The sequence below is a fragment of the Trichomycterus rosablanca genome, chromosome 2 (assembly GCF_030014385.1).
Source record: "Trichomycterus rosablanca isolate fTriRos1 chromosome 2, fTriRos1.hap1, whole genome shotgun sequence".
NCBI lineage: Eukaryota > Metazoa > Chordata > Actinopteri > Siluriformes > Trichomycteridae > Trichomycterus > Trichomycterus rosablanca.
Window position 1 is genome coordinate 46,338,654 of NC_085989.1, and position 128,012 is coordinate 46,466,665.

At 41.1% G+C, this 128,012-nt stretch overlaps 3 protein-coding genes and 1 long non-coding RNA gene across 7 annotated transcripts in view; all 4 read left to right on the top strand.

The window, feature by feature from the left end:
- LOC134301813 (zinc finger protein 883-like) overlaps positions 1–21,431 on the top strand; it is a 24,159-nt gene extending 2,728 nt beyond the window's left edge. The window contains exons 5-13 of the mRNA XM_062986709.1: positions 1,610–1,642; positions 1,781–1,838; positions 6,302–6,409; positions 8,089–8,199; positions 8,371–8,373; positions 12,504–12,567; positions 14,439–14,571; positions 15,486–15,590; positions 20,037–21,431. Of these exons, the coding sequence (XP_062842779.1) occupies positions 1,610–1,642; positions 1,781–1,838; positions 6,302–6,409; positions 8,089–8,199; positions 8,371–8,373; positions 12,504–12,567; positions 14,439–14,571; positions 15,486–15,590; positions 20,037–21,157 (1,736 nt within the window). The 3' untranslated portion in view covers positions 21,158–21,431. The remainder of the gene's footprint in view (positions 1–1,609; positions 1,643–1,780; positions 1,839–6,301; positions 6,410–8,088; positions 8,200–8,370; positions 8,374–12,503; positions 12,568–14,438; positions 14,572–15,485; positions 15,591–20,036) is intronic.
- Positions 21,432–27,591: 6,160 nt separating this feature from the next.
- map2k4a (mitogen-activated protein kinase kinase 4a) lies at positions 27,592–62,522 on the top strand. Of its 2 annotated transcripts, none has more exons than XM_063016505.1 (11): positions 27,592–27,699; positions 44,195–44,297; positions 46,349–46,523; positions 47,629–47,748; positions 52,246–52,365; positions 52,469–52,520; positions 54,041–54,168; positions 56,087–56,164; positions 58,298–58,446; positions 59,454–59,499; positions 61,950–62,522. In XM_063016505.1, the coding sequence occupies exons 1-11, from the start codon at positions 27,597–27,599 to the stop codon at positions 62,061–62,063; spliced, it is 1,188 nt and encodes a 395-aa protein (XP_062872575.1). In that variant the 5' UTR covers positions 27,592–27,596; the 3' UTR covers positions 62,064–62,522. The 2 variants fall into 2 exon arrangements, with proteins under 2 accessions (XP_062872575.1, XP_062872582.1); XM_063016512.1 differs by having other exon boundaries at positions 44,207–44,297.
- Positions 62,523–69,310: 6,788 nt separating this feature from the next.
- elac2 (elaC ribonuclease Z 2) lies at positions 69,311–98,075 on the top strand. The gene is made up of 24 exons (XM_063016420.1): positions 69,311–69,706; positions 70,874–70,924; positions 71,010–71,080; positions 72,413–72,477; positions 72,552–72,609; positions 74,256–74,324; positions 75,581–75,706; positions 77,479–77,534; positions 79,645–79,703; positions 79,801–79,873; positions 80,863–80,975; positions 81,077–81,175; positions 81,291–81,429; positions 90,667–90,752; positions 91,125–91,246; positions 92,224–92,320; positions 92,414–92,552; positions 93,399–93,437; positions 93,579–93,688; positions 93,826–93,925; positions 94,671–94,791; positions 95,117–95,195; positions 96,783–96,927; positions 97,508–98,075. The coding sequence occupies exons 1-24, from the start codon at positions 69,402–69,404 to the stop codon at positions 97,724–97,726; spliced, it is 2,541 nt and encodes an 846-aa protein (XP_062872490.1). The 5' UTR covers positions 69,311–69,401; the 3' UTR covers positions 97,727–98,075.
- A 3,191-nt stretch (positions 98,076–101,266) lies between these two features.
- On the top strand, positions 101,267–109,635 carry LOC134334369 (uncharacterized). Of its 3 annotated transcripts, none has more exons than XR_010015477.1 (6): positions 101,267–101,284; positions 102,600–102,637; positions 102,764–102,866; positions 102,972–103,088; positions 103,578–103,685; positions 109,378–109,635. It is a non-coding gene; the product is annotated as an uncharacterized LOC134334369 (long non-coding RNA). The 3 variants fall into 3 exon arrangements; XR_010015475.1 differs by lacking the exon at positions 101,267–101,284 and adding an exon at positions 101,854–101,923; XR_010015476.1 differs by lacking the exon at positions 101,267–101,284 and adding an exon at positions 101,992–102,094.
- Positions 109,636–128,012: the final 18,377 nt, after the last annotated feature.

Below are 128,012 nucleotides of genomic sequence, written 5' to 3' on the forward strand. Positions count from 1 at the left end.
GTATGTGTCATATTTTGTCTATTAGGCAGTTTCTGCTCTGAACTTAAAATCGTTGATTTTATTTCATTTCATTCACATTTATTTCATTTATTAGCATTATGTGTTGTAATGTGCTGTTTTGGCTTAGCGAATTTTACAAAATTTCTGTTGTACAGTCAAGCCGGAAAGTCTGCACACCCCTTTCACCTTCTCTACGTTTTATTACATTACAGAGTCATTCTATAATAGACTTCAAGCCATGGGGTCAAAGGAATTACCGGCAGCTTTACAGGTCTTAAAGAGCACAGTGGCCACCATCATTGGTAAATGGAAGAAGGTTGAAACCACCAAAAATCTTCCTAGAGCTGGTTGCCTGGCCAAATTGAGCATCGGGGAAGATAGGCCTTGGCCAGGGAGGTGAACAGGAGCTCCAGCGTATCCTTGTGGAGATGGGTAAACCTATCAGAAGATCAACCATCCAGGCAGCACACCACAAATCACCCTATTATGGTAGTGGCCAGACGGAAGACACTCCATAGTAAACGGCACATGACAGCCTGCTTGGAGTTCGCCAAAAGGCACCTAGAGGACTCTTAAGCTCTCATGGGGGTGACAGCACCATGATGTGGGGATGTTTTTCAGCAGCGTGATCAGGGTGACTAGTGCTGATAGAGGGAAAGATTAATACAGCCAAGTACACTGAGATTCTTGAAGAAACCTGCTCCAGAGCGCTCTGGACCTCAGACTGGGGTGAAGGTTTACCTTCAAACATGACAACGACTCGAAGCACACAGTTAAGAGAGAGTGGCTTCTGAGAAAGTCTGTGAATGTCCTTGAGTGGCCAAGCCAGAGCCCAGACCTGAATCCAATCAAACATCTATGGAAGGAGCTGAAAATGGTTGTGTACCGACACTCCCCATCTAACCTGATGGAGCTTGCAAGGATATGGCAAAAGGAATGGGCAAAAATCTCCAGAAACAAGTGTGTCAAACCCGTAGCTTCTTTTCCTAGATGTCTTGAAGCTGTAAATGCTGCCAAAGGTGCACTAACCAAGTATTAAGCAATAGGTGTGTACAGATATGTAACCCCTAAATAAAGGATGTTTGTCAGTAAAATAAAATTGCATATTTTCTAAACCCTGTTTTCACTTCGTAATTATTGCCAATTGAGGCAATAAAAGAACTCGGTCTGTTATAGAATGAAAAAGAAGGTGAAACTTTCTGGCTTGACTGTATGTTTAGATTTGCACACCCCTAACCAAATTGATCTCTGAAAGAGAAAGAAAGTCACAACATTTGCAGCTTTTTTAGAAAAATAATTAAAAGTTTTCACTGATCAACTACATTGCAGTTTGTAAATATAAACACATGTAGAAACTGACGGCTTCAACACACTCTTTGCATTAACATGCATAATTCTTAATAGTTTAATGCAAAGATTGTTTACTTTTCTTACTTATTAACTTATGTTTTAAAAAGATGTACTTTTCCCAAAGGTGCACAAACTTTTGCATCTAGCTGTGAGAGAAAGAAAGTTGGATTCCCAACTGAGAATTATTAAGAAAAAAACTGTATATAATAAATGTTGGGTGCTTGCAAGTGTTGTAATAATTTGTTTGTTTTTATTTTAGTTACCAATCGTACAAGAAGCCCCGGATCTGGATGTGAGTATTTAATATGGATTTATTTGAGAGAAGTGTATGTTTGTATGTATGATTTTTGTATGTGATTATTGTCTCTTGACAGATGTAGGGTATTCTCATTTGTTTATTGATTTATTTGTTTCTTTGTTTTTATTTTAGCTATTAATCCTACAACAGGTCCAGGGGATACTCGTAACACATCTGAACGTGAGTACTTGTTAGTATTAATCTGAGATGAAACATGCTGAATTATACTTATTTGTTTGTATTTCATTTCATTTTCATCACCACTTTATCCTAGTCTGGGTCTCAGACACGCCAAGTGCAATGCAGGAATACCCATTACATTGTATGACTGTGGCCACCCCTTCCCCTGAGACGTAGCCAAGCTGGCTGATGGCACTGCTGAGATTTGAACCCCAATCTCAGTATTGGTGGGTTAGCTTACTGCTGCACCACCCAAGGGTCTTTGTTTACATCCAGACCATGATCAGAAGCTGGCTGGTTCTTAAGGATTTAAGTACTAATTGTGCATGGTCTTGTAAAGATTTCACCGCACTTCTGTGCTTAAATAAAATCAAAATAGAGCTTTTCACAGCGAACCTCACAGGTGGGTTTAGTGCAAACACAATAATAATGCAGAAAAGCACCCAATACCCACTGTGAAGCATGGTGGTGGATCTCTGATCTTGTGGGGCTGTTTTTCTTCCCTGGACAACTCTAGATACATGGTATCCTGACTACCTCAGCATGGTTGGATCTTCCAGCAGGAGAATGAGCCAATGCATTTACATTTTCAGCATTTAGCAGACGCTTTTATCCAAAGCGACTTACAGTATACTGTCTAAGCTATTGAGGGTTAAGGGCCTTGCTCAAGGGCCCAACAGTGGCAACCTGGTGGGGTTTGAACCAGCAATCTTTTGCTTACTAGTCCAGTACCTTAACCGCTAGGCTACAACTGTCCCAATGCATACCTCACAATCAACACAAAATGCTTCGCTGACCACATAATCAAGTTTTTCCAATGGACGTCCTAGTTCCCTGACCCAAAGCTTATAGAAAACCTGTGTGAAAATGAGAGTCCACAAGCATGGACCTCAGAATCTAGAGGCTCTAGACAGATTCTGTATTGAAGAATGATCTTAGATTCAGGTCATGTGCTTCCAGTGTCATTACGCATTAAAGGAGGCCGCACAAAGTCCTATTCAAATTGTACTGTATATTATATCTATTATATATTATATATAAATGTGCTTGTAGAGCCAGTGAGAACGCAGATACAGAGTGAGGGTAAGAATGTCTGCTAAATCCCGAAGATGTAAATGTGTGAATCATTGCGAGCCAGATTTGTGGTTTTAAGGTTATGTTGTACATAACATGTTATGTTGTGGGTATGATACATTTTATAAGGTGAACTGGGGCTGCTGCATTTTGGCTTGTGGTGGGTGCAGTTTCTTTTAGACACACTAAGCACAAGGCAGAAATAACCACTGGAAAAGACACCAATCCATATTGTGGCTTTGGCCACCCCCCGAGACACAGTTAATCAAGTCTGTGTAGACGCTCAACTGGCCGATAGCACTGCTAAAATCCAAACTACTTTTACGATATATTTAATAAAAAATGTGATCTAAACATGTAGTATGAAGAGTGTGCCCAATCTTGGCATACAACTGTAAGAAAGAAAATTTGTAACTGAATATTGTTATTGTCTCTTGATCATTGTAGAGTACTCATATGTGTTTTATTCATTTGGTTATTTGTTTGTTTTTAGCTATAAATCCTACAACAGGCCCTGGAGATACTAGTACCCCATTTGAACGTGAATACTTATTGAGATTAATCTGAGCTTGAACATGCTGAATTATTTTACATTACTTTAGTGTATCAAGACCACAATTTATCCTTGGTTTGATTTTTATAATGCCTGGTGTTATGATCACTAAAGTGTAGGTTTAATGTAGGCAGTAACAAAATAAACTGTAATTAATTATTAAACTGTAATTATTTATATCTTCCTTTATGTCTGCAATGGTTATGGGCCTGGTCTGTATAATTTCTTATGTATTTTGAATTAGATATAAAAGATAACATTAATGAAACCTATTTTTTCAGCTGCGTTTTACTCATTGTGGCTGACAGTACTAAAATAATTCAACTTTTTTACCTTTTAAAACTTACAATAATGTAGTTGCATAAGTATGGATACCCTTAAACTAATACTTTATTGAAGTCTTTTTTGATTTTATGACATCATTTGATTTTTTTTGAGTAGGACACAATTAGCATGTTACACCTTTTACCTGACAATCTTTGCCCACTCTTTCTCTTCCCTCATCAGGTCATCTTACAGATTAAAAATTTTTGGATTGGGAGTAAAATAGAGAAAAAAATAAACATGTAATTTGGCCAGGGGTGCTCAAACTTTTGCATACAAATGTGTGTGGGAATGGGCGAGTTATATTTGAAACTCAGTTTTATTTTATGTCTCTTAATAGATGAAAGGTATTTATATGCATTTTAAGCATGTATTTGTTCTACTACAGGCTCTGGAGGACCTAGATAGATAGATAGATAGATAGATAGATAGATAGATAGATAGATAGATAGATAGATAGATAGATAGATAGATAGATAGATAGATAGATAGATAGATAGATAGATAGATAGATAGATAGATAGATAGATAGATAGATAGATAGATAGATAGATAGACAGACAGACAGACAGACAGACAGACAGACAGACAGACAGACAGACAGACAGACAGACAGACAGACAGACAGATAGATAGATCCCGAAGGAAAGTAGAGTGTAATGTAGAGTGTAAGACCTACCCCATCTGAAGGTTTGTAATTATTTGGATTTATAATGTAATTTTTGGATCGTTATATTATCAATAACTTTAAGGAGGTATGATGAATAAATATAGCATATATAGAGTTTCAGTAAGATTATGTATAGTTTTGCAAATTCTGATTAGCTGGTTGCTTATGTGGTGCAGCAGTCTAATGGGCTAGCCATCCAAGTTTGAATCTCAGCTGTGCTGTCGACTGGTCGGACACCAACACAGACACTATTGGCTATTGCAATATCTGTCTGGTGAAATGGACAAATTGATTCTTTATTACTGCTGCAATTGTGGCCACTGCTGGCTTGGTTGTAGGTGCCTATACAGAGATGGAGAATGATCAGTGCAACTTATTTTACATGATTCTGATCCCTGCGTGAACCACCTCATACAGGTGAAAAAATAGATCAATGGAATAAGCCATCAAGAAGTACATTTTTACAGCCATTTTGTCCATTCTTTCAGGTGTGCCAGTATTTGTAAAGGGCACGGTATATTTATATTTATATTACATTTTTGGCCATTTTTGACACTTTTATCCAAAGCAATTTACATTACAGTTTACAGTCAGATTAATTGAGGGTTAGGGGCCTTGTTCAAGGGCCCAACAGCAGCAACTTAGCAGTCGTGAGGCTTAAACCAGCGACCTTCTGATTACTAGTCCAGTATCTTAACCACTAGGTTACAGCTTGCCCCTATACACTGTACACACTGCATGTTAATAAACTGTGTATTTATAAATTAGAATTTTAAAGTACTTCATTTTGTTTAAAGACAAACTAATATGGCTGTGGATCGTCCTTGGTGTACTCGGTGTACTTGGTGTACTTGGTGGTGTACTTGGTGTTATATTCAGGCGCTTCTTCTGGAGAAAACAAATCTGTCGGTAAGTGTAAATGGCCCACAAATAAAAGTAACCAATGAAGAAAAAAACAAGACAACATCTTCCTTTTATTTTTGTGTTTATAATAATCACATGGTTTATTTTTAATGAGCTACTTTAAAATACACTGAAAATGTATGGAATTAATGCACTTGTAAAATAATTGCTCTACAATAGTAGAAGTAAAAAGCAACATTCATCCCTCTCAGTATCACTTAAATTATTATTATGTAATTGGCAGTGAAGTATGGCAGGGCTGCACTAAGAGCATAAGCATGTTTATTCAGTATAAGTGGCCTCATCATTATTTTTATTATTATTATTGTCACTGCTGTGTCAACTCTGTTATTAGGACTTGTTAAGCAGGGGAAGAGCTGTCATTACAAATGGATAGCTGATGACTATTTCAGAGCAAAATAAATACAGACCATCTAATTAAACTGTGATTAATTAGAGATTTGACTCACCTGTCCCCATCTTTGTTTAGCTGGTAAGTTCTGTAAAGTTTAAAGAGTACACAATTCTCCCCAAAGACCTCAAATTCTTACTTCAACAGTTCCAAATATTATCAAGATGTTTGTTATTATGGAACATGCAAGGACCTTCCAGGATCTGGTGGAAAGACAGACACTGATGAGAGAACCCTATAAATGGTGGTTCAGAATGTGGCAAAGGAACCAAATACTGAGCTTGAGACACCTGGAGTGATGGTTTTAATGTATACCATATGCTGCATGTTGATGAAAACAGAGCTCTATGAGCAAAGGCCACTTATTAAAGAAAGGCATAAAAAAGAGCATTTTGTTGATAGAACACTTAACACTTTCTAAAAAAGATTTGAATCGCCTGAACTTTTATTTAACTTAATAAATTTTTTACAATTTTCCACAGATTGATTAATTTTCTGAATAATATGAGTGAGTGGTGTTGTTTATTTCTTTGTTAGTCGAGATCCTGAAGATGTGGAAATGAATGGAAACGTTAACAGGGAGATCAACCCGTCAGACCAGTACAAAGAAGAAACCCGAGCGCTGAACAACCATACAGCTGCAGGGTAAGAGCTACATCTACAGTGGGGCCAAAAAGTATTTAGTCAGCCACTGATTGTGCAGGTTCTCCTACTTAGAAAGATGAGAGAGGTCTGTAATTTTCATCATAGGTACACTTCAACTATGAGAGACAAAATGAGAAAAAAAAAATCCAGGAAATCACATTGTAGGATTTTTAAAGAATTTATTCGTAAATTATGGTGCAAAATAAGTATTTGGTCAATAACAAACAAGCAAGATTTCTGGCTCTCACAGACCTGTAACTTCTTCTTTAAGAAGCTCTTCTGTCCTCCACTCGTTACCTGTATTAATGGCACCTGTTTGACCTCATTATCTGTATAAAAGACACCTGTCCACAGCCTCAAACAGTCAGACTCCAAACTCAACCATGGCCAAGACCAAAGAGCTGTCGAAGGACCCCAGGAAGAAAATTGTAGACCTGCACCAGGCTGGGAAGAGTGAATCTACAATAGGCAAGCAGGTTGGTGTGAATAAATCAACTGTGGGAGCAATTGTAAGAAAATGGAAGACATACAAGACCATTGATAATCTCCCTTGGGGTCAAGATCTCATCCCGTGGGGTCAAAATGATCATGAGAACGGTGAGCAAAAATCCCAGAACTACACGGAGGGACCTGATGAATGACCTGCAGAGAGCTGGGACCAAAGTAACAAAGGCTACCATCAGTAACACACTACGCCGAGAGGGACTCAAATCCTGCAGTGCCAGGCGTGTCCCCCTGCTTAAGCCAGTACATGTCCAGGCCCGTCTGAAGTTTGCCAGAGAGCATATGGATGATCCAGAAGAGGATTGGGAGAATATCATGTGGTCAGATGAAACCAAAATGGAACTTTTTGGTAAAAACTCAACTCGTCGTGTTTGGAGGAAGAAGAATGCTGAGTTACATCCCAAGAACACCATACCTACTGTGAAGCATGGGGGTGGAAACATCATGCTTTGGGGCTGTTTTTCTGCAAAGGGGACAGGACGACTGATCCGTGATGAGGGAAGAATGAACGGGGCCATGTATCATGAGATTTTAAGCCAAAACCTCCTTCCATCAGTGAGAGCATTGAAGATGGAACGAGGCTGGGTCTTCCAGCATGACAATGATCCCAAACACACCGCTCGGGCAACGAAGGAGTGGCTCCGTAAAAAGCATTTCAAGGTCCTGGAGTGGCCTAGCCAGTCTCCAGACCTCAACCCCATAGAAAATTTGTGGAGTCCGTGTTGCCCAGCGACAGCCCCAAAACATCACTGCTCTAGAGGAGATCTGCATGGAGGAATGGGCCAAAATACCAGCTACAGTGTGTGCAAACCTGGTGAAGACTTACAGGAAACGTTTCACCTCTGTCATTGCCAACAAAGGTTATGTTACAAAGTATTGAGTTGAACTTTTGTTATTGACCAAATACTTATTTTCCACCATAATTTACAAATAAATTCTTTAAAAATCCTACAAAATGCCTGTAGCCCAGATCTGTCTTCTATTAAACATGTATAGCGCATCATAAGGAGGAGAATCAGACAACATCGACTACAGACTTTAGTCGTTTAGCAGCTGAAGTCTCATATCAAACAAGAATGAAGAGTAATTGTTGCAGTTTAGCAAGTAGAATTATTGTCCTCAGATTGATAAATTTTCTGAATAATATGAGTGAGTGTTGTTTATTTCTTTGTTAGTCGGGATCCTGAAGAAGTGGAAATGAATGGAAACGTTAACGGGAAGATCAGACCATCGGACAACCAGCACAAAGAAGAAACTCGAGAGCTGACCAACCATACAGCTGCAGGGTAAGAGCTACACCTATATACTTTCTGCACGTGTACATGTGTATAGATTTAGAATAGATTAAGATAATATAATTGATAGATGGAAGAACAGAATAATAACTCTATAATCAGTATGTAAAGTCATGACTTGATTTGCTTTGCTTATGTTTGTTGATTTTTTTTTTTTTTTAGCTGGTAAGTTCTATAAAGTTTAAAGGGTACAAAATTCTCATAAAAAAATCCCAAAAATTCAAAATATTATCAAAAAGTTCTCGTGGAACATTCAAGGACCTTCCGGGATCTGGTGGAAAGACAGATACTGATGAGAGAACCTTGCAAATGGTGGTTCAGAAAGGAACCAAATACTTGATAGTGTTTGGACACTTTGGGGGGGGGGGGGGGGGGGGCGTGGGTGGTAATGCCTGTAGCCCAGATCTGTCTTCTATTAAACATGTATAGCACATCATAAACAGGAGAATCAGACAACATCGACTGTTTAGCAGCTGAAGTCTCATATCAAACAAGAATTAAGAGTAATTGTTGCAGTTTTGCAAGTAGAATTATTGTCCTCAGATTTATTAATTTTCTGAATAATGTGAGTGTGTGTTGTTTATTTCTTTGTTAGTCGAGATCCTGATGATGTGGAAATGAATGGAAACGTTAACGGGGAGATTAGACCATCGGATAAATAGCACAAAGAAGAAACTCGAGCACTGAACAACCAAACAGCTGCAGGGTAAGAGCTACACCTTACACACAGTGTGCAGAAGTATGGGCACCCATGATCAAAATGTACATTTTTGTTTTAAATTGCTGTAAATTATTTGTATACTTTCTGTACATGTACACGTGTATAGATTTAGAATAGATTGAGATAATAGAATTGATAGAGGGAAGAACAGAATAATTCTGTAATCATTATGTAAAGTCATGACTCGATTTGTTTTGCTTATGTTTGTTGCTTTTTTGTTTTTTTGTTCTGCTTATGTCTTCTTTGTTTTCTCCATCAGTGAGGAGTGAGTGTGATCTCCATCAGCCAATAAGGAACACCGGTTCACCCCGGAACACCAGATTATTAAGGAACACCGGATTATTTTATTTGATAGTATTTGTAAAATCTTACTAACTGGCCAAGTTTCAAAGATGGAAATGTTTTGCATATTCCACAATTTAACCAGGTCACGTTTCACATCGCCAGTATGAAGCAGGTTAAGAACCTTAATGTTCACAAAGTTGTTTTATATTTGTGTGAAACACCCTAATGACCCCTTGATGAGATTTTTTGGATGTTCTGTGGACTGATAAATCAGAAGTGAAAGTTTGTGGAAGCCATGAATACTGTTACATCTGCTGTTAAAACTCAGGAATGAACCATTTTCCATTATATTTTTAGAATCTGCTGTGGGTCAATAAACATGGACCATGGGCCACAGTTTGGACACCACTGGTCTAGTCTCTCTGGGCCTTGTGGTAATCCATCAGTATCAATATTTGTAATTGTATTTTGCACTATGTACAACAACATAAACAGTAATGTAAATATTGTATATATCTGCTATACTTATATACTCTATTTTTTCTCATTCATTACCCATTCTTTTAGGCACTTTTAGTCACCTTTCATCACTCTGTAAATGTATACTAGTCTATACACTGTACAGTCAGCATTACCTGTTTAATTTTCTTTAACTTATGTCTTATCATTTCACTTATCTGGTCTCTTTTGCACTTTAACTGCAATATATGTAAATAATCTCTATTTTGCACTTCTGGTTAGATGCTGCTGCATTTCATTGGCTCTGTACTTGTACTCTGAACAATGACAATAAAGTTGAATCTAATCAGCCATGTCCTCAGAGCCATTAGGCTCTACAACTCCAGCATTCAGGGACAGCGGGTGATAGCGAAGGACTGATGGCCCAACATGTAGCCATGCATGTACAGTATGCGTATATACAAATGTGTACTTAAGTATATACGTACACCTACCTGCTCTTTTACTTTCATTCATTATTTTTCACTGAAATCCTTACTAATCATTAATAACCGCACTGTAGTTATGTAATATATGTAAAACTCAGGTTACTTTTAATCTTGGTTGTTATGTTTGTGCTGTTTTTTTCTCTCGAATTTATATTGTTAAACTTTTATAGTGTGTCTTTGATGTACAGTATAATACTACTGGGACTTTAATTTCCTTCGGAATCAATAAACAGGGCAAGCAGTAGCCTAGTGGTTAAGGTACTGGACTAGTAACCAGAAGGTCGCTGGTTCAAGCCCCACCACTACCAGGTTGCTGCTGTTGGGCCCTTGAGCAAGGCCCTTAATCCTCAATTGCAAAGACTGTATACTGTAAATTGGTTTGGATAATAAAAGCGGCTGCTAAATGCCAAAAATGTAAACGTGAGAATCACTTCAGAATGAACCCGAATCAGTCTGTCGGTCACGTGTGCGCGCTCATTGAAATCTCCAGGCGTCGATGATCACGTGACTCTGTGCGTGTGCTCGTGTGCGTGTGCGCGCTCATTGAGAAAGCCTGGCGTCGTTGTTCACGTGTCTTGGCTAAAAAAAAATCAATACAAGAATCAATGGAGTGCTTTAGCAAGGCGCTGCTGCAGCCTTCCAACACAAGATGTAAACATTCAGAATCACAGTTATTATCAGTAATATTCTGATTTATACAAAACATCTAATCTACTTTATTACTGTGTAGTTCTAAATGAACTCAGAGCTCAGATCTCAACACACAGCAGGTAAGATCCACTCACAATGCTATCGTTAGCTTCAGCACCACAGCTACATCACACAACAACAAAACAACAACAAGCGCTTTTATTGTTATTATTATTAATATTATTAATTAATAATTGTTTATGATTAATGTTGCTGTTGTAGACAGATTTGTCTTTTTCAAATCGTAATCAATAAATCTCACATTGTACACTATAAGTCCGAAAGTATTTGGACACGTGACCATGAGCTCGTTAAACGTCACATTTCAAAAACCAATGTTATTTAACCAAAACAACAACCACCCCTCTCCTCATGAAGCTTCTTACTAGACTTTTTGTCTTAATTATGTCTGTGGGAGTTTGTACTCATTCAATCAAAAGAGCATTTGTATGGCTGGGCACTGATGTTGGTCAAGAAAGCCCCAGCTGATGTTCCAGTTCATTCCAGGGCTGTTTATTAGGGCTGAGGTCAGGACTTTGTGCAGGACACTGAAGTTTCTTGCTTTGTGCACAGGGGTACAGTCATGCTAGAACAGGAAGGTGCCTTCCCTAAACTATTGCTGCAAAGTTGGAAGCGCATAGTTTCCCTGTTGGTGATTGTTGTGGATGAAACGCATGAATTCAGTAATTAAAAGGGGTGTCCAAATACTTTTGTCCATATAATGTATATGAGCTTGACAGCATGCAGCCAGTATCATGAGCTACGCCTTAATATTATTATTATTATTATTATTAATAATAATAATAAATTCAACGTATATCGAACTTTTCATAGTACCCAATGACGCTGTACATAGGAATCAAAATCACAAACAAGACCAAACAGAAGACGAGTGAAAGTGCTGAGTAAACAAGAATGTGTATAGAAGAGATTTAAACTCAGCGAGAGATGGTGGTCAACCTAAACCTAGGAGCAACCAGGAGACCAGCATCAGATGACCTTAACCTACGAGAAGGGACATAGTGGTGGAAAAGATTAGCCAGATACAAGGGGGCCAGACCATGAAGTGCCTTAAAAGTGAGCACTAAAATTTTATATTGAATACGCTTATTGACTGGAAGCCAATTGAGTCATTTTAATACTCCTAATATTCCATTAAAACATTATTCCCTCTGGATAAAATAAAATTATTCAAAATGACATTACTGAGACACCCATGTGGCGCAGGGGGATATTCCACTAGCACACCAGTGCAGAGATTCTGAACTCCTCTGTTCGAAGCTCGGCGTTGCCACCAGTCGGCTGGGCGTCATTTAGTTGGCATAATTGGCAGTGCCTGCAGGAAGAAATGACCGAAATATGTGTGGGCGTGGTCTTCAAGCGCTGTGTAAGGACCCTGATTGGGGGAAAGAGGCGCCTGTGCAGAGAGCATGAGTGAAAAATTGTTGCGCGTGGGTCGGAACAGGCGTGAGCAGCAGTTTACCCACCTTGACTGCAAGAAATCGGGAATCCCTCAGCAGCGGAGGACAAATTGACTACACTAAAATTGGGAGAAAATGGGAGAAAAACATAAAATATATAATAAAAACTATTACATTACTGAATAAAATTATACATTTCTACTTAATGCCAAATGTGTTGCTTTTTTGTAGCTCTTTGATAATGGAATCAGCAGAAGTGAGACCATGGTCATTCAGAAGACCTGATCACGCTCAGGTAAAAATCACTTGAACCTTTTTTTTATTCTTTTAATTTGATTTAATATTTAAATTCATACAAGTACATTAAATGTTTTAAAGTGAAGACTTGGCTCAGATCAGAAGCTTCAGTTCACAATTTGATTTATATAAAGAACGCTGAGTTGTCTTGCTAAATTGGTTTCTGATATACAGTGTATCACAAAAGTGAGTACACCCCTCACATTTCTGCAGATATTTAAGTATATCTTTTCATGGAACAACACTGACAAAATGACACTTTGACACAATGAAAAGTAGTCTGTGTGCAGCTTATATAACAGTGTAAATTTATTCTTCCCTCAAAATAACTCAATATACAGCCATTAATGTCTGAACCACCGGCAACAAAAGTGAGTACACCCCTAAGAGACTACACCCCTAAATGTCCAAATTGAGCACTTCTTGTCTTTTTCCCTCCAAAATGTCATGTGATTTGTTAGTGTTACTAGGTCTCAGGTGTGCATAGGGAGCAGGTGTGTTCAATTTAGTAGTACAGCTCTCACACTCTCTCATACTGGTCACTAAAAGTTCCAACATGGCACCTCATGGCAAAGAACTCCCTGAGGATCTTAAAAGACGAATTGTTGCGCTACATGAAGATGGCCAAGGCTACAAGAAGATTGCCAACATCCTGAAACTGAGCTGCAGCACAGTGGCCAAGATCATCCAGCGTTTTAAAAGAGCAGGGTCCACTCAGAACAGACCTCGCGTTGGTCGTCCAAAGAAGCTGAGTGCACGTGCTCAGCGTCACATCCAACTGCTGTCTTTGAAAGATAGGCGCAGGAGTGCTGTCAGCATTGCTGCAGAGATTGAAAAGGTGGGGGGTCAGCCTGTCAGTGCTGAGACGATACGCCGCACACTACATCAAATTGGTCTGCATGGCTGTCACCCCAGAAGGAAGCCTCTTCTGAAGTCTCTACACAAGAAAGCCCGCAAACAGTTTGCTGAAGACATGTCAACAAAGGACATGGATTACTGGAACCATGTCCTATGGTCTGATGAGACCAAGATTAATTTGTTTGGTTCAGATGGTCTCAAGCATGTGTGGCGGCAATCAGGTGAGGAGTACAAAGATAAGTGTGTCATGCTTACAGTCAAGCATGGTGGTGGGAATGCCATGGTCTGGGGCTGCATGAGTGCAGCAGGTGTTGAGGAGTTACATTTCATTGAGGGACACATGAACTCCAATATGTACTGTGAAATACTGAAGCAGAGCATGATCCCCTCCCTCCGGAAACTGGGTCGCAGGGCAGTGTTCCAGCATGATAATGACCCCAAACACACCTCTAAGACGACCACTGCTTTATTGAAGAGGCTGAGGGTAAAGGTGATGGACTGGCCAAGCATGTCTCCAGACCTAAACCCAATAGAACATCTTTGGGGCATCCTCAAGCGGAAGGTGGAGGAGCGCAAAGTCTCGAATATCCGCCAGCTCCGTGATGTCGTCATGGAGGAGTGGAAAAGCATTCCAGTGGCAACCTGTGAAGCTCTGGTAAACTCCATGCCCAGGAAAGTTAAGGCAGTTCTGGGAAATAATGGTGGCCACACAAAATATTGACACTTCAGGAACTTTCACTAAGGGGTGTACTCACTTTTGTTGCCGGTGGTTTAGACATTAATGGCTGTATATTGAGTTATTTTGAGGGAAGAATAAATTTACACTGTTATATAAGCTGCACACAGACTACTTTTCATTGTGTCAAAGTGTCATTTTGTCAGTGTTGTCCCATGAAAAGATATACTTAAATATCTGCAGAAATGTGAGGGGTGTACAAAATTATAAATTTTTTTTATAATATAATTTTTTTTTTTTTTTTTTTTTTTCCCCCCTGCTTGTTTCCTTATTAGCTTTGTAAGGTGCAGACAGAGATGTGTCCCACTACAGGTGGAGTGATGTTTACTCCTGCAGGAAACGTTGTTCCTGAGGATCTACAGGACAGAGGATTCCAGAAGAAGCCTATAAAAGAGGAAGATGATCTCTGTAAGAAAACATTCTGCTTAAGGCTGCATTTACATGATAAGCGTTTTACACTTTACTTCGACATATATAGTCTGGGCACATATTACTGCTTACTGTAGTGTTTAAGCCTTTCACATGATGTTTTTCTGGCTGTACCTCTAAGTAATGAAAGCTTGAAATAATAAACACTAGGGATGTAAAGATGCACCACAAGACAGTTAATAACCGATTCAAAAATTCCACGATTCAAATCGATTTAACATGTAAAATGAATCGATATTCACTTTAAACAGCAGAGGGCGCTGGTGCTATACATCTTGCCTGGTTGCCAAATTCAGGTTTTTTCAGCCAAATTGGGTTTAATTAAAAATTATTTTGCGAAGTTTCTACCTAAACGAAATAAAAGGGCATTAATTATTTAGATCAATAAAAGATAATCACAAATACAGTGTTTTATTTTCTTTTTTTAAGAGAAAAATAATTTGTCATAATTTGTCTTCAATTCAGTTAAAAAAATCAGGAAAAATCGTGAACCCAGTATCGTGGATCACATCGCATTGTGGGTAGAGTGTATTGTTACATCCCTAATAAACACTACTGACAATATTAACAGACAGTACTAATGGTTTATTCACTTGTAGTTTATATGAAATGTATTTTAGTTTATAAAAGAACTCTCTGCAGTGCCAGTATTTGGAGAATAAAATGGCTTCATGAAACTTTATTGTTTTGTTAATTTAATAGTGAATCAAATCATATTTTCACAGACACATAAACAGTTAGATAATGTGGATGCTGTTACAGTCTAGTATGGATTAAATACTATAAAATTTAGATTTGATTTGATAAATTAAACTGCTGCTTCACATTTCCCACAGTTATTATGTTTTATACTTTTTCTTAAGTCATTAAACATGTTTATAATGAATTTTCAGGTGGAAGAACATCAGCTTCTGGGGATCCCAGCACCCCCGTGGGACAAAAGAAAATAGAATTCCAGAAAATAACAGAAACAGGAGAAGAACCTGAAGATTGTCTCAGTAAGACAGGAGTTTCTTTGATCCCATTTTAACATCACATTTATACGGTGGCCGAGAAGTGCAAAACAAATTTACATTTCAGAAAACAAAATTACAAAAAAACAAAAACAACATTTACAATGAAAGCAAAAACAAATTTACAAGTGCTCGGGTACCCAGTGTTTGTAAATTTGTTTTGGCATATGTAAAAGTGTTTCAGCACTTGTAAATTTGTTTTCAGCACTTGTAAATTTGTTTTCAGCACTTGTAAATTTGTTTTCAGCACTTGTAAATTTGTTTTCGGCATATGTAATTTTGTTTTCTAAAATGTAAATTTGTTTTGCACTTCTCGGCCGCACATTTCTGACGGAAAGGGTAGGGACAATAAACCGGAAGTGCGTGTTGCTTACCAGCTGTCAATCAAACTGTTTCTCAGCGGTAAAGTGAACGGAGTTTGTGATGGTGACGATAAACAAGGTTTTGTCTAGTTTGTGGAAATCATTTTATCCAGTTGACCCGCTATTGTTTTTCTTGTGGAAAGTTATTAGATTGTTTGTGCAGACGTTTAGACGTGGCGTGTGCATCTCTATTTACCGTCCGCTCTTCTAAACATCTAAGGAATTCCCACAAGAACAACAAAAGCGAAATAATGAAAATAACTAACACAAAATGGACAAAACATTGTTTATTAGGGACGGAACATCTGATACCGAGGCTTTGAAGCTTGTTTCACTTTTGTAACACTGGACTCCGTGTATCGGAGCTTATATTAAAGCAGCATGTGCAGGACTGATGAAGCTTTGTGCTGAGTTTTATCTCACTCACTATATAAGAGACAATCAAACCAGGGTTACCCACCGTCCTGTAACATACACAATCCTTCTTTATCTGGAGACTAAACGCCACGTTCAGTACTGAACTGATACAGGACGCTTTGTTCCGTATTTTTATCAGTGGGAGACTGAGGGAATTATATTAAGTAGTGTTCACTTTTATTCTTAGTAACGGTGTGTGTGCGCTGGTTATAGCAGCATAACCTGTGTAATACACCGCTGTATGAGTAGCGCAGTGGGCGGAGTGCAGATGAAGCCTCATTTAAGCTTTTGAAGCTTTTTTCCTGATTGTGCTGAAAATACATGCCCCCCCCTTACACACCTCACGCACGCACCTTACACAGTCATGAGAACAAAGGTTTTATTTATGGTGTTTAACATTTATTATTTTTATTCTTTATAATAATAAGTCAGAACCATATTTTAGGCAAAACAACGCACTCCGCCCACTGTGCTGCTCATACAGAAGTGTATTAAACAGGTTATATTGCGCACACACCGCGTTACTAAGAATAAAAGTGAACACTACTTAATATAATTCCCTCAGTCTCCCACTGATAAAAATACGGAACAAAGCGTCCTGTATCAGTTCAGTACTGAACGTGGCGTTTAGTCTCCAGATAAAGAAGGATTCTGTATTTTACGGGATGGTTGGTAACCCTGGTTTGATTGTCTCTTATATAGTGAGTGAGATAAAACACAGCACCAAAGCTTCATCAGTCCTGCACATGCTGCTTTAATATAAGCTCCGATACACGGAGTCCAGTGTTACAAAAGTGAAACAAGCTTCAAAGCCTCGGTATCAGATGTTCCGTCCCTAATAAACAATGTTTTGTCCATTTTGTGTTAATTATTTTCATTATTTCGCTTTTGTTGTTCTTGTGGGAATTCCTTAGATGTTTAGAAGAGCGGACGGTAGATAGAGATGCACACGCCACGTCTAAACATCTGCACAAAACTTTCCACAAGAAAAACAATAGCGGGTCAACTGGATAAAATGATTTCCACAAACTAGACAAAACCTTGTTTATCGTCACCATCACAAACTCCGTTCACTTTACCGCTGAGAAACAGTTTGATTGACAGCTGGTAAGCAACACGCACTTCCGGTGTTATTGTACCTACCTTTTCCATCAGAAATGTGCAAAACAAATTTACATTTTAGAAAACAAAATTACATATGTCGAAAACAAATTTACAAGTGCTGAAAACAAATTTACAAGTGCTGAAAACAAATTTACAAGTGCTGAAACACTTTTACATATGCCAAAACAAATTTACAAACACTGGGTACCCGAGCACTTGTAAATTAGTTTTTGCTTTCGTTGTAAATGTTGTTTTTGTTTTTTTGTAATTTTGTTTTCTGAAATGTAAATTTGTTTTGCACTTCTCGGCCACCGTACATTTATTTACAGAGCAAATAAAAAAAAAAAACAGCTACTGTCAAATCAGCAAAGCAAAACCCATAAACCAGGTATTAAAACACAGAAACCGCACATCTCTCATACTGAATCAAAAGCTGAATAATGTGTTTTAAGATGGCATTTAAAAATAGCCAGGGAAAGAGGGATATACAGTGGGGCCAAAAAGTATTTAGTCAGCCACTGATTGTGCAGGTTTCTCCTACTTAGAAAGATGAGAGAGGTCTGTAATTTTCATCATAGCTACACTTCAACTATGAGAGACAAAATGAGAAAAAAAAATCCAGGAAATCACATTGTAGGATTTTTAAAGAATTTATTTGTAAATTATGGTGGAAAATAAGTATTTGGTCAATAACAAAAGTTCAACTCAATACTTTGTAACATAACCTTTGTTGGCAATGACCGAGGTGAAACGTTTCCTGTAAGTCTTCACCAGGTTTGCACACACTGTAGCTGGTATTTTGGCCCATTCCTCCATGCAGATCTCCTCTAGAGCAGTGATGTTTTGGGGCTGTCGCTGGGCAACACGGACTCCACAAATTTTCTATGGGGTTGAGGTCTGGAGACTGGCTAGGCCACTCCAGGACCTTGAAATGCTTTTTACGGAGTCACTCCTTCGTTGCCCGAGCGTTGTGTTTGGGATCATTGTCATGCTGGAAGACCCAGCCACGTTCCATCTTCAATGCTCTCTTTTGGCTTAAAATCTCACGATACATGGCCCCGTTCATTCTTCCCTTAACACGGATCAGTCGTCCTGTCCCCTTTGCAGAAAAGCAGCCCCAAAGCATGATGTTTCCACCCCCATGCTTCACAGTAGGCATGGTGTTCTTGGGTTCTTCTTCTTCCTCCAAACACGACGAGTTGAGTTTTTACCAAAAAGTTCCATTTTGGTTTCATCTGACCACATGATATTCTCCCAATCCTCTTCTGGATCATCCATATGCTCTCTGGCAAACTTCAGACGGGCCTGGACATGTACTGGCTTAAGCAGGGGGACATGCCTGGCACTGCAGGATTTGAGTCCCTCTCGGCGTAGTGTGTTACTGATGGTAGCCTTTGTTACTTTGGTCCCAGCTCTCTGCAGGTCATTCATCAGGTCCCTCCGTGTAGTTCTGGGATTTTTGCTCACCGTTCTCATGATTATTTTGACCCCACGGGATCGAGGGAGATTATCAATGGTCTTGTATGTCTTCCATTTTTTTTACAATTGCTCCCACAGTTGATTTATTCACACCAACCTGCTTGCCTATTGTAGATTCACTCTTCCAAGCCTGGTGCAGGTCTACAGTTTTCTTCCTGGTGTCCTTCGACAGCTCTTTGGTCTTGGCCATGGTTGAGTTTGGAGTCTGACTGTTTGAGGCTGTGGACAGGTGTCTTTTATACAGATAACGATGTCAAACACATGCCATTAATACAGGTAACGAGTGGAGGACAGAAGAGCTTCTTAAAGAAGAAGTTACAGGTCTGTGAGAGCCAGAAATCTTGCTTATTTGTTATTGACCAAATACTTATTTTCCACCATAATTTACAAATAAATTCTTTAAAAATCCTACAATGTGATTTCCTGTTTTTTCTTTTCTCATTTTGTCTCTCATAGTTGAAGTGTACCTATGAGGAAAATTACAGACCTCTCTCATCTTTCTAAGTAGGAGAACTTGCACAATCAGTGGCTGACTAAATACTTTTTGGCCCCACTGTAGGAACGGAGGGGTGTAGTGACAAAAGGGTGTGGGGACAGAGATGGGTATAGGGACAGAGAGGAGTGTAGGGACAGAGGCATGTGGGGACAGAGGGGTGTATGGACAGAAAGGTGTAGGAAAAGAGGTGCAGGGACGGAGGGGTGTAGGGACAGAGGCATGTAGGGACAGAAAGGTGTAGGAAAAGGGGTGTAGGGACAGAGGTGTAGTGACAGAAGGGTGTAGGGACAGAGGCGTGTGGGGACGGAGGGGTGTATGGACAGAAAGGTGTGGGGATGGAGGGGTGTAGGGACAACGCTGTAGGGACAGAGGGTTGTAGGGATGGCGGTTGTAGGTATGGGGGGGTGTAAGGAAATAGGTGTTGGGACAGAGAGGTGGAGTGACAGAGGGGTGAAGGGACAGTGGGGTGTAGAAATAGGGGTGTAGGGACAGAGGCATTCCAGAATTTGGAAGGGCGCATAACTCATCATTTATAATGTCGGTTCATCATTGCAGTTTTTTTTTCATCTGCAGAAATGAACGACGTGTTCTCCTGCCCCTTGTGTCCGCTTCCCTATACATCCCAAATCCACCTCCTGCAGCACATTAAGAGATGCCATTATAACAAGTACGTGACACTGGCCAAACTGGGAGAGATCAAATATGAAAACCTGACATCCCCCCTAAGCTCCTTCAGCCTACAAACCTCTCGCAAGCAGGAAGAAACTCACCAGTGTTCAGACTGTGGGAAGAGCTTTACGTACCCGAGTGCTCTCCTGATACACCAGCGCGTTCACACCGGCGAGAAGCCCTATCAGTGCTCGCTGTGTGAGAAGAGCTTTATTAACCGGAGCAATCTGAAAATACACCAGCGTGTTCACACCGGAGAGAAACCGTATCGTTGCTCAGAGTGCGGGAAGACTTTTAGTCACGTCGGTACCCTCCAACAGCACCAGCGCATTCACACGGGAGAGAAACCGCATCGGTGCTCGCTGTGTCCGAAGAGCTTTACGGACAGTCGCGACCTCCAGAAGCACGAGCGCATTCACACCGGGGAGAAACCCTACTCCTGTACGCACTGTGCGAAGTGTTTCGCCGACAGCAGCAATCTCCAAAATCACCAGCGCGTTCACACCGGAGAAAAGCCATATCGGTGCTCGGAGTGTGGCAAGAGCTTTACCGAAAGGAGTAACCTCAACAAGCACCAGCGCACTCACACCGGAGAGAAACCGCACCAGTGCTCAGAGTGCGGGAAGAGCTTTGCCCAGCTGAGTCACCTCCAGCAACACCAGCGCGTTCACACCGGCGAGAAACCGCATCGCTGTCCCGAGTGCGGTAAGAGCTTCAGTCAGCTGATTCACCTCCAGCACCACCGGCGTGTTCACACGGGAGAGAAACCCTATCAGTGCTCGCAGTGCGGGAAGAGTTTCAGTCACCAAAGTACGCTCCAGCAGCACCAGCGCGTTCACACCGGAGAGAAACCGTACCAGTGCTCGTACTGTGAGAAGCGCTTCAGTCACCAGGGTAATCTCCAGCAGCACCAGCGCATTCACACAGGAGAACGGCTGCACCAGTGCTCACAGTGCCGGAAGAGTTTTACTCACCAGAGTCGTCTTCATGCGCACCAGTGCGGCCGTACGGTAGAGAAACTGTAGCAAATATTAAAACCACCGGTCTAATATGCTATCAGCACAGCCCAGACCCACCAACATCTGAAGGTGTCCTGTCGTATTTGGTACCAGGATGTTTCCAGCAGGTACTTGGATGGATCGTCCTTGAGTAAACGTCCACATGGATCTTAAAGAAAAGAGGACTTGTCAGACCAGTTGACCATCCATTAAACAGATGTCCAGTTTAGATATTTGTAGGTGCTTTTGACAGTGGACAGGAGTTTGACTGGCCACTTTGACTGGCCTGTGACGACGTATGATTGATGATCTGTGTGTTGTGACATGTTCTCATCATCACCAGGATTAAAACACTCTACAATTTAAGCCACTGTAGATCTTCTGTTGGTCAGTACCAGACACCTTGACCTTCATCTCCTCTGACATCAATGAGTCTTGGTTGTCCAACAACCTGTCAGGTGTTTGTTGCTTATCGTTCCTCTGACCACTGTCTCTGTTCTGCCTGAGTTTCTTTTACCAACTGTTAAAAGAGGCTCCGGTTATGACTGAATATGGCTGGTGACTTCTCTGTGCCTTTACAAGAGGAGCTAATTTTGATCTCCTACTGATGACATAAAAGGTACATGGAACAGTGGTCTTTATTTTACATTTACATTTACATTTTCAGCATTTAGCAGATGCCTTTATCCAAAGCGGCTTACATTACAGTTACAGTATACAATCTGAGCATCTGAGGGTTAAGGGCCTTGCTCAAGGGCCCAACAGCAGCAATCTGGCAGTGGTGGGGCTTGAACCAGTGAACCAGTGACCTTTTGATTTCTAGTCCAGTACCCTAACCACTAGGCTACGGCTTGGCCATTTTATGCTAAAAGGATGATTGGAAAGGTCAAATGTAATCCAAGAACCTCCAAAACCTGGTCTACCATGAATTAGGCAGACACTTCACACAGTCAAGCGAGCATTAAAAAGGGACACTAAGGTTGCCATCTAAAGCCCTAAGGTGTTGATTATGGAACAAAGGCTTCTTTAAGCGTCTAATGATGTGAAGATTGCTTAACTGTGGACGCCCACATTCCAGGAGCTTCTAATTCATAGGTGCAGTCAAACTAGCCCTTTGTCTATGGGTGCAGGTGCGGCACAGTGGGTAGCACTGTCGCCTCATAGCAAGAAGGTCCTGGGTTCGATCCCAAGGTGGGGTTTACTCCGGGTGCTCCGGTTTCCTCCCATAGTCCAAAGACATGCAAGTGAGGTAAATTGGAGACACTAAATTGTCCATGACAGTGTTTGATATAACCTTGTGAACTGACCTTGTGAACCTTGTGTAATGAGTAACTACCGTTTCTGTCATGAATGCAACCAAAGTGCAAAACATGACGTTAAAATCCTAATAAATAAACAAACAAACAAATCTATGGGTGCAGAGAAATCACCAGCTGTAATCAAATAATAAAAACAAGGAGTTAAGAGGCCATTCCAGAAGTGTAGCTGCTGTATGTATATTTTGACCCAGTGGCTCTTCAGAAAACCCACAATGGACACTGGACAACTGCACCATCACCATAGTGAGTTTTTGCAAGGCCACCGATGGACCAAAGTTTGGTGAAGAAAAACATGGAGCAGTTTCTTAGGTCCATAGTACTGTCTGACCATTACAGACCTTCACAAGCTGTGAAATCAACTCCTGCACCTTCATTTATATACCTAACCGTACAGTTTGGGTCTTTTCATACTCAACCACAATTCTACACAATTCACAGAGATCCATGACAAAACCAGAGGCTGAAATAAAGCTGGTGATGGGTCAGTGGGTAGCACTGTCGCCTCACAGCAAGAAGGTCCTGGGTTTGATCCCCAGGTGGGGCGGTCTTTTCTGTATGGAGTTTGCATGTCCTCCCTGTGCCTGCATGGGTTTCCTCCGGGTCCTCCGGTTTCCTCCCACAGTCCAAAGACATGCAAGTGAGGTGAATTGGAGATACAAAATTGTGCAAGGATGTGTTCGATAAAACCCTGTGAACTGATGAACCTTGTTAAAATCCTAATAAACAAACAAACAAACAAACAAACAAACAAACAAAAAAACTAAAAATCCACCATCAGGGCTGACATCACTATTCCAGACAATCTGGATTTTTTTTATCCATGCTTTGCTGCATAAATAATGAGATCCCACCAAACGTCTTGGTAAGCCAGAAATCCACAGAGCTTTACATCAAGGTCTACCACACGTTTTACCAATGGTACTGAAAATGCACAGATGGTATGAATCTACACAAACATTTTCAACACCTCGCTTCCTTCAGAGACCATTCCACACTGTTTCTAATACTTCATGATGACTATCCTCCTGAAAAAAGCCATGAAGATCTGCCTCAATGAGTACCAACCATTGGCACTACCAGCAGTCGTCATGGAATACCTAGAGGATCGACTGCTTGGACGCATAGTCCATCCAAAGTCTATAGACCTTCAGAGGTTTGTTTATTCCCAAACAGAGAACAAAGCTCTTCATTCAGGACCTAAGAGTCTGGACAAAAGGACCAAGATGTTCCAATGCTCCTCCTGAACCATGTAAGACCTAACTGGATTGAAGGCTGTGCTGAAATCATCAGGAAGCTAAAGGACATCAAAAGTGGAACATGTCTATGTAGTTTTTCTTCAGTCTTAACATTTTAACCCGCCTTTACTGTTACGCAATCTAAAGCCATTATAAAATGGGTGCAACAGTGCCCCATTTTTTATTTTACCTCAGAAAAGTTAGGAATGAACGAATCTGTGAACTAATTGAGAGTTCTTGATCAGAGGCACGTTGCAGAAAATATGCTGACATATGCCACTTATCGTCTGGAAACTTAAGACTGGAACACTTGGACAGCAACGATCACCCAGTGTTGAACACAGACTGACCTAATTCTTTTCTCCTCACATGACTGTGGACATGTCATGTCTGTGAAATATGATTAACTGCACTTTCTTCCTCATACTACCTCATTATTAATATTTATATAAAACAAAAATACACTTGTTTTGCACATGAATATTGTTTTTACATTTTCAGCATTTAGCAGACGCTTTTATCCAAAGCGACTTACACAATGAGCAATTGAGGGTTAAGGGCTTTGCTCAGGGACCCAACAGTGGCAACTTGGTGGTGGCGAGGCTTGAACCGGCAACCTTCTGTTTACTAGTCCAGTACCTTAACCACTGAGCTATCACTGGCCCTGGTTTTTCTCTATGAATAGTGCAACCCTGCCATGTAGTATAAGTTGTGTTCATGTGATCATGTAGTACAGTCATATTTTCAAAATTAACCTCAATGTCCAGGCAGCACATTCACATGGTTTCCAACACTATATTATTTGTGCCGAAAAATCCAGAGTTGCCTGTTTCAAATGACCAGTTGCACCCCTGCTTGGGTGAATCATCATTCCTGAGCCTATATACCCCAGGTCGTTACTTTATTTCGACCCTGAGAATCTGGATGGAAAGGAATACATATGCAGCAATGATCCTCATGAACTACCTAGGGCTTAACTGTCTCGAAACTATAAGTTATCTACTTCCGGGCGGCACTGAGGCTCGGTGGGTAGCACTGTCGCCTCAAAGCCCAAAGAGGAGCAAGTGAGGTGAATTGGAGATACAAAATTGTCTGTGACACTTTGACATTAAACTTAAACTGATGAATCTTGTGTAACCAGTAACTACCTGTCCTGTCATGATTGTAACCAAAGTGTGTTGAGGGCTTCATAGTAATGTCCAAGGTTTTGGAATTAAATATCCAACAAGCTCATGAACGGGTGTCCACATACTTTTGGCCATATATTGAATATTAAGTTCTGGCATCGATCCTTCTCATCTTTCTGTGTTGAGGTGTAAGCAGTGTTTCTGTGACATCGCTGTGAATGTTGTAATAAAACATAATGTTCATCTGGTAATGTCTTACTTCTCTTGTCTTACTTCTCTGGAGTCTTACTTCTCCAGTACTTGTTATGATTTACCACGTACTTTGGTCCTGTAGTGTATGATGCATTAATGTGTTAATGTTGTAATTGTTAATTTCACATTTCTCTTTAGGTCCTGCCTTCTCACACTTCTCTTAAAAATGTCCAAGCGCAAATGAAAATTCACAGACAAATTACAGATAAATTCTTGTGTTATAGTGTTCAATAAAGGTGCCAATTCAGCAAAACACAAAACTGCAGCTAAAGGAAAGAGAGTGTGTCAGGTAAAGACCGGGTAACACAGAAGAGGGAGTTTTTGCATTTCACACCACGAAGCATCACAGCTACAGCTACAGATCGATGGACTGCACGCCTGCCATGTTAAAAAGTATTTCTATGATTCTGAAACAAATGCGCGTTATTGTCAGCGCTGTGATAGAGCCACAGTCTTTCGAAATAGCTCTACTGATGAACTATTTTGTTTGTTATTATTGTTTAGGGCTGAACACAGTTTATTTTAGCTTCATTATTTCTATGAATGGATTTGTGTTTTCTACCGTACTGTTCCTGCACCAGTGAAATTCAAACATGGGTCACAGTGGTGCTGGGCTAGCGTAAAAAAAAATCCCTCCACCACCCCAGTGCCAGGAAGAGTCATATTTAACTATTTTAACTACAGAAAATACTGTGTAATTAACATATAATTTTTTAAGACCGATTTCTTTGGAGCCAAATTGGTAGCGCATTTTAGAACTTTGTATTACCTACAACTAGGGATGCATCAATACCATTTTTTCCCAACCGAGTACAAGTACATGTATTTTTGTACTTGCCGATACCGATACCAATACCTATTGGATCAGATATCTGACATGCTAGAAAACTCGATCCGGTCGCCGAGCGCTCGGCGAGCCGGTCGGATCGAGTTGTTGGATAGTTCACACTTAGCGATCGAGAGCTGAGTTTTGATCGCCGAGCGAACCCCGAGTTGCTCCCGAGGCGGCAAATCTAGCGCCGACCAGTCGCCGAGCGAAAATCAGGGCAAAAATCGTGTAGTGTGAACTAGGCATAACGCAGCAACGTGCAATGGCACACGGTATCGGATGTTTAGTATCGGAGCCTCGTTTGCGAGTACGAGTACAAGTTAATGAGCGCGGTATCGGGCAAATACCCGATACCAGTATCGGTACTCATGCATCTCTACCTACAACATAAGATTTGTTATTTAACAAGCTGAACAAAATATAAATCGCTTGGTTAAAAAAAGACATAAAACCAAGTAGAATGTATCCACAAAGTTGAATCACTTCACCTGGACAAATTTTCCAAGTTACTTCTTCAGTCTGAGCTGGTGGAGAATACCCCAACCTTATATGCAGCCAATTTGCATAACGACCAGAACCGGCCTAACAATGCAATGGAACTGGTGATCAGGTCCATATGCAAATGACAATGACCGTTAATTACAATGACCATGTGTGCCTTTCACATATGATTGGAAGATGGTGAGAGAGATACCCCCCCCCCCCCCCCCCATTGATGGCTGTTTTGACTCCCAGTTTAAACCAGCATTCTTTTTTGTCAAGGATCTGCACATCAACATCATTAAATGCTGAAGTTCCATGAAGTATAAACCAGCGTTTCTCCTTGTCAGGTATCTGCACATCATCATAACTAGATATATAGGCAGGCCAGTGAGACAGATTTGAGAATGTATTTATCCCAGCTGTCAGTAGCGTTTTAAATAACTGATCTTATGCTGTTGTTGTTGTTCTCTGTTTTTCATTCTAACGCAGTTGTATTGTTATATTAGATTTACTGTTCAATAATTATTGTTTCTCTGAAGTTTTGTGAGCAACTGTGGGTTAAGGGTCTTGCTCAGGGGTCCAACAGTGGCAACTCGGCAGTGGAAGGGCTTGAATTGGCAATCTTCTTTGACCACTACCACTGCTCCAATAGTACATTTTACTTCAATAATCAAACAAATAGCTTTTTAATTTTTCAGAAAACATACAATAAACTGTTCCAGATAAAAATATAATTAAAATATAATTCAGTCACAGAAAAAAAAAACGTTTGCAGTCCATTCCAAGTGTATTTAATGATGGCTCCTGAGTGATTGTAGTGTAAGATGGTGTACAGTAGATGTCCCTCCCTGCATATGTCTATTTGCCTTGGAACGCTTATAACATCGATGTAATCGCATATTTATTAAAATAGACGTTAATAACACAATTTTAAAAACGTCAAATAAGAGCCGAATTGAAATCACGACTCGCTTCTTCTCAGAAATCACATCATATCTCACTGACAGATTTGCTAGGTTGGCTCTGTTATGAAAACGAAAGGTGAAACGATCACCTCTGGGCGTGTTCCGAACGCACCCATGAGTCCTACATAGGGCACTAAGTAAAGTGTAAATAAATGCCACATGAATCGCACTATGTAGTGTTATATGTAGTAAGCGTGGAGGAATTTGGGACGCGGCCCGTGAGTTTCTGCATTGCAGCCCGGTTGTATCCAGAGCCATGGCGACTCCCAGTTCAAACAGCAGCTCTTCCTCCTCCTCCAGCTTCAACAGCAGCAGCATTGCTCAGAGCCAACACACCGCGACCATGAGCAGCATGCAGGGTAAGGAAGACATTCATAAATAAATAAATATAATATTGTTAACCTCGTATGTATGTATATGTGTGTAGGATATGGATTGTTTTAGCTTGTTGCTATGCTAACAGCAGTCAGCTGGATGACAGCAACGGTTATTGTTATATTTTCATAAGAATGTCAACAATAATTGTTATAATGTGTAATGTTTGAACATCACTGTCAGCAATAATATGAGTAATTGAATTTAAATGTTTTATTATTTCTTTGGTTGCACCTGTTAAAACGGTGAACGCTGATTTATGAGTCAACGGTTAGCTGAGGATGCTAGCTAGTCTGTAAGGGTTTTATATAGGGCACGTATTTTATAACACTCTTGGGATTTCAGTGATTTCTGCATTTTTTTGTTCTTTGACTGAATGATTGTAGTACATAAACATAAATCTGTTAATTTTTTAATTGTGGGTTGTCTGCAAAAAATGGTGCATTGCTTTTAAATCCTTGTTAGTGATTGATATTGACTTCAATTGACTACTCTGTGCCTATTTAAATAGGGCTAGTTTGACTGCAGCCTTAACCGCTCTGCACACACCTCAGAAAGCAGGTCCTAGATAATTACAATTCAGAAATGGAGGCATTTCCAAGCAGCTTGGAAGTCTCAAGATCCCCTGTGTGAATAATCATTTGTAAAAACACAGTACATGGAACAGTGGTCTCTTGGCCAAGGTCAAAAAATAGATAAATAGATAGATACTTTATTTATCCCGAGGGAAATTATTGGCCTCCAGTAGTTTAACAAGCAAAAGAAGAGAAACTAATACAAATAAAGTAACTAATGGGTGTAGCGAATGTACAACGTGCATATATACAATGTACAGTATATAAAAAAAAAAAAAAAAAGAAAGATATGTTCAAATTGTGCATCTGGCCTAATAATAATAATAATACAAATAATCGTTTAAATATAGAAATAAAGATATAATTGTAGTTATAAATATATACAATATATTAATATATTGGTTATGGGTATATTTATAGACAATATGACCAATAATATACATTGTCTATTATAAACTGCTTAAAATATAATAAATATAACATTAGATATAGATATGAATCAGTATAATTGTGGTAATATACAGATAATGACAATAATAATAATATATGTAGATAATAATAATATAGGTCATAACAGATATATACAGTGTATCACAAAAGTGAGTACACCCCTCACATTTCTGCAGATATTTAAGTATATCTTTTCATGGGACAACACTGACAAAATGACACTTTGACACAATGAAAAGTAGTTTGTGTGCAGCTTATATAACAGTGTAAATTTATTCTTCCCTCAAAATAACTCAATATACAGCCATTAATGTCTAAACCACCGGCAACAAAAGTGAGTACACCCCTAAGAGACTACACCCCTAAATGTCCAAATTGAGCACTGCTTGTCATTTTCCCTCCAAAATGTCATGTGATTTGTTAGTGTTACTAGGTCTCAGGTTTGCATAGGGAGCAGGTGTGTTCAATTTAGTAGTACAGCTCTCACACTCTCTCATATTGGTCACTGAAAGTTCCAACATGGCACCTCATGGCAAAGAACTCTCTGAGGATCATAAAAGACGAATTGTTGCGCTACATGAAGATGGCCAAGGCTACAAGAAGATTGCCAACACCCTGAAACTGAGCTGCAGCACAGTGGCCAAGATCATCCAGCTTTTTAAAAGAGCAGGGTCCACTCAGAACAGACCTCGCGTTGGTCGTCCAAAGAAGCTGAGTGCACGTGCTCAGCGTCACATCCAACTGCTGTCTTTGAAAGATAGGCGCAGGAGTGCTGTCAGCATTGCTGCAGAGATTGAAAAGGTGGGGGGTCAGCCTGTCAGTGCTCAGACCATACGCCGCACACTACATCAAATTGGTCTGCATGGCTGTCACCCCAGAAGGAAGCCTCTTCTGAAGTCTCTACACAAGAAAGCCCGCAAACAGTTTGCTGAAGACATGTCAACAAAGGACATGGATTACTGGAACCATGTCCTATGGTCTGATGAGACCAAGATTAATTTGTTTGGTTCAGATGGTCTCAAGCATGTGTGGCGGCAATCAGGTGAGAAGTACAAAGATAAGTGTGTCATGCCTACAGTCAAGCATGGTGGTGGGAATGCCATGGTCTGGGGCTGCATGAGTGCAGCAGGTGTTGGGGAGTTACATTTCATTGAGGGACACATGAACTCCAATATGTACTGTGAAATACTGAAGCAGAGCATGATCCCCTCCCTCCGGAAACTGGGTCGCAGGGCAGTGTTCCAGCATGATAATGACCCCAAACACACCTCTAAGACGACCACTGCTTTATTGAAGAGGCTGAGGGTAAAGGTGATGGACTGGCCAAGCATGTCTCCAGACCTAAACCTAATAGAACATCTTTGGGGCATCCTCAAGCGGAAGGTGGAGGAGCGCAAAGTCTCGAATATCCGCCAGCTCCGTGATGTCGTCATGGAGGAGTGGAAAAGCATTCCAGTGGCAACCTGTGAAGCTCTGGTAAACTCCATGCCCAGGAGAGTTAAGGCAGTTCTGGGAAATAATGGTGGCCACACAAAATATTGACACTTCAGGAACTTTCACTAAGGGGTGTACTCACTTTTGTTGCCGGTGGTTTAGACATTAATGGCTGTATATTGAGTTATTTTGAGGGAAGAATAAATTTACACCGTTATATAAGCTGCACACAGACTACTTTTCATTGTGTCAAAGTGTCATTTTGTCAGTGTTGTCCCATGAAAAGATATACTTAAATATCTGCAGAAATGTGAGGGGTGTACTCACTTTTGTGATACACTGTACATATAGGTATGAATACAAGAATTAAAACCCATGCTTTCACTATACACCATAGTAAAGGGTAAAAGGGTAAAGTTAAAGGGTCAAGCAGGTGTACTTCAAGAACCTCACACACACACACACATACCCAAACAAATCTAGATCTGCACAGAATTCAAATATGCTGGAACACAATTATTAGTTAGTCCTTAGATAGTTAAGCAAGCCTGATAAGACCCTGAGGTGTCGTACCAGAAAGAAGGCCCTGCTTCAATATGAGATGCAACTGGGTGGGGTGTTTCAGCAGCTCAGTGACCCAAAACACACCTGACCTGAACCCTGTTGAGAATTTTTGGACTGTCCTGATAGTCCAAGTCAAGTCCAGTCCTGACCAAGAAAGTTGGATTGAATTCAGTCAATTTTGCCAAAGAGTGGTCAAAGATCCAACCAGAATTGTGCCAGAAGCTTCTTGATGGCTATTAAAAGCAGGTAATTTAGTGTCGGCAGAGCAAAAAGACAAACAATCAAATATGAAGCTGCTGTATGTATATTTCTGAGCCTTTAGATTCAGCACAAAATCCACAATACATTTATGAAAGAAAGTATGTCTTTAATAACTTAACAACAGTAAAGGAACAGCGGCAGGAATCATGAAATCCCAAGATTTCTTAACTCCCAGACCAAATGATCTATTTTAGTATTAAACTGTTTTACTATAATACAACCCTCACAACAAACTACATGTATTATAAATTCTGGAAATGTTAATGCACAAATGCTTAAGCTTTTTAACTCCTTTACTTTTCCTTGATTCCTTTGGGCTTTTTAAGAAAGCATTAACTTCAGGCAGAATTTCCAGTTGTCTTCAACCTTATTATAGGTAGGTGGTATCTTAGTGGTTAAGGTACTGGATTAGTGATCAGCAGGTTAAAATCTGGATAAAATCTGCTAATGTTATCAAGAAAATTGAAATTTTGCTAAGCAAGAAGCATTTTGGAAACAATTGGTGGCTGCGATTGCCAACAGTATGTCTGAAGAACAAAATCAGAATCAGATTTATTGGCCAAGTATGTGGATACACACAAGGAATTTGGTTCCGGCTGATGGTATCTGTCTAGTATAATACAGTATACAAGCAATGTACAAGTTGCAGACGATACACAAGAAAAATTACATTAAACACAAAATATGCAAACTATAAGACTATATACAGACAATTAGCAGCTTGTGGAATATTTAATTTGAAAATAAAAGTAACAGCATGTAGGGTGAGTACTACAATATTTAGTCAATTGCAGCAGGTGAATATTGTCACGCTCAAGTCTGTGTTGTCAGTCATTTATTTATTTAGGGGCAACATCTACCAAAAGCAACACCTTTACCATAATTACTGTTAAGATTTTTTGTCACTTTTAAGTGCATCAGTTATGGTCAGTAAAGTCAAATTTATTTGTTTAGCTTTTTTTTTTTACAATATACATTGTCTCCAAGCAGCTTTACAGCTTTTCAAAACCCCCTGATGATCAAGCAGCAGTGGCAGGAAAAACTCCCCAAATATTACAAGGAAGAAATCTTAAGAGGAACCAGATAATATAATATAATATTGTTTTGTATAATATTGTTTTCTTTACTTTTCACTTTTAAAACAACCTTGCTGTATGTATTGGCCACAGCAAAGAAGCAGATCACAGCGATCAGCATTCTGCGTATTTATTTTTGCTTTTTTTCCCCTTTATCTCTCAATCGAGTCATTTCCAATTTAGATTAGATTAGATAAAACTTTGTCATTACACGTGTACAAGTACAAGGCAACAAAATGCAGTTTAGTATCTAACCAGAAGTGCAATAAGTAGCAAGTGCAGGATGTACAATATCTACAATATACATTATTTACAGGATATGGGCAGTGGTATAAACAAGATATACAGGTGAATATATTATTGAATGTACTATAAACATGATGTATAGATGGGAGTGCTATAGACAAAATATACAGATTAAGTTTAAGGTGCTATGCAGATTAAGGTGATTCAGATTAAGGTGCTATAAACATAATAGACAGATGTATACGGTATATGTGGAAATTATGAACAAATGGGATATGTACAAATGATATATTATATTAAGCAGAAAAAGGTTTGTAGTGCAGCCTTTACCAAGAGGAGAAATGTGGGGGGTTAACGGGGGACAGAGTTCAGTAAGGAGATAGCTCTGGGGAAAAAGCTGTTCCTCAGTTCCTGATAGTGAACCCGCTGCTGCTTGCACAGTCTCTGATCCTTATTGCACTACCAACTGTTTGTGAGGTTCTTGCACAAAATGTCTGGTTTTCTCAGGCTTACCACGGCCGACCTAGCTCAGTCAGCCACTGTCTGTCTTGTGCAACGACTATCTGGTTATGTCAGTAGAAAGGGGAAATGGATTTTGTAATTGGGAATTTGGAAAACGCAAGTACGTTTAACAGACGTTGTTTTTAATTTGCTTGCAAAACATTTTTTCCTTTGCTGCACTTTTAACCCAAGAGAGTTTTGAGAAGTAATTACTGTTCTGTCTGGGTTTACTTTCCCAGCTGTCAGTGTTACATTTTTAAACAAGCAAGTGGTTGCTATCTTTCAGATATAAGGGTTTTGATGATATGCATAGGGTAGAAATCATCGGATGCTCTGTGGTGCAGCTATAAATCACTCTAGCCCATTAATGCAAAGATCTAGGGTTCAGGTCTCAGTGGTGCCATCAACCGACCGGGTGTCTACACAAACATGTTTGACTGTGTCTGGGGTGGGGGGTAGCCGAACAGCCACACACACAGTTACCCCAGTTACCCAAATAATGCATTTCTTAATCTGCACCGTCATTCATTAACCGCATTTATGAGCGCTCGGGTGGCACAGCGGTAAAGTACGCTAACCCACTACAGCTGAGATCTGGGATCCGGGATTCGAATCACGGCTGTGTTTGATCAGGCGTCTATGCGGACACGATTGGCTATGTCTGGGGTGCAGGATGACCAAACAGCCTGGTCATAGGAAGGTTCACTTGTCAGTGCACTCTCAGTTTGTGTCAGGAAGGGTAAACGCCAAGTCAGGTTTGAAGAACCCGAATGATCCAAAGTGGCCAGTCATGTCCGTGTAGGCTCCCGGTATGTCGATAGCAGAGCTGATATTACATTGTTACATAAAAGTTACTGTGTTATTTTTGTTTTCTTTTGAATATTTGTTCTCACCGCTTCTGTGTTTCTTTTCTTTTTATACAAAATAAATCCACTGACCTTTTTCTTACATCGACCAGTGCCCCGTTTCTACAGGGAGGCGTAAACCAGAAGCTCAGTAGAGACGATTATTAGTATAAAATAAAGCGTTTTTAATAAAATAATTTTCCATAGCGCTTGATTGCACAATGTCCCAGCTTTTCTGGAAATAGGGTTTGTAGCTGTAAAATACCTGAAGGTAACGTCAGTGTTTATTAAATTTTTTTGGACAATCCCAAATCAGAAAAAGTTGGGACAGTATGGACAAAGCAAATAATAAAAAAACCACAGTTTTTCTAACATTTACTTTGACCTTTATTTGATTGCAGACAGGATGAACCTGAGATATTTCATGTTTTATCTGCTCAACTTCATTTCATTTATTAGAAACATCAACACATGCAACACATTCCAAAAAAGTTGGGACAGTAAAGCATTTGCCACTTTGTAATGTTGCCGTTCCTTTTCACCACACTTAAAAGACGTTTTGGCACCGAGGAGACCAAGGGATTTAGTGTTTCAGCTTTTATTTTGTCTCGTTTTTCCTGCAAACACGTCTTAAGATGTGCAACAGTTTGGGGTCGTTGTTGTTGCATTTTTCCTTTCAGAATACTCCACACATTCTGTATTGGGGACAGATCAGGACTGCAGGCAGACCAGTCCAGTACCCGTACCCTCTTCTTCTGCAGCCATGCCTTTGTAATGTGTGCAGCGTGTGGTTTTGCATCGTCTTGTTGAAAAATGCTGGACGTCCCTGGAAAAGACGACGTCTTGAAGGCAGCACATGTTGCTCTAAGATCTCAATGTACTTTTCTCCATTAATGCTGCATCACAAAAGTGTTAATGACCTTTGCCAAGGGCATGACAGACCCTGGCTTTTGGACTTGTTACTGATAACAGTCTGGATGGTCCTTTTCATCTTTGGTCCGGAGCACACGGCGTCCATTTTTTCCAAAAAAGACCTGGAATGCTGATTCATCTGACCACAATACACGTTTCCACTGTGTGATGGTCCATCCTAGATGCCTCAGAGTCCAGAGAAGTCGACGCTGCTTCTGGACATGGTTAACATAAGGCTTCTTTTTTGCACAGTAAAGTTTTAAGTGGTATTTGTGCATGTAACTCTGTATTGTAGTGCCTGACAAAGGTTTGATAAAGTAATCCCTCACCCATGTGGTTATATCAGCTATTGTTGAGTGGCGTTCAGTTTAAGCTTGCGCCCTTGGCCTTTACGCACTGAAATTCCTCCCGATTCCTTGAATGGTTTAATGATATTATGCACTGTAGAGGAGAAATATGCAAATCCCTTCCATTCTTACTTTGAGCTTCATTGTTTTTAAACATTTCAATAATTTTCTCACACATTTGTAAACTGGAGATTCTCTGATCATCTTTGCTCATCAATGACTTTTTTGGAATCGCATCATTATTTAGTTTTTTCACCTCATTACTAGCCCTAAATTGCCCATGTCCCAACTTTTTTGGAATGTGTTGCAGACCTGAAATGCAGGAATGGATGTTTATTAATAAATGAAATGAAGTTGAGCAGATAAAACATGAAATATCTCAGGTTCATGCTGTTCAAATAAAAGTTAAAGTAAATGTAAGGAACACTGCATTTTTATTTTATTTGCATTTTCCATACTGTCCCAACTTTTTCTGATTTGGGGTTGTAAGTAATTTGCATGTAATATGTTTTTATTTATCCCTGATAGTGAATGCCACTTAATGGCACTTCGGGGTCATGACACCCTAGTTATGTGAGCAGTACAGTGATTTTTAAAGCTGTGTAGTGTGATGAACTTTTATAATCATTATAATTATAATAACGAGGCACTCATTTATTTTCTATCACATGTAGTTTGCACTTGATCATTTGTTAAGTCTGATGTTTCTGTATAAATGTGGTTTAATGTTTGGATGTGTAACCTTTTCACCCAGTGATAAAATTTCTCTCCCATAACGTCTTTTTTCTTCTCACTTTTGATCCTTAATGCTTCCCTGATCCATTTGACTTCAAACCATGGTGAGACCCTGCACACTGCCCTCAACACACACACACACACACACACACTGCAGGATTGTAATTGCATTGTTGACTACTTGTACAATTGTGTATTCAGGTTTAATTTCTAATCCTACGTTCAGACCGGCAGTGATTTTTCGCCTCTTGTCGCCCAGTGTTTACATCAGAAGCATCATCATCACCTGTCAGCATTTGGTTGCCATGATTTAACTGACGCCAAGCAAAAAAAAAAGCAAATGGCATGACCGCACAGCGTACTTTACTGACTGGTATCTACAGAGCATATAGGAAAAACAATTAATCACAAATTAGATTCCTTTACATGAAAAAATGAAAATCCTGGAGGGAAAACGTCGTCATTGTTTGCCCCCCGTCCTGTTGCTGGAAATCGCAGCTCTGATTGAAAATGTTTGACAGCTGGTCTTTTTGTCGTGTCACATCTCTGCTGGTCTGAACATAGGGTAAAGCTGGGTAATTATAAAGAGATCTCCACTAGACAGCAGAAACGCTGCTATAATCTTATTACAGTCAAGAAAGGGGTCAGGTGGCATCCCAAAAGCATAATTAGCAGGGTAGGTTAAGTGCATTTGACATGAACCTGTTAAGGTGAGTATTATGTGGTTTGGGATGTAGCATTACCAAATTAAGGTACATATCATATACAGTAGACCCTTGAGTTACGAACGGTTTACCATACGAATATTTCGGGTTACGAACGATCTTTTTCAACTTAACGTACGAACAAATTTCGGATTACAAACAGAAATTCGCAAAACACAACAAGTTGACTCCAACTGTCTCTCTCTCTATATACAGTGAGCGAACTTTTGGACAGCGGATGGTGTTTTTCCGGTGTTTTCTTTATATTTTGTAAAATTAAATATTAAAATGTCCCCAAAGAAGGTGCAGAGAGTAGTGTAGTGGTGAGAAAAGTAAAAAATTGTTTGTTGTGTCGTATAATTACTCCTGCCAGTAGCTGTCACTGTGTATCAGACAGAGGGGACAGTGAGTGAGAGAGAAGAAGGAAATCGGCTCAGTAAAGTATTCTTTCTTTCATGCAATTACACCTACAAAATAAACACTATTGAAATAAAGAAAGAAATAATAGAGAAATATGAGAGTTATTGTTGTTTCTGGTAGATACATTTTATAAAAAAAGAAGGAAATGTATTATGGTGTATAGTACAGCACACGTACTGTACTGAAATGTGATGTGTGTTTTATGTACAGTACTACTGTGTATTGTTGTTTATTATTGTTTATTGCAGTAATGTCTTTTATAATTTAAGATTTAAGGGAAAATTACATTATTGTATTTATAGCAAAAAAGAGCATTTAAGACATTAGAAAGGTTAGGTAAGGGGGGGTTTGGGAGGTCTGGCACGGATTAATTCTATTTACTTTATTTCTTATGAGAAAAATAGGTTTAACTAACAAACATTTTGACTTATGAAGAGCCCTTTGGAACCAATTAAATTCGTAAGTCAAGGGTCCACTGTATAATTGTGTATATATACAAATTGCTCAGACTGTATACTGTCACAGTGCTGTAAGTCGCTGTGGATAAAAGCGTCTGCTAAATACCGAAAATGTAAATGTATATATTCTAACATATATATTAGGGTAGATATTCTAACATTTCATATATAAGGATATATATTCTAACATGAAATATAGTATAGCTGATTTGAGAACTAAGCGTTTTGTTTGGGAAACACATTGCATTGTGGGATTTACACAATATTAAGATCAACAACAATCATTTATAAGAATCAGCAATCTGTGAACAGCAAGTATAATCTCTGCCTTACTGTCTAGTTTCTTTGTGTCTTCCTCTTTTTTGCCTCTAAGATTGTCTCCCTGCATGCAAGTGAATAGTACTGATTGTGTGTGTGTGTGTGAGAGAGAGAGAGTGTGTAGCATAATTTTATTTCTGTATTAGAAATGTATTGCACATGTAGATCAGATACAGACGTACATATGGAACTGTAATATTTTTGCATCATGACAGCACGACTGTAGACACAGATTCAGTGTTATTGGTTGTATAACCGGTGTAAAGAAGCTATATGTGTTTAAACTGCAGGATTTAAGTGGCACTACTAAGTGAAACGTCCTCCAGGATCCAACCAATCTTTCCGAAATTGCCAGGATGTGCAGTTTTCTCCACAGCGCTGTTTTCTTTATCTTAAAAATACTTCTATGAACACACTCGATTTACAAGAGCGGCAAAGACTTGCTTTTCCCCAAACAGGTTTTGTTAAAGTTTAGTTAATGTTTTTAATTGTTAATGTTTAGATTGAACAGGTCTGAGAGTGATCATACCTGGGTGTCAGTTGCCAATAGGGGCAATTAATTTTTCCCCTTTCACACATCGTTGGTATTTCCTTTAATTTTTTTCTGATAATAAAAGTAGTAGCATCAGTTCTTGCTGAGTAAATAATACAATTAAAAGTATTAAGCAGTGGACGCTCAGGTGGTGCAGTGGGAAAAACGCACGCTGGAACCAGAGCTGGGATCTCAAATACATCGTATCGAATCTCAGCTCTGCCTGCCGGCTTAGGCTGAGCGGCCACATGATCAACGATTGGCCTGTTGTTCAGATGTGCGGGACTAAGATGGATGGGGTCTCTCTCTCATGACTGGTGCAATTACGACCTCTGCTGGCTGATTGGTGGCGCCTGCACAGAGATGAGAAAAGAGTGCTCTCAGGGTGTGTCCCTCCGTACACAATGCTGAGCTGCACTGCACTCGTCAAAGTGTAGGTGATTAGATGCATAAGGCATGCTGCCCACGTGTCGGAGGGGGCGTGGGTTAGCTTCGTTCTCCTCAATCAGAGCAGGGATCGGCAGTGGTGGAGAGGAAGCATGATGCAATCGGGCAATTGGATGTGCTGAAAAAGGGGAGAAAATTCATAAAGAAAATATAAAAAAAAGAAAGAAAAAGTATTAAGCAGTGATGCTGACCAATCAGATCACAGACTGAATCATGTGCAGCTGGATCATCAGCAAAGTCTGTTTTTTTAAATAAACTGATTACACTGTGCATGTAAACACAGTCAGTGTTTGACAGACCTGTCGTCCCATAAACCTGTGTGTGCTGTTTTTCTCATCAGCAGGATTTCACATTAATCTTTCTGGAGCAGCCAAAAGTAAGAGACCCCACCTCGTTACTATTCAATCACGCCTGGTGTTTGAGCTGAGCTGCACTGGGCCCTTGTGCTGGTCTCGGGTGTGTTCTGTCACTGGTGCATTTGTGGCTGCTGGTGGTGGTGGTGGTTTTAATATGAGGGTGTCTGAAGGCCTTTCCGACCGCATGCTAGCCCAGCTTGGGCCGAATTACTGAAATATCTATTCAGTCGTTTCCGTTCTGGTCTAATGCATCAACTGTTTTAATGAAGCTTTGCAATATGTGTTTTAATTCCCAATTTGCTTTATAAGGATAAGATGTTTGTTTATTTATTAGGATTTTAACGTCATGTTCTACACTTGGTTACATTCATGACAGGAACGGTAGTTACTCATTACTCATCACTTGGACATCACACGGACAATTTAGTGTCTCCAGTTAACCTCACTTGCATGTCTTTGGACTGTGGGAGGAAACCGGAGCACGCGGAGGAAACCCACTCAGACACTGGGAGAACATGCAAACTCCACACAGAAAAATTCGATTGATCAGGTCGCTCAGGTGGCGCAGCGGTAAAAAGACGCGCTGCAACCAGGGCTGGATTCTGAGTACGTGGAATCGAATCCAGCTTTGCTTCACCGGTTCGAAGCTGAGTGGCTATATGAGCAACGATTGGCTCATATGGGGGGTGGGACAAAGAACCGGATGTGGGTCTCTCTCTGTCAGAATGCGATTACGTTTTCTGCCGGCTGATTAGAGGCACTTGAACAAGAGATGAGGGAGGGTGCCTTTAGGGCGTGTCTCTCCGCATGCAACGCTAGGTGGCGCCAAACTCATCGATGTGTGGGTGGCAAAGATGCATCTGGCTGCTGCTCGTGTTTCGGAGGGGATATGGGTTAGTTTCGATCTCCTCTGTCAGGGCGGGGTTCGGCATGGACAGAGAGGAAGCACGATGCAAATTGAATAACTGGATGCGCTAAAAAGGGGGAGAAAAAGGAAAAAAAAAAATTAGATTGATCAACACAGGAGCGTGGCATTTCCCTCTTTGCTTCCAGTCTAGTCATTTTCAACTTCCAAATACAGTTCCTCTGCCGTTTGCACCACTCCCACGATGGCCGTGGTGAACCACAGACTAGCACTCGTCCCTTCAACATGTGTCCAATCGGCGTCTGCTTCTTTACACCAGCCAGCAGTGGATTCTCACAGAGTGGAATCATGTAAGGAAGGTCGTCCAGCACTGTGGCTCGGTGGGTAGCACTGTCACCTCACAGCAAGAAGGTCCTGGGTTTGATTCCCAGGTGGAGCGGTCTGGGTCCTTTCTGTGTAAAGTTTGCATGTTCTCTGTGGGTTTCCTGCGGGAGCTCCGGTGAGGTGAACTGGAGATACAAAATTGTCCATGACATTAAACTTTAACTGATGTACCTTGTATCACCAGTAACTCTGTCATGTCATGAATGTAAAAGTGTGTAAAACATGACGTTAAAATCCTAATAAAATAATATAAATAAATAAATAAATAAATAAAAAAGGAGAGGCACACTATGCCTTATATGTTCCTCCACTATTTTGTGTCGGCACCTTGACCCGACAACCGAGGTTGCAGTTGCAGTGACAATGAGGAAAAATGGATCTGACAATTTCCTCCTCAGACCTCATCTATTTCCACCTTTACCTCATCAAACTCTGCTTACCCTTGTGCAAATGGAAATGGACAATAGCACATTTGTTCTGGATTTGGATGCGCTCCATACTGTACTGTACGGAACCGTGCAATGGAAAAGCCACCTGTACAGGCCTACAGCTTAGAGCTTCTGTTGGCCTCATGCTCAAACGAAACCCATTCCTTCCTTCTGTTGGTGCTAAAATCGATCATAACTTCAACAACACTGTTTATGATCAGAATAAGACAGTGGTAGCCTAGTGGGTAGAGCTTTGTGCTATCAATTGAAAGGTTGAGAGTTCAAATCCCAGCTCTGCTATGCAGCCACTGTTGGGCCCTTGAGCAAGGTCCTTAATCCTCTCGGCTCTAGGGGCACTGTACAATGGCTGACCCTGTGCCCTGACCCCAGCTTCCAAACAAGCTGGGATATGCGAAAAAAAAAAAAGATTTTGATGGTACTGTCGACCTGCATTTGTATACACTGATCAGCCATACCATTAAAACCACCTCCTTGTTTCTACACTCACCGTCTATTTTATCAGCTCCACTTACCATATAGAAGCACTTTGTAGTTCTACATTTACTGACTGTAGTCCATCTGTTTCCCTACATACTTTTTAACCTGCTTTCACCCTGTTCTTCAATGGTCAGGACCACCACAGAGCAGGTATTATTTAGGTGGTGGATGATTCTCAGCACTGCAGTGACACTGACATGGTGGTGGTGTGTTAGTGTGTGTTGTGCTGGTATGAGTGGATCAGACACAGCAGCACTGGTGGAGTTTTTAAATACCGTGTCCACTCACTGTCCACTTTATTAGACACTCCTAACTAGTTAGTCCACCTTGTAGATGTAAAGTCAAAGACGATCGTCAGACGATCGCTCATCTATTGCTGCTGTTTGAGTCGGTCATCTTCTAGACCTTCATCAGTCATCACAGAATGCTGCTTACAGGTTGCTGTTGGCAGCATTATTTTGGTTGGTGGATTATTCTCAGTCCAGCAGTGACAGTGAGGTGTTTAAAAACTCCAGCAGCGCTGCTGTGTCTTATCCACTCATACCAGCACAACACACACTAACACACCACCACCATGTCAGTGTCATTGCAGTGCTGAGAATGATCCACCACCTAAATAATACCTGCTCTGTGGTGGTCCTGTGGGGGTCCTGACCATTGAAGAACAGCATGAAAGGAGGCTAACAAAGCATGCAGGGAAACACATGAACTACAGTTAGTAATTGTAGAACTGCAAAGTGCTCCTATATGGTAAGCGGAGCTGATAAAGTGGACAGTGAGTATAGAAACAAGGAGGTGGTTTTAATGTTATGGCTGATTGGTGTATATAACAAATAAAGGCATTTTATTTTCTTCTCTTCTAAAACACGGGAACGTTAGTTCAGTTTATTAGCACCGCGGATGAAAGTCCTGCACCGGTTCTGTTGGGTGTTTCCTCACACACGGCTTGTTACTAACCACCAGGCTTTGCAGCACCTTGGGGTTCTCTCTACCTTCTTTAACCTTTGGGACTTGTCGTGTCTTGTCTTGGAGCAGAGCATGCAGAAGCAGAAAACCTTTTGGCATGAGCAACATCAGAACTTGTCAGGACAGGGAGGTTTTGCATGAGGGCTGGAAGGCCAGGCTCATTTCCACCGAAATCGCATTCTTGTGGCGTCTCAGCCGGGAAAGAGCAAACAAAACCACATTCTTCTGCTCATAGATGGGATCTTTCAGCTGTTCTTGAACTATGTTGGCTGGTCTGTCGTAGTTCTTGGATTCCCTCGGTCCCATCCAAGCAATACACATTGCGACCTGTGAATTTCAGGGACGGGTTTGAGACTTTTTGTATTTGTTTAGCATGTTTGAAATGACTGAGCAATATTTTGTGCACTGTACAATGATTGGGTGGAAAAACCAGGCTGTCATCTTCATTTCTTCTGAATATAATCGAAACCAAAGCCTGAAGTTCGGATTTGTTGGATTTTTTTATAATAATAATAATAATGGGTTACTTTTGCCTTAATCATAGATTTCCAAGCAATTGAGGTTTCAGAACCGCCACATCTCTAATGAAGATTTAATTGGACTTGCAGAGCTACAGCTATGGATTTGTTATGTCTATACATGTAGTATGAATGCCAAATTTGGCAGTTCGTATATTAAAACTCTTGCTGATGTTAGTGTGATTATTACTGGGACATGATGCAAAATATCCACGTCATTCCACACAGATCCAAGCTTCACAGGGTCTGAAAACCTAGTGAGCTGCCTACTGCCTACCTGATCAGCTGCCTCAGTAGAGATAATTCTAATACGACATCAAACTCATAAGGCAGATTATTTAGACGCACTACTTAGACATAGATTACGGTGATTACGTCATCACAGTTTTAGCATATTAAGCTAACACAGTTATTGTTCAGGCTCATCAATGACAGGTTAATCGTTTTGGTTGCTCTGCATTGGTCCGCCATATTTAAAAATTTTTGTGAGTAAATTTGTGCCGCACGGAATTCTGGGATTGCCTTCACGACTAAGGAATCGTCGGACACTCCCTCATTATTCAGTCAGATTATCACTTAGAATCAAATCGCCTCAGGAGGAGCATTTTAAGGTATCTGAGGAATTTAGACATGCCCTCTTCTCAGGAGTGTAAGATGTGAGATACATCCATATAGAGAGATCACTAGGTTCTCAGACAGACCCTTTGTTTGTGACTAATATGTCATAGTTCCATCATACATAAATAAAAGTTCTCCTGTTCGGATAAGAACTGCAGCACTAACTCTAAATGAGTTTGTAAACAGAACTGGTGCATCAGCACTGAGGGTGAGTCTCAAATCAGCAGTCTGAACTCTCACTCTGTAGCACTCAGACAAATCAAATGTCAGCTGCTGGAAATACGTGGAAATGAGTTAATGTACTGGACTAGTAATCAGAAGGTTGCCGGTTCAAGCCCCACCACAGCCAAGTTGCTGCCGTTGGGCCCCTCAGCGAAAATGACACAAATGTAAATGTCATCTTATTTAATACAGTATATGAGCAGAACCCACGTTCAGAAAGAAATTGGTAGTTAACGTAAAGTACTTCGGCAGCTGTCAACTCATGAGCACAAAATTCTTTGCATTTTCCCCAGTTTTTTCCCCAATCTATTCATATCCAATTACCCAGTTGCATTTTGCTTCCTCTACTGCTGCAGACCGCCATTCCTGACGTGTCTATCACATGCCCCCTCCCACACGTGTGCAGTGGCCAACCGCTTCTTTTCACCTGCACGAAACAAATTCGTATGGATATCTGTCACGCAGTGATTTCCGTTATCCCCCGTTTTCCGTTTTTGTGCAGGCGCCCTCGATCAGCCAGCGGCAGCAGTTATTAAGATCAAAAAATGTGTTATTTTGGTGACTAAGTTAAGTGTGTGTGTGTGTGTGTGTGTGTGTGTGTGTGTGTGTTTGTAAAAGCATTGTGTTTTTCTCTTCTGGTTGGGTGTGCATGGCTTTCCTGAGCATCTCCAGATCCAGAATCCAGAATATTCCTCATAGAAAAAAAACATTTCTGATCTTTCTCTCTCTCTCTCTATGTGTGACATTTATGTGGTGTATGTGTGTGTAATCTGATGTCCATGTGCTTCCTCTTCTTCAGGTAAACGTAAAGCACTGAAGTTAAATTTTGCCAACCCTTCGATCAAACCCACCACAAGAATCGGCTTCAATACCGCAGGGCCGCCCTTCCAAAACCCCCACATGTGAGTACACCTTCCTAACCTTGATCTAGATCTGTTCACTATGTGAATACAGCCAGTTTAGAACCTGCTTATATCATGTGAAGATGGTTATTACACATCCCAGCTATGTGATTAAAATCAGACTGTTCTAGACTGTTGATTGTGTGATGTGAGGGTCATTACTGAGTTATGGGATTTTAATAACTGTTCTAAAGCTTGTGAAATAAATATGGTATTTATGCTATATGAAATACAGCTTTCCAAAATACCAGGTGTGTGTTCTAATACAGCCCTTTTAGGCCCCACTTATGTTCTGTGACAAACAGCTTTTCTAGGTCTCAGTAGTGTCATATGAGTATTAATTAATAAGAATAAAAGTGTTCTAGAATTTGTGTATGCAGTATGCAGTGTGAATATGGCCTTTCTAGAATGCCGGGATGCCAATTTCAACTCTTCTGGGAAGGCTTTCCACAAGGTTTAGGAGTGTGTTTATGGAAATCTTTGACCGTTCTTCCAGAAGCGCATTTGTGAGGTCAGACACTAATGTTGGACGAGAAGGCCTGGCTCACAGTCTCCGCTCTAATTCATCCCAAAGATGTTCTATCGGGTTGAGGTCAGGACTCTGTGCAGGCCAGTCAAGTTCTTCCACACCAAACTCGCTCATCCGTGTCTTTATGGACCTTGCTTTGTGCACTGGTGCGCAGTCATGTTGGAACAGGAAGGGGCCATCCCCAAACTATTCCCACAAAGTTGGGAGCATGAAATTGTCCAAAATCTCTTGGTATGCTGAAGCATTAAGAGTTCCTTTCACTGGAACTAAGGGGCAGAGCCCAACTCCTGAAAAACAACCCCACACCATAATCCCCCTCCACCAAACTTTACACTCGGCACAATGCAGTCAGACGAGTACCGTTCTCCTGGCAACCGCCAAACCCAGACTCGTCCATCAGATTGCCAGATGGAGAAGCGTGATTCGTCACTCCAGAGAACACGTCTCCACTGCTCTAGAGCCCAGTGGCGGTGTGCTTTACACCACTGCATCCGACGCTTTGCATTGCGCTTGGTGATGTAAGGTTTGGATGCAGCTGCTCGGCCATGGAAACCCATTCCATGAAGCTCTCTACACACTGTTCTTGAGCTAATCTGAAGGCCACATGAAGTTTGGAGGTCTGTAGCGATTGACTCTAGGGAAAGTTGGCAACCTCTGCGCACTATGTGCCTCAGCATCCCCTGACCCCACTCTGTCATTTTACGTGGGCACAGTTTGTGTTTGTAGAAGCAGTCTGCATGCCTAGGTGCTTGGTTTTATACACCTGTGGCCATGGAAGTGATTGGAACACCAGAATTCAATGATTTGGATGGCTGAGTGAATACTTTTGGCAATGTAGTGTATGTGATGTGAATAATGCGTGGTCTAGAACCCAGATAAGGGATGGGAATACAATTTGTAAATGCAGTCGTTATAAAAACACTTAATTCATGTGAATCTAGAACCAGCCACGCACTGCTCTCCATTATTCACCACCTAGCTCGTGCAAGCTCCTCGACCAGCCAGCAGAGGCCGCAGTTGCAGCAGCAATGAGAAACTCCATTTAACTTTTTCCTGCCCAATTGTGTCTGTATGGGCGCCTGGCTGGCTGATTGCAGACTTGAGATCTCGTATCTCAGCAATTTTGAGCTGTTGTGACTGTTTTGCCACATGCGTGCCCTAGTACACTTGTTGTACTTGTACAGAATAGAGCTATTTGTATTATTAATAGGGCAGTTGTAGCCTAGCGGTTAGGGTACTTGACTAGTAATCGAAAGGTCACTGGTTCAAGCCCCACCACTGCCAGGTTGCCACTGTTGGACCCTTGAACAAGGTCCTTAACCCTCAATTGCTCAGACTGTATACTGTCACAGTACTGTAAGTCGCTTTGTATAAAAGCGTCGGCTAAATGCAGAAAATGTAAAATGTGAATTTCAGTATTTGTTTCTTTGAGGTAAACATGTGATATAATAATGCTATAGTACTTCCAGAACTTATTTTCGTGAGTACAGTTATTTTACAACTGGTGTGTGTGTGCTTTCAGAGAGCGGTTACGCACACACAGCATCGAGTCCTCTGGAAAGCTGAAGATTTCTCCAGAGCAGCTTTGTGACTTCACGGCAGAAGATCTAAAGGACCTGGGGGAGATTGGGCGAGGGGCTTATGGCTCCGTCAACAAGATGGCTCACAAACCCAGTGGGAAAATCATGGCTGTAAAGGTAACGTTCTACTGTAATGTATATTGAGAACACTTTATTAGGTTCAGCTACCTTGTACTTTGATGTGTGTGTGTGTTTATATTTATGCATATGTGTGTGTGTACATATGTATGTGTGTATAATCTCTGTGTGCATATACATCGATCAGTCATAACATTATGACCACCTCCTTGTTTCTACACTCACTGTCCATTTTATCAGCTCCACTTACCATATAGAAGCACTTTGTAGTTCTACAATTACTGACTGTAGTCCATCTGTTTCTCTGCATACTTTGTTAGCCCCCTTTCATGCTGTTCGTCAATGGTCAGGACCCCCACAGGACCACCACAGGGCAGGTATTATTTAGGTCGTGGGTCATTCTTAGCACTGCAGTGACACTGACATGGTGGTGGTGTTAGTGTGTGTTGTGCTGGTATGAGTGGATCAGACACAGCAGTGCTGCTGGAGTTTTAAACACCTCACTGTCACTGCTGGACTGAGAATAGTCCACCAACCAAAAATATCCAGCCAACAGCGCCCCGTGGGCAGCGTCCTGTGACCACTGATGAAGGTCTAGAAGATGACCAACTCAAACAGCAGCAGTAGATTAGCGATCATCTCTGACTTTACATCTACAATGTGGACCAACTAGTTAGGAGTGTCTAATAGAGTGGACAGTGAGTGGACACGGTATTTAAAAACTCCATCGGCGCTGCTGTGTCTGATCCACTCATACCAGCACAACACACACTAACACACCACCACCATGTCAGTGTCACTGCAGTGCTGAGAATGATCCACCACCTAAATAATACCTGCTCTGTGGTGGTGAACAGCATGAAAGAGGGCAAACAAAGCAGGTAGAGAAACAGATGGACTACAGTTAGTAATTGTAGAACTACAAAGTGCTTCTATATGGTAAGTGGAGCTGATAAAATGGACAGTGAGTGTAAAAACAAGGAGGTGGTTGTAATGTTATGTCTGATCGGTGTATGTGTCTGTGTGCATCTCTGTGTGTGTTTGTGTGCATAAATGTATCTGTGTGTGTGTATCTGTCTGTCTGTGTATGTATCTATGTGTATTTATGTATCTGTGTGTGTGTGTGTGTGTGTGTGTGTAACAGAGGATTAGATCCACAGTGGATGAGAAGGAGCAGAAGCAGTTACTGATGGACCTGGACGTGGTGATGAGGAGCAGTGACTGTCCCTACATCGTTCAGTTTTATGGTGCACTTTTCAGAGAGGTGAGCAGCACAGAACACTCTTCAGGTTCACTCCCTCTCCTACTCTCACTCTATACACGTGCACTTATCCTAACCACTTTAGGTTAGGTACTACATAGATTTATGTAAGAATGTTGAAAAGTAAGGTCTTTTTAATCTGTAAGACTGTGACTGATCAACTTCCTTTTAATGAGACTTTTTATTGGTTTGGGAACTGAGGACACTAATTATTGCAGTTTTAGAAGCGGAATTTTTCTCCCTTTTTATGTGATATGAGACTTTCACTGTTCAACAGTCCCTGATTGCCATTGTTTGATTCTTCTCTTTATGATGCACTATACATTTTCAGTAGGAGACAGATCTGGACTGCAGGCAGGCCTGTCGAGCACACTCACTCTGTATCTACGAAGCCACACTGTTTTAGCACATGCAGAATAAGGCCTTGCATCGTCTTACTGAAATAACCACGGAAATTTTTTCTTTATACTTCTTAAAATTCTAAAGAATTAACGAATCACATCGTTTTATTGGATTTTACAGAATGTCCCAACTGTTCTGAGTGTTTAATAAGCTTATAAAACAGTAAGCCGTAATCTGTAAATCCACTATGACCTGCATCTAAATATAAAGAGTAGAAACACAATAAACCAGCATTGTTTAGGAATTTGTAACAGTGCATGTAAGGACAGGAAATGTTGTGAAATGTTTCTAAAAACCCATAATGGAGTCATTCAGTCCTAAGAGGGAGGTATTTAGTAAAGACTAGTCCTCTATGCATCAGAGAATAATCCCAAGTGCTACATTCCTGAATGATTTAATTCTCTACAGTGCATAAAGGACAGAGTCAAAGACTAACTGGGGCTGTCTGAAAACCTATTGATCCGCCTTGCTGCCTGAAAACCTATTGATCCGCCTTGCTGCCTACTACCTACCTGATCAGCTGCCTCGGTAGAGAGGATTCTATCTAATAAGACATCAAACTCATAAGGCAGATTATTTAGACGCACTACTTGGAGATTACGCTGATTACTTACAAAGCTAACACGGTTAACCTCAGGCCATTCAAACCAACGGGCTGAGGCGGCACAACCCGCTAGCACGCCAGCTATTGTCTTCCTCTGTGTACCGAAAACAGTTAACCTGTCCATGACGAGCCTGAATTTACAAATAAATGACACTTGTGCACCTTTATACAAATTAAAATTTATTTACATTTGAAAAGAACTTGGTTGCTCTGCATATGTCCGCCATATTTGAAATTTTTTGTAAGAAAAGTCGTGCCGCACTGAATGCTGGGATTGCCTTCACCGCTAAGGAAGCGCCAGACGCTCCCTCAGACATGCCTTCTTCGTTCATATGGAGAACATACACTTTATTGGGACGCATGTTCTAAATATAAAATTCACGTGTTTCAACCACAACAGTTGCTAACAGGGCTAATAAATCAGTTATTTGAAGAAAATATGCTTCCAACTTTGCAGCAACAGTGTAGGGTTTCCTGTTTCTGCATGACTGTAAAGCTCTGTAAAGGCATGAAGTCGTGAGAGTCATGACCTCAACCCCGCTGAACAGGTCTGGAATAAACTGGAACATCAACTGAGGCTTTTTTGACCAACAGTTTTACTATGTATAATTTTTGACCATTTTTATATCTATGTAAACTAGGGCTGTCGTTTAACGCGTTAATTAACGCGATTAACGTGTTAAAATTTTAATCGCGATTAAAAAAATTTATCAAGATTAAAAAACATTTTATTTGGCTGTTTGTGCTACGTAAATCTGTGTCTCTGTGGTAATGAACTGTATTTCAGATGAATTTGTATGTAAAGCGCATGAACTGTACACAGAACTTTACAAACACTGCTGTTAAATGGATCACACTGGACTGTATAAAGCAGTATGTCCAAAGTCCGGGGTGTTCTGTCCACACAGGATCTGGTTTTATACAACCCGCATCTTCTGTTTTAAACTGCATTACTTGTAAAACTACTTTTAGCGGTTTTCACTATTTTTACGTGTTGATGAAAACATGAATGAAATCACACGATCTCTGTAACGAGTATCTCCATTGGCTGCTAGAGCTGTCCATCAAAACCACGTAGCTCCGCCTCCTTCCCTCAGGTACTGTTTGAGACAGAAGTGAAACTGCGTGATGTTTCATCTCTACAGTTTATTCAGGTTATTTTATCACATGGCTATAAACATGATTTATATTTGTGATGTTTGTAGTTTTTTAAAAAACACATTTGTATCTGATATTTATATGGACTAAGCGTTTACATGGACTGTAATAATTAACACTTTTTATAGCTACAGTCAATAACTTCTATATAATGTCTGGTAACTTGATTGTTTTAGGTATGTATAGGTATTTAAATGGTAATTTAGAACAGTATTTCCCAGTCATTTTTCTGCACAACACAGTATTAAAAGCTTTTCTTAATAGATCTATGAAATAATCATATCTGTGTTTTGTTATTGATGCATAATATTAGATTAAAATATTTTGATTAATATATACAGTGTATCACAAAAGTGAGTACACCCCTCACATTTCTGCAGATATTTAAGTATATCTTTTCATGGGACAACACTGACAAAATGACACTTTGACACAATGAAAAGTAGTCTGTGTGCAGCTTATATAACAATGTAAATTTATTCTTCCCTCAAAATAACTCAATATACAGCCATTAATGTCTAAACCACCGGCAACAAAAGTGAGTACACCCCTTAGTGAAAGTTCCTGAAGTGTCAATATTTTGTGTGGCCACCATTATTTCCCAGAACTGCCTTAACTCTCCTGGGCATGGAGTTTACCAGAGCTTCACAGGTTGCCACTGGAATGCTTTTCCACTCCTCCATGACGACATCACGGAGCTGGCGGATATTCGAGACTTTGCGCTCCTCCACCTTCCGCTTGAGGATGCCCCAAAGATGTTCTATTGGGTTTAGGTCTGGAGACATGCTTGGCCAGTCCATCACCTTTACCCTCAGCCTCTTCAATAAAGCAGTGGTCGTCTTAGAGGTGTGTTTGGGGTCATTATCATGCTGGAACACTGCCCTGCGACCCAGTTTCCGGAGGGAGGGGATCATGCTCTGCTTCAGTATTTCACAGTACATATTGGAGTTCATGTGTCCCTCAATGAAATGTAACTCCCCAACACCTGCTGCACTCATGCAGCCCCAGACCATGGCATTCCCACCACCATGCTTGACTGTAGGCATGACACACTTATCTTTGTACTCCTCACCTGATTGCCGCCACACATGCTTGAGACCATCTGAACCAAACAAATTAATCTTGGTCTCATCAGACCATAGGACATGGTTCCAGTAATCCATGTCCTTTATTGACATGTCTTCAGCAAACTGTTTGCGGGCTTTCTTGTGTAGAGACTTCAGAAGAGGCTTCCTTCTGGGGTGACGGCCATGCAAACCAATTTGATGTAGTGTGCGGCGTATGGTCCGAGCACTGACAGGCTGACCCCCCACCTTTTCAATCTCTGCAGCAATGCTGACAGCACTCCTGCGCCTATCTTTCAAAGACAGCAGTTGGATGTGACGCTGAGCATGTGCACTCAGCTTCTTTGGACGACCAACGCGAGGTCTGTTCTGAGTGGACCCTGCTCTTTTAAAACGCTGGATGATCTTGGCCACTGTGCTGCATCTCAGTTTCAGGGTGTTGGCAATCTTCTTGTAGCCTTGGCCATCTTCATGTAGCGCAACAATTCGTCTTTTAAGATCCTCAGAGAGTTCTTTGCCATGAGGTGCCATGTTGGAACTTTCAGTGACCAGTATGAGAGAGTGTGAGAGCTGTACTACTAAATTGAACACACCTGCTCCCTATGCACACCTGAGACCTAGTAACACTAACAAATCACATGACATTTTGGAGGGAAAATGACAAGCAGTGCTCAATTTGGACATTTAGGGGTGTAGTCTCTTAGGGGTGTACTCACTTTTGTTGCCGGTGGTTTAGACATTAATGGCTGTATATTGAGTTATTTTGAGGGAAGAATAAATTTACACTGTTATATAAGCTGCACACAGATTACTTTTCATTGTGTCAAAGTGTCATTTTGTCAGTGTTGTCCCATGAAAAGATATACTTAAATATCTGCAGAAATGTGAGGGGTGTACTCACTTTTGTGATACACTGTATATATTTCAATTTTTTCGTTAAGTACAACAAAAAAAACTAAAACTGTGCATTAAAAATACCAGTGGCAGGAATTGTAACTTCTGAGTGACATTTAATTCATTCTGTTCATCCATCAGCATATGCAATTTGTTGAGGGGGCCCAACTTTTTTTTTTGAACTGGGGCCCATGAGCTCCTAGTTACACCACTGGTGTTGCATCTAGAAATGGTTCTTGCAATAAAAATGTGCATAACTGTTCAAATTTTGCTTAATTATTAGTTTGCGATTAATTGCGATTAATCTCGATTTAAAAAAAATTTATCGCATCAGCCCTAATGTAAACAATATGTAATCTGATGCTCTCTGTGTTTCAGGGCGACTGTTGGATATGTATGGAACTTATGTCTACCTCGTTTGACAAATTCTACAAATACGTGTACTCCACCTTGGAGGAAGTGATCCCAGAGGAGATCTTAGGCAAAATTACATTAGTAGTGAGTCATGCTTTCCTACATCTTTCTAGTATCACATTTAAATCTCTCAGTGTAGCAGTGATGAGGTGGTAAATGTGTTGGTTTCTCTTGTGTTTATTTGTAGACTGTGAAAGCACTCAACCACTTAAAAGAAAACTTGAAAATCATTCACAGAGGTAAGATCCATTCACATCCCAACTTTTTTTACAACCTTCTTTTAACATTTGTCTTCGGACGAGACTTCTTGTATTCAGTGGTCTTCAAATGTTTTAAAAAGAAACGACCAGTGTCCAGGTGGTGCAGCGAGATATTCTTCGGTTTGAAACTCAGTGTTGCCACCGGTCGGCTTGGCATAATTGGCAGTGCCTGCAGCATATACTAATTGGCCACCATATCTGCAGGGTGGAGGCCGGACTATATGTGGGTGGGTGGATTTTCGAACACTGTGTAAGGACCCTGATTGGTGAAAGAGACGCCTGTGCAGAATGCAGGGGTGAGAAGATGAGGGCTGTGCATGTGTCGCAAGAGGCGTGTACAGCGACGTGCTCTCCTCAGATGCAATCTGGTATCTCTCAGCAGTGGAGGACAAATTGAGTGCACTAAATCGTCTACCTTATAGTTCTACAATGACTGACTGTAGTCCCTCTATTTCTCTATATACATTTTTAGCCTGCTTTCACCCTGTTCTTCAATGTTCAGGACCACCACAGAGCAGGTATAATTTAGGTGGTGGATCATTCTCAGCACTGCAGTGACACTGACATGGTGGTGGTGTGTTAGTGTGTGTTGTGCTGGTATGAATGGATCAGACACAGCAGCGCTGCTGGAGTTTTTAAATACAGTGTCCACTCACTGTCCACTCTATTAGACACTCCTACCTAGTTGGTCCACCTTGTAGATGTAAAGTCAGAGACGAGCACTCATCTATTGCTGCTGTTTGAGTTGGTCATCTTCTAGACCTTTATCAGTGGTCACAGGACGCTGCCCACGGGGTGCTGTTGGCTGGATATTTTAGGTTGGTGGACTATTCTCAGTTCAGCAGTGACTGTGAGGTGTTTAAAAACTCCAGCAGCGCTGCTGTGTCTGATCCACTCATACCAGCACAACACACACTAACACACCACCACCATGTCAGTGTCACTGCAGTTCTGAGAATGATCCACCACCTAAATAATACCTGCTCTGTAGTGGTCCTGTGGGGGTCCTGACCATTGAAGAACAGGGTGAATGCAGGCTAAAAAAGTATGTAGGGAAACAGATGGAGTACAGTCAGTAATTGTAGAACTACAAAGTGCTTCTATATGGTAAGTGGAGCTGATAAAATGGACAGTGAGTGTAGAAACAAGGAGGTGGTTTTAATTTTATGGCTGATCGGTGTATATATACGGATGTACAGTACAATTAAATTTTTTCCTGCGTATCCCAGCTTGTGTGGAAGCTGGGGTCAGAGCGTAGGGCCAGCCATTGTACGGCGCCCCTGATGCAGAGAGGGTTAAGGGCCTTGCTCAAGGACCCAACAGTGGCTGAATGGCAGAGCTTTCAGTTTGGTTTCATTCCTTCATGGTCTCTGTTTGTTCAGCACAACTAATAACAGTGCACTGCTTTCAGTTTTGTTGACAGGAAACTAACCAGCACGTAGGACTTGAAACCTTTGCATATTTTTTAAGAGATGTGCTTACTTCCTGTATCTCTGCAGACATCAAGCCATCAAACATCCTGTTGGACAGAAGAGGAAACATTAAGCTGTGCGATTTTGGAATCAGTGGGCAGCTGGTCGACTCCATTGCAAAGACCAGAGACGCGGGCTGCAGACCATACATGGCAGTAAGTCCAGCTCGGTGCCAACAGTATTCATTCATTCATTTATTCATTTATTCAACAGTCTGTTTACTGACCAGTCCTACTGTCTACAACTCCCATCGAGTGTGCTCGACTGACCAATTCCTTTATCCATTCTGTGTGACATCAAATCTTCTTCTCCAATCCCCTGTAAAGGAATGGACATTCTAAACCATGAGTCTTTTAAAGCTCGTCCAACACTGACGGATTATTTGAAGAAAAAAAATCCAGTAATGTTTTTAAATGTTTAAAATTGGTCATGTTTTCAGTCTTTTTTTCTATTTTATTTATGCATTTTTTCCCATTTTTCTCCCAATTTAGTGTAGTCAATTTGTCTTCCGCTGCTGGGGATCCCTGATTGTATTCAAGGAGAGTATATTGCTGCTCACGCCTCCTCTGACCCGTGCGCAATCCTAGCGGACCTCTTCTTTTTTGCCCATGCATTCCTACACAGGTGCCTTTATCAGGGTCCCTGCACAGCATTTGAAGACCCCACCCACATAGTCCGGCCATCCCACCCTAGCAGACATGCCTTTATCCAAAGTGACTGTATACATTGCAAGCAATTGAGGGTTAAGGGCGACCTGGCAGATGTGGGACTTGAACCAGTGATCTTCCTGTTACTAGTCCTGTTTTTTAACCGCTGAGCCACAACTGCCCTAAACAACACTAACCATCACCAACCAACATTAAAACTTTAAAAAATTGAATGAATTTACAAGTTGTTTGGGTGGTGCAGCTGTCTACTGCACAGGCCCACAACCGCCGGGACCTCGAGCATGCAAGTTCCAATCTCAGTGGTGCTGTCGACCTGCTTGTCTTTCCAATACTCACAGTTGGCTGTGTCTAAGAGAGTGAAGGTCGACTGGGTTTCATTGTTGCTGCGCAAATGCGACCTCTGTCTTCCTTATTGTGGAATTGTCTACACTGACCCTAACTGAGGCGAGCGAGTCCTGCAGTTCTTTAGATGTTTGCCTGGGTTCTGTTGTGACCTCCTGAATGAGTTGTCTATGCATCCTTCATGACATTTTGATAGGCCGGCCACTCCTGGGAAGGTTCACAGCTGTTCCAAGTTTTCTTCATTTGTGGATAAGGGCTCTCACTGTGGTTCGATGGGAGTCCCAGAGACGAACTCGAGCTCACATGATGTATATGTAGGATCAGTGTTGTAAAAATAATAGATAATAGAGCTACTGTGGTTGATCAGAGCCGAAGAACTACAATGATGGGCACTATGATGTCATATATACAGATACACATGTGCAGTACAATGAAATTATGCATAATTAAGCATATCTCAGCTTGTTTAGAAGCTGGGGTCAGAGCGCAGGGTCAGCCAATGTACGGTGCCCCTGGAGCAGACAGGGTTAAGGGCCTTGCTCAAGGACCCTAGCAGAGCCTGGATTTAAACTGACAATCTTCTGATTGAGAGTCCAAAGCTCTGCCCACTAGGCTGCCACTGTGTAAGCGAGCAGGCGAGTGGGTGCATGTCCATGTCACTTTCTAATTTTAGTACACTGACTTCATCCTACGTGTCTTTTTTTCTACTTTATAACCACATTACCTGTGTGAGTAAGTGTGTGTGTGTATTCTGCATTCTAGTGGTAGCACAGACGTCACATACTCAGTTTAGCATGGTGACATCATTCTGCGTCTCGTCTGTCCACTTCCATCCGTGTTACCACATCACCTGTGTGTGAGGACTCAGTGATGGGGTTTGGTTTCATCTAAACCTTTATTAAGAATGAGCGCGATCGTTCTCACTCTCTCACAGTTTGTGAACGTGCCCTGCGTAGGTCAGTAAACAGGGTTGACGGATTTAGATCTTTCAGCAGGTCTCACTCTCACTACCACGCTGCTTAACGTTTCTCTTTCTGTCTCTGTGTCTGTGTGTGTCGCTCAGCCGGAGAGAATAGACCCCAGCGCCTCCAGGCAGGGCTACGATGTGCGCTCAGACGTCTGGAGTTTGGGAATCACACTGGTATGAGAAGAGATTGTTCTAATTAAAATACAGGGGTGGGTAATAAAAAAAACCAAACAAGTGCAGCCATGTGAGCCAGTGTTATATTTACACAAATGAGCCAAAACATTAGGACCACTCACCTAGTGTGCAGTCAAAACAGCTTTGATTAACAGAAACATGAATGCAGTAGTTATGTGAAGATGGTTGATTGTCCTACATCCTGGGGCCATCTCTTCCACAGGTACCTGCTAGTCCACACGATCTCCAGTGTCCAGTTCTAATTCCTGCATGCACATTGTAGGTGCTTTCAACAGTCGACAGGAATAAGCATGGGTACTTTGACTGGCCTGTGACTATGCAGCCCTATGCACTGTGTCTTGACACATTCGCCTCAAGAATGAAGCACAATGAATAAAATAATATTAAAAAAAATATTCAATAAATGAATACAATTAGTTTTGCTGGTTAAAATGTGATTATGTGCCGCAGAGGTTTATTAGGGCCAGTTCACATAAGTGTTTAGCTTATCACTGTACTCCGCGCTCAGCTTGAGCAGTGAGGTAAAGGGTCAACCGTCAAATCCAGTCTGAAAGCTCCACATGTATCTGTGTTCATCTAGATTTTCCTCACTGTTTCACTTTTAAACTTGTGTTACAGCTCGAGGTTCTGAGAAATTGGTAGAATCAGTTTTTTTTGAGAGTCTAAAGCACTTATCGTTAAAGTAAAGCTTAACGTGGTTTAATGTATTAAAAGAACGACACAGGAACACTAAACTTCTCTTAATTAATACTGCTCATAAGTTCTCTCCCCTAATGAAATTCCTCGCATGTTGTTTTAGTACAACACGTTGTGTAGAAGTAGTTCGTTTGTTCTCGTTAAGCGTCGTTTGTACAGCCTGAGACGCTTTCACCGTGTCACAAAGATCAGCAGCAAACTAGGTCAAAGTTCAATTAGGTGAACTTTGAGCGCCTTGGCAAGAGCAGACACTTATGCCTAGTTCACACTACATGATTGTTGCCCTGATTTTCGCTCGCTCGAGGTGTTGAACAGCCAATGAGAAAGCAAAATACGGGGTGAGGGGGAAAACGCAGAAAAGGAGTTGTAAAAAGGTGGGACAGGGGCATAATATAGTTTATATCAGAATACATCAGCACACACAAATTTTTTACAGTATTTCTGACCTTATCGTTCTCTACAAAACATAACAACGTTGCATTGCAAAAAATATTTATTAACCTCCAACTCACTATAGAACAATCTGCTTACGTAGCCAAATCCACTCAGATTCATTTATTTTTCCTTTTACATTTTACGCTGCACATCAGCGCACAAACTTTGATCGCTCGCTACTTGTTGACGTGCATTTTTGGACGTGGTATCATTAAACCCCTCCTCACTTCCCGCATTTGTTTTCGTGACAAAATGTAGTTTGGGAGACCAGAGAAGCTCGCCTGCGATTCCAGTTGGTGATAGATGGTGTAGTGTGAAACCCCCTATCACCGATCAGTCGTGTAGTGTGAAATACACACCGACTTGAAAGACTCCCGATCACAGTAGTGTGAACTGTACAGCGACCTGACAACTTGGAAAGTCGTGTAGTGTGAACTTGGCATTACAGTTGGCACATATGCATCAGAACTGGACATCAGAGCAATGGAACCAGGTAGATTGGTCCAAGAATGGTTTTCTTTAAAATGATGTGGACGACCCAGCATGCGCACATCGTTTACCTGTGGGACAGATGGAACTGTAGGACGACCTGTGTGAACACATGGTTAAACAAACAAACCACAACTTCTGTGTGTACTTGTAGTTTTTAAACTACTACAATTGGTAAAACTGTCTACAAGTACCAGTTTTGGACTGGTATCTGGAGCTGCCCCAGCCAGTCAGGGTTTTTAGAACTACCAGAGTTAAGTCATGATTTCAGCATGGTTGTTCTAGAGCCACCACAGTTAGTACTTGGTAAACTAGCATATTTAATCCATGGTGTGAAAATAAGCATGGCTGCCTAGCGGTCTGGAGTTAAAAGAGTTGGTCAGGGTTTTTTTTTTAAATGGTCTAGAATAAAAATATTGCTGCTCACCTCTGCATAATCAGACTACCGATCATATTAATGTGTGTTTGTTTGTGTGTGTGTGTGCATTGCAGTATGAGTTAGCTACCGGCCGCTTTCCCTACCCGAAATGGAACAGCGTGTTTGATCAGCTAACACAGGTGGTGAAAGGAGACCCTCCACAGCTCAGCAATTCAGAGGAGAGACAGTTCTCTCCCAAATTCATCAACTTTGTCAACCTGTGGTATGATGCACACAAATAATCTGCAGCAATACAGACGTTCTTGTTGAATTAATGCTGGTTCTGGAGTTGGACAGGCTTTTAGAGTTTAAGCAGTAGGGTTGATTGGGGTTCGAATGCAACGTTTAGGGTTCTAGAATTAAATGGTTTTTCATTGAGCTAATGTTATTAAGCACAGTTCTACGATTGGTTAGAGCTCTTTGGTTCTTTCAGGCAACCAGATTAGAAAAGATGTTCAGGGTTCTAGATATAAAAATTGTTTTAAGCTCTTAAATGATGAGTTTGACACCCCTGCATTAGAAGAGTTATTTAAGTTTCAGTAATTAACACCTTTGATGGTTTAGAAGAATTGTTGAATAATGGGAGTTGCTCAGGATTTTACAATCAGTGCTGTTGGTTTTAGAGTCATTTCAGGCCCTAGACTTTGTCAGGCACTAGATTTGGGCCGGCACGGTGGCTAAGTGGGTAGCACTGTCGCCTCACAGCAAGAAGGTCCTGGGTTCGAACCCCAGGTGGGACGGTCCGGGTCCTTTCTGTGTGGAGTTTGCATGTTCTCCCCGTGTCTGCGTGGGTTTACTCCGGGTGCTCCGATTTCCTCCCACAGTCCAAAGACGTGCAAGTGAGGTGAATTGAAGATACTAAATTGTCCATTACTGTGCTTGATATAAACTTGTGAACTGATGAACCTTGTGTAATGAATAACTACCGTTCCTGTCATGAATGTAACCAAAAGTGTAAAAACATGACGTTAAAATCCTAATAAACTAATAAACAAGCACTAGATTTGCAATGCCTCAGAGAACTAGACTCTTTCCTGTATCAGTTCCTCTATACCAGTGGATGTTGCATGTTCTAAATTTTAAGTTTGACTTCCTCTACTTCTACACAAAATATAAAGACAAAATACAATAAGCGGACTCAAACATACCCATCATGCCATAGAATGACACAAATATGGTGTTAAAATCCAAACAAACAAAACATCCTCTCTTCCTCTTTCTTCCTTACAGCCTTACAAAGGACGAGTCGAAAAGGCCAAAGTACCGAGAACTCCTGGTGAGTAGGACAGACTGGTGTTGTGTCTGTGTTATACGTTACATAGCTGTTTTGGGTATTTTCTGGATTATAAGTAACTTTTAGAGTGTAAGATTTAAATGATAAGTAATAGTTTAGAGTGTGAGATATAAAGAGCTTTAAGTGTCAATGGCGGATCCAGAATAATTTACATTTGGTGTATGTAACCGCGTAGCTGGAAAACTTGTACTTAGATCCCTGAGGTGCTTTTATAAAGCTAAGAATCTCAATATTTCATCTATATCAGCTCTTTTAGCTTTTTTTTCCCCTCATCGATTTAATATTCTAATATTTTTCATAAAAAAATATTATTTCTACCACCTTTTGTGTATTTTTCCCCACTGTACCTTTAATTTAGCCATTTCCAGTTACCTATTACCACTGGCCAAACAGAATCACAGGCTAGCACCTGTCACCCCCCACATGTATGAATTGATTATCTGTTTCTTTACACCAGCTAGCAGTGAATTCTCACTACGAGTCACACAGCGCACATCATCACGCTGTGCTCTTAATGTTTCTCTGCTGCTTTTGTCGATGCCTGGACCAGACAGCAATAATATCTGGTCAATAGCACAGCTAAGACTCAGAGGCTCTGACACTCCACAGCAGGGTGTTAGTGTATTAAACCAGTGGTTCTTAAACTGGTAAACTGGAGGGAACAACCCAAAAAAGGTTTTATGTTTTAATGTTTAAATCTATCACTTATTTAGCAGGCAAGAATATATGAATCAATATAAATAAATGAATCAATATGAATATGGTAACAAGTGTGCATATAAGATAAGATAACACTTTATTGATACTCAAGGACATTGCAGTAATATAAAACATATGTTTTTGTTTGTTTGTGTGTGTGTGTGGACGCTTCGTCTCCTCACCTTACCCCCTCAGTCCCTATGCTGATTGGCTGCTCTGATGTGCCTGTATCATGTGAAATCTGAATATCGGATACATACGTAGATCCCATTTATTTAATTGTTTGTTGTTAATAAATCCTTATAATTGTTGCATCTTAGCTTCTTCTTTCTGTTCTATGATGGGGTTCATTCTTAAGGGAGGTTAGTCATGACATTATGCTGTTAAATCGGTGGGTTGGGTAAGAGGTGCTTCACCTGAGCACCCAATGCACTCATTATTAAAACTTCCGGTCAATCAATTCCACAGATGGAAGCATCTAAACAAACAAGCTGCTCAATGAGTAAAAGCGACTGAGTTAAAAAGACATCTAAATGAACATACCACAAGGTCCTTGGGTAGGAAAGGACTCTGGAGAGCAAATATGTCACATAAGGTGGAAGTGTGGGTGGCACAAAGCGACATGGGTCATGAGGACCTGAGTTTGAATGCAGCCACTTGTAATTGTTTATCAAAGTTTTTACCAATTTCTAAAACATGCAGAAGGAGGTGGATTGGCTGATGTAAATTGTCCCAGGTGTGAGTGTAGTGCCTTGAGATGAATTGGCACCCTCTCCTTTGTGCTTTGGGTCCGGCGCCGCGAGTGAAAGCGGTATAGAAAAAATTAATAAATGCTAGTTTATGATTTTGCTTTATAATAGCAGATGGTACAACACATTTTGTTCATGTTTTGGGGTTACATGGATATAAGAGGGAAATGAAGGCTCTGGTGGTGCAGCGGTAAAACGTAAGCCCACTACCACCGAGATCCTGGGTTCGAATCTCAGCAGGACTGTCGGGTGTCTGGCTATGTCTGAGGGTGGGAGGGCCGAATAGCCTGACCTTCTGGCCATATAGTGTATGACACCAACGAGTAATCTGAGGCGCTCATGTTGGACTATAAGTCCAGGCTCTCAGTCGACATCCCAATTCATCCCAGATGTGTTCAGTAGGGCTTGGGTCAGAGCTCTGTGCAGGTCACTGAAGTTACTTGATACCAACCTCATGCTGGAACGTTAATGGGCCTTTCCTAAACTGTTGAAACTATTAAATTGGATCTTCAAAAAGTTTCCGGACTAAAAAAAAAGTTTTTTTTTATTATTTATTTATTGAAATTTATTAAGAATTTCAAACACAAATGACATCACTTTTCTACAGTCACCTTTCGATGCTTTGTTCCATTGCTGTACCAACTTTTTAATGCCGTCAGCAAAACATGTTTTTGGTTGGGCGCGTAGCCACAGATGCAGCGCTGCTTTCACATCATCACATGAAAATCTTCTTCCCCTTAAAGCTTCTTTGAGCGTCCAAAAAGGTGAAAATCAGATGGTGCTAAATCCAGACTATAAGCGTCTCTCAGACACGACCGATTACTACTCTTCCCACCCTCACAGCTTATAATTAAAATATACAAGTGGTGTGGAAACCTTTTTAAGATCCCTCATATTTATGTTTGATAGACTTAAACTTGCAGGTAAATGACATTTAGAAAAGGTAGAAATGATTGTTATCTTTGTGTGTGTGTCCAAAAACAGAAGCACCCGTTCATCCTGATGTACGAGGAGCGCTCTGTCGACGTGGCGAGCTACGTGTGCAAGATCCTTGACCAGATGCCCGTCTTCCCCAGCTCGCCCATATACCTGGACTAAACCACACATCGCCCTCACTCACCTCATCCACAGTTATAGGGGAAACACGGAAACGCAAGCTCGACACAGAACCCTGCAGTGTTGCACACACATACACCACACACACACACACACACACCTGTAACGACATCAGTCCACCTCTCTCTATCTGTCTATACACATCCTATCAATGTGCAAGTCCATCCAGAAGTGAATGAACCTGTCGGACCTGAGGACGCCTCTTCCAGAGGTCTGATACGCCCCTGCTGCACCTCTGAATCGGGACTTTTCGGATGCCGCTGTACAGATGTTTATCAAGCTGGTCTGTCTGCTTTTAGTAAAGGCTGAATTCCAAACTGTTCCCTACAGAGGGAGCCGTTCGAGATTCAGCCCGTTTGAGACTGTCCTTACCTAACCGACGTCCCTAAAGTAATATAATCTTCTGTAAATCATCTATAAAATAAATAAGCTCTATAAGAAGTTGCACGAGTGTTTGTGTAGAAGTGAACTTAAACTGTGTGATCAAAAGTATTCGGACACCTGACCATGAGCTTGTCAGACATCATGGTATTAAAATAGAGTGACCTTTTCAACTAGAACACAAGCTCTTCTTAAAAGGTTTCTCACAAGACTTTGAAGTATGTCAGTCTGTGGGAATTTGTGCCCATTCTGTCTAAAGAACATTTGTATGGCTGGGCACTGAAGTTGGTCTAGAGATCCTCAGTTGATGTTTCGGATCACTGGAGTTTCTTTAAACTGAAATTTTCTTCATTACTTTATAGGCACAGTCATGGTGAAACAGGAAAGGGCCTTCCTTAAACTGTTGCTGCAAATTTCCTTTAAATAAGTGATTCATTGCACCTCTTAGCAAATGTTTGGCTGAAACACATTAATTCAAGAATAGCAAGGGGTGTCCCAATACTTTTGTCCATATAGTATAGCTCTGATGACGTATTGGCCATAAGTGCATAACTTGGCAACCTCGATCTGACCTTACTGTTCGATCTAGAAATACAAAATCCACATCTCTTGTACAACATGAATGAAAATTGCAAGGATTCCAAGTCTTCAAAACCCCACCACTGGGTAGTGGTGTTGGTAGCTTAGTGGTTAAGGTGCAGGACCAGTAATTGGAAGGCTGCCAGTTCAAGCCCCATGACCATTAAGTTGCCATTTTTGGGATCCTGAGCAAAGTCCTTCACCCTCAATTGCTTAAACTGGATAAAAGCGTCCAAAATGCTACAAATGTAAATGGTAGCTTAGTGGTAAAGGTACAGGACCAGTAATTGAAAGGTTACGTGTTCTAGCACCACCAGTGCCAGGTTGAGCTATGCCACTAAACCTTGATTGATTAGCTTGTATTGGGTCACAATTATTAATCACCTGGGATGAAATGTAACCCCACTACTTTAAACGTAGGTTCTTGTGAACAAGTTCATAGTCAAGAATGATGGTCACATCATGACCTGATTTAATGTCATGCGTTTTGATATTGTTCAGATGGGAATGGAGTTTTAAAGTCACCCGGAGCAGGTGGGTACAGACAGCACAGCAACATGACAAGATGTTCTTCCAAGTCTCTGAATCACCAACAGTCCAATCCACCTGGTTACAAAGGTCACAAAATAGTACAACATGAGCCAAATGACCACTACTCCCAAGAAATCATCATCATGGCCCTGTGGTTGTATTTCAATCCATGCACCCTATTCTCTATTTAAACTGAAGAAATTCCATATTTGTTAATTAGGTTTTAACGTCATGTTTTACACTTTGGTTTCATTCATGACAGGAAACGGTAGTTATGCATTACACAAGATTCATCAGTTCACAAGGTTATATCAAACATGGTCATGGACATTTTAGTGTCTCCAATTCACCTCACTTGCATGTTTTTGGACTGTGGGAGGAAACCCACGCAGACACGCAGACAACATGCAAACTCCAAACAGAAAGGACCTGGACTGCCCCACCTGGGGATCGAACCCAGGACCTTCTTGCTGTGAGGCAACAGTGCCACTGTGCTGCCCAAATTCCATGTTTGTCCACAACACAACTGCCTGTGTAGGGATAAACATCCTTATCAACACACTGGACGCATCCCATTGACAAAAAGAGTATACAAATAATGTCATATATCAATGTCAATATGCACATGCTTTTACCTACAAATACCAAGTAGCCACCAGCACGAAGGAATAACCACCATCCGTCTATTGAGGACTGGACTATCTCAATCCACACACCATATTTTTTAAATTAAATTTTCAATAATTCATTCATTTAGTCTGTTTGACCACTGCTTTATCCTGGTGATGGTTGCAGTGGGTCTGATTGATTGGGCACAAAGTAGGAAATACCCCGGACAGGTCACCAGTCCTTCTTGCTGTGAGATGACAGTGCTGCTCCTTTAAGGCTACATAAACACTACTACCTGTCCACTGTGGGCATATCCACAACCCTACTAAACATGCAGGTTAAACAAACTCCCTCCTCGATGCACTGTGGACATGTCCCAATCCACACACCTTTTGGCTATATGAAAATTATTATGAGTTCACAGTGTAAGCATCCACAAGCACTACATTTGTCCACTTACCGAGTGCCCTAAGCCCCTAACAATTGGGAAGTGCACTTGTCTTAAGCCCTGAATAAGGAGGGTTGCGCCAGGAAGGGCTTCTTGTAAACTGCCAAAACAGGTGTATGAATTAGAATTTGATTTGACTCCTTAGATTCCCTATAGTACAAAAGGATCAGATTGGAATTGACTCATAAGATTCCCATTACCTGAAACAGGAATGAAAAGGAGTCGACTCACTCTGATTCTGATTCGAACAGATCTGCATGCTCCTTTGTCGGTCACCCTGCTTCCAAAAATTGGAATCAGAATCGACTCTGATTCTGATTCGAAATGATTTTCATTCCGTCATTTCGGCGGTATTATGGTGTTTACGGTGTATTTTAGATAATTTTTTTTTAGAAACACTGAGCTTTATAATTAATGTATGAAGAAAAATATACAGTATATGTATATTATTTACACTGAATTATTGATTGTTGTGCCTCCACAGCGACATCTGGTGGGCTGAGGCTCCACGTATTGACTCCTGAGATTCTGAATTAGAGTTGCACTTTACTCTTTAGATTCCCAGAAGGTAAAATGGAATCAGATTGGAATCGACTCTTCAGATTCGCCTTGCCTAAAACGGTAATAAAAATGGAATCGACTCAACTTTAGGACCTGAGGTTGGAATTGAAATTAGAATCGACTCTGATTCTGATTAGAACAGATCTGCATGCCTTTTTATCTGCGGTGAGTAGACGTATTATGGTGTATACGATGTATTCGAGATTAAACTTTTAGAAACACCGAGCTTTATAGTTAATGTATAAAGAAAAATATATACTGTATGTACCGTAGATTACTTGCTGCACTGAAATTTTGATTGTGTTGTACACTGCTCCACAGCGACATCTAGTGGGGCCAAAATGTAGCAGTAGTTGCAATAAAACATTTATGAAATGAATTTAACTATACTTGATGTTACTATTTTCTCTGAACAAGTCCATATGTATTTAAGCAATAAAAAAATATAGTCCAATAAAATCTTCAGTGGTCCAACAAAACAAAACCTACATTTCAAGCACGTTGACAGGCAAGTATATGAACTTAATTAACAAACAAAACTACGGAGCCCCTAAGGTGACCCCCCCCCCCCCCCCCCCCCCCCCCAAAAAAAACAATAATGCATGGCCACGCCTTATTAACTCGTGGGAACTGACTTAATAATAATAATAATAATAAATGACTTAATAAGGTGTGGGAACGAGATAATTAAGTCGTGGCCACCACTTAGTAAGGTGTGGTAACAAGATCCTTTTATTTTCACAGCTTACACAAATCATAAAGAATCAGATATATGCTGTGCAGTGTTTCCCAACCACTGTGCCGCGGCACATAAGTGTGCTGTGAGAAATCATCAGGTGTGCCTTGGAAGATCCAATTTGGTGACAGGCAGAACAATTACATTCTCTTCTACTAGAGGGCAGTACAACAAAACTTTTTGTTTGGTGGTGTGCCTTGTGATTTTTCAAATGTGAAATATGTGCTACGGGTCAAAAAGGTTGGGAAACACTGCGTAGGGGAATTCATGTACATGGCCATAGATGATCACACCATATTCAACTGTTTCAACCTTTTTAAGTCGTGGCCACGATCTCATTCCCACTCCTTACTAAGTCGTGGCCACGACTTAATGATCTTGTTCCCACGAGTTAATAAGGCGTGGCCACGCATTATCTTTTTTTTTTTAGGGGTTGTCACCTTAGGGGCTCCGTACAAAACATAAGACCCTTCATAAAATAAAATATAAATCTCACAGCGGTCTTTAGCCACGAGTTTTGTTTTAGCATGCACCATGATTAAATGCTTCGACAGATTGCTTGTCGAGTTTGCAGCAGTTGAAAGGTGCTTTGGGCTTGGTGCTTTGAACCTACACTTCACGGTAATGTTTTTGTCTTTGCATTTAACAAATTCAAAATAATGAGAATATGTCCATTTGTAGAAACATCCAGTTTCGTCCTCTGCCATTGTTGCCAGACTGCGTTTGTGCTGCTCTCGTCACAGCTGTGCAGTCAGCTGTGGCAAGGCGTGCATGCAAAAATGATGCAGAAAACAGCTTTGTTTTATGCTTTGGGTTTTAAATATAATATTTTTATATAAAAATGTGAGTAACGCAAGTAACGTAGTTTTTATTAAGTTAGTAACTGTAATGTGATTACAAAATATTTAACTGTAATGCGTTACATTGTTAGTAAGTAGCTGCTCTCAGTAGGGTTGTAAATAAATTCAGTTGTTTAAAGCGGTTCTGATTTCTTGTTTCTGGTGCTTTACTTTACTCACAACGTTACCATCACGGCGTATCACCACAAAGCAGCTAACTCATACCACATAGTTGTGTTTGCTAGTGACCGAATACATGTGTCCTTGTTAATTTAAAATAAAAATCAATGCTATTCTGTTTACATTTATAAGCACAAAGTCAAAAGAAAAGAGCTCTCATTCACCAACGTTGGTATCGATAATATTGATATTTGGATCGATCCGCCTACCACTAAAGTACTTCGTTACAGAAAAAAGTGATCACATTACTGTAATGCGTTACTTTGTACAGCGTTCCCCCAACACTGGTATTAAACAACATATTCTTGTCATGTGTAATACGGCAAAACAGTATTAGTTATGAAGAGAATGGGGCCTCTTATGGAAGTAAATTTGTCTCATCAGATTTTCAGCATCCATCTACAAGTGAGCAGTTAAAAACACTTGTGCGAACACTTGTTCAACACGTTTTTAGTAATGAGCTGTGGGGCACAATCATGTTAAAATTTACACAGGTTTACGTCTAGACATGTAGTAAACATTGTTTACTGTATCAGCGTTACTGCATGGCTAGCAACAGTCATTAATGTTCTATCAGTCACTACTAATATCAAAGCAATCTAATAAATCAAGTCAATAAATGAACAATTTATTGTAAGTTGAATTTTGTTTTTACTAAAAAAAATCAACTAAAAATCTGTTCATTCATGGACTAGTGAACAATTTTTTTTTAAAGCTCTGAACGTCACTGGTGTGTTTTGCATTTTTTACAGGCGTGTTTTTTTTTTTGGCTGTAGGTTAAGGCACAGAAAGGTTTTTGGGTTTCTCTGCTCTGAAATGATGATTTGGACTTGTTATTAGTTTCAGACCACAGTGATCATTACTGCTTGATACAAACCACTTGCTCATTTTCACTCATTCATTCATTAATTGATGTTGACAATCATATTCTAGTCTCCATTTATGCTGACTCTTGCTTTAGGTTAATGTGTGTATTTGTGACTTTGTTGAAGGTGTGTTTGTGTTTGGATCTATTGATTAAGTAAGTTTTTCTGATGAGTCGGATACTGAACAATTGGACAGTTTATTGTGCCACATCAGGCTTACTGTGCCAGAGACGAGACTGGCAAAAAAAAAGATCACAATGTGGATCAAATTCTAATTTAAAGCTAGCTTCATTGACATGAACAATGGATATTCGTATTTCCAAAGCTGTTACAGATTTACAAAAAAGAAAACACTAACAAGTGGACAAAGTTTAGTTATAATAGTAAATAACCAACAATAATAACAGTGTAAATAGTATCAGCAATAGAAGTAATAGTAACAATAGTAATCAATTCATTAGATTGGATCAATGCATTAGATTCTTATTATTTGAAATGGGAGTCGATTTTGGAGTCGATTCATTCGACTTCCAACACCTGAAATTGGAATCATAACAGAAGTCTACTCCTTCGACTTCTGGCATTCAGATTTGAAAATATAATAGTCTGGACTCCTGAAATCACCAACAACTGGGATTAAAATCTGTAATGGTTTTCAACGTTTTCAATAGGAATCGGAATTGAAATTGGAGTCGATTCTTCGACTTCCAACACATTAAATTGGCATCATAACAGAAGTCGACTCCCTGGATTTCTGGCATTCAGACAGTAATCAATTCATTTAATTAAATTTCAATTAATTCAATTATTTGAAAATGGGAGTCGATTCCTTCGAATTCCAACATCTAAAATTGGAATCGACCGGAAGTCGTCTCCTTCAATTCCTGGCACGCAGAGTTGAAAATGTAATAGGATTAACTCCTGAAACCCCCTACAACTGGAATTAAAATCTGTAATGGTTTTCAATGTTTTCAATTGGAATTGGAATCGAAATTGGTGTCGATTCCTTCGACTCCCAACACCTGAAATTGGAATCGTAACTGAAGTCGGCTCATTTGATTTCTGTCATGTAGATTTGAAAATGTAATCGGATCGACTTCTGAAACTCCCTTCAACTGGGATTAAAATCTGTAATGGTTTTTAACGTTTTTAATTGGAACTGGAATTGGAATCGAAATTGGAGTCGATTCTGAATCAAAGAGCCGAACGGATCATTGCTGTACATGCGCTGTATCCCAAATCGCACCCTAATCTATATACCCTACAAAGAGCGAACTGGACTATGAGTGATATGTATTTTTATTGGGATTCGAACCTTTTACTTTAGAGGCTGATGTATTGTAGGCAGAGGCTGGATATTTTAGTTCAGACATGATTTGACTCTATTTGCATGTGAACTATTTAGTGCACTATGTAGTGCAGATGGGGTGATTCGGGACGTTTCCCTATGACGTTTTAGTACGCGACGGAAAACGTGTGTGCACACACTCACAGGTGCAGTGACGAGGCTTAAGGGTCGCACACATGTTTACTGATACTAATTTATATAGACACTGCTGAACGCGCGTCCCCGCTGATGTGTGTGTTATTATGCTCGTGCCCGCTGCATGCAGACTGCTTGCATGGTGCCGTGTAGGTGTTGCCCGAGTCTCAGTCAGATCGGTTCGTGTGTACAGCAGTGGACCAGCGTGTATCCCGCGTACCAGACACATGGAGCAGGACCCCGGCAAAGGCAGAAAAGCCAAACCCCCCAAAGACACCCTGCGCCATGTGCGCTCCAAAGAGAACCGCAAACACACCGAGCTGCACGGCCCCTCCACCGTGTACGTGCAGGTGGTGGGAGCGGGGAGCCGCGACACCGGGGCGTCGCTGTATGTCTTCTCAGAGTATAACAGGTAAGGAGCAGTGTCCCAAATCACCACACACTACTGGACCTTTCAGTTCATCAGTTATATACAACTGGACTCTAAACTTGTAAAAAAGAAAGTGCACCCTCCTACAGTTCTGACTAAATACTAATAATATAGTCCTTACCAGCTTCTCAAAACATACAAAAACATCAGGTAAAAACAGTACAGCAAATTTTAATTAGTCATGTCTGCCGGTAATGAGCCCAACATTCAGAAACCCGGTAAAAAAAAGTGGTACAACCCAAGGCCATCATCACAATATATCTCTGAAGAGGGATGCACATCTCCCCTACATTCAGCTATGATTAAAATATCCCTCCTGATGGAGAAATTAAAAACAAACATACTCTACTCACTACCTTTGTGTGAACCATCAGTGTTCCCATCTGTTCCTCACTGTAACTGCTGGACTGAGAATAGTCCACCAACCAAAAATATATCCAGCCAACATCGCCCTGTGGGCAGCATCCTGTGACCACTGATGAAGGTCTAGACGATGACCAACTCAAACAGCAGCAATAGATGAGCGATCGTTTCTGACTTTACATCTACAAGGTGGACCGACTAGGTAGGGGTGTCTAATAGAGTGGACAGTGAGGAGACACTGTTTAAAAACTCCAGCAGCGCTGCTGTGTCTGATCCACTCATACCAGCACAACACACACTAACACACCACCACCACCATGTCAGTGTCACTGCAGTGCTGAGAATGATCCACCAGCTAAATAATACCTGCTCTGGTGGTCCACGGTAAAAGCAGGCTAAAAATTATGTAGAGAAACACATGGACTACAGTCAGTAATTGTAAAACTACAAAGTGCTTCTATATGGTAAGCTGATAAAATGGACAGTGCGTGTAGAAACAAGGAGGTAACCAGGAAGACCAATAAAACTACCATAAAACATTGATTCCTGCTGTAATTATCATAAATGTGACTACATGGCACAATAAAACACAAACCAACAAACATAAAACAAATGTGTTAGTAGTAGTAGACTAACATTGTAATCTGTATATAAATAATGTTGTTGGTGAGGTTGTAGATACTCTGTATTGGATGTGTAATTTTTTTCTGATTCATGTACTGAATGAAGGTAGTAAAACCTCCAGAATAGGTAGATATGAAATAAAAAGTACTTTTTACTTTTCAGGTATCTGTTTAACTGTGGAGAAGGAACCCAGAGACTGATGCAGGAACACAAGTAAGTTTAGTGCATAACTTTATTAGAACAGCAGAATTAGAACTGATGTTATACACAGTATCGCTTCTCATGTTTTTTTATTCAGATTGAGAGCCGCTCGGCTAGACAACATTTTCCTGACCCGGATGAGCTGGGACACTGTAGGAGGATTATCAGGTAACTACACACTCCAATAATGTGCAGACATTTCCTTCCTAAACCTAAAACACAGAGTGTAATGCAGAAAGATCCATGCTGTGACCAAGCAGTCCACAAAGTCTAGAAATTTCTGTTGGAAACCAATAATACAACTGCTGCAGTATTAAGGCCTGATTTATGGAGTGCTGCAGAGATGGTTGTTCATCCACCAGGTTCTTTCAGCTCTGCACAGGATGTTTGGAGCTCTTTTATGATGACCTTTGGATCCCGGGACATTGTGGCATTACTAGAAATGAGAAAACAGACCAGTTAGCAAAGAAAGCAACAAAAGAGGAAATCTACAACATGCAAACTTCCCCTATTGCACATAAAACCATTAATCAAGACATATATTAAAAATATGAGGGAGAAAGAATGGGAAGTTCTGACAAAAAATAAGCTCCACAGCATCCAACCCAAACATCCAGGCTTGGCCAAAGTCACTGCCTGGAAAGCCAATGTAAAATACCCATAACATTCAAACACATACTAACAAAGTGCCCAAAGTACCACAAAGAACGACAAAAAACTAGTAATACCACATGAAATGGATGGAGTATTCAATCAAATCAAAGTAAACACTTATCAAGTTTCTAAAAAAAAAACACAAAAATGATCGTACATATTTAGAACCATAAATAAATCATCTGATCTGATGATGTTTGACATTGAACTTGAACTGATGAATCTTGTGTAACCAGTAACTACCTGTCCTGTCATGAATGCAACCAAAGTGTGTAAAACATGACGTTAAATTACTAACAAAAAAACATTTTTTTACCTCTATAACCAAGACCCTTCTTGTCCGAATGCCCAGTTTGACCTGGCCAACTTTAAAAAGGTTCAAGTTTGTTCCAAGCCTCTTCCATTTCAAAAGTATTGAGGACACTGTGGTCCTGGGAGCACTTAAAGCTGTAAAACTCCAAAACAAACAAATGTTTAAAATGTGTAATTCATAATACAAGACTAACAAAACTAGAATAAAACACAGATTCCTGACGTGAATATCATAAATACGATAACTTGGCATTATAAAAACAAACAAATACACAACACTGTAATGTGTGGATAAAATCAGTGGGTCTAAATACTTTCTGAATCCGCTGTGTGCATAAGGAACATCCAGTAAAACAAATGTGTTGGTAATGGTGGACTAACGCAGTTTAATCTGTATTTAAAAAATGTTGGTGAGGCTGCGGATACTTTGTTTTGAACTTCTTTTTTCTAATGTGTAACAGCGTCTGTTCTGTCTAGAAATAATAACTTCGTGTGAACAATGTTTTTTTTAATGCTCATGTTACTGTGATGTAGGTATGATTCTCACCCTGAAGGACACAGGAGTCCCAGAGTGTGTCATGTCCGGACCTCCACAAATAGTAAGTACTTCACTAAGTATCTTCACATCGTCTTTCTTTTGTGTTCCCATAATTATTATTTTTTTTGTCCGCAGGAGAAATATCTGAGTGCTATCCGGGTGTTTTCCGGGCCGCTGGATGATATCAGACTGTGTAAGATCACTTTATGCTTTTCACGATCTGATCTAGAACTTGTCTAGAGTTGTTTTCAACCAGGTGGCCTCAGTGAGCCTGTTGTGTTTAATTGAGGAGAGTAAAAAGGAATTACAGTGGACCCTTGACTCACGAATTTAATTGGTTCCTAAGGGTTGTTCTTAAGTCAAAATGTTAATCAGTTAAACCTATTTTTCCCATAAGAAATAATGTAAATATAATTAATCAGTGCCAGACCCCCCATACCAACCCCTTACCTAATTCTTATAATGTCTTAAATGCTCATTTTGTTATAAATACTAGTATATTTTCTCTTAAATATTAAATTATAGAATAGACATTACTGTAAAAAACAATAATAAACAGCAATACACAGTAGTACTGTACTGTACATAAAAAAACACACATCACATTTCAGTACAGTACGTGTGCTGTACCATACACCATAATACATTTCCTTCTTTTTTTTTTTTTTTTTTTTTTTTTTATGAAAGGGAAGCCAGGAATCATGTCTGGAGTTGTTTATCTACGTGGCTGAGTGTGCAAACCACTGGGACATGCATCGGGCTCACTAGGTTTAATTTTTTTTACGACAAACTTATCTGATATTGATTGTATTTTGACAAAATATAAAGAAAACACCGTCTGCTTTCCGAATGTTCGCTCACTGTATATGTAGAGAGCCAGAGAGATGATCGGAGTGAACTTGGTGACATCACGTGTTTCGTTCGCGTGCGAATTTCGATTTGTAATCCTAGATTTGTAGGTCTGTACTTTAAATTAAAGAAAATCATTCATAACCCAAAATATTTGTATGGTAAACTGTTCGCAAGTCAAGGGTCTACTGTACACTTGATGAGACAGCAAAATCAATGGGCTATTTACATACAGGAGATTTGTGATGTCATATCGATCTATTTTAAACTACATATATCCTATGTTGGGTCTTTGAGAGTGGACATGTTATTTGTCCACCACCAAAGTGCAGAGGTCAATGGACGGCGACCATGAACAGTTTCAATTCAAATGTAGATGCAGACCAAGGTGAGTAAGGACCAGAACTAAACCCACGGGTGCTCAGGTGGCACAGTGGTAAAATATGCTAGCACACCAGAGCTGGGATTTCCAATACATTGTATCAAATATTAGCTCTGCCATTCGATCTGCCAACGATTGGCTGCTGTTCAGAGGGTGGGACAAGCCGGACCAGGGTTCCTCATAACTGGTGCAAGTATGACCTGGCTCCTGCGCAGAGTTGGGGAATAATGCTGATCAGGGTGTGGCTCTCCCTGCACAAAGCTGATCCACATATGAACTCGCCTCATGCAGGTGAAAAGATGCTGTTGGCTACTGGGGGGTGTGTGTCAGTTGCGAAGCTCCTCAGTCAGCAGTGGAGGGTTTTATCGGTGGGGGGGGGAAGCGTAATGCAATCAGGGTAATTGGATACGACTAAATAATAATAATATCCCAACTCGTTTTAGGGGAGTCCTAGATTTTTTTTTCTAAGGGGTCTAAGAGAAAAAAGGTTGAGAACCACTGATCTAGAATATTCTGTCTGACCAGATACAGAGTTTTTTTTAAATGTGAAGTGATGTCTAAGTTTTTTTTTTTTTTTTTTTTCATTTCATTTCATTTCCATGCCGCAGCGGTGAGGCCGTATACAAAGAGTGAACATAAAGATGACACCATGACCGTCATTCAGGTGCCCATATTCTGTAAGTATTCAACCTGCTGACGTGTTTGTTTTGTACAGCAGCGTTTTGTGAACTTTCTCTCCAAGTGACTCACTCACTCATTTTGTCTGGGATTTTTATTGCAACCCAGGCAACACATCAAATTAACCAAAACATCAAACTCATCCAAACAACCATAACATTATGACCACCTCCTTGTATCTACACTTACTGTCCATTATATCAGCTCCACTTACCATATAGAACCACTTTGTAGTTCTACAATTACTGACTGTAGTCCATCTGTTTCTCTGCATGCTTTGTTAGCCCCCTTTCATGCTGTTCTTCAATGGTCAGGACTCTCCCAGGATCACTACAGAGCAGGTATTATTTAGGTGGTGTATGATTCTCAGCACTGCAGTGACACTGACATGGTGGTGGTGTGTTAGTGTGTGTTGTGCTGGTATGAGTTTATCAGACACAGCAGCGCTGCTGCAGTTTTTAAACGTGTCCACTCACTGTCCACTCTATTAGACACTCCTACCTAGTTGGTCCACCTTGTAGATGTAAAGTCAGAGACGATCGCTCATCTATTGCTGCTGTTTGAGTTGGTCATCTTCTAGACCTTCATCAGTCGTCACAGGATGCTGTCCTCAGCGCTGCTGTGTCTGATCCACTCATACCAGCATAACACACACTAACACACCACCACCATGTCAGTGTCACTGCAGTACTGAGAATGATCCATCACCCAAATAATACCTACTCTGTAGTGGTCCTGTGAGAGTCCTGACCATTGAAGAACAGGGTGAAAGAGGGCTAACAAAACATGCAGAGAAACAGATGGACTACAGTTAGTAATTGTAGAACTACAAAGTGGAGCTGATAAAATGGACAGTGAGTGTAAAAACAAGGAGGTGGTTTTAATGTTATGGCTGATGGGTGTATAAATATATATAAATGTCGAGTTTAAGGGTACAAATTTCTCCACAAAGGGCGTCGAGTTTCAAAGATTTAGAGGTTAGAGGACGTTACAAGGTATTGCTGTACTTAATTAATGAAAATGGTGGCGAGCTGGTCGTAAAGCGTCCACAAGAGGGCGTTCGTGTACAAGTTTCCTTTTTATGTGCCTGTTAAAATTTGTTTTGAATTATTTTTTTCTGTGCCAATGGTTTGTAGTTTGAAAATAGTTTTAACAAAGCTGCATGTCCAATGTTCAGCACCTCTACATCTAGTGCTTTGTAAATCTTCTCATAGTTACATGGCATCAAGTACAAAACCTGTGTGTGTGTGTGTAGCTGAGCAGAAAGGTGAGAGGGTGAGGCGGGTCAGTGGTGGGAGTGAGCAGAGGAGAGATCTGTGGCAGAAAGATGAAAATGAGGAGAGACGCAGGGGCAACAGCCCCACCCGACCAAAAAGTCCAGGTACGAGGAACACAGCGTGTCCACATCACAGCGTGTCCACATCACAGTGTCAAGTCAAGTCAAATTCATTTATATAGTGATTTTTACAGTAGACATTGTCTCAAAGCAACTTTACAGAATCCAGGACCGACAGATACAAAAACCCCTGTTGAGCAAGCCGAGGGCGACAGTGGCAAGGAAAAACTCCCTTAAAATTACAGGAAGAAACCTTGAGAGGAACCAGACTCAGCAGGGACCCCCATCCTTCTTGGGTGGCCTGGAGGAAACTTTAAATAAATAGGATTTACACAAATCATATAAACACAGAATTAAAATGAACTAAAAGTTTTAACTAGCAAAAATAATTGGAGTTATTATTCAGTCCAGTCTGTAATAAATTCTGTAGTGAGTTCTTGACATTCTTGGTGCAAACACGCCGGGTTTTCGTCACATCCGGCAGGAGCAGCATTGTTGGCACGGTCTCGACTTCATTCCTTAACCTCGAGCGGGTGAACAGGTTTCCATCAGAACCACCTCGGGGTAAAACAACAGAAAATTTAGTTAAAAATTTAAAATGCGAGTTGAGTAAAATGTCAGTTTTGCAGTGAGTAGCTTTAGACTCCGGCACCCCTAATTATTACAGCATAACTAAAAGAGAGCGAGCAGGTAACAAGGTCATAAAGGCTTTTACAGGACATCAGTGCCCACCTCCCCCACCGTCATCAAACCTGAGTGATCGCACAAGAGAGGCAGAACGACAGCAACCCAACATCCCTGATCACCACAAGTTTCTATGACCAAGAACCCCCAAGCTCTGCTCCTTTGTCTAAACTAATCAAAAGCCTGAGAAAATAAATATGTTTTCGGTCTAGACTTAGTGTGTCCACATCACAGCATGTCCTTGTTCTGTCCACACCACAGCATGTCCACATCGTGTCTTCATTCCCATTTCTAAGCTCCCAGAAGCTCAGTAAATGCACCTGTCGGTCATTCAGTCTGTAGCCCTATTCAGACCAGATTTTGGATAGTTTCTCAGAGTGGCCTCTATTGGGACAGTGGTAGCCTAGTGGGTAGAACTCTGAGCCATCAGTCGAAAGGTTGAGAGCTCGAATCCGGGTTCAGCCACTGTAACCCTCTTGGCTCCAAGGATTTGTGGAGTTTTGAAAGTTTGTGTTGAGTTTTGAGAAAATTGAGCCATTGTTTCTGGATGTGTGTTTAAACGTTAGGGGGAAAAAAAACTGTAAACAAGAGCAAATTAACCTAAAAGATTTTGTAAAACATGAATTAGTTTATTTAGGAGTCAGAAATAATTGAATAAAGTGGTTTGCATCATTTGATTTAATTAATTCTTTTATTCATTCATTCATAGTCTGTTTTACCACCGCTTTATCCTATTCAAGGTCGCAGTGGGTCTGATTTACTGGGTCACCAGTCCATCACTAGCCACACACACACAGACAGCAATTTTTAGGTTCCCTAATTAACCTGACTGCATGTCTGTATTGTGGGAGAAAGTTCACACAGACCCAGGGAGAACATACAGACTCCCATGACCTTCTTTCTGTGAGGTGACACTGTGCTGCCCCACTAATTTGATACCAGACACGCTATGAATCCAGACCTCCATGATTCAGAATGATTTTTAGGAGACTTGGATGCATTATAATGTAATATTCTAACAAAGGATTACACGCTGCAGCGTTAAATATTTGAAGCAGGTTTGTCACTCTTGATTTTGTTTTTTTAATCAAAGTGTTCACACAGAAAATGGTTTTATGTGTTTGCGTTATCAGAAGGCAGAGAGACGGCGACGCGGGACCCTTCCCTGGTGGTGGCGTATGTGTGTAAGGTAATAATCGTGAGCTGCTTTCATTACACTGCTTAATAACATCTATAATTAAGTCATTATTTTAATCAGTGCTAGTGTTTTAAAGAAAGGCCATACGGAGCATCAGCATCATGTTGAGAAAGTCAAGCAGCTAAAATTGGATCCAATTTAACCCCCTCAAAACTCAAGCACCAGTGGTGTTATGCCTTATTTAAAGATCTCATATGGAGCGTGCAAAGGTCACACCAAAAGCACTTTTAAAGATAGTTTCCATGTACGTATAATAGAAAAAAAAACTCTGTCATGAGCTCGCCAGCTCGATCGATGGTGGTACATCATCATATTAATGTAATATGTCTAAAAGAAAATGGTTTGAGCTGCAGGCTGTGTAGCAGTTGTAGCCTAGCGGTTAAGGTACTGGACTAGTAATCATAAGGTCTCTGGTTCAAACCCTACCACTGCCAAGTTGCTGCTGTTGTGCCCTTGAGCCTCAGTACCTCAGAACCCCTAACCAACCCTCAGTTGGTCACACTATTCTGTTACAGTACCGTAAGTATATTTGTTTGGTCTCGTTCTCAGTATTTCCAATATAGCATTTTTGTCTTGTTGCATTTTAATAGGGTGCATTCATCCAGAAACACTTACCTTACCCATGACTGAAACATTTCTACAGTTTCAGTATTTATATGGACAGAGCTCTAGATAAACAGAAAAACTGCTGTTTTATGGGGAAAATATATGAACAAAAGTATTTGGTCACCCCTTCTAATTATTGAATTCATGTATTTCAGCCTCAACAATTGCTAACAGGTGTAATAAATCAGTTATATAAAGGACACTATGCTTCTAACTTTGCATCAACAGTTAAGTGAAGGCCCTTTCCTGGTTCAGCTTGACTGTACCCCTGTGCACAAAACCAGATCTAAAAAGACATAGAATCTCTACTTATCAATTTCCTCGACTGCTACCGTTAGGGGTTACCGGCAGATTGTGATTCGCATTATTGATTTGGCACAATTTTTATGCCGGATGCCCTCCCTGACACAACCCTCCCTATTTATCCGGGCTTGGGACCGGCACTACAATGCACTGGTTTATGCATCCTAGCGGCTAGGTACCAATAGGACAATTCAGTGTCTCCAATTAGCCTGGTTGCATGTTTTTGGAAACCGGAGCACCAGGAGGAAACGCTCGCAGACACTTGGAGGACCCGGACCGCCCCACCTGGGGATCGAACCCAGGACCTTCTTGCTGTGAGGCGACAGTGCTACCCTTTTAGCGACTGTGAATTTTTTCTTTGCGTATCCCAGCTTGTTTGGAAGCATGGGTGAGAGTGCAGGGTCAGCCATTGTACGGTGCCCCTGGAGCAGAGAGGGTTAAGGACCTTGCTCAAGGGCCCAACAGTGGCTGCATGGCAGAGCTGGGATTTGAACTCTCAAACGTTCAGTTGATAGCCCAAAGCTCTACCCACTAGGCTACCACTGTCCCACAAGACATGAAGAACTTCTGCAAAGAGTCCTGACCTCAACCACACTGAACAGCTCTGCAATGAACCACAGCGTGTCCACACCACAGCGTGTCCACAGCACAGCACATCCACACTACAACACACCCTTAATCCCATTTCTAACCTCTCTGAAGCTCAGTAAATATACCTGTTGGTCAGCCCTATTCAGACCGGATTTTGGATAGAGTGGCCTCTAGTGGGATAGTGGTAGCCTAGGGTGGAATGAACTGGAACATCAACTGAGACCTTGACCAACATCAGAGCCCAGACATACAAACACTCTTGACTGAATGGGCTCAAATCCCCACAGACATACTTCTCAGAAGAACGACTGCCGTTCCAGCTGAAAAGATCACACAGATCGTTTGTGAAATGGGATGTCCAAGCTTATGCTCGGGTGTCCAAATACTTTTGGTCATAAAGTGTATTTTTGGTCACTGTGGCCAAACAACTCTTCACAACAAGGCTTGTTTCATTGTCTATGTGATCAGCTTGTAGATTAAGTCCAAATACTTTTGGCAAATATAGTTTTTTATATTGATTAAAATAAGATGACAGTTTGCATCATAGTTTCTAAAATGAAATAATATTTTATGGAATTTCTTTTTATTTGTTGGTTTATAGCTCCATCCGAAAAAAGGGAACTTTCTGGTTCAAAAAGCTAAGGAGTTCGGGTTACCAGTGTAAGTGATTAATCTGTGACATTATGAGTGATGTCTCATGTTTTTGTGACTGTGTTGAATATGTTGGTCTGTGAAACTGTATGTGGGTTATTTACAGTGGAACAGCAGCCATCGGACCAATCATATCTGCATTAAAAGACGGCAAGAGTGTCACCTACGAAGGAAGAGAGGTAACCAGTGACCCACAGTGGTGAATCACACTGTATTTAAACATCTACTTACACTAATCAGCCATAACATTAAAACCAGCTCCTTGTTTCTACACTCACTGTCCATTTTATCAGCTCCACTTACCATATAGAAGCACTTTGAAGTTCTACAATTACTGACTGTAGTCCATCTGTTTCTCTACATACTTTTTTAGCTCCCTTTCACCCTGTTCTTTAATGGTCAGGACCACCACAGGACCACTACAGAGCAGGTATTATTTGGGTGGTGGATCATTCTCAGCACTGCAGTGACACTGACATGGTGGTGGTGTGTTAGTGTGTGTTGTGCTGGTATGAGTGGATCAGACACAGCAGCGCTTTTGGAGTTTTTAAATACCGTGTCCACTCACTGTCCACTCTATTAGACACTCCTACCTAGTTGGTCCACCTTGTAGATGTAAATTCAGAGACGATCGCTCATCTATTGCTGCTGTTTGAGTTGGTCATCTTCTAGCCCCTTAACAGTGGTCACAGGACGTTGCCTACAGGGTGCTGTTGGCTGGATATTTTTGGTTGGTGGACTATTCTCTGTCCAGCAGTGACCGTGAGGTGTTTAAAAACTCCATCACCGCTGCTGTGTCTTATCCACTCATACCAGCACAACACACACTAACACACCACCACCATGTCAGTGTCACTACAGTGCTGAGAATGATCCACCACCCAAATAATACCTGCTCTGTGGGGGTCCTGATTATTGAAGAACAGCATGAAAGGGGGGTAACAAATCATGTAGAGAAACAGATGGACTACAGTCAGTAATTGTAGAACTACAAAGTGCTCCTATATGGAAAGTGGAGCTGATAAAATGGACAGTGAGTGAGGTGGTTTTAATGTTATGGCTGATCGGTGTATAAACACACCGACTCTTATCCTCATTTTATTATTATGAACCATCGAGTCGATTCTGACTCCTGGAATCTAGTCTGAATGTCATTTATCCGTTTCAGATCCAGCCAGATGAAGTGTGCACTCCGGCTGATCCGGGTCCAGTGTTCCTGGTCGTCGACTGCCCCTCCGAGGAGTTTGTCCAGTCGCTCTGCGCCAATCAGATCCTCAGCAGGTGATTTTAGCCTGAATTCCTGGTCTGGTTTTTAAATATTAGCTTTATAAGCAGGTGTGTGTATAAATAAAGCATGATGTGACCCTGTGTGTGTGTGTTAGGTACCAGAAAGAAGGGTCAGGGGACAGTGCTGCCCTGGTGGTGCACATGACCCCGGAGTCAGTGCTGAAGACTGAGGAGTACCAGCACTGGATGGAGAGGTACACACTACTCCCAATATTTTTTATTGAGTGAAATAGGTTAATTTAAACTGACTGTTTTAAGCCACAGGTTATTCTTAATACAGCTGTGTGTGTGTGTGTGTGTGTGTTTTAGGTTCTCTCCTGGTACGGAGCACCTGATAATGAACGAGCAGGTCTGCACTGTCCACAACGTCCGCAGCCACAAGATCCAAACCCAGCTGAACCTGATCCACTCCGAAATCTTCCCTGAGCTGCAGCACTACACCATCAGGGTAAATATTAAACCGGGGGTTCTTACCTAACGTCCTGTCATTACTGAATTAACCCCCTTTGCTGTCACTGAATTAACCCCCTTTTGCTATCACTGAATTAACCCCCTTTGCTGTCACTGAATTAACCCCCTTTGCCGTCACTGAATTAACCCCCTTTGCCGTCACTGAATTAACCCCCTTTGTCTTTATTGAATTAACCGCCTTTGCCGTCACTGAATTAACCCCTTTTGTTGTCACTGAATTAACCCCCTTTGTCTTTATTGAATTAACCGCCTTTGCCGTCACTGAATTAACCCCCTTTGTTGTCACTGAATTAACCCCCTTTGTCTTTACTGAATTTAACCCCCTTTGCCGTCACTGAATTAACCCCCTTTGCTGTCACTGAATTAACCCCCTTTGCCGTCGCTGAATTATCCCCCTTTGTCTTTACTGAATTTAACCCCCTTTGCCGTCACTGAATTAACCCCCTTTGCCGTCACTGAATTATCCCCCTTTGTCTTTACTGAATTTAACCCCCTTTGCCGTCACTGAATTAACCCCCTTTTGCTGTCACTGAATTAACCCCCTTTGCCGTCGCTGAATTATCCCCCTTTGTCTTTACTGAATTAACTCCCTTTGCCGTCACTGAATTAACCCCCTTTGTCTTTACTGAATTAACTCCCTTTGCCGTCACTGAATTATCCCCCTTTGTCTTTACTGAATTAACCCCCTTTGCCGTCACTGAATTAACCCCCTTTGCCGTCACTGAATTATCCCCCTTTGTCTTTACTGAATTAACTCCCTTTGCCGTCACTGAATTATCCCCCTTTGCCGTCACTGAATTAACCCCCTTTGCCGTCACTGAATTAACCCCCTTTGTTGTCACTGAATTATCCCCCTTTGCCGTCACTGAATTAACTCCCTTTGCCGTCACTGAATTATCCCCCTTTGCCGTCACTGAATTAACTCCCTTTGCCGTCACTGAATTAACCCCCTTTGTTGTCACTGAATTATCCCCCTTTGTCTTTACTGAATTTAACCCCCTTTGCCGTCACTGAATTATCCCCCTTTGCCGTCACTGAATTAACCCCCTTTGCCGTCACTGAATTAACCCCCTTTGTTGTCACTGAATTAACCCCCTTTGTCTTTATTGAATTAACCGCCTTTGCCGTCACTGAATTAACCCCCTTTTGTTGTCACTGAATTAACCCCCTTTGTCTTTATTGAATTAACCGCCTTTGCCGTCACTGAATTAACCCCCTTTGTTGTCACTGAATTAACCCCCTTTGTCTTTACTGAATTTAACCCCCTTTGCCGTCACTGAATTAACCCCCTTTGCTGTCACTGAATTAACCCCCTTTGCCGTCGCTGAATTATCCCCCTTTGTCTTTACTGAATTAACTCCCTTTGCCGTCACTGAATTAACCCCCTTTGCCGTCACTGAATTATCCCCCTTTGTCTTTACTGAATTTAACCCCCTTTGTCGTCACTGAATTAACCCCCTTTTGCTGTCACTGAATTAACCCCCTTTGCCGTCGCTGAATTATCCCCCTTTGTCTTTACTGAATTAACTCCCTTTGCCGTCACTGAATTAACCCCCTTTGCCGTCACTGAATTATCCCCCTTTGTCTTTACTGAATTAACCCCCTTTGCCGTCACTGAATTATCCCCCTTTGCCGTCACTGAATTATCCCCCTTTGCCGTCACTGAATTAACCCCCTTTGTTGTCAATGAATTAACCCCCTTTGTCTTTATTGAATTAACCCCCTTTGTCGTCACTGAATTAACCCCCTTTGTCTTTATTGAATTAACCGCCTTTGCCGTCACTGAATTAACCCCCTTTGTCTTTACTGAATTTAACCCCCTTTGCCGTCACTGAATTAACCCCCTTTGCTGTCACTGAATTAACCCCCTTTGCCGTCGCTGAATTATCCCCCTTTGTCTTTACTGAATTAACTCCCTTTGCCGTCACTGAATTAACCCCCTTTGCCGTCACTGAATTATCCCCCTTTGTCTTTACTGAATTTAACCCCCTTTGCCGTCACTGAATTAACCCCCTTTTGCCGTCACTGAATTAACCCCCTTTGACGTCACTGAATTAACCCCCTTTGACGTCACTGAATTAACCCCCTTTGACGTCACTGAATTAACCCCCTTTGTTGTCACTGAATTAACCCCCTTTGCCGTCACTGAATTAACCCCCTTTGTTGTCACTGAATTAACCCCCTTTGTCTTTACTGAATTTAACCCCCTTTGCCGTCACTGAATTAACCCCCTTTGCTGTCACTGAATTAACCCCCTTTGCCGTCGCTGAATTATCCCCCTTTGTCTTTACTGAATTAACTCCCTTTGCCGTCACTGAATTAACCCCCTTTGCCGTCACTGAATTATCCCCCTTTGTCTTTACTGAATTTAACCCCCTTTGCCGTCACTGAATTAACCCCCTTTTGCTGTCACTGAATTAACCCCCTTTGCCGTCGCTGAATTATCCCCCTTTGTCTTTACTGAATTAACTCCCTTTGCCGTCACTGAATTAACCCCCTTTGCCGTCACTGAATTATCCCCCTTTGTCTTTACTGAATTAACCCCCTTTGCCGTCACTGAATTAACCCCCTTTGCCGTCACTGAATTATCCCCCTTTGTCTTTACTGAATTAACTCCCTTTGCCGTCACTGAATTAACCCCCTTTGCCGTCACTGAATTATCCCTCTTTGTCTTTACTGAATTAACCCCCTTTGCCGTCACTGAATTAACCCCCTTTGCCGTCACTGAATTATCCCCCTTTGTCTTTACTGAATTAACCCCCTTTGCCGTCACTGAATTAACCCCCTTTGCCGTCACTGAATTAACCCCCTTTGCCGTCACTGAATTATCCCCCTTTGTCTTTACTGAATTAACTCCCTTTGCCGTCACTGAATTAACCCCCTTTGCCGTCACTGAATTATCCCTCTTTGTCTTTACTGAATTAACCCCCTTTGTCTTTACTGAATTAACCCCCTTTGTCTTTACTGAATTATCCCCCTTTGTCTTTACTGAATTAACCCCCTTTGTCTTTACTGAATTATCCCCCTTTGTCTTTACTGAATTAACCCCCTTTGCCGTCACTGAATTAACCCCCTTTGTCTTTACTGAATTAACCCCCTTTGCCGTCACTGAATTAACCCCCTTTTGCTGTCACTGAATTAACCCCCTTTTGCTGTCACTGAATTAACCCCCTTTGCTGTCACTGAATTAACCCCCTTTGCCGTCACTGAATTAACCCCCTTTGCCGTCACTGAATTAACCCTCTTTGCAGTCACTGAATTAACCCCCTTTGCCGTCACTTAATTAACCCCCTTTGCCGTCACTGAATTAACCCCCTTTGCCGTCACTGAATTAACCCCCTTTGTTGTCACTGAATTATCCCCCTTTGTCTTTACTGAATTTAACCCCCTTTGCCGTCACTGAATTAACCCCCTTTGCCGTCACTGAATTAACCCCCTTTGCCGTCACTGAATTATCCCCCTTTGTCTTTACTGAATTAACTCCCTTTGCCGTCACTGAATTAACCCCCTTTGCCGTCACTGAATTATCCCCCTTTGTCTTTACTGAATTTAACCCCCTTTGCCGTCACTGAATTAACCCCCTTTTGCTGTCACTGAATTAACCCCCTTTGCCGTCGCTGAATTATCCCCCTTTGTCTTTACTGAATTAACTCCCTTTGCCGTCACTGAATTATCCCCCTTTGTCTTTACTGAATTAACCCCCTTTGCCGTCACTGAATTAACCCCCTTTGCCGTCACTGAATTAACCCCCTTTGCCGTCACTGAATTAACCCCCTTTGCCGTCACTGAATTATCCCCCTTTGTCTTTACTGAATTAACTCCCTTTGCCGTCACTGAATTAACCCCCTTTGCCGTCACTGAATTATCCCCCTTTGTCTTTACTGAATTAACCCCCTTTGCCGTCACTGAATTAACCCCCTTTGCCGTCGCTGAACTATCCCCCTTTGTCTTTACTGAATTAACTCCCTTTGCCGTCACTGAATTATCCCCCTTTTTCTTTACTGAATTAACCCCCTTTGCCGTCACTGAATTATCCCCCTTTTTCTTTACTGAATTAACCCCCTTTGCCGTCACTGAATTAACCCCCTTTGCCGTCACTGAATTATCCCCCTTTGTCTTTACTGAATTAACTCCCTTTGCCGTCACTGAATTAACCCCCTTTGCCGTCACTGAATTATCCCTCTTTGTCTTTACTGAATTAACCCCCTTTGCCGTCACTGAATTAACCCCCTTTGTCTTTACTGAATTAACCCCCTTTGTCTTTACTGAATTATCCCCCTTTGTCTTTACTGAATTAACCCCCTTTGTCTTTACTGAGTTATCCCCCTTTGTCTTTACTGAATTAACCCCCTTTGCCGTCACTGAATTAACCCCCTTTGTCTTTACTGAATTAACCCCCTTTGCCGTCACTGAATTAACCCCCTTTGCCGTCACTGAATTAACCCCCTTTGCTGTCACTGAATTAACCCCCTTTGCTGTCACTGAATTAACCCCCTTTGCCGTCACTGAATTAACCCCCTTTGCCGTCACTGAATTAACCCCCTTTGTCGTCACTGAATTAACCCCCTTTTGCTGTCACTGAATTAACCCCCTTTGCCTTTACTGAATTAACTCCCTTTGCCGTCACTGAATTAACCCCCTTTGCCGTCACTGAATTATCCCCCTTTGTCTTTACTGAATTAACCCCCTTTGCCGTCACTGAATTATCCCCCTTTGCCGTCACTGAATTAACCCCCTTTGTTGTCAATGAATTAACCCCCTTTGTCTTTATTGAATTAACCCCCTTTGTCGTCACTGAATTAACCCCCTTTGTCTTTATTGAATTAACCGCCTTTGCCGTCACTGAATTAACCCCCTTTGTCTTTACTGAATTTAACCCCCTTTGCCGTCACTGAATTAACCCCCTTTGCTGTCACTGAATTAACCCCCTTTGCCGTCGCTGAATTATCCCCCTTTGTCTTTACTGAATTAACTCCCTTTGCCGTCACTGAATTAACCCCCTTTGCCGTCACTGAATTATCCCCCTTTGTCTTTACTGAATTTAACCCCCTTTGCCGTCACTGAATTAACCCCCTTTTGCGGTCACTGTTTTAACCCCCTTTGCCGTCACTGAATTAACCCCCTTTGACGTCACTGAATTAACCCCCTTTGACGTCACTGAATTAACCCCCTTTGTTGTCACTGAATTAACCCCCTTTGTCTTTATTGAATTAACCGCCTTTGCCGTCACTGAATTAACCCCCTTTGTTGTCACTGAATTAACCCCCTTTGTCTTTATTGAATTAACCGCCTTTGCCGTCACTGAATTAACCCCCTTTGTTGTCACTGAATTAACCCCCTTTGTCTTTACTGAATTTAACCCCCTTTGCCGTCACTGAATTAACCCCCTTTGCTGTCACTGAATTAACCCCCTTTGCCGTCGCTGAATTATCCCCCTTTGTCTTTACTGAATTAACTCCCTTTGCCGTCACTGAATTAACCCCCTTTGCCGTCACTGAATTATCCCCCTTTGTCTTTACTGAATTTAACCCCCTTTGCCGTCACTGAATTAACCCCCTTTTGCTGTCACTGAATTAACCCCCTTTGCCGTCGCTGAATTATCCCCCTTTGTCTTTACTGAATTAACTCCCTTTGCCGTCACTGAATTAACCCCCTTTGCCGTCACTGAATTATCCCCCTTTGTCTTTACTGAATTAACCCCCTTTGCCGTCACTGAATTAACCCCCTTTGCCGTCACTGAATTATCCCCCTTTGTCTTTACTGAATTAACCCCCTTTGCCGTCACTGAATTAACCCCCTTTGCCGTCACTGAATTATCCCCCTTTGTCTTTACTGAATTAACCCCCTTTGCCGTCACTGAATTAACCCCCTTTGCCGTCACTGAATTATCCCCCTTTGTCTTTACTGAATTAACCCCCTTTGCCGTCACTGAATTAACTCCCTTTGCCGTCACTGAATTAACCCCCTTTGCCGTCACTGAATTATCCCTCTTTGTCTTTACTGAATTAACCCCCTTTGCCGTCACTGAATTAACCCCCTTTGCCGTCACTGAATTATCCCCCTTTGTCTTTACTGAATTAACCCCCTTTGCCGTCACTGAATTAACCCCCTTTGCCGTCACTGAATTATCCCCCTTTGTCTTTACTGAATTAACTCCCTTTGCCGTCACTGAATTAACCCCCTTTGCCGTCACTGAATTATCCCTCTTTGTCTTTACTGAATTAACCCCCTTTGTCTTTACTGAATTAACCCCCTTTGTCTTTACTGAATTATCCCCCTTTGTCTTTACTGAATTAACCCCCTTTGTCTTTACTGAATTATCCACCTTTGTCTTTACTGAATTATCCCCCTTTGTCTTTACTGAATTAACCCCCTTTGCCGTCACTGAATTAACCCCCTTTGTCTTTACTGAATTAACCCCCTTTGCCGTCACTGAATTAACCCCCTTTTGCTGTCACTGAATTAACCCCCTTTTGCTGTCACTGAATTAACCCCCTTTGCTGTCACTGAATTAACCCCCTTTGCCGTCACTGAATTAACCCCCTTTGCAGTCACTGAATTAACCCCCTTTGCCGTCACTTAATTAACCCCCTTTGCCGTCACTGAATTAACCCCCTTTGCCGTCACTGAATTAACCCCCTTTGTTGTCACTGAATTATCCCCCTTTGTCTCTACTGAATTTAACCCCCTTTGCCGTCACTGAATTAACCCCCTTTGCCGTCACTGAATTAACCCCCTTTGCCGTCACTGAATTATCCCCCTTTGTCTTTACTGAATTTAACCCCCTTTGCCGTCACTGAATTAACCCCCTTTTGCTGTCACTGAATTAACCCCCTTTGCCGTCGCTGAATTATCCCCCTTTGTCTTTACTGAATTAACTCCCTTTGCCGTCACTGAATTAACCCCCTTTGCCGTCACTGAATTATCCCCCTTTGTCTTTACTGAATTAACCCCCTTTGCCGTCACTGAATTAACCCCCTTTGCCGTCACTGAATTAACCCCCTTTGCCGTCACTGAATTAACCCCCTTTGCCGTCACTGAATTATCCCCCTTTGTCTTTACTGAATTAACTCCCTTTGCCGTCACTGAATTAACCCCCTTTGCCGTCACTGAATTATCCCCCTTTGTCTTTACTGAATTAACCCCCTTTGCCGTCACTGAATTAACCCCCTTTGCCGTCGCTGAACTATCCCCCTTTGTCTTTACTGAATTAACTCCCTTTGCCGTCACTGAATTATCCCCCTTTTTCTTTACTGAATTAACCCCCTTTGCCGTCACTGAATTATCCCCCTTTTTCTTTACTGAATTAACCCCCTTTGCCGTCACTGAATTAACCCCCTTTGCCGTCACTGAATTATCCCCCTTTGTCTTTACTGAATTAACTCCCTTTGCCGTCACTGAATTAACCCCCTTTGTCTTTACTGTCTTTACTGAATTATCCCCCTTTGTCTTTACTGAATTAACCCCCTTTGTCTTTACTGAATTATCACCCTTTGTCTTTACTGAATTAACCCCCTTTGCCGTCACTGAATTAACCCCCTTTGTCTTTACTGAATTAACCCCCTTTGCCGTCACTGAATTAACCCCCTTTGCCGTCACTGAATTAACCCCCTTTGCCGTCACTGAATTAACCCCCTTTGCTGTCACTGAATTAACCCCCTTTGCCGTCACTGAATTAACCCCCTTTGCTGTCACTGAATTAACCCCCTTTGCAGTCACTGAATTAACCCCCTTTGCCGTCACTGAATTAACCCCCTTTGCCGTCACTGAATTAACCCCCTTTGTTGTCACTGAATTATCCCCCTTTGTCTTTACTGAATTTAACCCCCTTTGCCGTCACTGAATTAACCCCCTTTGCCGTCACTGAATTAACCCCCTTTGCCGTCACTGAATTAACCCTCTTTGTCTTTACTGAATTAACCCCCTTTGCCGTCACTGAATTAACCCCCTTTGCCGTCACTGAATTAACCCTCTTTGTCTTTACTGAATTAACCCCCTTTGCCGTCACTGAATTATCCCTTTTTGTCTTTACTGAATTAACCCCCTTTGCCGTCACTGAATTAACCCCCTTTGCCGTCACTGAATTAACCCCCTTTGCCGTCACTGAATTAACCCCCTTTGCCGTCACTGAATTAACCCCCTTTGCCGTCACTGAATTAACCCCCTTTGCCGTCACTGAATTTAACCCCCTTTGTCTTTACTGAATTAACCCCCTTTGCTGTCACTGAATTAACCCCTTTTGCTGTTGTTATTGAATTAACCCCCTGTCATTCTTGAATTAACCCCCTGTTGTTATTAAATTAACCCCTGGTCATTACTGAATTAACCCCATGTTGTTATTGAATTAACCCCTGGTCATTACTGAATTAACCCCATGTTGTTATTGAATGAACCCCCTGTCATTCTTGAATTAACCCACTGTTGTTATTAAATTAACCCCTGGTCATTACTGAATTAACCCCATGTTGTTATTGAATTAACCCCCTGTTATTCGTGAATTACCCCTTGTTGTAATTAAAGTAAACCCCTTTTGCCATTACTGAATTAACCCCCTGCTCTCACTAAACCCCCTGTCGTTATTGAATTAACCCCCTGTTGTTATTAACTCCCTGCATTTATGGACTTAATCCCCTGCCATTAGTGACTTCATCCACCGTCACTGTTTTAACCCCCTCCCATTACTGACTTAACCCCTTACTATTTCTAACTTGACCCCTTCCCATTACTGAATTAACTCCCTGCCATTACTAACTTTACCCCATTGTCACTGAATTAACCCCCTGCCATCACTGTTGTAATCCCATGTTATTGAATTAACCCCTTTATTTGCTTTCCTATCCTCCTCCTTCCACTAATTTAACCCCCTTTATAACTGTATTTACCCCTGACCATCACTGTTTCAGCCCCCGTATTTAAAGACCTAGCCATTTTCGTCAGTCTTTACCTCCTTCCAATATCATCTTTACCCCTTCCTTCATAACTGACCTAACCACCCTCTGTCACCGTCTTAACTCTTTTTGGCATTGACCTAACCACCTTCTGTCATCGTCTTTACTTTCTTTGTCACTGATCTAATCCCCTTATTTACTGACGTAACCTCTTCCATTAATAACTCCTGCATCACTCTGTACTATTTTTTGTTGATAGTGGGAAGCTTTACTGCGTTGTTGAACAAAACTGGAACATTTGTACTTGTATTTGTTTCGTTTGTCAGGAGTCCCCGGCAGCTTTGCATGTGCCTCATGTCCGGGCGGAGTGTCTGCTGAAGTTCCAGCTCAGACCTAAAGCTGAATGGCAGAGGTAAGTACGCTTTGTATAGAGCCCTGTATGACATTCAGTTGACTGTTGTTTACTTAATTGTGGTATTGTTTATTATGCTAGACTTTTATTTACCTGAAAGTAACTGTCTGTTATACGCATGGATTATTGTAATAAAATAAGCAAAAAAGTAAATTATTGGTAATTAAACTGTTTGATTATAGGTAAAATAAAAGGGAACAGAGAGGTATGACTGCACTGCACCATCTTTGTGTCATATCCAGTTTTTGTGATTCTCTCCATTTCTCTGTTTCTACAAATCTGTCTCAGAAGAAAAAGATTCGCTTCAGTAGCTCAAAGTTATTATGTTTCTGTCAGCACCATTCAGACGTGTGTGTGTGCGTGTGTGCGCAGAGATGCCATTCCTACCTGTGACAAAGAGGACTTCATTAAGGAGGCGGCCGAGGTGCCAAACTTCCTGCAGGAAGTGGAGGAGTGTAAACACTTTCAAACCACCGACTCTGTAGTCCTGTCTGGTGAGTGACGGTGTGAGTGTGGAAGTGACCAAACGTGAGTAAGACAGTAATGGAATGAGAGCTGGATGAAGTGGGAAGGGGAGAGTGAAGTAAGTGGAGAGAAAGACGATTGAGTGAGTGCAGTGGAGTGAGCATAACCGCGATGAAGTGAAAGTAAGAAATGGACTATAAGAAAGTGTTCTATTCAGAGGTGGAGATGTGATGTGCATAAGGTGGGGAGATGGAGTAAATGAAAGTAAGATGGTGATGGAGTGAGATGCAGAGTAAGAAAAAGAGTGAGATTGTGATGGAGTGAGATGTGGAGTAAAGAAGTAAGAGGGCTGAGCAGCCACATGAGCAATGATTGGCCTGTTGTTCATATAGGGGCGGGGCATTAAGCCGGCTAGGTACTCTCTCATGACTGATGCAACTATGACCTTTGCTGGCTGGTTGATGGTGCCTGCACAGAGGTGGGGAAAAGAGTGCTGTCAGGGTGTGTCTCTCCGTACACAGAGCTGATCCGCAGCTGATCTCGTCTAGTGTAAGTGAAAAGATGCATGCGGCTGCTGCCCACGTGTCGGAAGGGGCGGGGGTTAGCTTCGTTCCCCTAAAATCAGAGCCAGGGCCGCCATTAGTGAAGAGGAAGCATGACTCAATCGGGCAATTGGACGCACGAAACCAATTTTTTACTGCTTATATTTTCAAATTATTTAGGGTGTTATTGTCTTGTATCACCCCTAGGTGGGGGCAGTGTCTCATTGCAGCGAAAAAAGCTCATTTTCAATCATTTGTGACTAGTATTGTTAAATCCTGCCGTCACTGCCTGTCCCTGAAATGATATCCTATATGAAACCGGTCTGTGGTGCAAAAAAGGTTGGGGACCGCTGGCTTAGATCTCTGTCTGTAAGGTCCTTTTAGAGCTTTTGGGTGGGTGCACAATCAACACTGTGTGTGTGTGTGTGTGTGTGTGTGTGTGTGTGTGTGTGTGTGCGCTATAGGAAAGGTGGAGAAATATCCTGAGGTGGTGTTTTTAGGAACAGGATCAGCTTTGCCCATGAAAATCAGGAATGTCAGCGGCACGCTGGTTAACATCAGGTAAATCATACTTCCTTCTTTTAAATCCCTCTGTCTGTTCTAACCCGCGTCCAGAATATTCTGACTCTGTGTTTGTGTGTGTGTGTGTTGTAGCTCGTCCCAGTCTTTACTACTGGACTGCGGGGAGGGCACGTTCAGTCAGATGTGTCGTCACTATGGCGACGGTGTAGATGAGATGCTCACCAAGTTGTCCACGGTGTTTGTGTCCCACCTTCATGCTGATCATCACACGGTGAGTCTCACACACACACACACACCATGTAAACTATAGCGAATACTATACACGTTCTCCTTCCAATTCATCGCTCTCTTAATAAGGACAGCTCAGTGGGTAGCACTGTCGCCTCGCATCAAGAAGGTCCTGGGTTCGATCCCAAGGGGGGGCGGTCCGGGTCTTTCTCTGGGTTTCCTCCAACAGTCCAAAAACATGCAAGTGAACTGAATTGGAGACACTAAATCGTCCATGACTGTGTTTGATCTTAAACTTTTAGTAAACTGATGAATCTTGTGTAATGAGTACCTACCGGGCCTGTCATGAATGTAACCAAAGTGTAAAACATGACGTTAAAATCCTAATAAACAAACACACTTAACAAGTAGTTCACACTCTTATGGATCAAAGCACCTTCACACCATTACTCTGGCACTGATGGGATCTTGTTCTCACTGTCTCGCTGTATTTGGATAATTGTCCAGTTTTGGATTTGACTTCCAACACCATTACTATTCCAAAATAATTGGCGCTCAAATGAGAGCTGATGTTTTTCTTCTAAAGCACAGTGGTTCCCCATGTGTCTCTTTTCTGAATCCTGTTTTTTTTGCCTAGTTTTAGCCATATTGTGGTGTCATAAACATTAATTTATGAAGTTGATTAGATGATGTGGGATCTTTTGTATGTCAGATGAATAAGCTGCACCACCTGAGCACCCTCAATGAAATTTTACATAGAGTTGCAACTTTTGATTGATAAATTGTATTATTTTGATTGGCAGGGCTTTTATTCTAAGTGTAGTCATGTGACTTTGTGTGGTGCAAGTCATTATCGAATATTAATATGGATCTTTTTTTTTTTCTTTAGGGATTAATAAACCTATTATTCCAGAGGGAGCGAGCTCTGGTAAACGTTTCACCTTATTTACCATAATTTTGACTCTCTGTATACTTAATACAGTTGCATGAGAAGAGGCTGAACATATGAGGTATAGATGATTTGAATACTGCCTCTCCATCTTTTTGTTTCTTTTTCTTTACACTCTAGAGGATTATGGGAAAAGCCTTCACTCCTGTCTACCTAGTGGCTCCGACTCAGATCATGACATGGCTCAATCAATACCACGATCACTGCCAGGAGCTTCTCAGCCACATCAAGTAAGCGATGGATGGAAAATAATCCTAAACCACCCAGTGCTTCACCCTTCTAATTTCTCCTTCCAATTAACTCCACCACACATACCAGCAGGTTCTGGTGTAGCCTGAAGTTCTGTCTGTCTCTCTGTTCCTTTCAGCTTCATACCAGCAAAGTTTCTGTGTGACGGAGCCGAAATGCCGAAGTACAAAACCAAATCGTTCATCCAGACCCTGCTGAAGAGAAACGACCTTAATAAGGTAGATCTGAGTTCTATCAGCAGTGCGGTGTGTATTTAACACGGGGGGAATGTGGGATATACATGTGTACAGTACAACATAATTATTTTTCCATGTATTCCAGTTTATTTGAAAGCTAGGGTTAAAACGCAGGGTCAGCTATTGTACAGCGCCCCTGGAGCCAAGAGGGTTAGGGGCCTTGCTCAAGGGCCCAACAGTGGCTGCCTAGCAGAGCCTGGATTTGAACTCTTAACCTTTCAATTGATAGTCCAATGCTCCACCTACCAGGCTACCACTGTCCCCAGAGCAAGATGTAAGTTTGGCATAGCTTTACCTACCTTGTTGCTCAAGAAAACAAGAAGCTTATTGAATCATCATTGGATTCAGAGACGCCTCACTTTTGCTGGGTTCTGTGACAAAACCCTTAATGACTTTACAGAACACATCATCACACCACGTCACTACACCTTCATCACTTTGTAACGGTTGGCTGCTCAGATAAGTCAGCTTTCTCTAATTCAGACGCCTCTGATAGTGTTATCCACACTGTGGTGATGTCAATCCAGCTTATTCCTGGTCATCCTTGTCCGGTCATCACACTGCCTTCAATGTTCTCATATGGTGCCTCATCACAGGTCTGAAGTTATGTAACTTGCAGGACTTATTGTGCTTCTGGAGCTCCGTTCAGTTCTGGCCATCTCGTACACTTGCTCAGTGGTCGTCGTCTTCCTCCCAAATAAAGCAAAAATTGTGTGTGTGTGTGTAGATGCAGACATGTTTAGTGCGGCACTGTAAGAATGCATATGCCTGTAGTTTGACTCATCAGTCTGGATGGCAGCTCGTCTTTTCTGGAGACACCATGCCCTGTGATGCTCTCATACAGATGGGTGAGTGTGCACACATATACACCCACACACATACACACACACCACATAATAAGCATCAGTGGCTTAGTAAGCCAGTTTGGTCTTAGAAAAGTAAACATCATTCAGGCTGTGCAGCAGTATAATACACCAGCCTACCACTGCAGTGTCTTGGGTTTGTTAGATGTTATAAATATGTGTATGATTTGTGTTTTGTAGATATACTTACATATATAGTTTGCTATAGGGTACATTGTGGATACATTATGTGTTACACACACACTTTCTTTGCATTGGAGAGTCAGCAGTTATGTATTCTACTCTGAAACTGTGTGTTCGTGTGTTGCAGGGAAAAATGCGACGTTGCTGATTCATGAAGCCACACTGGAGGATGGCATGGAGGAGGAGGCCATGGAGAAACGACACAGGTACACTTGTGCACATACAACAACCTTATGTTATGTTATGTTGTATTATGTTATACACTGATAAGCCATAACATTAGAACCATCTCTTTGTTTCTACACTCAGTCCATTTTATCAGCTCCACTTACTATATAGAAGCACTTTGTAGTTCTACAATTACTAACTGTAGTCCATCTGTTTCTCTGCATGCTTTGTTAGCCCCCTTTCATGCTGTTCTTTAATGGTCAGGACTCTCCCAGGACCACCACAGAGCAGGTATTATTTAGGTGGTGGATCATTCTCAGCACTGCAGTGACACTGACACGGTGGTGGTGTGTTAGTGTGTGTTGTGCTGGTATGAGTGGATTAGACACAGCAGCGCTGCTGGAGTTTTTAAATACTGTGTCCACTCACTGTCCACTCTATTAGACACCCCTACCTAGTTAGTCCACCTTGTAGATGTAAAGTCAGAGACGATCGCTCATCTATTGCTGCTGTTTGAGTTGGTCATCTTCTAGACCTTCATCAGTGGTCACAGGATGCTGGGGCGCTGTTGGCTGGATATTTTGGTTGGTGGACTATTCTCAATACAGCAGTGACAGTGAGGTGTTTAAAAACTCCAGCAGCACTGCTGTGTCTTATCCACTCATACCAGCACAACACACACTAACACACCACCACCATGTCAGTGTCACTGCAGTGCTGAGAATGATCCACCACCTAAATAATAATACCTAAAAACAATACTCTGTAGTGGTCCTGTGGGAATCCTGACCATTGAAGAACAGCATGAAAGGGGGCTATCAGAGCATGCAGAGAAACAGATGGACTACAGTCAGTAATTGTAGAACTACAAAGTGCTTCTATATGGTAAGTGGAGCTAATAAAATGGACAGTAAGTGTAGAACCAAGGATGTGTTTTTAATGTTATGACTGATTAGTGTAAATATATATTACATAAAGTATCGTTTTTGGACGCTGAGAAAATGTTTATTGTAAAAAGCGCTATACAAACACATGACTAATATACAGAGCTGTGAAAAAGTTTTTGCCCCTTTTTGCTCCAACCAATTTTATTAAAATAATTACAAAAATAATCACAATGCAGCTTTCAAATGATCTTTCCATTTAATAAAGATAAAGATTTATTTAAACCTTACATCCCCCTGTAAAAAAGTAATTGCCCCCTAGGCCTAATAACTGGTTGTGCCACCTTGTTATAGCAGTAACGACTGCAATCAAATGTTTCCGATAACGTGATAAGCCAGTCACTTCTGGAGGGTTCAGCACTGTTCTGTATTTAAATCACATTTTACTATTAAAAAATGTCAAACCAGCTTTACGGAGATCCACTGAGAAGCATCCGTTACACTGCTGAAAAGCTTCTCTCTAATATTAAGTTATCACCATCATATTTCACTGTGAGAATGGTTTTACCTGGCAGTTGTGCCCTGTGCTGAAAAACTAATAAGAACTTTCTATACAATATTAGGAAAAATGCTCAGTGTACGACCTGTTCTCTTTGTTTGATGACCGTTCTGTGGGGTGAATCTGCTCCAGTTGTTCCAGTGTGTCTCATCTGATCCCACATCTACCCCCTCCTCCCACAGCACCACGTCTCAGGCCATCGACATCGGGATGAACATGAACGCCGAGTTCATCATGCTGAACCACTTCAGCCAGAGATACGCCAAGATCCCTCTGTTCAGCTCCGACTTCAACCAGCGCGTCGGCATCGCCTTCGACCACATGAGGGTGAGATGCTCAAATACGGTGAAATATGCAGATCGATGCTCAGGATTGTTTTATTGCTCCAATGTTTAAAGTCAAAGGTTTACATACATTTGTAAAGGACTTGTGTGCTGATGTGTTGTTGATTATTAATTTATTAGGATTTTAATGTCATGTTTTACACACTTTGGTTACAATTATTGACAGGACAGTTAGTTACTGGTTACACAAGATTTATCAGTTAAAGTTTAATATCCAACAGTCATAGACACTTTTGTATCTCCAGTTCACCTCACTTGCACGTCTTTGCAAGCCAATGTGCGAAGGAACTAAAATGATTGAAATTACTGAAGGTTTTTGTGTGTCATTCATCTCGGAGAATTTACGTCTATGTATGTAAACCTTTCGACTTCAAATGTGCTCTTTGCATCCCAATTTGGATGGGGATTTGCACAAATAGACCCTTTAACAGGACTACCCATTACACCTTTCCTAGAGGGTGAAGATTTGCAGCAACTTTATATTAATGCTTATGTTTTATAGATTTATGGTAATAATAAAATAAAATAAATTTAGTATTTTTCATTTTTGTTTCGTGTTTCAGATCCGCTTTGGAGATTTCCGAATCCTCCCTCGACTCCTGGCGCCCCTGAAGGCTCTGTTTGCTGAGGAGATTGAAGAGATGGAGGAGCGTAGAGAGAGGAGAGAATTACGGGCGGGGAAGGGTTCAGGAGTGGAGCCGAACTGTGAGGGAGGCGGGACTAAGAGAGAGAATGAGGAGCCTAGCCAGGAAACGATCTCCAAGCGGCTAAAAGCTAACTGAGCTAACGTTATTTTGGAGACGCATTAGTTAGTAGAGAAGACGTTATGATGGTATACTCGGAGGGTACAATGATACCAGAGATTCAGCATGTTTTTATTGTCCTTATTTAACCAGAAACCCAGCCACATGTTGATGAATGGATTTGAAGATACAATCTGAAGTCTACTATGTTCTTCCAAGGGAACATTGTACACTGTTGATCTGGCGTTTTGCGTTTTTGATTGATTGATGAGTTTAGACCAGACAGGTTTGGTGTCCTGATGTTAATATATATTTTCTGTATGTTATAAATGTACATAGACTGAACTGCTTATTTTGCTTTTAAAATAAAAAAAAAACTATAAACGTACATTTCTTGTGACACGCAAGATTATACACCAATCAGGCATAACATTATGACCACCTCCTTGTTTGTACACTCACTGTCCATTTTATCAGCTCCACTTACCATGTAGAAGCACTTTGTAGTTCTACAATTACTGACTGTAGTCCATCTGTTTCTCTACATGCTTTGTTAGCCCCCTTTCACCCTGTTCTTCAATGGTCAGGACCCCCACAGGACCACTAGAGAGCAGGTATTATTTAGGTGGTTGATCATTCTCAGCACTGCAGTGACACAGACATGGTGGTGGTGTGTTAGTGTGTGTTGTGCTGGTATGAGTGGATCAGACACAGCCCCGCTGCTGGAGTTTTGAAACACCTCACTGCCACTGCCCCATGGGCAGCGTCTTGTGACCACTGATGAAGGTGTAGATGATTACCAACTCAAACAGCAGCAATAGATGAGCGATCGTCTCTGACTTCACATCTACAAGGTGGACCAATTAGGTAGGAGTGGACAGTGAGTGGACACGGTATTTAAAAACTCCAGCAGCGCTGCTGTGTCTGATCCACTCATACCAGCATGTCAGTGTCACTGCAGTGCTGAGAATGATCCACCACCTAAATAATACCTGCTCTGTGGTGGTACTGTGGGGGTCCTGACCATAGAAGAACAGGATGGAAGCAGGTTAAAAAAGTATGTAGAGAAATATATATGGTAAGTGGAGCTGATGAAATGGACAGTGAGTGTAGAAACAAGGAGGTGGTTTTAATGTTATGGCTGATCAGTGTATTCATGACAAATAAAGGCCCTCTGAATAAGAAGAAGAATTCAGGCCAAGCAGATCTAATTTCATCGCAACACATCCCATCGGTGACCTTTGAGAGAAAGTTCTGTGGCCTGAACGTGGTTGGTTGAAATCTGAACCTTTTTGAAAGAAAAGACATTATTCCTGTATAAAGGCGAGTGTGTGATTACTTGTGGAGTGTTTCTTTGTGCCGTTTTTAGAACAGGCTCGGGAACCACTACAAAATACAGTGGTGTTCAAAAAAATAGCAGTGATTTTTAAAAAGTGAATAAAGCACAAAATCATTATAATAACTTTTATTTCCATAAATGCAAATGCACTGAAAATACTACACCTTCAATTCTAAATCAAAACTTTTAACATAATTTAGCCAGTTTGTGTTCATCCTTTACAGAAAATTAAGAAAAATGAATATTAAGCTGTTCAAAAAAAATAGGAGTGCCAGCATTTTTCTTTAAAAACTTAGTAAATGTATCTATAAACTGAAAAAATGTTTGAGGTTTCACTTTACTTTAAATTACTGAACTAATATTTAGTGGCAGAACAATTGTTTCCGAGATCTGTGTTGTATGGAGTCGACCAACTTCTGGCACCTCTGAACAGGTATCCAGTCCAGGATGGTTAAACTACATTCCACAGTTCTTCTGCAATTTTGGGTTTTGCCTCAAAAAAACGTGTTTCAGATATCAGCCCACAAGTTCTCTATGGGATTGAAGTCAGGGGATTGTGCTGGTTACTCTATTACCTCAATCTTGTTTGTCTGTAACCAAGATGTTTTGGGTCATTGTCATGTTGAAACACCCATTTTAAGGACATTTCTTCTTTGACATAGAGCAACATGATCTGCTCAAGTATTCTGATATATTTAAACTGATCCATGATCCCTCGTATGTGATAAATAGACGTAACACCATGGTATGAAAAACATCCCCATATCATTTTGTACCACCGTGCTTTACTACCTTCACAGTGAACTTTGGCTTGAATTCAGTGCTCGAGGGTCATCTGACATACTGTCTACAGCCACTAGACCCAAAAAGAACAATTTTGCTTTCATCAGTTCACAAAATGTTGAGCCATTTCTCTTTGGACCAGTCAATGTTTCCTTGGCAAATTTTACCCCATTCAGGACGTCTTATTCTTAACAACGGGACTTTGCAAGGAGTTCTTGCTGGTAAATTGGCTTCACTTAATCATCTTCTGTGCTCACTGGTAACTTCAGATGTTCCTTGATCTTTCTGGAGGTGATCACTGGCTGAGTATTTGCCATTCTGGCTATTCTTCGATCCATTCGAACAGTAGTTCCACGCTTCCTTCTGCGTCTTTCAGGTTTTGGTTTTCACTTCAAGGCATTTGAGATCGTTTTAGATGAGCAGCAGATAATTTGCTGCACTTCTGTATGTTTTTCCCTCTACAATCAACTTTTTAATAAAAGTATGCTGTTCATCAGAACAATGTCTGGAACAACCCATTTTACCCAGTATTTCAGAAGGAAATGTGCTATGAACAACCTGTGCAACATTTGCCCCCTCCTACCTTAAATAAGGGCCAAAACTGACACCCGTTCTTCTGCAGAATGAGTGACTTCACCAATTGAACTCCTCACTGCTATTATTTTGAACAAGCCCCTTTCAATCAATGCTTCGATTACTCAGAATGAGTGGGATGCATGTTCTAATTGTTGGGTTTGTTTTGTTTTCATTACTCTACTACACCTTCAAGTAAATTTTTTGCTATGTAGAAATAGTATTTCTACTAAAAACAGTGATTTATCAGGTTAATGATGTTGGACTGCTATTTTTTTGAACACCACTGTAAATCATGATTATTGAGAATGAATGAACGCGTTTACGAGGCTCTATAAGAGGCTCATTACCAGAGATTTTGTAGTCTGACCACCAGGTGGCACTGTGCGTTCAGGTACGTGAAGTTCGTGTGTGTGTGTGTGTGTGTGTGTGTGTGTGTGTGTGTGTGTGTGTGTGTGTGTGTGTGTGTGCACTGGTATTCATCACATTGAGGGGACATGAATCTGTTTACACAGTCACGTCGTGGGGACCTCTTGCAGTGTGGGGACCTAAAGTCTAGTCCCCATAAAGGAAACCTATTTTAAATGGATACAGGAGGCCTACTAATGGTGCCTGTGTGGTTTTTAGCATTGGCTCAAAACGCATGTTTTTCGGTGAATGTGTGAGTGTGTGGGTTGTGCTCAGTTGCGCCCCCTTTTTTTTATAGCCGGAATCACACACACACACGGATTCCAAATAAGGTTGGGAACCACCCACTTCCTGGTCCCCATTAGGAACGATTTCAGACATTTTTAGTGTTAAAGATGGATATTCACACAGTGGACAAAAAAAGAAGATTATATGCAGGAGAAACCAGCTAAGAAGCTAAGAACTTATATAGAGGACCAAAAATGAAACACAAGGTAAGCATATTTGCATGTCAAACCAGTATAACAATTGTTCAACCGTCAAATTATGTTAATTAGTTCTGTTAGTGAATAGTTATTTGTTCTTTAATACCAGTTCTTCTCCTTCTCCAGCCATAACATTAAAACCTGACCTGTCCTGCTATTAAAGAACATGTAAATGTATTAAAGAACAGCATGAAAGGGGGTAACAAAGCATGTAGAGAAACAGATAAACTACAGTCAGTAATTGTAGAACTACAAAGTGCTTCTATATGGTAAGTGGAGCTGATAAAATGAACAGTGAGTGTAGAAACAAGGAGGTGGTTTTAATGTTATGGCTGATCGGTGTAAATGAGTGCAAATAAAGCTTCTTGTTTATAATTGGGCTGTGACAGTGCAGTGGTTAAATAACAATGACTGCGTGTTTTTAGATATATTTAGATATTTATATTAATTTTCCATTAAATAAATTTAAAAATGACAACAAATTTTTGGTAACTTAAAAAGACAGAAAACTGTTAGTTTGAAATGTCTGTGTGTGGCTGCAGTCTCCATTGGGGCCTTTAATTTGAAACAGGTGTAGCATTACTTCACTAATGAACCTGGTTTTCAGTCTCTGTTCTGTGGGTAGAAGTAGAACTCGGAGCTTTAACTGTAAGGCAAGTTTGTTACAAAATGAAATTAAATGCTTAAATGTTTGGGCAGGAAAAGTGAAAGCAGGCATTCTTACGCGTATTACTGCCAGGCAGAGAAAAAAACTTCAGTATGTCGTTTTAACAAGGACATTATAAATGATTTCGTTACAACATGTGTTCTACAGCGAGTGTTAGTAGTTTATGTTTATTTGTACAAAACTAATCTGTGTGTATTGTGTTGGTTTCTAGCGCGTTTCAGTGTGTAGTTTACAGAACAGGTTGTTTGGTGCGCGTCTGCAGACGCGTCTCTAAGTCCAGTGTGATGCGCTAATAAGTAAAGATAAGTTTTATACCCACAAACCTAATAAACAACATGAACATGATCGAATGGACTTTAAGATAACATTTAACCTTTTTGGCCAGACTCTGAACAAGAGTGTATCTGCAGATGCACACCATATACAAACAGATTTGTACTGTACTGTATAATTAATGCAAAACCCTAATAAATAACACATATAAATAATATATTATTATAATTTTAGTTTTTGTCCCTTTTTCTTGCATTGTTGCTTAATTGCACCTCATATTTTAAAAAACTTTTTATATGCATATTATATGCATAAGGCATATAATAATAACTTTAAAGACCTAGACTTAATCCAGTACAATAATTGTGTTGTTTTTTTCTGCAGTTTGAAATGAATGTGAAGACTGCTCATGGAGAACACGAGTATGTTGCACAATACATGGTGTACAGACTGGCTCATATTGCAGGATAAGAATAAAAATTAAAATGCTTAAAGAACCAAAATACCAAATGCATTAAGTCTAATTATCTATGAAAATATGTTTACAGGTGGCTACAAAAGCACCCAGTGATATAAATGTAGAAGATATCAGCAAGTCCTGCCATTTAAAAGTTCATATGCAGAAGCACAACGGAAAAAACTGACCAACAGGTACATTGACCAGTCAGGCATTCTGTTAAAAGTTGTCATAAAGTGTTTAATTTGTGTGATTACTTAAGGGAGCCCAATAAAAATAAATATTTAAAATTTGTACAGACGCCCAGCATTGCAGCTAGAGCCGTGGTGGAGGACGACTCCCAATCCTCTGTCCTGTCCAAGACTCTAAGATCCAAGATGAATGATGCTTCTGTTTTAAACAGCACTCCTCTACAGGTACATGCACATCCACATCATCACTTTAAGTTAAAACTACAGGCTCTCTTTTGTCATATATTTTAGTATTTTGGGGTTTTAATTAATTAAAAGAATGTAATAAGTTAATTGTGATGATAATCTAGTAAGAATAATTGTTTATTGTGATGTATCTACAAGGTAGGTTCTAGGGGAACATATAGGGCAGATTTTAACTTTCACAGGGATTTTTGTCTTGTATAATTATCACTTTATTCTGAACACTTACGGCGTCCCCACAACACACCTTCAGTTAGTTTCTGAGTACAAACTGTGTGTAGAAACTGACTTGGTCCCCACAATGACTGTAACATTGTGTGTGTGAAAGGTCCCCGCAAAGCCTGTTTTATTTAATATGTGTGAACACAGACTGCTTGACTGGGCAAAAGATAATTTTTTTATTATTATAAAATTATTTTCTAAAGTCTGGTGCATGTTTTTTGATATAGTTATTTTAAATTGTGTTTACAGACACCCAGCATTGCAGCTAGAGCCGTGGTGGAGGACGACTCCCAATCCTCTATCCTGTCCAAGACTCAGATGGATGATGCTTCTGTTTCAAACAGCACTCCTCAACAGGTACATGCATGTCCACTACTTGACTTTTAGTTTTACAGCCTCTCTTTTGTCATATATTTTAGTATTTTGGGTTTTTAGTCAGTAAAAAGAATGTAATAAGTTAATTGTGATGTAAATCTAGCAAGAATAATTGTTTATTTTGATGTATCTACAAGGTAAGTTCTAGTGGAACATTTAGGGCAGATTTTAACTTTCACAGGGATTTTTGTCTTGTATAATTATCACTTTATTCTGAACACTTACGACGTCCCCACAACACACCTTCAGTTAGTGTATGAGTAGAAACTGTGTGTAGAAACTGAACTAAACTGGTCCCCACAATGACTGTAACATTGTGTGTGTGAAAGGTCCCCACAAGGAATGGTAACATTGTGTGTGTGAAAGGTCCTTTCACACACACACACACAATGTTACAGTCATTGTGGGGACCTGTTACATACACGCACAATGTTATAGTTACTTGTGGGGACCTTTCACACACACAATGTAATAGTCACTTGTGGGGACCTTTCACACACACAATGTTATAGTCATTGTGGGGACCAGTTTAGTTCAGTTTCTACACACAGTTTCTACTCATACACTAACTGAAGGTGTGTTGTGGGGACGCCGTAAGTGTTCAGAATAAAATGATAATTATCCAAGAAAAAAATCACTGTGAAAGTTAAAATCTGCCCTATATGTTCCCCTTGAACTTACCTTGTAGATACATCACAATAAACAATTATTCTTGCTAGATTATCATCACAATTAACTTATTACATTCTTTTAATTAACTAAAAACCCAAAATACAAAAACATGACAAAAAAGTACTTGTGTATTTGAGATCATCAAACATACAGTGGGGCCAAAAAGTATTTAGTCAGCCACTGATTGTGCAGGTTCTCCTACTTAGAAAGATGAGAGAGGTTTGTACTTTTCATCATAGGTACACTTCAACTATGAGAGACAAAATTAGAAAAAAAAATCCAGGAAATCACATTGTAGGATTTTTAAAGAATTTATTCGTAAATTATGGTGGAAAATAAGTATTTGGTCAATAACAAACAAGCAAGATTTCTGGCTCTCACAGACCTGTAACTTCTTCTTTAAGAAGCTCTTCTGTCCTCCACTCGTTACCTGTATTACCGCTTTGACCTCGTTATCTGTATAAAAGACACCTGTCCACAGCCTCAAACAGTCAGACTCCAAACTCAACCATGGCCAAGACCAAAGAGCTGTCGAAGGACACCAGGAAGAAAATTGTAGACCTGCACCAGGCTGGGAAGAGTGAATCTACAATAGGCAAGCAGGTTGGTGTGAATAAATCAACTGTGGGAGCAATTGTAAGAAAATGGAAGACATACAAGACCATTGATAATCTCCCTCGATCCCGTGCGGTCAAAATGATCATGAGAACGGTGAGCAAAAATCCCAGAACTACACGGAGGGACCTGATGAATGACCTGCAGAGAGCTGGGACCAAAGTAACAAAGGCTACCATCAGTAACACACTACGCCGAGAGGGACTCAAATCCTGCAGTGCCAGGCGTGCCCCCCTGCTTAAGCCAGTACATGTCCAGGCCCGTCTGAAGTTTGCCAGAGAGCATATGGATGATCCAGAAGAGGATTGGGAGAATATCATGTGGTCAGATGAAACCAAAATGGAACTTTTTGGTAAAAACTCAACTCGTCGTGTTTGGAGGAAGAAGAATGCTGAGTTGCATCCCAAGAACACCATACCTACTGTGAAGCATGGGGGTGGAAACATCGTGCTTTGGGGCTGTTTTTCTGCAAAGGGGACAGGACGACTGATCCGTGTTAAGGGAAGAATGAACGGGGCCATGTATCGTGAGATTTTAAGCCAAAACCTCCTTCCATCAGTGAGAGCATTGAAGATGGAACGTGGCTGGGTCTTCCAGCATGACAATGATCCCAAACACACCGCTCGGGCAACGAAGGAGTGGCTCCGTAAAAAGCATTTCAAGGTCCTGGAGTGGCCTAGCCAGTCTCCAGACCTCAACCCCATAGAAAATGTGTGGAGTCCGTGTTGCCCAGCGACAGCCCCAAAACATCACTGCTCTAGAGGAGATCTGCATGGAGGAATGGGCCAAAATACCAGCTACAGTGTGTGCAAACCTGGTGAAGACTTACAGGAAACGTTTGACCTCTGTCATTGCCAACAAAGGTTATGTTACAAAGTATTGAGTTGAACTTTTGTTATTGACCAAATACTTATTTTCCACCATAATTTACAATTAAATTCTTTAAAAATCCTACAATGTGATTTCCTGGATTTTTTTTTTCATTTTGTCTCTCATAGTTGAAGTGTAGCTATGATGAAAATTACAGACCTCTCTCATTTGTCTAAGTAGGAGAACCTGCGCAATCAGTGGCTGACTAAATACTTTTGGCCCCACTGTATATGTAAATTTACTGATAAATTAAGTTTTAAATTTAGGATTAAGTATTAAAGTTTTTCTTATTATGATTTCTTGTTTTGTAAATGAAAGACACAAATCTTGACAATTCCAGTGAGCTATTTGATTCTTCATCAGAAAGTGCAGATGATTACATACCTGATACGACTTGTGATAGTGACATTGACACTAGCCTTAAACCAAACCAAAAAACAAAGCACAATACACTGGATGTCTCTGGCTCAGACAGTTCCACTGTCTGTGACTCCACAACATCAGACAAAATGACCTTTGACGGGCACAGCTTTACACCTGAAGCCACTGGAGCAGAAGAAGAACTTGGTTCAAGTAAGAACATAAATGATCTAATAGTTGTTAGCGCAAGTCAAAAAAGAGGTGGACGAAGAGTGTACAACAAAAAACATTACTGCTTGTATTGCTCTAAGCCGTATGCCAAGATGGCAAGGCACCTCGAACATGTGCATGAAAATGAACCCGATGTGGCCAAAGCTCTTAAGCTTTCCAAAGGGTTTCAGGGAGAGGAAGAAACAGCTAGATTATATTCACAACAGAGGACACTACGCTCACAATGCTGCAGTTATGGAGTCAGGACAGGGGAAACTTGATGTTGGGCAGCACTTGTTAAACAAAAGGGGAAATTAGACAAGAATCAACAGTATGTGAGAGAGCAGATGCGAGAAATGGGAAGGCTGGTTCACAATGCCAGAAAAGTCACCACCTTAAAGAAAATGGAAGATCTTATGAATCCAAAAAATTACATGGAGACAGTCAAAACTGTCAAGTTGACATGTGGGTATGACAGTGAAACAAACAAGTTTTTGACCCCATCATTAGCAAACAAACTTGGAAATATCCTGATTAAAGTAAGCAAACTTTTAAAAGCTCAAGGTTTCATCTCAAACAACCAACATCTTGTGAAGAATGCCAGTGAGTTGTAAGACATCCATCGGGAAAAGTAGAATGAGCTAATATCAGCCACGGCATTGAGGAACATAAGGTAAGCAAAGTGGAACGTACCGACTCTCATGCCTTTTACTGAAGACATCCAAAAAATGCATGCATATCTCAGTCAAGTACAAGATGAGTGGTACATTTCACTCTCGGAAAGTCCCTCTGCAAAAGCCTGGATGGAGCTGAATAAGGTGTGCCTGGCTCAGGTTATTCTCTTCTCAGGGAAGGAGAAGTTGCCAGCATGCTCTTATCTGCATTTTTATCAAGAGACACTTCTGATCACCATGAGGATGTGGACTGGGCACTGTCTGAAGAGGAAAAAAAGCTCTGCAGACACTTCTCAAGGATTGTCGTCGGGGGGAAACGTGGTCGCCCAGTTCCAATTCTTCTGACTCCAAAAATGTTTTGTGCATTAGAGATCCTTGTTAATAGACAATGGTTATATGTTTGCAAGACCAGAAGCTATGACACATTTCAGAGGATCAGACCGTCTCTGTGGCTTTGCAAAGGTGTGTGGTGCAAAGAGTCCCACTGACATCTACCAAACTGAGAAAGCATGCTGCAACCCTTTCAACTGTGCTAAACATGATAGACACAGAAATGGACCAGCTTGCCAATTTTCTTGGACATGACATAAGAATCCATCGTGAGTTCTATCGACTGCCTGAGAAGACCCTACAGCTCGCCAAGATCAGCAAAGTTTTTCAATGCCGTGGCTGATATCAGCTCATTCTACTTTTCCCGATGGATGTCTTGAAACTCACTGGCATTCTTCACAAGATGTTGGTTGTTTGAGATGAAACCTTGAGCTTTTAAAAGTTTGCTTACTTTAACCAGGATATTTCCAAGTTTGTTTGCTAATGATGGGGTCAAAAACTTGTTTGTTTCACTGTCATACCCACATGTCAACTTGACAGCTTTGACTCTCTCCATGTAATTTTTTGGATTCATAAGGTCTTCCATTTTTTTTAAGGTGGTGACTTTTCTGGCATTGTGAACCAGCCTTCCCATTTCTCGCATCTGCTCTCACACATACTGTTAAAAGTATGTGAAGTCATTTCCCAATGTTTCTTTACATGGTTGTGTAAAGGGCACACGTTTCCCCTGTCCTGACTCCATAACTGCAGCATTGTGAGTGTAGTTTCCTCTGTTGAGAATATAATCTAGCTGTTTCTTCCTCTCCCTGAAACCCTTTGGAAAGCTGTGCCTGTCAGAGGTCATTTTGTCTGATGATGTCGAGTCACAGACAGTGGAACTCACTGAGCCAGAGACATCCAGTGTATATCAAAAGATCAGCAAAGTTCTAATGGCTCTTGAGCAAGGAAGATTAGCTGAGTTTCATGGCAAGAACTTGGATAAAATTGGGCTAGATCCTGATGGTATATTATTTTATTTTACTTTTTGTATTTGGTTTTTGCTTTCTTGCTTTTGTTGAAGTCCCAGTGAATAAAGGGTTTAAGTACTGTTTGATTACTTAGCTAACTAATGCCTGTGTGTATTCTACAGACTGTAAGTGAGGGGGATAAATTGTCGTCATTATAGTGTGTTTTTATAGAATGTAAATATTATTAGGGGGCATATGGGCTTGGGACTGGGACTTCTGTGTGGGAAGCCACAGTGTTGTTAAAAATATAACTCATGGTGTAACCTAATCAAACAGTGTAACACAGTGTCAGTCTTACTTACAAGAAACAGACCCACTTTGAAACATTAAACACTAAAGCCAGTAGCCTGCTCAGGTAGGACAATTGCAGACAAATTAAAGCAGGAAAAATGGTCAGGGTCAGAGCATCTCCAAAACAGCAGGTTTGGGGTGTAACAGTATGCAGTGGTTAGTACTTGAGTCTGGTCCATGGTAGACCATGGAGTGTTCATGGTAGAATCAAGTAATTTCGAGGGTTTACTTTCTTACTGTACTCTTGTAAAAAGGTGGTGGAATGTATTAAGCCGCAGTCAAAGTCAGTTCTCGAAGGTGATGTTTTGGCAGCAGGAAAAATGGGCAACAGTAAGGAACTGTGTGACTTTGACAAGGACCAAATTGTGATGTCTGTGATGCATCTCCAAAACAGCAGGTCTTGTGGGTTGTTCCCAGTAAACAGTGGTTAGTACCTACCAAAAATGGTCCACAGTAGGCTTGGTGTCAGGGTCATGTGCATCCAAGGCTCATTGGTCTTGTGTAGTTTATGTTTCGATGGGTCAGAGCTATACAGGTGTCACTAGTGGGACTTACATAATATTAGGCGGGTTTTAATTTTATGGCTGATCTGTGTATTTATAGCTATTATGAGAATTTGATCCTAATAATCTTTGTCTATGGCAGAATGGACAAACAGTGCAAAGGTAAAACTGCCCATAAGAAGAAAACACCTTGGCTGCAGACAGAGGTGCAGGCGGTGGAATGGCACACGAATCGCTTCATCACATCTTGTATCGTACCAGCACAGCGAGACTGTGAGAAGTGTTTAAGGGCTGAACCAGAAGCTCCTAAGAACCGTGACTGGCAAAATCTGAAATTCTATGTTTATAATCGTATTACGGCCTACAAAAGAAAATTGCAATACAGATAGTTTAAAGATCATTGAGTCTCTGGTATGGCAGTTTTTGTTTACATTCACATGTTCTGATATTGCAGTTTTTGTTTGCATTCACATGTCTCAGCAAGACACACACATGCATACGTCATAAAGGTCTACTGAACAGAAATAGAATTATTTGCTATTTTTTAAAAAGCATTTGAACATTTTGCAATATATTGATTTTCTTTGAACTGTCAATAATACACTATATTGCCAAAAGTATTCGCTCGCCTGCCTTCACACGCATATGAACTTGAGTTCATCCTGAAAAACTTACCATATACAGTGGGGGAAATAAGTATTTGATCCCCTGCTGATTTTGTAAGTTTACCCCCTTACAAAGACTTGAACAGTCTATAATTTTTATGGAAGGTTTATTTTAACAGAGAGAGACAGAATATCAAAAAAAAAAAAAAAAAAAACATTAAATAAAAGTTATAAATTAATTTGTATTTAATTAAGGGAAATAAGTATTTGATCCCCTACCAACCAGCAAGAATTCTGACCCCCACAGACCGGTTATGTGCCCATGAGGCGCACAAATTAGTCCTGTCCCTATATAAAAGACTCCTGTCACAGAATCAGTTTCTTCTGTTCAAATCTCTCGACCCCCATGGGCAAGACCAAAGAGCTATCAAAGGACGTCAGGGACAAGATTGTAGACCTGCACAAGGCTGGAATGGGCTACAAGACCATCAGCAAGAAGCTTGGTGAGAAAGAGACCACTGTTGGTGCGATCATTCGAAAATGGAAGAAATACAAGATCACAGTCAATCGCCCTCGCTCTGGAGCTCCATGCAAGATCTCACCTGGTGGGGTAAGAATGATTCTGAGAAAGGTGAGGTCAGTCCAGAATTACACGGGAGGAGCTTGTCAATGATCTCAAGGGAGCTGGGAGCAGAGAAATGCTGGATATGACCCCAAGAACACCATCCCCACCGGGCATTTCTCTGCCTCCAAACACGGCGAGTGGAGTTGATGCCAAAGAGCTCAATTTTGGTCTCATCTGACCATATCACATTCTCCCAAGCTTTCTCTGAATCATTCAGGTGTTCATTGGCAAACTTCAGACGGGCCTGTACATGAGCCTTCTTGAGCAGAGGGACTTTGCGGGCACTGCAGGATCTCAATCCATTACGGCGAAGTGTGTTACTAATGGTTTTCTTGGTGACTGTGCTCCCAGCTCCCTTGAGATCATTGACAAGCTCCTCCCGTGTAATTCTGGACTGACCTCACCTTTCTCAGAATCATTCTTACCCCACCAGGTGAGATCTTGCATGGAGCTCCAGAGCGAGGGCGATTGACTGTGATCTTGTATTTCTTCCATTTTCAAATTATCGCACCAACAGTGGTCTCTTTCTCACCAAGCTTCTTGCTGATGGTCTTGTAGCCCATTCCAGCCTTGTGCAGGTCTACAATCTTGTCCCTGACGTCCTTTGATAGCTCTTTGGTCTTGCCCATGGTGGTGGAGAGATTTGAACAGAAGAAACTGATTCTGTGACAGGAGTCTTATACAGGGACAGGACTAATTTGTGTGCCTCATGGGCACATAACCGGTCTGTGGGGGTCAGAATTCTTGCTGGTTGGTAGGGGATCAAATACTTATTTCACTTAATTAAATACAAATTAATTTATAACTTTTATTTAATGTTTTTTTTCTGGATTTTTTGTTGATATTCTGTCTCTCTCTGTTAAAATAAACCTTCCATAAAAAATATAGACTGTTCAAGTTTTTGTAAGGGGGTAAACTTACAAAATCAGCAGGGGATCAAATACTTATTTCCCCCACTGTAGAAGCACTTTGTAGTTCTACAATTACTGACTGTAGTCCATCCGTTTCTCTACTTACTTTTTAACCTGCTTTCACTCTGTTCTTCAATGGTCAGGACCCCCACAGGACCCCCACAGAGCAGGTATTATTTAGGTGGTGGATGATTCTCAGCACTGCAGTGACACTGACATGGTGGTGGTGTGTTAGTGTGTGTTGTGCTGGTATGAGTGGATCAGACACAGCAGCGCTGCTGGAGTTTTAAACACCGCACTGTCACTGCTGGACTGAGAAGAGTCCACCAACCTAAAATATCCAGCCAAAAGCCCCCGTGGGCAGCGTCCTGTGACCACTGATGAAGGTCTAGAAGATGACCGACTCAAACAGGAGCAATAGATGAGCGATCGTCTCTGACTTTACATCTACAAGGTGGACCAACTAGGTAGGAGTGTCTAATAGAGTGGACAGTGAGTGGACACGGTATTTAAAAACTCCAGCAGCGCTGCTGTGTCTGATCCACTCATACCAGCACAACACACACTAACACAACACCACCATGTCAGTGTCACTGCAGTGCTGAGAATCATCCACCGCCTAAATAATACCTGCTCTGTGGAGGTACTGACCATTGAAGAACAGGGTGAAAGCATGTTAAAAATTAAATCTTGAGTTTTGCAATTTAAATGTCTTTAATGCCTGTATAGTTTTATAAGTAGCATTATTTTAGTGGTAATAATTGTCCAGTGATTGAGTAGTAGCTGATTCTGGGTGGTTCACTGTGGTACAAAAAAATTCATGACAAAGAATTAAAGAAAGAAACACTTAAACAGTGAAAAATAAAATAGTTTGATTTGAGTTAAAAAAGTATCCAGACAATAATTTACTACTCTTCCAATCCACTGTACATGAGTAGAGATAGACTTTAACTTCATCTATTAATATTTTTTTTTAATTACACTGATATTGGCTGTAAATCTAGAAATGTCAAACATAAATCTTGCTATGTTGTCGAGATGACTACATGCACATCACTAGATGTTCTATGCAAAGACTACATAATCTATGAACAAGTAAGCTAAGCTAAATTTAAACATTTTAATGTGATTTATGGACTATTACTGCATCTTTTGATTTTACATAGATGTATATTAAACCTTTTTTGTTTAAAAGTAAGATAATCTGTAGATTAGCTTGAAATAATTACATGCCCTTTAATGGTAATATAAATGAATTGTAATTAACTCAATGTTCTTGCAAGGTCCCCACTAATCACATTGGCATTTGTGTGTTTTATGCTAATATTATGTAAATGAGGTCCCCATTAGTCATATTTATAAGATTTTTCTAAGTCCCCACTAAACACGGTCCTGACATGACTTCTTAAATTCTGATGTTTGAACGCGTGTATGAGCTAAGAAAAATCTGTTTAGTGTGCCTGATTTTTTTCAGCCCTCTAGAGGCTGTAGAAAGGGTGGTCCCCGCAAGTGATGTTCATAACATTGGTCCCCATCTGACATGAAAACGCGTATGTGTGTGTGTGTGTGTGTGTGTGTGTGTGTGTGTGTGTGTGTGTGTGTGTGTGTGTGTGTGTGTGTGTGTGTGTGTGTGTGTGTGTGTGTGTGTGTGTGTGTGTGTGTGTGTGTGTGTGTGTGTGTGTGTGTGTGTGTGTGTGTGTGTGTGTGTGTGTGTGTGTGTGTGTAAGTATATTTTTCCATGTAACGAATAAACTTGCTGTGACTGAGCTTTTAGCTGCAGATTTAATGGGTGCATTTCAACTAGCACCATTTAAATGGTCACAGAGAAGTAATAAACTAGTTACCCCACCACTAATAAAGATTGGGAGCCCATGCTTCTAAGAGATGCAGTATCTCTACAATACATTCCAACCACTGACAGAAGAAGTACAGGTGCAGGAATTATGGATGGTACGATGCACCTTAAAGTGTAAAGCAAGCAACCGTGTGTGTATGTGTGATTCCTTTATAATGACAGAAGCTCAATCTTCAGGCGTACAGTACAGTAGTTCTTCATAAATGTGGGTCGGACTGGTGCTGCTGACACTATTTCTCCTGACCGCGTTGAACCGCACTGTGTGAGACATGCAGGTGTTTAATGGAAACTGGTGTGTGTGTGTGTGTGGTTTATTTTCAAACAGGAGGCTGCTTTCCATTCAATCTAATGTGAAAGGACGGTCGAAATGAGAAGACACAGAGGAGAAACTTATGTTTAAGGCTCCAAGATAAAAACACACAAGGCGACTTCCAGTTCAGTGGAGCTGAATATATGACTTCACATTACTGACCAGATCGTTTATATCAGCACGCCGGCTACAACCAGACACTACTGTAAAACTGCACTGGGAGCTACGACTCCAGCACAGTGCACAGCTAATAAAAAAAACTGTTACATTAGGGTGACATATTTTGGTTTTCAAAATAGAGGACACTTGGTAGGATGGCAGCATGGCCCATTCAGGCAGCTGTACTGGGTTTAAAGTTTGGTTAGGGTGGTTTGGCAAAGTAATTTTATGTAACTGGTGGCACCATGGTAAACCATGGCATTGTGTATAAAGCAGGGTTTTTAAATATTTGACAGATGCATCAATAACCACGCAACTATGTTACTGAACTTTAATAAACGGCTACTTTTTAACAAAACAACTAACAAATGCATTTATGGTCAGATAATCTTATTCCTTTCAATTCTAAACAATAATAATAACAAATAAAATAGTTAATCAGTAAGGCTATTTCAACAGAATGTGGCGCTATCACGTACTTGTCAGCCGCACAGCAAACATAACTGCTACTATGACTACTAACACTATTACTATTGAACGATTTAGATTGTTTCTTAAACACACCTCAGTATTCAAATTAACTTTGCCCCGAGCTGACCACAAAATAAGTTTTAAATAGGAATTCTGTATGTTTTGCATGGAGTTACTGAGCTAATGTTGGAGAATATTTCAAACCCTGATCTGTAGCACACAACCCACAAGTCTTGCTCATCTTGATCCATCACTCCTAACACGATCTATCACCAACTGGAATCGTAGACGAGCTTCTCTGGTCTCCCAAACTACGTTTTGTCACAAAAGCAAACACGAGAAGTGATAAGGGGTTTAATGATACCACGTCAAAAAAATGCACGTCAACAAGTAGCGAGCGATCAAAGTTTGTGCGCTGATGTGCAGCGTAAAATCAAAGAGAAAAAATAAATGAATATGATTGGATTTGGCTTCGATTGTTCTATAGTGAGTTGGAGGTTAATAAATATTTTTGCAATGCAATGTTGGTGTTTTGTAGAGAACGATAAGGTCAGAAATACTGTAATACTTGTGTGTGTGCCGATGTATTCTGATATAAACTATATTATGCCTCTGTCCCACCTTTTTACACTCCTTCACTGTGTTTCCCCTTACCTAGTATCTTGCGTTCTCATTGGCTGTTCGACATAGCACTCATTGCCAGCCGGGCAACTCAGATCCAGATATCTGACATGCTAGAAATCTTGCTTGGGTAGCCGAGTGCTGATTGAGTTGTTGGGTGGTTCACACATAGCGATTAAGAGCTGAGTTTCGATCGCCGAGTGAACGCCGACCAGTCGCCAACCAGTCGCCGAGTAAAAATCAGGGCAAAAATCGTGTAGTGTGAACTAGGCAGAAGACTGGCATCAAGGCTGTTCTCTGTACTACCATCAATGTGGTGGAATAAACTTACACTGTCTGAACAGCTGAGTCTTTTGTCACCTTCAAAAGATGATTAAAGATCTTCTTATTAAGCCCTTAAATTAAAACTAACCTGCACTTACCAACCTACCTAAAATTCTACCTGTACTTTTGTTCTAACAGGGTTTTAGCAGATTGTGTTCTTTTCCTGTTGCCTGTACTAGAGTAAGTTCATGTTTACTGAAGCACTTCTGTAAGTCATGCTGGATAAGAGCATATGCAGAATGCTGTAAATGGAATTGTAAAAATTATTGAATGCATGATTCTTTTTAAAATCGACAGGCCTTACTCTGCCCAACAATGCTCTTAACAGTCTCATATTGATTCACTGTTAGTGGACATGGAAGCTAAAGTGCTGGATAAAATCTTGACCATTTTTAAGAAAAAAGTTCCGGGTCCTCGTCTCCTCTCAGGCGTGCGTCTCATGTACAGTAGTTATTAGTGAATGTGGGTTAAGTCCTTGAGGGATCTTCTCTAAATTTGGTTTAATGAAACAGCGCTTCGCCTTCCCTCCTATCTCGGCCAAGCTCTATATTTTTTCCCTACAAATTCACCCTGTAGTTTAAGGAAAAGAAAATGGTCACATTGACAAACTCATGAGCAGCGATGCTCCATAAACGGGAGTTTTATTTTGCCAGTCTGAGAGAATTCAGCTACTTTATGTGGACACAAAGGCATAACGTTTTACCCACAGTCTAACAAGAGTCATTTAATCGACAATTCTTTGTAAAAGCTTCATCACAGGACCGACTTTAGACTTCAGTCAGAGACTCATTTCACCAAGATGCTCTAAGAAGTACTATTAGAGCTCTTTTCTTTCGGTTGCTTTCTGGCTCAACAGTGTCTCCAGTTTATGTGCCTTTGCCCCTACACCTAGTGTTTTTACACTATTTCTGCATTTTTTCCTTTGTCTCCCAATCTAGTCATATCCAGTTCCCTAGTTGTACCTCCTCCTACTGCTGCAGACCCAGACTCTGAATAAGAAGGACCGTACCCAACACCCTGCCTGACACGTATGTATCATGTATTATTCACCTGCACGAGGCGGTTCACACAGAGATCAGTACAGCATACGGCAAGTCACGCACTGTTCTCCATTATTCATCATCTCTGTACAGGCTCCATGCAGCCAACAGAGGCCGCAATTACAGCTGCAATGAGGAATCCCTGTGGTGGATTAGTGTGTTTTACGGCTGCCTTCACCCTGTTCTTCAATGATCAGGACCACCACAGAGTGTGTTTGTGTGTGTTGTGCTGGTATGAGTGGATCAGACACAGCAGCGCTGCTGGAGTTTTTAAATACCATGTTCACTCACTGTCCACTCTATTAGACACTCCTACCTAGTTGGTCCACTAGGAGTGCTGCTGTTTGAGTTGGTCATCTTCTAGACCTTAATCAGCGGTCACAGGATGCTGCCCACAGGGTGCTGTTGGCTGGATATATTTGGTTGGTGGACTATTCTCAGTCCAGCAGTGACAGTGAGGTGTTTAAAAACTCCATCAGCGCTGCTTGGTCTGATCCACTCATACCAGCACGACACACACTAACACACCACCACCATGTCAGTGTCACTGCAGTGCTGAGTATGATCCACCACTTAAATAATACCTGCTCTGTGGTGGTCCTGTGGGGGTCCTTACCATTGAAGAACAGCATGAAAGCAAGCTAACAAAGCATGTAGAAAAATAGATGGACTACAGTCAGTAATTGTAGAACTACAAAGTGCTTCTATATGGTAAGTGGAGCTAAAAAATTGACAGTGAGTGTAGAAACAATTCCCATCAGACGTTTCCAGGCCTGGAGAATTCACTGCTTAAGCTTGAACCTTTGTCATGACTTAAGATCTGACACATGATAAAACATGATATATAATGATAAGGATTGATGTTTGTTCTCTGGGGGTTTCTGCTTCTGCCTGCAGTAACAGTTTTCTTCCTCTTTCTGTCTCTCTGGTGCTGAGTTCAGTGGGGCTGGAGTTAATCTGAATGGACTGAAATGTGTGAGGTATCACTGATTGCTACTGAGATTCCCGGCTTCTCAGGACACGCCGGTAATTACCGATAGACTTGACTGTCAATCAAACGTTCTGCAATGTCTGACTCAGAGTCATAACCGAGGAGCAATAAAATCTACTGAACATGGAGCCAAAGGTGACAAAACTGGGCAGAGAAGGGGTAAGACAAGAAGAACGAAGACAAAATACAGACATGTGATGACAGAATATTAATAATAACAACAACAGTTTGGGGAAGGCTCTAACGTGTTCCAGCATGACCGTGCCCCTGTGCACATAGCTTTAAAGGCATTGTTCGGAGGAACTTCAGTGGCCTGTACACAGCCCTGACCATTGACCACCTTTGGATTGGATCATCAATTTCAAACCAGGCCCTCTTTTTTCTGGATTTCCCTTTTTTTATCTCCCAATTAAGTAGTTTCCAATTCCCAATTCTGAATCCACTGCTGTTTGCACAACCCCAATCTGATCACAAATAACCGGATCACCACACGCCCCATCCGACACTATACAATCGGCGGCTGCTTCTTATCACCTGCCGGAGAGGCACACTAGGCTCCATGTGTTATTATAAATATTCTGCTCTCCAACAATGCTCAGGCCGTCTTAACGCACGCAATGGGTAAATGTTACAGCCAGTTTCTGGCGTAATAATAAGGCATCGCTCTCTACTCCCTACACAGTTTGAAGTTCACTTCATTTGAACATTTTCATTACCTTTGGACTGGAATCTTACTTAAAATGTTGGAATACCCAACGTAGTGCACTTCACAGGAACAACTGGGGTGAATGGAACGCTCTAACAGAATTGGAGCTAATGGTTAAAAGAGCGCTTTCTGAACCAATCAGATCTTCTGATTGTAATTTGTTAATAAGAAATGTTGTTATTTGCATTTATTCAGTTTGCATCACACAGATGATTGTCAATGAAACGCTTGATCGGCGTTCTAATGAATTTGTGTTTTACTTCACAACCAGGAAAAGTTTGGAGGTTTTGAATTATAAGCACATTTACAAAATAACAGATTATATTCCTAATGGGACACACGGTTATAAATTTAATAGCATCTTTAAGAACATAAGCTAAGGTAAGCAGCGGTTATGATTTCTTTGCTGTGTTTTGGATTTTGGCTGTTGTGCCGTGATTCAGACTCTAGCTTAAAGACTTGTGACTTGACTTGGACTCTAGTCTAAAGACTTGTGACTTGACATAGACTCTATCTTAAAGACTTGTGACTTGACTCAGACTTTAGCTTAAAGACTTGTGACCTGACTTGGACTCTAGTCTAAAGACTCGTGACCTGACTTAGACTCTAGCCTAAAGACTCATGACTTGACTCAGACTCTAGTCTAAAGACTCGTGACTTGACTCAGACTCTAGCCTAAAGACTCAACACTTGACTCTGACTCTAGCCTAAAGACTCGTGACTTGACTCGGACTCTAGCCTAAAGACTCATGACTTGACTCGGACTCATATTTTGTGACTTGTGAACATCTCTGACATACCTCACGATCTGTTTCAAAAATGGTAATGAGCTGCAAATGGCCTGCAGGTCGTGGTATGGACACCCCTGAATTGGTGTATTTTTGCGGGGTGTCATTTCAAAATGTTAGATCACTGTGAACTTCCACCCTCAAAAAACGGCATTTATTTACAGTGCCACCTTCGTTAGCAGTGGACTGCTTTTCACAAGCTACAGTACACAGCTTGCCTAAATGGACAGTGAGAATCAGTTGTCACATTAAGGATGAAACAATTCCTGTTTTTATGATTTTCTTCTCATAATTGTCTCTGTGTTGTCCCAATGCTGTTTTTTTTTTTACTTTAAGGAGGCTACATTTGGACATAATGTCCATCCTGTACCACAGCTCACACACTATTAGTATTCTGCGAGTGTGGACCTGCCTATCTCACTCTCCTTCTGTAGCTTTGGATCAGTAGGATGTCAGGAAGTCTCGGGGGAGCGAGTCGACACTAGACGCCCTCCTGGTGCTGCATGTGAAGTCAGCAAACACACACACACCTCCATCAGCCAGACCCTGGAGATGCACTCAGAAATTCAATACCAACAAAGTAACACCCTGCAGGAGAACACCAGAAATGAGAAACCAGAGGAGACAGCGATGGAGGTGCAAAGATTTTGGATTTCCTGGATTTGCTGGACATGATTGTTGGAGATGTTTGGTGTAAGGCACTAATAGGGTGGCCTGTGTCTGTAAAAGAGAGGAGAACAGAAGTTAAGCTAGAAATGAAGACACAAGAGGCAGGTACCTAGGTAGACGAGGTTCCTCTTGTATAAAATGTTGCCAGATGAAACAAGAACTATTACGTTTGATCTGATTCCTTTTACAGCAGTTACAATTAATAGTGAAATGTGGAAATCAATCAAGTCTTTCACTATTTTAGGAATCTAGTGCATTGAGTGGAGTTCAAAGACCACAAAGCATATTACTTTAATAACAGTCTTCAATATTGTAGTTTTTGACATTAACATTGCTGATTTATCTTATCAGTTTCACTCTCCATGGTCCACATTACTGCATTAACAAAGTCTACCAGCTCTTATCCACCCAAAGCCCCATTTCTGTCATCCTGAGGTCTACAAGCACCTGTTCAATCCAGATTGTCTTCTTATCAACCTGTGACCTATAAGCTCCTGTCCCATTTAGTTCCCATTCTTGCCACGCACCTTAAGGTCTACAAGCTCCTGTCCCTTTCAGATCGAACTCATGTCCCATCCAGGTTCTGCTCGTCACAATGATGACTAACAGATTTCGTCCCATCAAGGTCTCATTCTTGTCGCCCTATGAGCTTATGTCCCTTTCAGATCCCATTTTTGACACCCTGAGGTCTACAAACTCATATCCCATCCAGATTCAGCTTGTCACAATGATGTCTATGAGTTTCTGTCCTATTCAGATCCCCTTTTTATCACACTGTGGCCTATGAGCATCTCTCCCATCCAGTTCCCATTCCTGCCACCTTGAGGTCTACAAGCTCTTGTTCCATCCAGATTCTGCTTGCCACAATGTCTATGAGCTTTTGTCCCATTCAGATCCCATTCTAGCCAGCTAGAGGTCTACAAGTTCCTGTCCCATTCAGATCCTATTCTTGCCACCCTAAGGTTTATGAACTCATTTCCCAGTCAGGTTTAGTTTGTCAAAATGATGACTATGAGATCCTGTCCCATCCAGATCCCAATCTTGTCGCCCTATCAGCTTATGTCCCTTTCAGATCTCATTTTTTACACCTTGAGGTCTACAAGCTCCAGTCCCATCCAGCCCTGACTTCATCGCCCTGTGAGCTTATGTCCCTTTCATATCCCATTTTTGACACCCTGAGCTCTAAGAACTCATGTTCCATCCAGATTCAGCTCGTCACACTGATGTCTATGAGCTTCTGTCTCATCCAGTTCCCATTCTTGCTACCTTGAGGTCTACAAGCTCTTGTCCCATCCGGATTCTGCTTGTCACAATGATGTCTATGAGTTTCTGTCCCATGCAGATCTCAGTCTTGTTTTCCGGAAGGTAAACCTGGTCCTGTCCCATTCAGATTTCATCCATAGGTCTATGACCTTCTGTACCATTCAGATCCTATTTTTGACACCATGATATCTACAAGCACATGTCCCACCCAGATTCTGCTTGCCACAATGATGACTATGAGATTCTGTCCCATCCAGATCCTAATCTTGTCGCCCTATCAGCTTATGTCCCTTTCTGATCTAATTTTTTACACCTTGAGGTCTACAAGCTCCAGTCCCATCCAGCTCTGACTCCGTCGCCCTGTGAGCTTTTGTCCCTTTCATATCCCATTTTTGACACCCTGAGCTCTAAGAACTCATGTCCCATCAAGACTCCACTCATCACCCTGATGTCTATGTCCTGATGAGCTTCTGTCTCATCCAGTTCCCATTCTTGACACCCTAAGGTTTACAAACTCATTTCCCATCCAGGTTTAGTTTGTCACAATAATGACTATGAGATTCTGTCTCATGCAGATCTCATTCTTGCTATCCTGAGGGCGTACCTGCTCCGGTCCAAACTAGATTTCACCTGTCACCCTTTGGTTTATGAGCTTCTATTGCTTTTAGATCCCATTTTTGACACCCTGAGGTCTACAAACTCATGTCTCATTCAGATTCTGCTTGTCACAACAATTTCCATGAGTTTCTGACCCATGCAGATCCCATTTGTGCTATCCTGAGGGTGAACATGCTCCTGTCCCTTTCAGGTTTCATCTGTCATTCCTGGGTCTATGAGCCTTTGTCCCTTTCAGATTCCTTTTTTTACACCCTGAGGTCAACACAGGCTTGTCCCATCCAGTTTCCACTCTTGTCATTCTGATGTCTGTGAGCTTTTGTCCTATCCAGATAAAAATTCTTGCCACCTTAAGGTCTACAAGCTCTTGTCCCATCCAGTTTCCACTCTTGCCATTCTGATGTCTATGAGCTTTTGTCCCATCCATATCCCATTTTTGCAACCTTGAGGTCTACACGCTCCTTTCCTATCCAGATCCCATTCTTGCCACCTTGAGGTCTACATGCTCTTGTCCCATCCAGTTCCCATTCTTACCACCTTAAGGTCTACAAGCCTTTGTTCCATCCAGATCCCATTCTTGTCACGAGAAAAAAAAATCCAGGAAATCACACTGTAGGATTTTTTAAGAATTTATTTGTAAATTATGGTGGAAAATAAGTATTTGGTCACCCACAAACAAGCAAGATTTCTGGCTCTCACAGACCTGTAACTTCTTCTTTAAGAAGCTCTTCTGTCCTCCACTCGTTACCTGTATTAATGGCACCTGTTTGACCTCGTTATCTGTATAAAAGACACCTGTCCACAGCCTCAAACAGTCAGACTCCAAACTCAACCATGGCCAAGACCAAAGAGCTGTCGAAGGACACCAGGAAGAAAATTGTAGACCTGCACCAGGCTGGGAAGAGTGAATCTACAATAGGCAAGCAGGTTGGTGTGAATAAATCAACTGTGGGAGCAATTGTAAGAAAATGGAAGACATACAAGACCATTGATAATCTCCCTCGATCTGGGGACCCACGCAAGATCTCATCCCGTGGGGTCAAAATGATCATGAGAACGGTGAGCAAAAATCCCAGAACTACACGGAGGGACCTGATGAATGACCTGCAGAGAGCTGGGACCAAAGTAACAAAGGCTACCATCAGTAACACACTACGCCGAGAGGGACTCAAATCCTGCAGTGCCAGGCGTGTCCCCCTGCTTAAGCCAGTACATGTCCAGCCCCGTCTGAAGTTTGCCAGAGAGCATATGGATGATCCAGAAGAGGATTGGGAGAATATCATGTGGTCAGATGATGGAACTTTTTGGTAAAAACTCAACTCGTCGTGTTTGGAGGAAGAAGAATGCTGAGTTGCATCCCAAGAACACCATACCTACTGTGAAGCATGGCGGTGGAAACATCATGCTTTGGGGCTGTTTTTCTGCAAAGGGGACAGGACGACTGATCCGTGTTAAGGGAAGAATGAATGGGGCCATGTATCGTAAGATTTTAAGCCAAAACCTCCTTCCATCAGTAAGAGCATTGAAGATGGAACGTGGCTGGGTCTTCCAGCATGACAATGATCCCAAACACACCGCTCGGGCAACGAAGGAGTGGCTCCGTAAAAAGCATTTCAAGGTCCTGGAGTGGCCTAGCCAGTCTCCAGACCTCAACCCCATAGAAAATTTGTGGAGGGAGTTGAAAGTCCGTGTTGCCCAGCGACAGCCCCAAAACATCACTGCTCTAGAGGAGATCTGCATGGAGGAATGGGCCAAAATACCAGCTACAGTGTGTGCAAACCTGGTGAAGACTTACAGGAAACGTTTGACCTCTGTCATTGCCAACAAAGGTTATGTTACAAAGTATTGAGTTGAACTTTTGTTATTGACCAAATACTTATTTTCCACCATAATTTACAAATAAATTCTTTAAAAATCCTACAATGTTATTTCCTGGATTTTTTTTTCTCATTTTGTCTCTCATAGTTGAAGTGTACCTATGATGAAAATTACAGACCTCTCTCATCTTTCCAAGTAGGAGAACCTGCACAATCAGTGGCTGACTAAATACTTTTGGCCCCACTGTAAGTGTGTGTAAAGTGTGTTGACTGTGAACTGACATGTGTGTGACGTGTGTGTGTGTGTAATTGGGTAATGTGTGTGTGTGTGTTGTGTGTTATGTGTGTGTTAGGTGTGATTGTGTACTGACGTGTGTATAAGGTGTGTTGACTGTAAACTGACGTGTGTGTATAATTGGGTAATGTGTGTGTGTGTTATGTGTGTGTAAGGTGTGTTGACTGTGAACTGACGTGTGTGTATAATTGGGTAATGTGTGTGTGTGTGTGTTATGTGTGTGTAAGGTGTGATTGTGTACTGACGTGTGTATAAGGTGTGTTGACTGAACTGACGTGTGTGTATAATTGGGTAGTGTGTGTGTGTGTGTTGTGTGTGTGTTATGTGTGTGTAAGGTGTGATTGTGTACTGACGTGTGTGTAAGGTGTGTTGACTGTGAACTGACGTGTGTATAATTGGGTAGTGTGTGTGTGTGTGTTATGTGTGTGTAAGGTGTGATTGTGTACTGATGTGTGTGTAAGGTGTGTTGACTGTGAACTGACGTGTGTGTATAATTGGGTAGTGTGTGTGTGTGTGTTATGTGTGTGTAAGGTGTGATTGTGTACTGACGTGTGTATAAGGTGTGTTGAATGTGAACTGACGTGTGTGTGTGTATAATTGGGTAATGTGTGTGTGTGTTGTGTGTTATGTGTGTGTTAGGTGTGATTGTGTACTGACGTGTGTGTAAGGTGTGTTGACTGTGAACTGACGTGTGTGTGTGTATAATTGGGTAATCTGTGTGTGTGTTGTGTGTTATGTGTGTGTTAGGTGTGATTGTGTACTGACGTGTGTGTAAGGTGTGTTGACTGTGAACTGACGTGTGTGTGTGTATAATTGGGTAATCTGTGTGTGTGTTGTGTGTTATGTGTGTGTTAGGTGTGATTGTGTACTGACGTGTGTGTAAGGTGTGTTGACTGTGAACTGACGTGTGTGTGTGTATAATTGGGTAATGTGTGTGTGTGTTGTGTGTTATGTGTGTGTAAGGTGTGATTGTGTACTGACGTGTGTGTAAGGTGTGTTGACTGTGAACTGACGGTGTGTTTAATTGGGTAATGTGTGTGTGTGTTGTGTGTTATGTGTGTGTAAGGTGTGTTGACTGTGAACTGACGTGTGTGTAAGGTGTGTGTGTATAATTGGGTAATGTGTGTGTGTTGTGTGTTATGTGTGTGATAGTGTACTGGGGCCAGTGATAGCTCAGTGGTTAAGGTACTGGACAAGTAAACAGAAGGTTGCCGGTTCAAGCCCCGCCACCACCAAGTTGCCACTGTTGGGTCCCTGAGAAAGGCCCTTAACCCTTAATTGCTCATCGTGTTCCGCTCATTGTGTAAGTTGCTTTGGATAAAAGCGTCTGCTAAACGCTGAAAATGTAAATGTAAATGTACTGATGTGTGTGTATAATTGGGTAATGTGTGTGTGTTGTGTGTTATGTGTGTGTAAGGTGTGATTGTGTACTGACTTGTGTGTGTGTGTTGTGTGTTATGTGTGTGTAAGGTGTGATTGTGTACTGACGTGTGTGTAAGGTGTGTTGACTGAACTGAAGTGTGTGTATAATTGGGTAATGTGTGTTTGTGTTGTGTGTTATGTGTGTGTAAGGTGTGTTGACTGTGAACTGACGTGTGTGTATAATTGGGTAATGTGTGTGTGTTGTGTGTTATGTGTGTGTAAGGTGTGATTGTGTACTGACGTGTGTGTATAATTGGGTAATGTTTGTGTTGTGTGTTATGTGTGTGTATAATTGGGTAATGTGTGTGTGTTGTGTGTTATGTGTGTGTAAGGTGTGATTGTATACTGACGTGTGTGTATAATTGGGTAATGTTTGTGTTGTGTGTTATGTGTGTGTATAATTGGGTAATGTGTGTGTGTTGTGTGTTATGTGTGTGTAAGGTGTGATTGTGTACTGACGTGTGTGTATAATTGGGTAATGTTTGTGTTGTGTGTTATGTGTGTGTATAATTGGGTAATGTGTGTGTGTTGTGTGTTATGTGTGTGTAAGGTGTGATTGTGTACTGACGTGTGTGTACAGTATAATTATACACTCTAAGAAGTAATGTCATTTTTTCTACACAGCTACTGTGTCCTGCGGTCTGTAACATGTGTTGTGTCATTTCTGGCCACTTTTTACACAGACATGTAAAGTAACTCCAATAGTTAGTCTAAACATTCATGTGTAGAACTGTGAGGAAATACATTGTTTAAAAATATATATTTATTCAATTTTACTTAAATTTGTTGGATAAAATAATGGCATTTCTGACTAGAAACATAGATTATTTCCCATGGAAAATAAATAAATAAATAAAAATATGCGTTAACCAATCACATTTCTCCTATCAAGTATATCTGTGTTTCATGGTTGATTTCCTCTTTTTGGACCATTCTGGAGCAGGACCCGTCCTTACTGGTAAGTTTCAAAAGCAGTGGTGTTTCAAAATAGTATTGAGTATGTTTTATTAATGTTTATTTAGTTCATGTTCATCAGTGTTTTGTTGTGTGTTTTATGAAGTCAAGCAAAGCTATAAAAAGTAGGTTTTAACCCTGTGACCTGTTTTAACTTACAATAGACTTAGTTAAGTAAAAAAGGAAGCACTGAATTACATTAATATAAACCTAAGTTTGCTTTTCTCTTCCTATTCAGTAATAAATGTTCTGTTAAACCTGACTAGTCTTTCTTTTTATTGGTATTATTTATCGTTAGCTAACTGGCTAACCGTAAATTGGACTTTTAGTTTGGTCAAAAAGGCGCCGCAACAGAATGACTGTGGATGAGGTTACCATAGCAACTCTCTGTGTGTTCAGTGTTCTCAGGGTAACTTACTTAACTGAACTATTGGGACTGTGTGGTTACAGTGATTGAGTAACATTATTTCAGTTAAATCTCATTATGAGAAGCGAATTTTAATCATTTTTACATTTTTCTTTAGCTTAGTTTAGCTCAGTTCGTTTTACTGAATCGGTTCTTTTAAATCATCCGTTTAAACGAATCGAAAAACTGAATCGATTGATTCATTAGAGTTTAAAAGGACCTAATGCAGTCGGTTCGGAAGTGCAGAATCGGTTCGGAAGAATCGGTTCTTTAAATCGAATCGTTAGGAACATTGCTCATTGTTATTAGCGTTAAAGCTGGTAGTGGTGGATGTATTTAGGGTAAAGCACAACTCTTCCAAAATTCATCATCCGATTTACTTTATTGTGGTAAAGGAAACATTTTAGCTTGTATTCTGTAACTAGTTTTCAGGTGACTTGTTTAATAATTTGTTAAACAGCTTATGTGAATATTAGAGACATGACAAATTTGGAGGAATATTAGTTGTGTTCGCTGATTACTCATTTGGTTGGTTGACTAATCAAATATTTAATGTTGTAAATGTCTAATTCAGTTAATATTTTGTAATGTGATTACACAAGACTCTGAGAGAGAAACACAGTACCTTGTAATGATATTTTTTGTCTTTCTTTTAGGACAGAGAAACAGAGCTTTTACGAGTCATCTTTAAGAATGGAAAAGAAAAGTTCAAGAAAGATATATTTTGTACCTTTACTGTTAAACTGTTTGTAATTTTGTTTTAATTTATTACTTGTCACAAAAAATAATGTTATTTAAACATTTGTAATATTATACAGTAAAATAAAATGGCTACATGTGTATTAGTCTTTATTTTATCCATTTTCTTGATTACACATAATCAACACACATTGTGTAAGAACAAAACATTGTGTGTGTTAATTATCCTGACACGGTGGGTGTGCAAAAACAGGATGACACATTTACTGTGTTTAAATCAACACAGTATGTGTCGTCCCTGAGCACACTCCTCACATGTTGAAATTCCACACAGTGTGTATCGTTTTTAACACATTTATTTTTAGAGTGTAGGTAAACACTTCAAAATTATCAGTTTCTCTAGTATTACAATTAATGGGTATATTTTTGAACAAAATGAGCAGTGTTGTTTTATTCTATAAACTACTGGTAACATTCCTCCCAAATTCCAGATAAAAATATTGTATTTTAGAATACAATTATTTAGAAAATGACTAATGGTCAAAATAACAAAACAGTTACAGAAATTTCAGACCACAAACAATGCAAATAAAACAAGCTCATATTAATTTTTTAACAACACAGTACTAATATTTCAGCTTAGGAGGTGTCCAGAAATCAATGGGGTTTTCAATGGGGTTTTCAATGGGGTTCAGGTCTGGAGATTGGGCTGACCATAATAGGGTCTTGATCTGGTGGTCCCTCATCCACACCTTGATTGACCTGGCTGTGTGACATGGAGCATTGTCCTGCTGAAAAAAACAATCATCAGAGTTGGGGAACATTGTCAGATCAGAAGGAAGCAAGTTTTCTTCCAGCACAGTTTTGTATGTGGCTTGATTCATGTGTCCTTCACAAAGATAAATCTGCCTGATTCTGGCGTTGCTGAAACACCCCCAGATCATCACCGATCCTGCACCAAATTTTACAGTGGGTGCGAGACACTTTGGCTTGTATGCCTCTCCAGGTCTCCGTCTAACCATTACACGACCTGGTGTTGGACAAATCTAAAAATTGCACTCATCAGGGAAGATGACCCTACTCCAGTCCTTGGCGGTTAAATCCTTATGGTCTTTCGTAAACTTCAGCCTGGCTCTTCTTTGCTTCTCATTGATAAAGGGCTTTTTTTTTTTTAGCTTTGCACGACTTCAGCCCTGCCTCCAGAAGCCGGTTTCGAACCATCCTCACTGTG

Excerpts from the sequence above, each read along its gene's own strand:
- map2k4a (XM_063016505.1), top strand. The coding sequence starts at position 27,597 with ATGGCGACTCCCAGTTCAAACAGCAGCTCTTCCTCCTCCTCCAGCTTC. Across the intron at positions 27,700-44,194 it reads GACCATGAGCAGCATGCAGG|GTAAACGTAAAGCACTGAAG; the intron begins GTAAGGAAGACA and ends CCTCTTCTTCAG. Across the intron at positions 59,500-61,949 it reads CAAAGTACCGAGAACTCCTG|AAGCACCCGTTCATCCTGAT; the intron begins GTGAGTAGGACA and ends GTCCAAAAACAG.
- elac2 (XM_063016420.1), top strand. The coding sequence starts at position 69,402 with ATGCTCGTGCCCGCTGCATGCAGACTGCTTGCATGGTGCCGTGTAGGT. Across the intron at positions 71,081-72,412 it reads CACTGTAGGAGGATTATCAG|GTATGATTCTCACCCTGAAG; the intron begins GTAACTACACAC and ends ACTGTGATGTAG. Across the intron at positions 80,976-81,076 it reads GCCAATCAGATCCTCAGCAG|GTACCAGAAAGAAGGGTCAG; the intron begins GTGATTTTAGCC and ends TGTGTGTGTTAG.